At 37.8% G+C, this 144,179-nt stretch overlaps 4 protein-coding genes across 4 annotated transcripts in view; 3 read left to right on the top strand and 1 right to left on the bottom strand.

Annotated features, from left to right (window-relative positions):
- The first annotated feature begins 23,082 nt into the window (after positions 1-23,082).
- On the top strand, positions 23,083-58,423 carry LOC139731091 (testis-expressed protein 11-like). Its single transcript, XM_071641973.1, has 31 exons — positions 23,083-23,110; positions 24,193-24,332; positions 25,815-25,899; positions 26,647-26,726; positions 27,259-27,289; positions 28,742-28,791; positions 29,580-29,717; positions 30,518-30,598; positions 31,213-31,298; positions 33,250-33,301; positions 34,240-34,335; positions 35,267-35,351; positions 35,993-36,074; positions 36,771-36,922; positions 37,642-37,721; positions 38,650-38,793; positions 39,265-39,367; positions 39,721-39,839; positions 40,097-40,182; positions 40,614-40,664; positions 42,492-42,529; positions 44,003-44,098; positions 45,524-45,594; positions 46,762-46,878; positions 50,964-51,045; positions 51,949-52,101; positions 52,777-52,885; positions 53,609-53,732; positions 56,684-56,754; positions 57,348-57,441; positions 58,352-58,423. Exons 1-31 carry the CDS (start codon positions 23,083-23,085, stop codon positions 58,421-58,423), a joined length of 2,796 nt encoding a protein of 931 aa, XP_071498074.1.
- A 7,867-nt stretch (positions 58,424-66,290) lies between these two features.
- Positions 66,291-106,272, top strand: LOC139730473 (uronyl 2-sulfotransferase-like). The gene is made up of 9 exons (XM_071641317.1): positions 66,291-66,878; positions 67,751-67,800; positions 69,026-69,115; positions 75,813-75,956; positions 76,854-76,933; positions 94,722-94,869; positions 100,074-100,171; positions 104,605-104,762; positions 105,597-106,272. The coding sequence occupies exons 1-9, from the start codon at positions 66,560-66,562 to the stop codon at positions 105,788-105,790; spliced, it is 1,281 nt and encodes a 426-aa protein (XP_071497418.1). The 5' UTR covers positions 66,291-66,559; the 3' UTR covers positions 105,791-106,272.
- A 10,745-nt stretch (positions 106,273-117,017) lies between these two features.
- On the top strand, positions 117,018-124,114 carry LOC139730462 (prefoldin subunit 3-like). The gene is made up of 6 exons (XM_071641306.1): positions 117,018-117,080; positions 120,406-120,530; positions 121,188-121,254; positions 121,768-121,866; positions 123,084-123,222; positions 123,922-124,114. The coding sequence occupies exons 1-6, from the start codon at positions 117,018-117,020 to the stop codon at positions 123,990-123,992; spliced, it is 564 nt and encodes a 187-aa protein (XP_071497407.1). The 3' UTR covers positions 123,993-124,114.
- A 6,564-nt stretch (positions 124,115-130,678) lies between these two features.
- LOC139731079 (probable ATP-dependent RNA helicase DDX10) overlaps positions 130,679-144,179 on the bottom strand; it is an 18,996-nt gene continuing 5,495 nt past the window's right edge. The window contains exons 4-16 of the mRNA XM_071641963.1: positions 143,912-144,032; positions 142,458-142,572; positions 141,504-141,600; positions 138,974-139,078; positions 137,869-138,031; positions 136,872-137,058; positions 136,004-136,180; positions 134,714-135,077; positions 134,069-134,227; positions 132,944-133,111; positions 132,301-132,366; positions 131,488-131,657; positions 130,679-130,902 (exon numbers count right to left, since the gene is read on the bottom strand). Of these exons, the coding sequence (XP_071498064.1) occupies positions 130,710-130,902; positions 131,488-131,657; positions 132,301-132,366; positions 132,944-133,111; positions 134,069-134,227; positions 134,714-135,077; positions 136,004-136,180; positions 136,872-137,058; positions 137,869-138,031; positions 138,974-139,078; positions 141,504-141,600; positions 142,458-142,572; positions 143,912-144,032 (2,085 nt within the window). The 3' untranslated portion in view covers positions 130,679-130,709. The remainder of the gene's footprint in view (positions 130,903-131,487; positions 131,658-132,300; positions 132,367-132,943; positions 133,112-134,068; positions 134,228-134,713; positions 135,078-136,003; positions 136,181-136,871; positions 137,059-137,868; positions 138,032-138,973; positions 139,079-141,503; positions 141,601-142,457; positions 142,573-143,911; positions 144,033-144,179) is intronic.

Raw genomic sequence — 144,179 nt, 5'->3', positions numbered from 1 at the left:
TTTACATTATCCAACTTTCACTTTTTTTACTTCTACCTCATTTTATTCACTAGCAATATCCAAAATTGATTATCATTATCATAACCACACATTTGATATCATCACAACAAAACCACCGTTCACAAACGTATTACTCTTACAACAATCAAGATCACGTTCACCCCCACCCCCCCCTCCCAAAAAAAACCTTTATATATTATCATTGTTACTAAAAACATTGATTTCATATTTCAAAACAATTGGTCAAACATAAAAAAGAAAAAAATCTTCATATATCACAGATCACATAACAAAGAACATAAGAAGGCAGGTATTGCACTATTGTGTGTGGCAGTATTGCACTGGCTGAGTCAGAAAAGTTTGCCTGAGACTTTAAAAAATGGCACATGGCATATGAGGAAAAATGAAAAATTGGAAATGAAATCAACAATGAACATAAAAACATATTCTGTGCTTATTTTACATATACTGGTTACTTGCACTTGTTGATGCAGAGGTTGTTATAAACATTTCTCAAATACTATAATATATATGACAAAAATATATATTGCATTCATGTCATTCACCAGAAAAAAAAAAAAACCTTAATCACTTACAACATTACATTTATATCAATAGACTTGTTAAAACATAAAGCAGGAAAAAAACAAGACTTCACATATCACATGATTCAAATCATTAAAAAAAAAGACAAAAAAGCGTGCATTTCAGACAAAGAAAAATGATTAATACTGTAAAAAAAAAACGGCAGGTGAGAGAGAAAGAACATCCTAACTAACAAACAAACAAACCATATGTTTGGGGATCAGAAAAGGACATTAAAAAATATTCTGTTCTTGAGATTTAGATTTCTGTCCCTTCCATTTTTGTTGGTGCAGGTGGTGCTACAAACACTTCTATCACATTAAACTCGGTTACATTAGCACATACACACACTCTATACAGTATCTACACATGTACATGTATGTAAAAAGGATCCTAATTTACAATGTGTTGTTAAAAGATACACCATAGGCAAGCACACGCACACCCACACACACACTCACACACACACGCACGCACACACACACACACACACACACACACAACATAACTATTCATTTAACAAGCGAATTCCAGCTAGATAAATGTTAAAACGCAACAACAAATCCGTTCTTTTCCACTTTTCCATTTTTGAAGCATTATGTAGCAGTTTTGGACACATTTTCTCATGATTAATGACACAATTTAACAGTGACTCTGATAGCAGTACTAAATGACCATGCAGCTCCTTTTTTTTTGGGGGGGGAGCAGTGTTCAACTGTAATATGAGTCTTGATCAGTTTCGCAAAACAGATTTGAATTGACCTTAAAGACTCAGTATCATTTCTGGCATAACCTTTGAGGTTCCAAAAATTCTAAAAATCAGTAGAAACATGAGAACTATCCGTGCGGTGTTTGTTCAGGCGGTATTTTCTCGTTTTGATGGGAATGAAATGAGTAAGGGAACTTGATTTTGTTCCCTTGACAGTTCCACGCTGACACTTCACGACTTGATTTACGCCAATAACAGCATCGCAGATTGTAGATTTGTGTTTTCTTCCATTTTACAGACAGTACGGGTATCATATTTTTCTCTCATCATCGGCTGAGATGCCTTCTACCGCGTAATTGACGCCAAACATTGATTGACAAGAGCGCAGCAGAAAAGAATGCGCTATTATGCAAATATCAAATCTGTAATATTAAAGCTATATTGCACATATAGCGTGAATCGACATTATAATGGAGAATGAGGAGAGGGGGATTGAGAGGGAGAGAGGGGGAGATGAAGTGATAGAGAGAAGAGAAGAAGAAAAGGAGGAAGTACCAAAAAAAGAAAAGAAAAGAGGGAAGACATAGCCATGTTGATTTCATTTCTCATCCCATTATCGTAATCGTCATCGCTGTTGAGTATAGGTCATTTTTTGAATGATTTAACATTTTACGAAAGAAACAATAAAACCCAGGACAAAATGCATTCAAAGTGAATGGCTCATGTGAATTTCTATGGCATCTGAGTAAGCATTGGTAAGTAGTATGTATTAAGAGCGTCTGATGACTAACTGCATATCAAATCAAACACCAGTTTTCAATCATTTTAAGCACGGCACAAAGGCGAGTCTTCATAAACAAAACTGGTTTGAGGTATACGAAATAGAGCAAGGAACTCATTTCACACTATGTAGCCCCGGTGTAGATCACCGTATGTAATATATATATATATATATATATATATATATATATATATATATATATATGTATATATATAAAAAACAAAATCATTAAGTCATATAGATATAATTCAATATCATCAACTCTCACAGCATAGCTATGTCAGAAGCTTCATGAATTCCAGTATTTCCCTATATTTTATGAAATAATAAAAGGTCCGATAAGAATATTGACCATGCTCATACATTTTCCTGCTAATATGTTGGTTGACTGATCGAAAAGGGGGTTCGCGACAGAAGGGAACATGAGAATATTCTTTGGCCAACAAGGGCGGCTCGTCATTTCTACAGTGAAACAAAAGGGGAAAATGGGTCGCGTTTTTTTTTTCCAACAGTATCGGAATTGTGTAACATTTTCTTACGACACTTGTAATTACAGGAAAGATTAGGGATGTACCAGGATCCATATTTGCTTCGGTTCCTCACGTCTATTTTTGAACTGGATAATGGTTACACAAAAATGAATAATCTGTGCTCTGATGTCCGTTCAAATACTGAACCAATTACCTTCATCTTTCAGATCTCCAAACAGGCTTTCGATACTCCATCCCAAGTCAAGGATCTTAAGCTAAACTTTCAGCAGTATAAATGCCATCTCCAAGAAGTGTCTTCCTTCAGAGGAACACTTATAGTTCTGGGGGGTCCCCCTGCGTTGAAGACAAAGGTCCTTAATTCTCTACAAAACGCTAGTGCGTAGTAGCGGACTATAATGAAATAGCATCTGTCAGACAGTGCATGATATCCATTTCATCAAGAATTAGAGCATGACGAACGTGGAGATTGTACAGATTGTACTGTTGTGCTCAAACTTTTGATACTCATCTCGAATATGCTTCAACACCTTCAGCGTCTAAATCCTCAGAGACAAAGATAAGCACGACACGACGTGGTGATGGGGGTACGAACTGATATAACTGCCTGATCTCTTCCCCATTGCCAACCTGCACCCATCACGGCAAGATAAGGAGGATACCCTTAGAATTTCACCGTACGTCCCACTCGCCTGAACTCTTGGTTATCAACAAACTGTTCTCCCTGGGCTCCATCTGGCTATTGAAATGTATTCGGGTTGTGCAAGATATTAAGCTTTATCATTTCGATTTTCGGCAAAAAGCACATGTCTAACTTCGCGATCCGCTTATGAGGTGAGCTCGTTTCTCGCACAAAAAAAGCACGTAACGATTTGCAGTTCTAGTAAGATTCAAGTTTGTGCTGTTCATTCTGCTTTGACCAAGATAAACATTCAGAAATATCCAAGATGTTTTCTGCACTCTACTCGGAGATGTCAAGAAGTGTTCGTAAGGTTCGAATGGTTCCTAAGTTGTATAGTAATCTTCTTTCGTAAAAGGATTCCATTCTGCGTACAATATGTGCCGAACTAAGTTGATGTGGGTTACTGATTGGTGCTTTAAGGCCTACAAGGAAATCTAGAAAAGAAAAACGTAACTATTTGGGCATATGCCTTTCTAAACGCTCTATTTGTGCCAAAGAAGATTAAAGTGTTGATAATACTATTTGCACAAATTAAAAACATCAATATATCGGTTAGCCAAGGGGGGAACGAGCTGTAAAAGTAGGTCATCACGAAAGGGATATACAAGTAGAGGGACACTATGACGTTGGTGAACGTCACAACGAGAAGTGTAGCTAAACCCTTGAGGTTCGAACGGGGAGGACTCGGGAGTGGTTGCGCCTCGCCTGTCCCATCGCTGGCTGTTGAGTTGTGTGGGAAGGCTATGCGATCACGCTTCCCTTGTCGATAGGCAACGACCATTACATGGAAGTTACAAGCCACGGCAGCAAGGACTAACACAAATGGGGGTAAGGATATTATCAGTGTGACGAATGACTGCTCGCTATTTTTAGGAAATTGACAGACAATTTCAAACATGGATCTTATGCCGTAAAAGTTCGTCAGAGGAAACGCCGGGAAACACAGGTTCGCAAAGAGCAGGAGAGCGATTCCAACTTTAGCGCGAAATGGCGTCACGACGTTGGGGTATCGAAGTGGCCAGACGATTGCGATATATCGCTCGAAGCTGATCAAACACAAGACCAGGATCGAGGACAGAAGCACTAACGTAACGCAAATTACTGACAGGACTACGCAGGCCATATGCGGCCATTCCCCTCCTTGAGATATGATTATAAGGTTGAAAATGCATGACAAGATAGAGGTAACAAAATCCAGCACCACAAAGAACTGATAGAGAAGTTTTTGCACCCCGTCAAACACATCTCTGCGAAAGATAACGAAAATTGTTACAGGATATACAGCGATGGTCACAGCGAGAGTTATAGAGAAAAGCACGGCTTTAGCGGCGGAAACTGTCATTTTTCACACGATTCCTCAAAATGCCTTGACTGCACTTTTGTGTCTGTTATCAACGCCTTCATTAGATAAGTCCATTCGCATAAGAAGCTTCATTCTAGAAGAAAAAAAACGTAACTATGGTGGCACACCATCATTCCAAAATCTCTCTATTCAAAAAGAGTTTTTTTTTTCCCCCAGCAGAGACACGGTGTTATGAGGCTCCTTTCTCGGATGATGAGAAAGAAGCCAAGTGATGGTCACCTAGCAATAACGCATCACACATCGGTTGTTATTCAAACACTGTAGCACGTGAACGGGAAGAGAATTTAAGCCTACCTTTTCATTGAACAGTGGAACATAATATGGCGAGGCGCTTGCAATATCATTTATTAAAGGTTGGCGCGATTTAGTGCCCATGTGGACTTTGTGTAATGTGGCAGCGATGGTTGACTACAGCCTACTATGTATTTGACAAGGGGTTAAAGTATTCATTACCCTCAAACGCAATAGGAACAGCCGACTTTACTGATTGGATTACGTTATGTTGACTCATAACGCTTTCATGTAAATACTAAAAATAGTTGATTCTGCAACGCGTCAGGTTTAACTGCCGGCCTTATACGGCAAAAAAAAAAGTGTTATCGAGTGATAGGAAGACGTACCAACAACACCATGGCGAGCAAAATGATAATCATCCATAACTATATAATCTCGTACTTCCAATTCATCTGATACACACTATTATTCTCTTTCTCCACATCTATTCATCGACAACGGTGTGGACCTCTTTAGCTGATTTGATATGGGGAATTTAGAGCACTCGAAGAGAGCTCCCGAAGCCTTGTAAAATATCTATGAACAGACAGTCGGGCCTATACTTGAGCTCTCCTCCACCATGGTCCAACTCTGTGTATGAATTAGTCTCCGAGACTGGAAGAGTAAACCATGATGGTAGTAGGCTTGCTAAGGGCGAAAAAAGGGGTGATCGCTGCATTTTATAGTACAAATGTCCTATTTGGCACACATGTTCCTCGGCACAGTTGGAATTTTTCCATCTAAAGAGACAATCTGTATCTTATATGCAAATAAGCCTTAATTTGCATAATTTATGCAAAAATACATATAAAAATTGTTACAAAAATATATGTGCATCCAGCAGAAATACCCAATTTGGTAGAAGTATATTCTATAGAGTATGTGTACACAATTCCTGCAAAAATTGATTTCATACCTATGTAAATAAACATAAAATTTGCATGATTATGCGAGTTATTCAAATTGATTCAAATGTAAACAATGAAACCCCCCTTAAATATCTTCCTAGATAGATATAAACCTTTAGAAACACTCTATGAAACAAAATGAAAAAAGAATTTGAATTATTGAACCATCATTACTAGCTAATTTACATAATTACTAAAGAAAGTAAAGTAAAAACATTATTTTTAAAGTTTTTCTTACAGTATAAGAACTGCATTATATGATAAAAACTACCAAAGTATCATGCATATCCTTTAGTCAAAAGGAAATGGCTTGTAATATCAAAACATTATTTCTCGTTTGTAATATCAAAACATTTTCACTATGCAAATACCACCTAATTAGCATATTGTGCATATTAATACCCGAATGTACCGGAAGTCAATGGTCAAGGTCGACTTGTTTCAGTTTATGTGATAACTCAAGACTGGATTAAGCAAATTTCACCAAACTTGGTCCAAGGATGACGTATGATGGGGCAATTAATTAAGCAGTTTTTAAGTAAAAATCGGCAAGAGGTCAAAGGTCAAAAATTTCAACGTCAATGCTAAAATTTCATTATTTCCCTCATATCTATGCAATGCCTGAAGGTATTTTCTTGAAACTTAGTGACTGCATACATGTACTATATATATATATATATATATATATATATATATATATACCAACATAAGATTCTTCAGAGAGTTTCAGGTCAAGAGGTCAAAGGTCAAAGGTCAGGTGAAAATGTTCACTTTTGTCTCTGTATCTCGCAAATGGTTCAAGGTGTCTTCATGGAACTTTAATAGCACTGGCAGGGATTTTCTAGGGAATTTAGGGGTCATTTGTGACCGTGCACCTGAAAACGAACATGAAGTCGCACATACTGATTTTGCGTGAGGACTGAAAATAAGTGAAGTGGGTCAACCTAGCCGAACTGGACTTTTTCATATTTTCTGAAACGTGGGTCTTCTTTTACATTATGCTAAAATTTGGTATCATAAAACGGGCAGGAAAGTGTGTTTTTTAGCAGTTTATATCGAACATTTTTGGTAGAATAGTATGATTAAGTGTGTCTTTAGAATCCCTTTTTCATTTCTGAAAAACCTTGTCCACACTCTTCACTTTCAACTCTTGAAAGGATAGTGCTACTGCTTTGAAAGTTGGCATTAATTATGGACAGAATGTGTTAATGAGGCATGCTTAATTTCAGTTTAATCTGATAATCCCTTCATTGTTGTTACTCTGGTGGTTTACTTCCTGTTTTTTGTCCCATTCATCGCACAGCCAGCACGGTTTGGTAAAGATTAAGCTCTTAAATAGACACTGTACTTCAGAGCCTCTTTTCTCAGTTCACACTTTTCCTGAGTTTGTGCATTCTTTCCAATATTTAGATAGGTTAGGAGAGTCCATTTGATTTGAGTTATACATCAGTTTAAAGCTTAAAGTCTGCTCTTTCAGAATACGGTCTTAACTAAAAATTCGTGTTTGTTTGAGGCGCAGGGTCACATTTGTCAAAGGTCAAGGGTCAAACATCAAATTTCACTATTTCCCACATATTTTTGCAATGCTTGTAGGATTTTTCTTGAAACTTAACATATACATGTATTACCTATTATGGAGATTCTCTGGGAAATTTCCTGCCAAAAGGTCAAAGCTCTGATGAAAGTGCTATATTTCACTTTTTCTTCCATATCTTGAATGTGAATCAAGGTATCATGAAATTTAGTACATATTTGTGCACGTTCTTTCGTGACAGTGATACCCTTGTTAATTATCGAAAAAATGTTAAGCCCTCCCCTCTCAAGTGTTTTTATTTCCTCTTGATAAGCAAGAAAGGACATGGAATTCATTGACATGGTATAGTCATTACCGTCATTGCATTAAATGTATGGGTCGCATGAAAGTTAATTCTGATGTACACATGTATATAACCTCTGACATTCTTACCTTTTACATTTTTACCTGTGTATTTGTTATTTTAACCTCTGACATCTTTACACAAAACCAGTTAACATAATTTTTTTTTGGAAAAAGCTTCAAGATGATGTAGATCATAATCATCTATACAGGTATTAGCTGGTATGTGGTGGAATATAACATTCTTTGGACCGCCAGGGAGTTACATTATCCCAAGGAAAAACAATCACAACCAGGGAGAATATGATATTTACGATCCTCGTAAACAGTAGCATGTGACTATCTGTTCACAAATCACATCCTAGTAATTGTAAACGCCATCTAATATACTCTTTTATGGCTATGAACATATCATTTCTGCTTTGATTTATCATTGAAATTGACTGATTTTAAGTCAGAGACTAAGATTATTGTTCACATGACAATTTTTGCATAAATTATTGCTTTATCTAAATGTTATTGTGTATAAATTTCCTAGCATAGTTTCCATGCCATAGCAGCTCATAGTATACTGAGGGAACGTTTTTTTTTTTCAGAAACAGACTTTGTTTCTAACTCAAGCTTGTAAGTTCTTAATGTGTGCAGATACCCTTAATCCATATAATCCACATGATTTATACAAGTTTATAATCAGTTTGATATAAAAAGCCCCTTATTCGCTTGGGTGCATATACAAAACACAATGAAAATCAGAATTCACACTTTCACTATTGTAGTGTTTTTTTTTGTAATGATTTCTAACCATGACCTCAGTTGTGTGCTGTTTGCAAGGGAAAAACAATCCTTTTGTAAGCAATATTGTTCCAATTTGCATCTGTTCCTATAGGCCCTACTTTTATATTTGCATAATCATATTTTAAGAGTGTCACTATCGATCGCTATTTTTCCCACCCTGCATGGCATTTATGCAATGAGGGAAAATTGATAATAAAAATCATTTCAAAGATCAATATGTTTCGAAATTTCACGTCTTGTACACTTATTAACATTATTCACGCATAAAATACCTAAGTTGATTAAATGATATGGAAACAACTTAAGCAACTGAAAAGTGTTGTTGTGAGAATATTGTCTTATTCTATTAGCTTTTTGGATATTAAGTTCAAAGCGATTTAAGACATTGTCACATAATTGCTCTTTGTTTATTCTGATTATCTATGTGTAGATTTTGATATGCATATTATGCAAATAACAGGCTGTTTGCATAGAGACAGTTTGTCTCTTTAGATATATCATTTGGTTTTGACCCAAGGAACATTCATCCCAGGTTCAAACTTTGTACTACAAGATCCAGTGCTTAATAGATTAGAAATTCTTTCAAAAATGCAGATTTTTGCACAATAACTTGCATAATTATGCATATTTTATGTTTATTTACATAGGTATGAAATCTATTTTTGCAGGAATGTTTCCACTTACTCTTTAGAATACTTCTACCAAATTACACTGTAGGTACTTCTGCTGGATGCACATATATCTTTTAATAATTTGTATATGTATTTCTGCATAAATTATGCAAATTAAGGCTTATTTGCATAGATACAGATTGTCTCTTTAGATGAAAATTTTTCATTTGCCCTAGGGAACATATGTGCCAAGTAGGACATTTGTACTAAAAATGCAGCGTTTACCCCCTTAGCAAGTCTACCATGGAGCGAGCCAGGGAGAGCCTTGTTGTCAAGTCAAAGGCCCTCATGACGCTATTAGCTCCTATAGTCTGGCATGTTTCCTATTTTTCAATCCGCATATCGAAATCATCATTCGACAGAAACTGCCTTGGTTAAACTTTTCAATGATCTTCTACTGGCCGTAGACAAGGGAAATGAAGCAGCGTTAATACTTCTGGACTACACAGCTGCTTTTGACACTATTGACCACAGTGTGTTACTTCGCCGCCTTGAAAAAGACTTCCTGATATCCGGAACTGTTCTTGACTGGATCCGTTCATATCTTCACAGCCGTACTCAACGAGTCATCATCAATGACACGCTGTCTTCACCATTCCCCCTGACCTGCGGGGTTCCGCAAGGTTCTGTGGTTGGGCCACTCCTTTTCCTTCTATATACCAGTCCATTGTCAAAAGTCATTGAATCCCACCAAGGCGTTCAGCATTTGGTGTATGCTGACGACACACAGATTTATGTTACACTCAAACCAAATGAGACGGCTGAAGCAGCTCAAAAACTTCAGAACTGTCTTTATCAAAATCTGGTCCTCAAACAATAAGCTTTACCTCAATGAACAAAAATCAGAGATGATCCATATATATTCCAAACATAGAAACACCAATCCATTCCCAGATTTAGTTTCTGATAATGTTTCTACCAAGTGTAGTGAATGGGTACGCGATCTTGGTTTGATCATTGACATAAATCTTACCCTTCAACACCACATTAAGCACATTTGTAAGGCAGCATCTTTTGGATTGTTCAAAATTGGGAAGATGAGGAAACTACTTGACCGACCTACAACTGCCAAATTAACTCATGCATTTGTTTCTTGTCATCTAGATTATTGCAATTCCATATTTTCTAACCTCCCTCAGACACATATATTCCCACTTCAACGGGTACAAAATTCTGCCGCAAGACTTGTCTCCCTCTCCAGGAAATCCGAGCCCATAACTCCAATCCTCCGTTCTCTCCAATGGCTTCCCATACATCACCGCATATCTTTTAAAGTTCTTTTGCTTACGTACAAAATTCTGAATGGGCAAGCCCCCAGGTATCTCACAGATCTTGTTTCTTTACGTTCCATTACTTCCTTAAGATCCCTCCGTTCATCCTCTACAATGCAATTGACTCCTGGACCACGTACTTCCACAAAATACGGTGATCGTGCTTTTTCTACAATTGCCCCTTCTCTCTGGAATTCTCTACCCGCTTATATACATCAAGCCACTTCCGTTAATCAGTTTAAGATTTTGCTTAAAACTTATCTTTTTAGTAGATAGTTCTTTGGAATAGTCCAGTTGTGGGTCGGTCAATGGAGGTGTGCACTGGTTTTGATTTTCATTATTTATCGTAATTATACACTGTATCTATTTTTTTTCTTTTTGGTATGTTTGTACTTGTATTTTGGTATTTTTTTATTATTCTGGTATAGATATTAATTTTCCGGTAAACTGTGCGCTTAGAAACATCGGTATTAAGCGCCTTATAAATGTATTGTATTATTATTATTATTATAGTCGTAGAAGCCGAGCACTTTGGCGAGAGGTCCTTTTTGTTTTATACCCCATTTATGACAGGCCATTAAGAGTGCTCTAAGAGCGCTCCTGAACCCCTCTCAAACTCTGTATGAACAGACAATTTGGCCCTGGAACGCTCTTTAGCTCTGATCAAATTGGTAAAACTCATATCACTATATTGACCTCTTTTGGTTTGGTACATACTAACATACACATGAACCCTTAAAGATGTAACGCTTGACATCCATAGCGCGAGAGTTACGTGACCCTTATGCAATATGATCCTAATGCCAAAGTTTATGAGTGCACAAATATTCACAATTAAATACTATGATCCATCAACTTAATTTCAATTAAAATTCCATTCTGTGCATTGAAAAAATGGACTGCTGTTATTTGGGGCATTTTAGATATCAATGCCCTGAAAGGCAGTCAATAAACTATGTACTATGTGGCCTGGTAAGATTCATAGGTTTGGTTTGCATGTATACATAATTGGTTTGTCCCCCATAATACTCTTACGCAGTTCATGAATATTATATATTTTGTACAGAGACGTTGAATAGAATAACATAAAATAGAAAAAAATAGAAATAGAATACACATGAAAGCAGACGGGTTTCAAAGCGACTGTCCGCGCAAATGCTTGACTTTTGAGATAAAAAACGTTGGCGTACCCGACTTTTATTTTTTCCAAGTTAGTTTTCCATTCGTGAGCATGACGTATAAAGGCAAATATCCATGAACATACACAAAAAAGAGAAAAAAGTGTGAGTTATGACCAAACACAGCAAGCAACTAAAATCACACTGTGTGGTCAGAGTCCATTTTGTTCTAATATTTTCAAAAAATCTCATTTGCAGCAAAATCACTTAAGAAGCTTCACGAATTCCAGAATTTTAGGCCTACACTGCTTAATGAAAAGAAACGATTCAAGGGTGGATATAAAATCTTGAACATGCTCATCCATTTATCTTCAATAACCCTTATTGACAAGGCAAATGGTGGGAGGGTTTGCAATTACCGATGGATAGGACTTTCCTTAGCCGACAATGACAGTTTCCAGTTTAAACTTCAACATAAGTGGAAAGCGTACTCGGCACAGAGTCTCAGAGTCATATGACAATACTCTTGATAATAAGACAGAACAGGGATGTTGAACCGTACTTTTTTTTTCGCTTCCTCACCACTTTTTACTGAGTAATGCTTAAAGAACAATTATCAATATGTGCTCTTTTAGGCGCCGAATCTGTTTAACTACTGATCCAGTCTCTTCCATCAGATCTACAAATGTTATCCCGATAATCCAACGGCAGCCCAGTATCTTGAAGCCAATGATTCTTTCAGTAGTCTTGGTGCTACCTCCAAAAAGGCAAACTCCACCAGCACACTCCTGTGGCAGAACATCGTTCTAGTCCCCCGCCCTGCATATTAGAAGACATAGGTCAAGTGCTTTGAAGATGCTGGTGCATGCGCTGTTGCAGACTGACATGTCATGCCCGGGATACACATGTAAACATCTGGCATCTCTTCATCGAGAAAAAACATCACAAAGAACGCGGAGATTGTACAGCATTGATTATGTATGTACGCTGTTGTCTTTAGACTCGCAGTAATGAATTATATATATGCTTCAAAACGTTCAGCGTCTAAATCCTCAAAAAAAAAAAAGACGAGCCAAACACAAATTGGTGATGGGGTACAAAGTATGGGTCAACTCCCGCACTGTATAACATCCATCCTGCCTAAATTATTGCCAACATGCCCTCCAACTTGCACCAACAGCAAAACTATGGGAGGATACCCTTATAGCACATCGTCTCACTTACTCTTAAAATCTTTAGCTCTTCAGTAACCGCTTTTGTCTAATTCCATTCAACTACTGGAAAGAAGACTCTGTGTGCAATTTATATTATTCTTTACAGTTCCGGTAAAACGTGAAGCATGTCCATAGCTCCGCTGTCTTTGTAAGGGTGACGTGACCCGCTGTTTCTTCCACGATATAGCGCATAAAATGTGTAGCTTTGTTTGAATTCAAAATCTAACTCTTTATTGACCGACTTACATAGCGAGAAGTAACTGAAGATGACAAGACAAAGAGAAGACCAGTGTTTATCTTTATGACAATCCAATAGTCCGCACGGGATAAGCATAATTATAAGCCCGATATTGTGCTGAACTGTGCTAATGTGGGCTACTTACATTAGAGTTGCTCTCAGGACGCCAAGTAAAAGTAGATAAGAGAGAAACAACAATTTGGCCATACGCCTTTCTAAATGCTCTATTTGTGCAAATGAAGATCAAAGTGTTGAAAATACTATTTGTGCAAACGAGGTACATCAATACATCTGTTAGCCAAGATGGAAACTCGCCGTAGAAATAGTTCATCGTGTATGGAATATATACATAGAGGGACACTATGACGTTGGTTAAAGTGACGACGAGAAGTGTAGCTAAGCCCTTGAGGTTCGAACGGGGAGGACTCGGGAGCGGTTGGGCCTCGTCTGTCCCACCGCTGGCTGTTGAGTTGCGTGGGAAGGCTTTGCGATCACGCTTCCCTTGTCGATAGGCAACGACAACTACATGGAAGTTACAAGTCATGGCAGCAAGGACTAGCACAAATGTTGGTAAGAATATTATCAGTGAGACGAATGATTCCTCGCTGTTTTCAGGAAACCCACAGACTCGTTCAAACATGGATCTCATGCCCAAAATATTAGTCAGAGGAAATGCTGGTAAGCACAGGTTCATGAGGAGCAGAAAGGCGATAGCCAGTTTAGCGCGAAATGGCGTCACCACGCTGGAGTATCGAAGTGGCCAAACAATAGCGATATATCGCTCGAAGCTAATTAAACACAATATCAGGATTTGTGATATAAATACCAAAGTCACGCAAACTATTGCCAAAACTAGGCAAGTGACATGTGGCCATGCCCCTCCTTTATATATGATGATAAGCTTCAAAGTGCATGACAAAATAGCGGTGACAAAATCCAGCATCACAAAGAACTGGTAGAGAAGTTTTTGCACCCCGTCAAGCACATCTCTGCGATAGATGACGAAGATGGTTACGGGATATGCAACGATGGTTACAGTCAGAGTTATAGAGAATAGCACGGCTGTAACGACGGAAGTCATCATTTTTGACACGATTCCTCAAAGTGTTTTAACTATTATTGTATTCGTTACCAACGACTTCATTATAATAACTCCATTCGCTCAAGAAGCTTGATTCCAGAAGCAACATACGACTGGTATGACTGGTGGCACAATGATGAACCCCATCATGTCCCTCGTCAGAATTGATATTTGTTTCCTATCCGTCAAGACACGGTGTTGCGAGGCTCCTTTCTCAAGTGACGAGAAAGAATACGAATGATGGTTACCTAGCAATAACGCACCACACAGCATCGTTGGTGTCGTTCAAACACTCCAGCTCCTGAGCGCAGATTATTACCACTTCACAAACAAAGATGAATTCTGGAATATTATGATATATGGCCGGGCGATAAAAAAAAAAAAAATGGTTTATCAAGAGTCGTTGCCATTAAGTGCACATACGATGTGTACATGTATGGCTAATGACAGCCTACAGTTCCAACAAGGGATACTAATTAAGTACATGTATCTTCATTTCTTAAGATCACAATTCGTCACCGAGTCCTTACGCTTTTCAAGTATCAAAATAATTGATTCTATCTAACACATCGAATTTAATTATTCAGTCTTGGGGCAAAAAGGTTTTCGGATGATAGGAAGGCTGACAGAACGGGGAAAAATATGCGTTTTATGGTAAGCAGAACGATGAACATAATGACGTCTTGTTTATGTGATTCCAATTAATCTTACACACGTTAAACTGTCACTCGGGTTTTTTCCCCTCCATATCTGTAAAGACTATTGACAGATCACAGAGAGATCATTATTTTGAAATAATCCCTAAGATTTTCGAGAGACCAATCAAGATCTCGGAGAGTCTGATCTTTTAATCATCCCACTATGACATCTCAAAAATCTTTCAGTGATCTAAAAAAGAAACACATACAAACGTGTAATTCTTGAGAGATTGTGTAAAGATATTTGACAGGCTAAATAAGATCTTCGAGTGCTAACTGAGATAGCTGAAAGACTGCTGAAATACCACTGAAATGCTTGTAAAGGACTATTTTCTTGACATACCGCTGAAAGATTATTTTGAACCGTCTAAAAAAATGAAGACCATGGAGACCATGGAGACCATGAAACTCACTGAAAGATCAACTAAGAATTATGAAGGACCTCGGAGATCTTTCAAAGTTTACTGAAAGAATATTGGGACATCGATTATAATTTCTACGGTCTTTCAGCGGTCTGTCAAAGGTTTTGACAGCAATGTTGTCATTGTTTAGTCTCAAATAAAGCGAGAGGAAACCATGCCGGTGTAGCAGTGGAATGTGCCTCAAGAGAAATATCCGTCTTTACGGGACCCTCTCCACAAGAGTTTTCATGGAAAGGCGCTTTCCCTCGGACTGGGTCATCCAAGAATGAGTGCCTCCTTTCGTGCTAGTCAACAACTATACAATTGCAAAGCTAAACCTCACAAGTCAGGCAACAACGTTACAATGGCAAAGCAACGTTACCATTTAGGCAGCAACTTCACAATTGCAAAGCAACAACTTTACAATTACAAAGCATTAACTTAACAATTGCAAGGCAACACCGTTACCACTAAGGCAATAGTTTACAATTTAGGCAACAAGTTTACAATTGTAAAGAGACGATTTTACAATTGCAAAGCAACAATTTTGCCATTGAAAAGCAGCATCTTTACCGTTTAGGCAACAACTTTGCAATTCCAAAGCAACAACTTTACCATTTAGATAATACATTGCGATTGCAAAAGAAGAACTTCACCATTTAAACAACAACTTTACCATTGCAAAGCAGCATCTTTAGCGATTAGGCAACAACTTTACAATTCCAAAGCAACAACTAAACCATTTAAACAACAACTTTACAATTCCAAAGCAGCAACTTTGCAATTGCAAAACAACAACTTTACCTTCAAAGGCAACAACTTCACCATTTAGACAACAACTTTACAATTTCAAAACAACACCTTTACCATTTAGGCAAGAACTCTGCAACTGCACAGCAACAACTTTGCCAATTAAGCATTAACTTTACAATTGAAAACTATCGACTTTACTATTCAGGAAACATCTTTACAATTGCAGAGCAACAATTTTTCCATTCAGGGAACAACTTTGCACTTGCAAAGCAACATCTTTGCCATCTACGCAGCAACTTCACAATTGGAGGTGTGTGGCCGAGTGCAAAAGGTTCAAGCCCCACGACACGACACGTTTGCCCTTCAGCAAGTCACTTTATACCCCAAAATTTCTGCTCTCCGCCCAGGACTATATATGAATACTCTCCGCCGGACGTGAGCTTCTTTTTTCCACATATCTGCCCCACATATTATACATGTATAGATGGGTACCCACTAACCTTAAAACACTCTTACAGAGTGGATTTGGCGAAATATAAACTTTACCATTTGAGCATCAACTTTTGAATTGGAAAGCAACAATTTTACAATTGTAAACCAACAAATATACCATTTATTCAATAACTTTGCAATTACAAAGCAACAACTTTGCCATTTAGGCAACATGTTTAACCATCAGACGCAACAACTTTACAATTGCAAGGTAGCAATTTCCCACTTTACCATTTAGACAACAACTTAACAATTCCAAATCAACAACTTTACCATCAAAGGCAACAATTTTACCATTCAGGCAAGAACTTTACAATCGCAAAAACGATAACTTTACCATTTAAGCATTAACTTTCACCTTTCAAATGCAAAGCAACAATTTCACCATTTAGGCAAAGCAACAACTTACCATTTAGGCAGCAACTTTACAATTGGAAGTTTCGTGCATGGCCAAGTGAATAACAAGGGTTCAAGTCCCACAAAGCCTGACATGTTTGCGTTTCAGCAAGGCACTAAATATCCACATATTGCTGCTCTCCAGCCAGGAGTATCTATACTCTCCGCCGGATATGAGCTTCTTTTTTCACACTCATCTGCCCAACTATTTTATAGATGGGTACCCTGTAGGATGGGAATGTTTATATTGGTTGATCATCAGGTGCGCACCTGTAAAATGGCGACTGGCTGGAATGAGCACTTTCAGTGCTGGCAGGAAATAATGTATCAAGAGACCAGTGTAATAAGTATACATGTATATGCGCTTTAAACAGTCTAACAGAGTGGATTTGGCGAAAAATTAAGTTTACCATTTAGACAACAACTTCACCATTTGAGCACCAACATTGCAATCGCAAAGCAACAATTTTACAATGGCAAACCAACAACTATACTATTTAATCACAAACTTTACAATTGCAAAACAACAACTTGACCATTTAGGCAAAAACTTTATCATTTAAGCAACAACTTTATTATTCAAGCAACAACTTTACCACTAAAGGCAACAATTTTGCCATTCAGGCAACAACTTTACCATCATAGGCAACAACTTTACAATTGCAAAACAGCTTTACAATTCAAAAGCAACAACTTTACCATCATAGGCAGCAACTTTACAATAGCAAAACAACTTTACCAATCAGGCAACAACTGTACAATTTCAGCAACAGCTTTTTACCATCAAAGGCAACAATTTTTCCATTCAGGCAACAACTTTACAATGCAAAACAACTTTACCATTTCGGCAACAACTTTGCAAATACAAAACGACAATTCCAACATTTAGGCAACAATTTTATAGTTGAAAAGTATCAACTTTACCATCTAGGCAACATCTTTACAGTTGCAGAACATTAATTTCACCATTCAGGCAACAGTTTTGCACTTGCAAAGCAACAACTTTACCATTTAGGCAGCAATTTCAAAATTGGAGGTGTCGTGACCGAGTGCAAAAGGTTTCAAGCCCCACGAAGCCCGGCACGTTTGCCCTTCAGCAAGGCACTTTATATCCCCATATTGCTGCTCTCCGCCCAGGAGTATGAATACTCTCCGCCGGATTTGACCTTCTATTTTTTCACATATCTGCCCCACTATCATACATGTATAGATGGGTACCCTGTGAGGATGTTAATGTTGGTTGATCATCGTGTGCGTGCCTGTAAAATGGCGACTGGTTGGAATGAGTACTGTCTGTGCTGGCGGGAAATAATGTATCAAGAGACCAGGGAAGTAACACTATGTATGCGCTTTATGCATTCTTACAGAGTGGATTTGGCGCAATATAAATTCATAGTATTATTATAAGTAGTAGTAGCGGTAGAAGTATTGGTATTTCATTATTATTATCATAATTTCTAAATCAACAAATTTACAATTGCAAAACAACAACTTGCCATTTAGGAAACAACTTTACCATTTAGGCGACAACTTTACAAGCAAAGCAACAACTTTACCATGAAGGCAACACATTTACAATTACAAAGCAAAAATTTCACCATTCAGCTAACAACCTTACAATTGCAAAGGAACAACTTTATAATTGCAAAGCAACTAATTTACCATAATAGGCAACAATTTAACACTTGTATAGCAGCATTTACAATTTAGACAACAACTTTACCATATCGCCGTCAATGATGTAGCAGGACCTACTTTGTATCAGTTATTTACTTGTAATCATGTTACAATAAGTGGTGATGTATAACCTTATAACTAGGTCAGTCCATCGGGCTGGGTCAACAAATTGCATTATGTCCATGTGTTGGAGGCATCACAAATGTTTTCATTTCACATTGAAGATCATTTCAAATGTGTTAAGTGGTCCACGTTTTACAAGCTTTGCTTTTCATTGTTTTAATCCATTGTTATATTTACTTCTTCTGTCAGCCTTTCGAAGTGTACATTCCAATTCTTGGTTTTTCTACGAAATTGCATTCTATCGTGGCCTAGTTGTATATACTTTACGATCCTTATGTTATGTAGGCCTATTCTCGCGACAATGATGATAAACAATAATTGTGTAATCTATGCTTTGCATTTTGTTTAAATTTTTGTTGGCTTGATATAATTAAATTTCAATTGTCAAAGTGTGGTTAAGTTTTGGCGTATCAATATGAATACTTTACACCCTGCTATATTGATGCAGGTTGAGGTCAGAAATCTTCCATGGATTATAAGTGCACTTCAAAGAGATTTTCTTACCTCCGTTGGAGTTCACAACTTTTAAAACATTTGTATTTTTTGCTTGCCAGTTGATCTAACCCGGAAGTGGCACCAAATGTATAAAGTGGAACCCCACTTTTGAAAACGTGGTGCCGGCCTTGTGAAGTCATTAGGCCTATTATAAAATGGGTTCAAGAATGTAGCCAATTGGAAGCGCTGAAATGAGTCACGTGTGCGTGCATTAATTTCTTGGTAAATGCACGGCCGGGGCCTGACGTACGTCACAATGTTTACACTAGCAGTGCGCACTCAATCAGTTATTACAAGTGCGTCACGCGCTACTATACGCGCTGTCAATCCTGTAAACAACTTCTAGTTCGGGCTGCCACAACAGCCGGCGGCCTTTCTTGTGCATAACACGTGGCGTACGTACGTACGTACAGTACTTATGTGCGGGATTTCCGAGTGCGACGTGCGTAAATGTTTGGGACGAACATCTTCGGACATCTTGACTTTTGAGCGAGTGCTACATGTAGCTGACTGGTATTGACCCACAAAGGTACGTGAATAATGCTGTTAGTTTTCGACCCATTTTATAAAACAAATGATGCACAGGATTATTTCGTGGCGTTAGTGAAGGTGCGGCTCACTCTCAAGTATTGACAACGGTTGCAAACATGCACTCGGCTGCGCCTCGTGCATGTCGCACCATTGTCAATACTCTCGAGCGCGCCGCACCTTCACTAACACACTCTATCCTGTGCATCATTTGTATACTGGCAGATACTGTATACGCCATATATTTCGTGAGTCTAAATTTTCACGAATCGGGAATTCCGGACGATTTTGCGAGTGGTTAGATTCGCGATGGTGGAGTCCTGTACTGAACGGAGAAATACGTACACGCGTACGTCACATCTACATCGGGATCAGAGTCAATATTTTCGCGTGTCTTTCATTTCGCGAATAGCACCTGACTCGCGAAATTCGTGAAGATAAAAACCGTGTACAGTATTTGTCTGCTTTAAATGGAGCCTAGGATTTTGAGTTCTTTAATAGTAGACCCTCACATACAGGGGCAGATCCAGGAATTCCGTGAAGGGGAGGCGCCCTTTTATTGATTTTGTTTTAACAAAAAATAAAGAGGGGGCGCGCGCCCGGTGCGTCCCCCTCTGGATTCGCCACTGACCCTGGGTTCTATGTCATAACAGATGACCAAACCCCAAGGGGTAGTAACCCAACTTTACGAATTCATTATTAATTCCTTAGACATACCTTGTAATTATCTTATCGATTTTTTTTTCTTTTTTGCAAGATGAACTAGCTCTGCCAAATGAATGAATGCAGGAAGATGAACAGCATTATTCGTACGCAGCGCAAATATTCATTTACTGTTTATTTATTTTTTTTTTGTCCAGGGGCCCACTACGTTCAATGTTTGGGATTATAAAATGGGTTCAAGAATGTAGTCAATTGGAAGCGCTGAAATGAGTCACGTGTGCGTGCATTGATTTCTCACGAACATGCACGGCCTGACGTCACAATGTTTACACTAGCAGTGCGCACTCAATCAGTTGTTACAAGTGCGTCGCGCGCTACTATCTACGCGCTGTCAATCCTGTAAACAACTTCTAGTTCGGGCTGCTGGCCGGCCTTTCTTGTGTGCATAACATGTGTGGCGTACGTATACTCTTATACGTACATTACTTATATGTGCGGGATTTCCGAGTGCGACGTGCGTAAATGTTTGGGACGAACATCTTCGATTCTCAAGAGCGAGTGCTACATGTAGCTGACTGGTATTGACCCACAAAGGTACGTGAAAAATGCTGTTAGTTTTTGACCCATTTTATAAAACAAATGATGCACAGGATTATTTCGTGGCGTTAGTGGAGATGCAGCTCACTCTCGCCTCGGGTATTTACAATGTAGTGCATGTTTCACAATTGTAAATACCCTCGAGTGCGCTACATCTCCACTAACGCACTCTACCCTGTGCATCATTTGTATATCATCGTGATGCGATGCGCGAGCCAGGTAGTACTCAAGCCGGGTCTGGCCAACTCGGTTTTCGGCTTATGAGTTTTGAAGCCTGTGATTGGTCAAAACTGGTCCCGTGATCTCTGTGGAGCCATGTCGTTACTAAAGTGCGCTCATACGCAGTTGCCCATTGTTGACTACACCTTATTTGGTAGGTTTTCATTATTACGTCTGAGCGTACACGCTAACCCTGTGACACGTAATACGCTGCGCTGGGCAACGACATGACGTCCAATTTACGAGTTGGTTCAACGGCACTAGGTAGGTGTACTGTATACTAGGCCTACTTGACTGAGATGAGATGAATAGAGCCCCCATCCACGGCCAGGAATCCATCATCAGCAGAAGATGTGAAAGTATCACGACACGCATTTATAAAATGTGAGTTCCCTGACTATAATAAACTACTGTAGTGTTGGTAGTTAGCGTTAGAACGTCAATTACTGTCCTAACATGTTAGAAATGTAACGAGTTAGTAAGGGCCCAGCAGTATGGTCCGTGGTAGCTCTCCGCGGATCCGGTGTTCATACAACTCGGTTTGTGTGCATTGTCAATGCAAAAACAGCGGTCGATCTAAAAGAGGAGCGCGGCACGTCGGGGAGCTGAAAAGAGGCCATTCAAGTTCGACGGCGATACTTTTGCACTGAAGTGAAACTTAGAATTGAAAAGGGAGCAACCGCATTTGATAGTGTTGGATTTTCTCAATCACGTAGGATCTAGGTCAAGTTTTAACGTGAATTTCAGTGTTAAATATTCTTATCAAGCAAATAAAAATTTAGACAGAAAGATCCGTCTGTCCGGAGGACTCTTTTATATTTTGCCATTAACGCTGTCCTCCGTAGAGGGGATCCGTGAAGCCAGACGCAGTCTCCGCGGAACATTCCCCGACGGACAGATACAGACCGATCTTTCGGTAAAATAAAAATTAGGCGGTCGATGAGTAGTAGGTCCAACCAACCAGTGCTACCAGTTTCTAGCTACCAGTGGCAGTGTATAACTTAAGTAGAATCTATATCATGAACAAGTCTTTCCCAGATTTTGTATTCTATAATAAGTTAACACTAACAGTGAAATTTCTTTAGTTGTAACATAAGGCCTATGCATTAATGTGTTAGCTGTCCAAACTGATAACGTAATAACCCGAACCAGGTAGAGTTCTAGATTTCTGTAAACGTGAAAGACAAGAAATGCCACAACCCGTGCACAGTACCCACACGGCCTTGGCGAGGGTTGAGGGGGGTGAGTGGGGGTAATTCCCTTTGCTTTTGTGTAGTGTTTGAGCGGTCTTCAGAACTAGAAAAGTAAGAACTAGAACAGCACTTTCTACAATTTACAACAAAACCATTTAATGCTACAGCTCTACACTGTTGCAAGGCGACAACATCTTCCACATCCTAGTCCCACTACTCGGTTGCTATAAATAATGCTTCCTTGAGCGGCGATAACATGCCACACCTAGTAGAATGTCACGTTAGCACAGTAGCAGCTCTCTGACCCTGGCAACTGTGTTAGATGTAGAACCTATAGTGTTGTGTATGATTGGATATGCAGTGGTGGATCCAGAGGGGGGCATCGGGTGCCCCCCCCTTTATTAAAAAAAAACAAAAACAAGAAATAAAAAGGAAAATGGGGCGCATGCGCCCCCCTCCCCTTAATTTTTTAGAGGTGCCTCCCCTTTGCGGAATTTCTGGATCCACCCCTGATATGTTTTGTTTTGTGTGCAGAAAATTTGTATCATTGACGGATTCTACATGAAGAGTTTGCTTTGATCGCAGTGTCTTGCCATCAATCTTTGCTATTTGGATATTGTTATCTTCTACAATTATATAGATCTATATACACAATTTTTCAAGCAAGTGACCTTGCAAATGACTAAAGGACAGCGTAGAATTATAGATTCATATAGAGATTATGTCTGATGATGTTTAGGTGTATATTGTGTTTATTTTCTCAGTTTTCCCAAACACAATTTGAAAGGACAGTGATGGCTAGTGTTGTTCAAGAGCTTGAAGGTGAGCCATCATGTGTAAACTTTAACAATACAAAAAGAACCCTCTCATGCATTTACATAACAATGTTTTAGATAGTAAGACAATACCAAACTTGGGCTTGCAAAGCCGTGTTTGTTTCTTTGCTTTTTGTGAAGTCTGATTACTTCCTTTGATGCCCCCCCCCCCTCCAGCTGGATGCTTGATGTTTTATTGTAAAGACTGCCTTGTCACCAATCCCCATGTCTTATATTTCGTAGTCATCTGTGCTTTGTAGTAATGTTTTGATACACAAAGGAAATTAATGGCAAGAAGGTGCAGAGTGGGCAAGAAATAGGTTTCAGATTTTTGACTGAATACAGGTACAATTCAAAATGAGGTGATTACTTCGGTTGTTGTTAGCTTGTGTTTGAATGTTTAATCTCATGCTTATTTGACTGCATGTAGAAATTGTTCTATTGGAAATGTTTTCATTTTTTTTTTTGTGGCTGGCTTTCATACTATTTCTGTATTTTGGTGCTGGGAAATGAATAGGATGGTTTAAAGGGATGGTCTAATATTAGTTGAGGTAAGGATTCATCTTGCATTCTTAACGTTTTGCGAGATACTTTGAAACATCACATGAAATAATGAAAGAGCATATAATGCTACGAGGAATTCAAAGTTTATTTGATGAAAATTGGTTTTGAATGGCTGCAACATAAAAAAAAGCAATCTTAATAAAAGGTGGTTCCTGCTCTTTATTAGGATTGCTTTATTTTGGATATTGGCCATTTCTAACCAATTTTCATCAAAGAAAGTTTTGGTGCCTTGTAGAATTAGTATGTTCTTTCATTATATCATTAGAGGTTTCATATTATCTGACAAAATCATCTTCAAAAAGCATTAGAAACCTGAAGCCACGTCTCCACCAAAACTGTATCATCCCTTTCAACGATGTGGAGAATTTACAAATTTTATCCCAAAATCAGAAGATAATTATCTGATGACTCTGTCACTTAGTGTCAGGTTTTTGTGTTTATGGGTCACATATCATGTTCCTGTGTGAACTTTTTATTCAATCAAGGTATGAACTGTTGTCTTTGTTATACGTCATGTAAAACCAGGTCTTGTTGATGAGCTGTGCAAAGAGGACGAAGAGGAGAGGTGTGATGGCATCGCCAATCAGCTGATGGATCTGTCTCACTCATTACACAGCCTGGGTGGAGAAGTCCTGGACCGACTGGTGAAAGAAAAGGGCTCTCAGGTTAGCTTCATTGCTCAACAACCTTCAAACCATGGTCTGCAGTGACCGCGCAAGCGGGGTCAATACATAAGTTTTCGTCAAATTAAGTACTTAATTATTTGATTCACAAAGGTGGTTTAAATCAAAGCCATGTTTACTTTTCTTTTGTTAATCTTCACTGTGGTTCCCTTAAACACCAATGACAAAACACCCACCTGGCTAAGCTCTTTGATAAACAGGCAGGTGATTTTATACAGCATAGCTCCTACAGCTAGGTCTACCCTCACGAAGTACCATCCCACTAATCAGTTGCCATTTATTGTGAATTATCCCAGGCAAGTGGCCTTGTACCATCCAGAGTATCACTTTTTCTAAATCATGCATTCACCCATAACTTACAAGGCAAGCAATTCAAATCAGTAATTTTGCCAATGTCCAAGCCCTTAATTAGTCAGTCTGTCAACCCATCAATCATTCAGATCATTAATGAGCCATGCACTCACCAATCAAGCCACCATATCTTTAATACTATTGCATTATATTCCCATCAACCACCTAATTAGTCTGTGTGTCAATAATCAAAGGTAACACACATAACAGACGGATTTTAACCCGTCGAGGACAAGTCCCAATTAGTATACTCGGGCAAGCCTCTATGGGAAATGCATGTTGTACCAAAATCAAACTGTCCTCAACGGGTTAATTTTGTCAAGATTTTGCAAATAACACCCAAAGTGTTGCAATATATTCATATGTGACCGTGCACCTCAAAACGAACATAAAGTCGCACACACTGATTTTGCATGAGGACTGAAAATAAGTGAAATGCGTCAACCTAGCCGAACTTGACTTTTTTATATTTTCTGAAAAAGCAGGTCTTCTTTTACATTATGCTAAAATTTGGTATCATAAAACGGGCAGGAAAGTGTGTTTTTAGCAGTTTATCTCGAACATTTTTGATAGAATAGTGTGATTAGGTGTGTCTTCAGAATCCCTTTTTCATTTCTGAAAAACCTTGTCCACACTCTTCACTTTCAACTCTAATAACTTTTGAAAGGATTATGCTACTGCTTTGAAAGTTGGAATTAATTATGGACAGAATGTGTTAATGAGGCATGCTTAATTTCAGTGTAATCTGATAATCCCTTCATTGTTGCTACTCCAGTGGTTTACTTCCTTTTTTTTGTTCCATTCATCGCACAGCCAGCACGGTTTGGTAAAGATTAAGCGCTTGAATAGACACTGTACTTCAGAGCCTCTTTTCTCAGTTCACACTTTTCCTGAGGTTGTGCTTTCTTTCCAATATTTAGATAGGTTAGGAGAGTCCATTTGATTTGAGTTATACATCATTTTAAAGCTTAAAGTCTGCTCTTTCAGAATATGGTCTTAACTAATAATTCTAGTCTGGCGACTTTTTGTTTGTTTTGAGGTGCACTGTCACATATGATGTGACTGAATCAGACATGACCATCAATGACCATGCTCATTGTGTTTTATCTTCAGATGGAGCAGTGTGCCCTCACTCTGTGGAACATTGCCGTAGCCAAGAAGTCTGGCACAAGCATCACTGACATCCTCAATGCAAAATGTGAGAAAGGAATATTAACGATATGTAATTACAAGTTGATTGGATGATATGGCTGAGTCAGTATGAAGTTTGGTGCATCTCTTTTGAGTAAGGTTTAGTTGCTGTTGGGGTTTTTTTTTCCAGCTAAAAAAAATACCCCTTTTTATGAAGGTGCAAGACACATAGCTTTTCAGGTTTTCATTGGTTTGTCCAGTTATCATTATTATTAATTTCATGAGTATTAGTATTATCATTGCTTGAAGTTATCGTTATCATCACTACTATCATTACCACTGTCAGTGTTAATTTGGTCTCTGTTAGCCCGTAAATAAAAAATTTAACTTAATCATATTTAGCACCTGGTGCACAGTTAAGAAGTGGCAGGATGATCAAAGCAGTCAGATTTTTTTTTTTTCAAATCTTGAATGCCACTAAGGGATTGACCTTGAATACTGAGTTGTACATTGTAGTTCCGTCTGTGCAGTCTGCAAAGCATATTTTAATCCAAAAGAGAACTTATAATCTCAGAACACAAATTCATTCACACATATGTATTCATGAATATTTCAACTTCCAAGATTTAATGGATTGAATGACCTGGCAATTATTTTTTCTCTCTGTCTACCTCTTCTAAATTGAGAAAAAGAAAGGTGTTAGTTTCAAAGATATTGTTCATGACCAGGGTTAAACTAATAGCACCCACCCCCAGAATGGTCGCAGCCTTGTAGTTGTGTGTAACCACCTGCAATGTGTTGTTTCATATCGCAGTGCGCCATCTTGCAAGCAACCTTGCCTTCACAAGTGGATTGTCAGCTGACAACTTCACTGTGCAGAAAAGGCATGTAATGGTAAGTAAATTGTTCAAGATAGTACCTATTTTACGTGTGATACTCGGATTGTAAGTGCATTGCTAAATAATCACCCTCATTTTTGTGCGTCAATCAAAGCATTTATTGTTACACTATTAACATAGTGAAAGTCAGTAATTTTGGACCAACTACCTTCTACCAACAACCATGATATATCATCAAGATGGTTACTGCCAAGCTCATTTGGTCAATGCTATAATCTATGTGAGCTCACTTTGGCTTGTATCTGCATATTTAATTTCTTATTTACTTGAAAATAAATGTATGTAATGTACCTCCTCCCCCCCCCCCAAAAAAAAAAACAACAAACAAACAAACAAACAAATAACAACAACAACAACATAAACAGAAAAACATGGGGATCAGAGGAAGGTTAAAACCACTGTATTGTAGTGAAATATGTCAACCAAATATCTTTACATCAGTGCAGTGACTACCTGTAGAAGCTAATTGTATGTTGTGGTTGGTGCTGTTGTTGTTTTAATTTCCTTCCTTTACCCATTCTTCACAGATGGCAAGTAAAGCTGCTAGTGCCTGGCTAGGTAGGCTCTTACATTGTATATGTGTAATACCTTTTCTTACAGCTGCTGCTTTGGAATTCTTGATTTTAAGAAAAAACAGAGCCTAAGAAGCTGCTATTCAAACACAAATATTTGTTATGAAATTGTGTATTGTATGTTTGGTTTTTTTTTTTCAAATAAATTATTCTTTTATATCCCAAGGTAGAAATCTAGAGAAATTTCAATGGATTTTCAAACTTGTTACATGCAGTGTCTTCAATCACACTGGAAGATAAATAGTCCTTGTCATGTTTTCATTAACTGATAAATTGCATTTCCAGAATATGCAGAGTGAAATGCCACCCTGTTACGAATGGTATTGCTCAGTTTCAGAGTTATTTTAGATTGCTCAGAATAAAAGATGCTGTCTTGGAGTCATTTGTGAGAGCCAGGCTCTATAGTGACCCTCCCTCTATAATCTAGCTGGTTTGGTAAGGGACATTAAATAAAGTTCATATGTTGCTTCCTGTGCTGCAAAGCCATTGATAAATTTAGTCAGCTATGATTTTGAGGTAATTTGCCAGAATATGATGAATTTCTGATAGGTTAGGTGCAAGTTGAAAATTTTTGGATTTTTACATATCCTTTTTTTTTTCTTAATAACGTGGATGTTTATTGAATTGGACCTCGTGGGTGGGGGGGGGGGGGGGGGGAGCACTCAACACCTTTGTGATAAATACAGTGCTTTTTTATGCTTTGTCAGTTGTGCTGAAATATTGTTATATATTGTTGAAATGTGCTGTAGACGTTTTTGGAGAGCCACATTTTGTGCCATAACGACACTTTGAGTTTGTTTACATTCATATGATTTTGTTCGTGATGTGTGTTTATAATCAGGCTCATTATTTTATTGTTCAGAAATTTAATTATTCCGTGCTGAGTTCAGTTACTCAATGGTTTGTACAATCATTTGTTTCTATAAATGTGCAATATTTTTCAGTATTTTCACATCATTATTGATAATTTTGATATATGCATTTTTATTGAGGGTAAAGAGATCAATGGTTTTAATTAGTGAAAAAAATATTTATGCATGTACTGTTTGTGGATAGTTTCTTTGGGAATTTTGGGGTCTGTGGGTCAAAGGTCAAGAATTTGAGGCCGGGTTGAAATTTTAATGTTTTATCAGTTTGTACAATGTTTCCGTCATATTTATATTCATATCGATAACCAATTTCAACAAATATATTCATTTATTTTTTACAATTTTGTATTTCTGTTTTAATTGTAAAATGAACAATTTCAGCTATTGAGCTGCATGTTCTTTTTTATTGTCAATAAACCTGCATTGAATTGAATTGAAGTAAATCCCTTTATTCTTGATTTATGATCAATGATACATTACAAGGGGAGCTACTCTCAATAATTATCTCTGGAAGACAGAATGGGTATTCCCTAAGATTTTGTCTGCTTTTATCACATCTGCTTCTCTAGATTGTGACCAGCTGCCAATGGCAGAGCAGTGTCTCACTCTTTCATTGGAAGTAAGTGTTCTTAGACTGCAAAAACAGTTTTGCAACACAATATTTAAACTTTCCAGTTCCTGAATGTCACTAGTGATATCTGGAAGTAGTCTTGAAATAAATAAATACTTGTAGAAATATCAGTAATCAAATGAGTAATGAATATGACTGTTAAAACCATCGGGAGGCAGTAATTTCTTCTAAATCTTGAATAAATCAGTGTTAAAACCATACCTATCTGATGGTAGCATCCCATTGCCAATAGATGAGGGGTCATAGTGTCACCATGCATAATGAGGTTTTCAACTCTCATGCAATCAGCACTAGACTCACGCAATTCATCCAGTTCTGATTGTCTCATTCTGATAAACAAATTCTAATGCTGAACCCCCCCCCCCAAACAGAAAGTATACACAAGATTGTACCATTTAAAGTGTGAAATTGTCAAAGCTCTCTACAGTACCTGCGTAATTAGAAATCAGTTATCCCCCAAGCTATAAATCACACCACCACCCTCCCCCCCATATGAATTTTTAAAGGGCAGATCCTGCAAACATTTTCACATACATGCAGTATGAATGCACCCTAGTCAAATTGTAGTACAGTATTCTCCTGTTATAAAAAGGTTTTCAGGACCTGCCTTATCAAAAATTCAATATAACCACACAGTAATGTACAGAAAGATGTATAGATGATAATTTTGAAACCTTGATTTTTACTTTGTTGTAAGCAGAATTTTATTATAACCATGTTTGTTATGACACGAGTGCCCTATACTGAATGTATGTCCGAATATGTGGCGCTCACAGGGATTAGACAAACTGAAGAGGCACGTTCAGACGGCAGGTGATTCTGGTCTATCATTGGCCGAGAGTGCCTGGATGGCGGAAAAAAAGAAAGAAGTGGACAGAGAGGCATTCAAGATTTACTGCTACAAGGCCAAGGTGGTAAGTTAACGAGAAGGGTGTGAAGTGATGATTAGCAGGCGAAAAAATTGATCCAGACATTACGAGCCAATTTGAATTACACCAGTCAATGAAATCTAACTTTTCTAGAGTCTATGCAGACTCGAATGGATGTGGTCGTATGAATATCCTTGTGTAGCAGTCACGGTTGATGTATTTTTTGTTGAATATTATTGGCGTGAAATAGCTTGAAATCAAATGTTTGTGGAAACCGCTAGTAATTAAAAAAACAACAACTGAATTTCATCAATGAACAGCATATACATGCAAAGAGAAATGAGGAAGCTTATTCTCAAAAACAATCTGAGCCTGAACTATTTAAAAAAAAGAAAGAAAATAAGCAAATTCTGAATAGTGTGAGCTCATTTAATGGATATCAAACTTGATTAGTATAGTTTGTGGGCCCGAAAATACATGTTCTTGTTCTTGGAAATTTGTCTTTCTTTCCATAGTCTTTGAATGAGTGTAAAAGATATTTATTGGTATTAAAAGACATATCACGCAAATTCATTTGTGTCTTTTGCTGCTGGCACTATAGTCAGATGCATTGTCTTCACATATTCCACATGTCCATCCATCCATTCATCTGTCCACAAATCTATCCATCCATCTGCCCATGTGACTCCACCATATTTTGTTTTTTGAATTGAATTGAAAAGGTCTTCATTAGAAATACGAATGGCGACCAAAGATCAAATTGCACAAATGTACATCATACATTGACATAAAAGGACTAATTTCATATACATAAATTGAAATTTGTCATTCTTTTCCCTCTCCAGTCTGTGGCACAAGAGGACCACAGTCAAGGCTTGGAGTGGATTGAAAAAGCCACAGCTCTTCTGTCAACTCTGACCACAGAGGTAAACTGGCCCAATATAATTATAGTTATGTCTGTACAGCCTTCAGAGCAGACTCATGACTTTATGTTTGCACATCTATACATCATTCCATTCACAGTGTCTCATGATGTGTATATTTTGTTATCGCCCATGCATATCTATTGCTTCACGTATCCGCAGTATCCATCCGCCCTCTGAATTGTACAGTTTTTGTGAAGCTGCCACATATTTCATGCTGTACACTGTCTGTAGTGTATTTTCTCAATTTCTCTTTAATCATTGCTATTATGTCCATTTCCTTCCTTTTTCAGTTCTAGTTTTCAATATGCATCACAGTACATAGAAAGTATGAAAAAGTTTATCATGACAGAAACAACAAGAAAACAAAGTACCAAATTGTTGCAAATAAGGTTAACAGTGTTCAGAAATACTGGCAATTAATGATTCATACCATACTTAGCATTTCCTCTGAAGGAAAAAGATTCAATTTAATCTTTCATATGTGGACAAAAATGAACAAGAAATGAGACTTCTTGCACCATGCTGACCTGATACTTGGATTTTTGTTTCATTTAGATCATTAAGTAGATGTTTTTGACTATATTCAATAGTTTTGGTCATAATTTTATTTGCAGACGTCACTTTTGGCCAAGCTGTGCTACAACTTTGGCTGTGATGCACAAAAGAGTGACAAGTTTGAATCTGCTGTTTCCTGGCTGAGGTAAATATGCAGCTCATTTTTTGAAGCAAAGTGTGTCTTTATTGTTCATCACAGCGTTCTCCTAGCAACCAGTGATTATATGGATTATTTAAAAAAAACGTTCGTCAAAAACTTATTTCCCCCCCCCCCCCCACGCACACACACATGTATACACACAAATGTATCGGGAAGGGTACAAAGATATGAGTTGTACTGCAAAACAAAGTGTCTATTTTGTTCAGGTATTTCTGTTCCGGAACCTAAATAATTGTGAGTCTGTCAGAAATGCAGTGAAGTATTGAATTGACCTTCTAGCAGTGGATTATAGCGCTTCTCCTTATTCTGTCTGGGTTAAAATTGTTTATTGTTCAAAGAGCTTATCCTGAAAACGTGTCATTATTTTTTGTTACTCTTTTTTCTTGTTGTTGGTCGTAACTGCTAGTCTTAAGCATGATGTAAACTTGGCCCTCACACCAACAATTGGTATGGTGACCCACGCTTTCTCCGTTTGTGCCTCCCCCCCCCCCCCCCCTTCTTTGGAACACCACCTCCCTACTCATATTTAGTCCTCTACCTCCATTGACATTTTCAAAAAGAAACTCAAAACCCATTCATTTCAAGAACAGAACTGATGATTTTGTAATTGTGGATTATTTGTACTCATATTCGATTTATGTTTGCTCTTTTTTTTTATGCCTCCGCCACGAAGTGGTGCCGGAGGCATTATGTTTTCGGGTTGTCCGTACGTACGTCCGTTTTCGTTTACGCGATAACTTGAATAATATTGACTGGAATTTTATCAAACTTGGTCCAAGTATAAAGTATGATGGGGCAATTACTTGATTAGATTTTGGGTGGAATCGGCCAAAGGTCGAAAGTCAAGGTCAAATCATGAAATTGTGTCCATTTATGCGATAACTCAAGACTGGATCAAGCAAATTTCACCAAACTTTGTCGGAGGATGACATATGATGGGGCAATTAGTTGAGTAGATTTTAGTGACATTTGCAAGAGGTCAAAGGTCAAAAGGTCATGGTCAAATGCTAAAAATGTTGCTATTTCCCCGGCCATATCTATGCAATGCCCAAAGGTATTTTCTTGAAACTTAGTGTAGACATGTGCGACTGCATAAAGATTCTCCAGAGAGAGTTTCATGTCATAAGGTCAAAGGTCAAAAGGTCAAAGGTTAGGTGAAAATGTTGCAATATCACTTTTCTCGCAAATGGTTCAATGTATCTTCATGGAACTTGGTACATACGCATGTACTAGCTGACTGGCAGGGATTATCTAGGGAATTTAGGGGTCATGGGTCAGTAGTCAAGGGGTCAAAGGTCAAGGTCAACTCCTCAAGATTTTACTATTTCCCTCATATACTAAAAATGCTTGCATTATTAGTTTTAAAACTTAATATATACATGCATTACCTAATTAATGGAGATTCTCTGGAAAATTTCCAGCCAGAAGGTCAAAGGTCAACAGTTAGGGGTCAAAGGCCAGGTTTCAATGCCCCCCCAAAAAATCTATTTTGTTCTGTAATTACACTTTTTCTTCATACCTTGGAAATTACTCAATGCATAAACTTATACAAGGGTCGGTCAGAAGTCAAGTAAAAATTCTCAATTCCCCAAATATGTGTACCTGCACTCTTAGACAATTATAGCAAACCCAGTTCAAGGAAAGTGAACATTCAAGATATTTCTGACAAACCTGTCATTTCAATATTTTGCCAGTTATGTGAAACTATCATCACACATTGTGAAGACATTGTACTATACACCTATTGGGAGAATCATGCATTATGGCGGAGGCATCAGTCGCCATAGCGACATTTCTAGTTGTGATTATAAAATGCTTACAAACTTTGTTATCATAAGTGCTGTATAGATTTTCCATATTATTATGTTATCATTAAATAACGTGATTTACTTTGTTGTATAAAGTGTTCGAATACTCTTCAACTACTTTCTGCCAGACAAAGCTATGAGCTTGGAAAAGATTGCCATGATATTGACAGCAAAATGCAGGTAAGTGATGCTAGCTCTATTTGTATGCTAGCATGCAAGATAATAGAGCAGTCAAACAATCAAGTTATTTCTGTTCTATCACATGAAATGTATCTTATTTTGTTCTTGCTCTTAGCCAACATATGATGACATAAATAGTATCCCGGGGTATCAAATAAAAATCAGCCATTTTGTTCAATTATTTATTTTTTTAAAAAAGGTTGTGCCCTGGGTTGCCAAAAAGTGGAAATTATTTTGGTGCCGAAGCTAGGGCGCGCTAGCCACTACACTACACTACACTGCACTGCACTGAAGCACACGCTGTTGCTAGCACAGCGTGCCATGCATGCGTAGTATAACATGCAGTGGCATGCGAATGACTATGTACACGCACACACAGTGCATGCGTTTCTCTGTGGCTGTCCACGAGTGGACATGAGGTGGCGCTACACAACGTGGTACCCCGGGGTACTACGGTACCCTGGGGTAATGCGTGATGCATCATATGCACCCTTCTTCCACACTCCAGTACACAGGTGCCCTTGCTTATTAACACATGCACACACAGACAGACAAACAAAGTAAACTGCAATAATCTTTCAGACTGAAGGAAGCAGTGCAGCAAGACGAAGAATTAATCATGACTCAATTATAAGCAAGTCAAAGGGACTTCAATAAGATATCTTTCAATCACAATCAATATTAATTCCACAAGTAGGAAAAGTTAAAGCTAGAACTCGTGATGAAGATGATAAAATATAGCCTTCTGCCATTTCTTGTAAGAATGGATTGTTGTATGGTTTTGTTGAATTTTGGGGTTGGGGTTTTTGTGTTGTTGTTGTTTGTTTTTTTTAATTGTCAAAATTGTTCACTTTATATTGCCTATGGAAGATTACATGTGGCTTCTTTCTGAACTGCAAAATAAGCACCTTAATTTTTTGTTTGCTTGATGAAACCAGGCAAAGACCCTCCGTCTCCTTGCCAGCTCCTACCTGGATTGGGATGCAGCGCAGTATTCACAGAAGGCTCTCAATGCTGTCAGTCTGGCTAATGCTGTGAGTCCCCCCTTCCCCCCCCCCCCTTCCCCTCCCCCCCACCACTAAACTACATGAATGCAGTGGTACCCCCTCTTTCAAGCCCTCTCCCTTTACACCACATATTAGCCACAGATGGTAACATGCATCAGAAAAAAAAAATGGGTCTAGGGCAATTACCCCATGGGCAATTACCCCTGACCCTTCTCCTGGCCCTAATCCTAATCCTAATCCTAACCCAAACTCTAATTCTAAACCTAACCCTAACCCTAATCTTTGTTCTAACCATACCACTATTAGGTATTTAGCCGGGGGGGGGGGGGGGGGGGGATTTCCCTGATAGGGTTTATCTATGTTGCCCATTAATCTTCCAGTTCAGCAAGCAGGGAAGAGAATGTGTTGCTTTGATCTTGGCCGTCATTTGCCATCAACACTTCCAGTATTCTCCAGTTGTCCAAGATGAAGAAATTCTGTGATGTGATGGCTAGATCGAAATTGCAGTTGGCATGCCTTGATATAGCTATTGTAGCTTTGATGAGTGACTCTGGCTGCAGTGTGCTACTCTTTGCATGTGTGATCATTTTCAGAGTGAACAAAATTGTTGGTAAAAGACATACTGAAATCCTCATTTACAAACTGCCTTTATCACCACGTTTGGGCAACATACCAGCAACCTTCCCTGGCTCCTTTACACACTGCAGGAAAAAGGTAGAATAAAAAGAAAAGAGCCCCAGATGAAAACTTTTTCTTATTGTATGGTGGAAAGGACAAGTTTTCTGCAACTGGAAAGCAGTATTACATCTTTTAGATGTTACAAGCTGAATTCTACAGTCTGAAATGTGATATGCATATGACAAAATGTATAAAAAGACATGAAAAAGGAACATGTCATGTCTGATTATCTATCAGTCTCCTTCCCTCTATTTGTGCTACTCATTGATTTAATCTGCAGGAGCACAGTCATCCATTTGGTCTCCATCTAAAGATCAAGATAATTCTCTTGAGTGAAACCATTGACAGTAAGCTGCTTCAGGCTGGTAAGTCTCTCATATTTCACCAATCACTACATACATCTGTAATGTCCGGAGATTAGCTACCACACCTACAAGAGATGACCCTTCCGCTTTCGCCTTACTGGACCTCTAGGTAGTGACCGTCTTGACCCCAAGACAACATAATGTTTCTTTTGTTGCCAAACTGCTCCTAGCCCCTCACCCAAGTGCCCCCACCAAAACCCACTGTTCAGGTATTTCAATTAAATGGTATCTTTACATTTGCAGCCGACTTTCCTTTATCAATAATACTATCAACTTTTCCTCCAAATTCTCAGGCAGTTGAGAAGTATTTATCCAAAGTTTTCAGTTTTGATATTAAGCGTACGCCATCACACATAGGAATATTTCATCCTTCTGATAAAATGAAATTATTGTAAGATGTGAGGAAAGAGTGGATAAATTCCCTATTGAGTGAAGTGTTTGATATCATTTCACATGACATGGCACTGCAATGAAGTTTGTTGTATTTGCCAAGAAAGCCCCTATTGTGCTGCCTGTATATCTGTGCATCTTTACAATGCTAACATTGTGTGAAAGTGTTTAATACATGAAATCACAGTAAGAGACACAAATCCATCACACAAGCTTGAATACATTTATTTTGTTTCTTGTTTCCTCACTAGCTGTAGAGGAGGCCATCGTACACAAAGATCTTTCCGTTGAGTTGGCCATTGAAACAGTCAAACTGCTGGCCAAACATGACAAGTAAGTTAACTCTATGAGTCATTTAATAATTGTATTGTAAGGAAAGGAATTACTCAAATAGAATGAGACATTGATCTGACAGGAATAAAGGCTAATTGTCTGTGGTTATGCTAAGATTATGTGCAAAGAATTATTACAACTTGTGTTTAGGAACTGCTTTCAATTCAATTTACCAGACGGGTCAAATACTGAACTCCCCTCAAAGAGTCACTTTTGGTCTGTTCTCATTTCTCTTAACCCGTTGAGGATGGGCTGATGTTGCTACAACATGCATTTCCCATAGACCCCTGCCCGAGTATGCTCGGGACTCATCCTCAACAGGTTAATCTTTCCTCCCCTGTCAAGTTATGAATTTTTGTAGTTGATTTCCTTGGTACTTGATGCCATCGGAAAGAGGGATGTTGGTAGTGTCACCCTGATAGCGACATTATTGTCAAATAGAACCCCACTCAGCACAGTCTCTGTTTATTGCCTGTACCACTCCGCCTCCGTTTACTCTACATGCAAGTGCATGTGTGCACACTGAATAAGTGGGGTCCTATGTCACTATGATTCCCTGGTATCCATACTACAATTCGATCTCTAATAATGAGCTAAAAGTGCATGAGTAGAGGAAAAAAGGGTGGTGGGGGGGGGGTACCTCCAGACAGTTCTTGAATTCTATTCCTTGCCGCAATTATCATCCCCTCTCTGTAGGAATGACTTGTCCCTGACAGCCTGTAGGCGTCTGACCAGCCGTTTTGCCGGCTCAGCCGGTCTGGGAAAGCTGCTGGTACTGCAGCTGGAGCTGTTGACTCGGAACAAGAGGCTGCAGCAGGCGAGGAGTCTAGTGGAGACCGTTATTTCAGGTGAGATCAAACATTGCATCATGACTGCATGCCTCCACAGTAACACAATGCATTGTTGAATAACTTGCAAACAGCTTTGTGTCAGCTCAAATTTTGCCCTGTTAAAATGCTATCGTGATGTTGCTCAACCCTAGGCATTTTCTCACTTGTTGGAGTAATGTATGGCAAATGAAATGACAATAATCTTTCACATGCCGTAATCACGTCATCACCATTATGAGAGAACTGCCACTTTTCATTTCACTCTTCCCGCACTGGGAAATAATAATGTTACTCTCTCAAATAAAATCACAGTGCTCTTTCAGATGAAATCATGTGACTGTTTCTAATGAAATCACATGACTCCTATGCAAGCCTCGTGTGCATTGTCACCACTGTACAAGGACTGACACTGTTCATTTCAGTTTAGTTGTTATGAATTTTGTATCAACGTTCTTGATGAGTACCTGGTGTGGTATAACTTAGCTGAATCTACGTTTAATTTCACACAAAAGAATAGTGTAGGTAGTTTGTTAGGCGCCAGGATTTTGTCCCTAAACCTCCAGATCCAGTGATTAACTCCTCCACGATAAATAAGGACTTAACATATTCATATCTACCCCTGATAGAGATTGTTGCCAGCAAAACCACCCAATGACTCGTGTTGGAAGTGAACAAAGTTGACTTACATTTTAGAAGTGTACAAAATAGATGACAACTAATCCAATGCTTTGCTATAGATCACCATGCAGCCTTGGATGGCAGTGCACTGAGGCAGCTACATGTTTTACTGTGGGAACAGGCAGCAGAAGCCTATGAGGTGTGTGTATTCTCTATTCAGCACTATCCAATTGACAATTGTTTCACCTGTGAAATTCACACACATATCATAGCATGCTTGGTACTGTCTTTGTCTGAAATAGTTGTTGATTAGTAAACCTGACTTTCATTATACTGTATAAGTTCATTGTCTGAAAAAGCTGTTATTTTAACCCTGAGTGTCATTACACTACATAAGATCATTGTCTGAAATAGTTGTCATTTTGTAAATGTGAGTTTCATTATACTTTAAATGGAGTGAAATGAAAACTAACATGCATACTTTTTCTTAGAACCGTTGAATGAATATGGATCTTTCTTTTCAGTGCTGTTTTTACTAGGAACATCAGTAGTGATTTATTCCTGCTAGCTACTGTATTCCGATACGAAAAGAGCAATCCAATTTTCATTTTTTATACGAACATATTAATCTTCTTATTTTTGGTGAACTCCTGCTATGATATATCTTTTTTCTATCATCAATCCTACTGACTATCACATATTAGGTGTGGCAGGTATGTTGCTGAATTCTGATAGATCCCTCAATCTCTTATTTGATGTGTAAGCTACTCCTTGGGGAAGGAAGTACTGTAAAATCAGAAACATTTGTGGGATAAAACTTTTGTGAATTGGAGCCTATGGCCTTTTTCGTGACATGAAACTTCCACGAATTACCACTGGCAACTTGCATTGTGTAGACAGAAACTTTTGTGTGCATTTTACTTTTGCAAATCTTTGCTTTTCATAGAATTCACAAAAGTTTGATGGATGTGCACATTTCTGGTTTTAACATACACAAACTTTCAGTTGACAGCAAGGTATTACTAACTCATTGAAACATGTAAAGTTACATGCAAAGTTTTCATGTGAGCCTACATGACACACAGTGATTTCCCCTCTCCCTTGCATTGGGTGGCCTCACATGGTAGGGGGACGACTGCGGCGACGCCCTGGTGTGGTACAACTTCTCCCTCAGCTTGCTGGCTGACAACCCGGACATGGAGAAGACAAACATCGCCAAGCTGCAGAGGAATAGAGCCTCCTGCTACATCAGACTGCAGCAGTTCCAGAAGGTAAGACTGCCAGTAGACCACTGAAGCTGAAGCTTCCTGGTAAAGACATTACCATCTCTTGGGTTACTTTCAGTGAGAGAATCTTTAGCACAGTTATTTTGTCAGATTGTATTTTTTTTTTTATCCATGGAACCAATTTCAATAAACTTCTAAAAATTATTAATCATCCCACTCTCCTTGCCTGTATTGCAATGGGAAAAAAAAGAGAATGAAATTAAGATTCAAATCATTTTAAAAACTGCAAGAAAACACACTTTCCTGCCCATTTTATGATCCCAAAATTTAGCATAATGTAGAAGAAGACTTATTCTTCCAGAAAATATGAAAAAGTCAAGATCAGCTCGGATGACCCATTTCACCGATTTTGAGTCTTCACACAAAATCAGTACGTTCAACTTTTTGTTCGTTTTGAGATGCACGGTCACATTTGTGGATATTGTTGCATTTTGAATACGTTATGTCTACTTTCAGGCTGAGGAGGCAATGGGGGAGGCAGAGAGGAATGACCCCAGCAACCTCTACACACACTACTTACTCTTCAAAGTAGCCATCAACCAGGGCAAGGATGAACAGGGTGAGTCATGTGATGCTCTGTAGTGAGTCATGTGGTATTCTATATGAGTTGGTCACCTGATTCTTTGTAAGTGGATCATGTGATGCTTTTGAATATTTTATTACACTAGTACAGACATAGAAGTTGCTGAAGAGTTGAATGGATATAGATGACTGACATTGCACTGATCCCAGAAATGTGTCTTAAAAATTTTCATTAACTTTAGTTAAAGATATTCTTATCCGGCATGTCAAATACATGAAAGCATATAGTGAGAATGCTCATAGGTCCTTTCCCTCACTCCACCTTACCTCATTCACATTGTAACTGTTTGCACTGTTATTGATGACCATTGCTTTTTCTGTCTTTCCCAGCCATCGCTGCCATTCAAAAGCTCGGTGCAGCTGCATCAGGCCAGGAAACCACACAGGATCTTCCACATCAGGAAGAAGTTCACAGTCTCATTTCACTGGCTGCTCAGCTAGCTTTTGAGGTTTGTACAAATTTCCAGTACTTCAGTGCAATGAACACATCATCACTGTTGTCATGGACTACTGAAATGTCATTCTTTACTCAAAACTAACACTCACCATCCCTTGAAGATGTGAAGGAATATATCACTGAATCGATTAAAAAAAACATTTAACAAATCTGTCACCGCGCATATCTCGAATGAATGTGCTCTCCTATTATTTGCTTGTATTTTTTTTTCTCTCTCTCTTTCTCAATTTTGCTTTGTCTCTTTCCCAGAGAAGTAACAAGCATGTTGCCATATCTGCCCTAGAAAACTTAGTCCACAGCTCCAAGGATCCTCGCCAGATTCTCACTTGTTTCAGGTGATACTTTATGCTTCCCCCGATAAAACATCCAAGGTTATATCACAAAAAGGCTCATGCAATGTTATAAATACTAATGTTACTGTCCATTGATTGCAAGTTGTTCAAGTACCAGGTGATATCTTTAGATGAATGTATCAAGATAGTTCTGCATGTAAACATTTTTTTTTTTTTATTGTGGAAGTATTGATTATCAATTGTTACGTATGAAATTTTGGATTATGGACAGGATTGATAACAAAGAATTTAATTAAAATCATGTCAGTACTTGTACGTGCATTGTGGCAGTGTGATGAGGTTAGACATTTCATGTCATCTTTAGTTTGTAATATTTTGTGTGAATGCTGATCATATAGACCACCTTTGGACTCACAGAAAAGAAAAAACGTTGGATAATCGAGCTATGAAATAATGTTTTTCTTTGTTCCTAGATGCCTAACTAGACTGAGGTTGACCCTGTCTGAAGGGAGCAGAGATCCAAAGTAAGCAATAAAATTCTTGAGAGTGTGTCAGTTTTATCCATTGCTTACAGAAATCGAGTATACCATGTCATAGCCGATTGGAAATGTTATTGTACATATTGAAAGCAATAAATCAACAAGTCTGTGTAATATCCGTTTCCAAGTAGCAATACTGCTTCTTTTTATAGGCCTTTTCACAACTTCACCCTTTTTTTTTTTTTTTTGGACATAGAGCAAAATGTGAAACGACAAGACTAATTCCTCCTTCTCCTAGAGCACTTTAAAATGAAAGACTACTGGTGTGATGATGTGATGTGATGTGATATGATAATCTACTAAAAGTTGCTGTTACATGTAATCATGTAGTTGTGACCATAGTATTGTCCACATCTTTTGCTCTCTTTTTTTTCTCCCTTCAAAACAACCATCAATAATGATTATCTTTCAGACTTATGTCTTTCGGATATATGAAGGATTTCATTCATCAAATCATCTCTCATTGGACAGTCAATTGCACATATGGAGACAGACATGCAGTTGTTACTGCTCTCTCGGCTACCACTTTTATTTCAACACAAATACCTTAATTCACGCTATTTTTCAAAACCAGTGCTTGTCTGCATTTGATACCCACACCGCTACAACTGCGTCTGAGTTTTCTTCTGTTCTGTAATTTGGAGGATTATTTTTTTACGCTTCTACCCGCTATCATGGCTCCCCCTGCTACTCGTTCGAAGACCACACCCAACACACAACCAAAATATTAGAAACTAGATATATAGCTACGGCGACTGATATGCCTCCGCCATATTGCATGGTTCTCCTAATAGGTCTATAGTACAATGTCTTGACAATGTGTGATGACAGTTTCAAACAATTGGCAAAATATCAAAATGACAGGTTTGACACAAATGTGCTGAATGTTCACTTTCCTAGAACTAGGTTCAATTGGATGAATGATTAAAATGTCAGAGTGCAGGTATTTGGGGAACTGATGATTTTTACTTGACTTTTGACCCTTTTATAAGTTTATGCATTGAGTAATTTTTCAAGGTATTGAGAAAAAGTATAATTTCAGTATCAAATGGGAAAATAGCATTATCTACACCTGGCCTTTGACCTTTGACCTTTGACCTCACAGTTCCAAAGAGAATCACTGTTAGGTTGAACATGCATAAATATGTAAGTTTCATGATGATACCTTGAGTTACGTTTGAGATATGGAGGAAAAAGTGCAATTCAGCACTTTCACTTGACCTTTGACTTTTTGACCTTTGACCTTTTGGCAAGAAACTTCCCATAGAATATATATTGGGTAATACATGTATACATCAAGTTAAAAAAAAAAACCTTCATTCATTGCATAAATATAAGGAAAGTAGTGATATTTTGAGGAGTTGACCTTGACCTTTGACCCCCTGACCTTTGACCCATGACCCCCAACTTCCCTAGATAATCACTGCCCATCGGTACAAGCATATATACTAAGTTCCATGAAGATACCTTGAACCATTTGCGAGATATGGAGAAAAACATGAAATTTCAATCTTTTTTTTCACAAAATAACCTGTGACCTTTGACCTTTGACCCTGTGATTCTAAAATCCACACAAAGTATTATCTCCCAAGGATACACCCTCATACCAAGTTTGATGTAAAACCACCACACGGTTCTTGAGATATCGACAAAAACAAAACGGGACGGACGGACGTACGGACGGACGGACGGATGGACGACTCGAAAACATAATGCCTCCCGCCACTTCGTTGCGGAGGCATAAAAATGCATCAAATTTGACTAGAGTGCTATGAATAATTCCTGTCATTTATTTGTTTGTTTGTGTTTCAGGAGTGAGGCAAATGTTGTGGCAGAATACTTAGAATCAGGTATGACAGATTACAAAAAATGATGATAACCAAATAAGTCACAGAACATTTAAGGGGCTTCTTTCTGTCGCTATAGTTCTTGAATGATGTAAGGCAACTCTGCACTTTTGACATTTCTCATTGAAACGAAATAACGAATTGCCATTGGGTAAAGATGTCTGCCACTCAAGACTAAGATATTTGTTGCTCGTCTTCAATAATCATATATGTAGTTCATGCAAGTCAAATTAAGGAAATTTCAATGAAAATGTTCAATGGAACCACCTGCTTCAACATACCCATTTTGCCAGAGAAACTTCTTGAAATAAAAATTGAAAAGAACCGAATCAACAGTGCGCTAACCTCTCTCCAATAGATCATGAATAAAAGTGTAGGCCTACAATGTAATGAGCATGCATGTACAGGTGTAGCTTAAAAGCTCAGGTTACCCCTTTCTGAGGACTTGAAGGAGATATTTTGCTCTTTACATGGATAGGTATATATACCCGATTTTTTTTTTTTGTCACCAACCAACAGTCTTGAAATTCTACCCATGTATTAACTTCGTGCCTTGTGACCTTCGCAGCATAGTAACAAGCATCTAAAACTAAGTTCATGTTAAAGGCATTATTAACCATTTGCAGATGAAACAAAAACCAAGCTTTGGTGCTTCAAAATAGTTCTAAAATGTGAGTTAGGGATGGAAACAAATCTAAAAATGTTAATCAGTGGAATCAGTGTTAAGTACTGTTAAATCTACAAAATGTGAACAATAGTTACAAGATTGTTTCAATTCAATTCAATTCAATGTTTTATTTCATTTTTCGACAAAAAAGATATGAACATCACTTTTTCGATAACAGAAATTAAGGTGCGTAAAGTATAACATGAAAGAATGTATATACAATGATTGCACCACCTTATAATAATTATACACTATCATATAACTCAAGTGATTAGAAGTAATTATACAGTATGCAAAATTCGAAAAATGGAGGGACCCACTAAGAAGACAAAGCTTGTAGATTGTGGGCCCCTCAATTTCTAGACTAAGCCGTCTACAGTTATGGTTTATTGAGAAAAATAGTGATATCTCCTTTAGGCTTTATTGCAAAATTTTTATATGGTAGGATATTTTGTGATACAACTGGCATACATTTGTGCATCAAATGTAATAACCTGAAAATTTTGTTATCATTGCTCCCGATGGTAAATGGTACCTAGAAGGTATTGGGCTACAATAAAATTAAAAATGATAGTAGTAGTAGTAGTAGTAGTAGTAGTAGTAGTAGTAGCAGTAGTAGTAGTAACAATAATAATAATAATAATGATAACATTAATAATTATGATAATGATGATGATAATAATGATAATAACAATGATTATAATAATGATGATAATAATAATCATGATAATAATAATAATCATCATCATCATAATAATAATGAAGAAGGAGAAGATATAGGCAAGTCTGAATCTTTATTTCATCCACAGTCTTGGTTCACCTGAAGAGTCTGGCAGAGCTTGAAGTGGTACCACTCAGTGATGAAGAGACCCGGCAGAACGAGGCTGCATGGTTCATGAAAGTCGGTGAGTTTTGTCCTACTTTGTGAGAATGACTACAGGCAACAGATATGGGGCTACTAATGATATGCAACAATTGCATGCTTTCCTGTAATGGTAAACAAATAATGCTTATGATGATGATGGTAATAATAATAATAACAACAATGACAATAATGATAATAATGATAATAATAATAATAATGACAACAATGACAATCATGATAATAATAATGATAATAATAATAATAATAATAATAATAATGACAACAATGACAATAATGATAATAATAATAATAATGATAATAATAATAACAATGAAAAATTGAGTAATCTAGTGAATGTAAATGTGTCACTGTTTGCAGGGATGTGAAAGTTCAGGGTTTCATCTGATTTCAGATTTGTTCACTCTGGTCAAAGCCCACTTTTCAGACTTTCTGGCATTTCAAATCTATCTAAATTTTTACAGTTCAGTGCACTTCAGACTTTTTTTCATAAGTTTCCATTTTTTTTTATCAAGACTTTTTTGTTTTTCTGCAAGTACTCTCACACCCCTGGGTTTGGTTGGTTTACTTTAAATTGAATAGCTTTTATGACATTGCTTCAAAATAGATATACCACTGTTAATGGCATGACACAAAGTGCATTTTTTTTTCACCATTTATGCTTGGCTTCTTTGAATAACAACATAAGATTTTGTGTTGCCGTGGGTTTTTATGTGTATGATGTATGCTCTTCAGTGGTAATGGGAGAAATTTGTATATCTTCTATACTCGATCAGGGGCAGATTGTTTTTGTTGCTCAATGAGCTCTGCTTCAGAATGGAAAGAGGAAATAGATGAACATGCCAATAAATTCTAAGGCAAAGTTCCTCATAGATATCTTCTTTCCTACATTGAACTGAAGGCATACTGACTTCCACTTCCATTTAAAGCTCAACTCGCCAAAGTTGAATGATCTACCACATGTTCAATATCACCACATGTACAACACAAATTTTTATAGACACAAAGGACATTTTGAGAGTCTAAGTGTAGATATAGTTTTTGTTTAACTCGTCAAAGACGAGTCCCTAGAATATTCGGGCAGGTGTCTATGGGAAATGAGTGTTATAGCAAAATTAGTCCATCCTCAACAGGTTAAAAAGAATAGAGGGTAAAATATCACGAGTGTAGTCCATGGACTGAGATAAGTGTGAAATAGCTGTAGCTTGTAGATGCACGTGTCAGCGCACGTTTGTTATTGGATGTCCAATGGCATTCACAAAGTGCCATTTTCATGTAGATGCAATCTAAATTTGCAGGGTCCAAGGACTTGAGTTAAATTGCCTTTGCGAATATGGGCCAGTGAATATCACTGTCTTGCATCAGTGACGTTCCTGAAATGGGATCATCTGACACTGTTTATCCTGCGTGGTTTTTTGTTTTTGTTTTGTGTTTCGTTTTTCTTCAGCTTGGAACCTGGCCATTGAACACTCCACCGACAGCCGACTGACCTGCAAGTTCTTTGAACTCTGTGGAAAGGTGAAACACACACCAAGCCTTACGAGTGGTCTGCTCTTTTAAACTCTTCCACGATATCCGCGAATGCAGACAATCACAAAATAATGCTGAATGATGTTTCAACTTAAATGAGCGCTCTAGCTTAGAGTGTGTATGCTGGTTGCCGACTAGTATAACTTATCAAAAGAAAATTTTGATATTGATTTTTGTATCAACTATCAAGCTCTTTTTGTATCAAATTTATCCCCTGAATGTACCGTCTCTGCATCACTCAGATATGCTAGTCTTAGCATGACGAGTTGCTGTTTTATCTTTACAGAAAGTTGTTAATCTGTCAGTTGTCAATCAAAGCAGTGCTAATTATACGCAAAATGTGTGGTTTTCATAGAATTTTCAGAAATCTTGTTTAAATCAATTCTGGAAAATCATGAAATACAGTTGTGTGACCAATAACTATTTAGTAGCACTTATAAAGAAGTAGTATCTCAAAACTCAAACATAGAGGGCATAGTGGTATCTCTTTTTTTTTTCTTTTTTTTTTTGCAAGAGAGTGTTTACAAAAACCATGCAAATATTGTAAAGTGGAAGAGTTTGGTCTCATAGAATTGATATGAATAGGAAAATTAACCTATTGCTTTTCCATTAATCCTTAATTGTCATTGGAGAAATGTGGCAAATTCAAAAGATATAAAGAGTCTAAGAATTTTCAATGAGTTAAGCTAGGAAGCCTGGTATCACAGTGCCAGTTACTTCACACATTGCTGTTGTTTTTTCTTTAAAATATACGGTCAACATCTTCTAGCTAAACCTCACACAAGTAAAGAGAAAATTGGCTAAATTGAACAAAACAAATCTTCCCCGGAAAGATACAAACTTGTTAATTCTACTGCAAAGGTCAAAAGTCATAGAAATCAAAGGATTTTCTCTATCCAGTTCCATTATATTCGACTTGGGTGAGATTGATGGCATTTATTACACACCTATCAAATCGACATTAATATTTGTGTCCCTCCCAATCTCCTGACCAACCATTTCCTACCCTGCCATCCACAGCTCTGTGACCTTCTCCCAAATGATGCCAACTTTTTACTACACACATTATTACCATTTACTACATATCAAATCGACACTATTATTTGTGTTCCTCCTTCTCTCCCAACCAACCACTTCCTACCCTGCCATCCACAGCTCTGTGATCTTCTCCCAAACGATGCCAACAACCTTGGGAGACAGAAGACTTGTCTGGTGATGGCTGCAGCAGCAGGACTCCAGACAGCCAGAGAGATGGTTCCAGGAGGGGACAAGGTGTGCAGGATGGATGAGTGCTGTTCACACATCCTGGGCCCTATTTCATAGAAAAATTGATACGATATCAACTTTTGATGGAATGGCAACTGTCATGGTAATGACAATAATAAAATGGGTTCAAGAATGTAGCCAATTGGAAGCGCTGAAATGAGTCACGTGTGCGTGCATTATTTTCTTCAGGTATGCACTAAGAAGAGTCTCTCTTCCACCTCCCTGGCCTGACGTACGTCACAATGTTTACACTAGCAGTGCGCACTCAATCAGTTGTTACAAGTGCGTCACGCGCTACTATACGCGCTGTCAATCCTGTAAACAACTTCTAGTTCGGGCCGCGGGCTGCCACAACAGCAGGCGGCCTTTCTTGTGCATAACAGTACGTGGCGTACGTATACTCTTATACGTACGCACAGTACTTATGTGCGGGATTTCCGAGTGCGACGTGCGTAAATGTTTGGGACGAACATCTTCGGACATCTTGACTTTTGAGCGAGTGCTACATGTAGCTGACTGGTATTGACCCACAAAGGTACGTGAATAATGCTGTTAGTTTTCGACCCATTTTATAAAACAAATGATGCACAGGATTATTTTGTGGCGTTAGTGAAGGTGCGGCTCACTCTCGAGTATTGACAACGGTTGCAAACATGCACTCGGCTGCGCCTCGTGCATGTCGCACCATTGTCAATACTCTCGAGCGCGCCGCACCTTCACTAACACACTCTATCCTGTGCATCATTTGTATACTATCCAGCTTCCTGAATGGCTGTTGGTATTTAAAGTTCCCATTCCACCTTTTATGAAATTGGGCCCCTAATTAACGCATTTTCAAACTTTAGTTTTGTAATATGTGATGTGAATGACTGTTAATTTGTGTAGGTCTGCACACTTGAATGCTAGGGGCCCTGTTCCAGTCACTGCTTCACAATTCACTTCACTTTTCACTTCACTTTGCTTTCCACTTCACTTCACTTCACTTCACTTCACTTCACTTTTCACTTCACTTCACTTTTCACTTCACTCACTCACTTACTTCACTTCACTCTCTTACTTCACTTCACTTCACTTCACTTCACTTCACCTCACTCACTCACTTACTTCACTTCACTTCACTTCACTTCACTTCACTCACTAACTTCACTTCACTTCACGTCATGTCACGTCACGTCACGTCACGTCACGTCACTTCACTTCACTTCACTTCACTTCACTTCACGTCACGTCACGTCACGTCACGTCACGTCACTTCACTTCACTTCACTTCACTTCACTTCACTTCACTTCACTTCACTTCACTTCACTTTACTTTACTTTACTTCACTCACTTACTTCACTTCACTTCACTTCACTTCACTTCACTTTTCACTTCACTTCACTTCACTTCACTTTTCACTTCACTTCACTTCACTCACTTACTTCACTTCACTTCACTTCACTCACTTCACTTCACTTCACTTCACTTCACTTCACTTCACTTCACTTCACTTCACCTCACTCACTCACTTACTTCACTTCACTTCACTTCACTCACTAACTTCACTTCACTTCATTCACTTCACTTCACGTCACGTCACTTCACTTCACTTCACTTCACTTCACTTCACTTTACTTTACTTTACTTCACTCAATTACTTCACTTCACTTCACTTCACTTCACTTCACTTCACTTTTCACTTCACTTCACTTCACTTCACTTCACTTCACTTCACTTCACTTCACTCACTTACTTCACTTCACTTCACTTCACTCACTTACTTCACTTCACTTCACTTCACTCACTTACTTCACTTCACTTTACGTCACGTCACGTCACGTCACTTCACTTCACTTCACTTCACTTCACTTCACTTCATTCACTTCATTCACTTCACTTCACTTCATTCACTTCACTTCACTTCACTTCACTTCACTTCACTTCACTTCACTTCACTTCACTTTACTTCACTTTACTTTACTTCACTCACTTACTTCACTTCAGTTTACTCACTTCACTTTACTTCACTTCACTCCACTCACTTCACTTCATTTCACTCACTTCACTTCACCTACTTCACTTCACTTTTCACTTCACTTCACTTCACTTCACTTCACCTCGTGTCACGTCACTTCACTTCACCTCACTTCACTCACTTCACTTCACTTCACTTCACTTCACTTTATTTCACTTCACTTCACTTCACTTCACTTCACTTCACTTCACTTCACTTCACTTCACTTCCCTTTTCACTTCACTTCCCTTTTTACTTCACTTCACTTCACTTCACTCACTCACTTACTTCACTTCATTTCACTCACTTCACTTCACTTCACTTCACTTTATTTCACTTCACTTCACTTTCCACTTCACTTCACTTCACTTCACTTCACTTCACTTTTCACTTCACTTCACTTCACTCACTTACTTCACTTCACTTCACTTCACTTCACTCACTCACTTACTTAATTCACTTCACTTCACTTCACTCACTTACTTCACTTCACTTCACTTCACTTCACTCACTTACTTCACTTCACTTCACTTCACTCACTTACTTCACTTCACTTTACGTCACGTCACGTCACGTCACTTCACTTCACTTCACTTCACTTCACTTCACTTCATTCACTTCATTCACTTCACTTCACTTCATTCACTTCACTTCACTTCACTTCACTTCACTTCACTTCACTTCACTTTACTTTACTTTACTTTACTTCACTCACTTACTTCACTTCAGTTTACTCACTTCACTTTACTTCACTTCACTCCACTCACTTCACTTCATTTCACTCACTTCACTTCACCTACTTCACTTCACTTTTCACTTCACTTCACTTCACTTCACCTCGTGTCACGTCACTTCACTTCACCTCACTTCACTCACTTCACTTCACTTCACTTCACTTCACTTTATTTCACTTCACTTCACTTCACTTCACTTCACTTCACTTCACTTCACTTCACTTCACTTCACTTCCCTTTTCACTTCACTTCCCTTTTTACTTCACTTCACTTCACTTCACTCACTCACTTCACTTCATTTCACTCACTTCACTTCACTTCACTTCACTTTATTTCACTTCACTTCACTTTCCACTTCACTTCACTTCACTTCACTTCACTTCACTTCACTTCACTTTTCACTTCACTTCACTTCACTCACTTACTTCACTTCACTTCACTTCACTTCACTCACTCACTTACTTAATTCACTTCACTTCACTTCACTCACTTACTTCACTTCACTTCACTTCACTTCACGTCACTTCACTCCCTTCACTTCACTTTATTTCACTTCACTTTATTTCACTTCACTTCAGTTCACTTCACTTCACTTCACTTCAGTTCAGTTCACTTCACTTCACTTCACTTCACTTCACGTCACGTCACGTCACGTCACGTCACGTCACGTCACTTCACTTCACTTCACTTCCCTTTTCACTTCACTTCACTTCACTTCCCTTTTCACTTCACTTCACTTTTCACTTCACTTCACTTCACTTCACTTCACTTCACTTCACTCACTTCACTTTACTTCACTTCACTTCACTCACTTTTTTCACTTCACTCCACTCACTTCACTTCATTTCACTCACTTCACTTCACCTACTTCACTTCACTTCACTCACTTACTTCACTTCAGTTCACTCACTCACTTCACTTCACTACACTTCACTTTATTTCACTTCATTTCACTTCGCTTCACTTCACTTTCACTTTACTTCACTTAACTTTATTTCACTTCGTTTCACTTCACTTCACTTCACGTTTCACTTGAGCAGTGTCTTTGGGAAATGTGTGTTGTAGCAAAATCAGCCCGTCCTCAACGGATTAATACTGCTGCTCCTTCCATTACTGTATGCAGCAATCAATGAACAATGTAATGTTATGTAAAAGCAACAATAGTGCATTGTGTTTAGTAACAACTGTATCTGCAACAAATGCTTATAGTCAAATGCTGACATTGGTACAGACAATGACATAAGTGCTATCCTGATTCTAACAATAAATACTATTGTTATCATCAATATTGCTAATATTATCATCCATCTTTGCGATCATTAATGATATAGTCTAAAATTTCATGTATTTCTTGTTCATGCAGACCCCTGTATTGGAGAAAGTGTTGGAGCATGTGGAAACTTGTCGGAACATATGTCATCTGCTTCAGAACCTAGGAGATGGTGGTGAGTGGCTGTGATTCCATATCTAATAAATGACACAGCTTAAATCAAGAGATATTACAGGGCTATTACAGTTGCATAAGTGAAAAGTTCTAGAAAGGACATCATAAAATGTCAGAGGCCAAACTGCGATTTTTATTGAGAGGGTCAGTGAAGCCAGTCTGAGGGTCCTTAAAGGCCGTGGACTTGGTGGTCTTGGATTAACTTAATCCTTGAGATGAGCTCTTATTAACTAGTCAACCTGTTACATCATAGATAGCTGATGTACGGTATTCTTATTTGAGACACTTATGGTAAAAATTCAGCACAGATGGTAAAAATCTTGAAATTTGAACTTGCTCCCATCTGCAATAGAATTTTGTCAGACGTGTACGTTTATGTTTTGCTCAATCTCATCTGCAGCAATCATAGACTAGTATGAATGATTTTGATAGGAAAATTGTGGTCAATTTCCATATGTCACAATTTTTTTCTACATAGTAAAAGTAACTAAAAGAATAAAATAGTATCAAAGATGCCCATTTGTAGATACTGATATTGGAATTTTATCTCAGAATCATCAGTGCTAAAAAAAAAAAGCATTTCTTTTTCTTTGCTCTTCCAAATCTTAACAAGATACCTGAATGAAGACAGGAACTCCTTCTAGAGTTGCTTGCTATAATTAGCTGAATGGCAGTGAATGGAGTGCTATAAAAGTGGATATAAAAGAGCATTAACAAGTAATTTTTCGTGCTCTGCCAATTAAGATGAATGTCGCATGTTTGTAATTCTGCGGAAATGAAACATTACCTAGTGGTACATATAACAAGCAAAAATATTTGCATGATTTTGCAAAATCTTTTGCAGATTTCTACCACATTGAAATGATAGGTGATTCAATCACATTTCTGCATCCTCCCACCTCAGATGCTGGCAGCAAGGATCGAGCGCCATCCATGCTGCTGCTCCACGAGTTTGAGGCCCTTGCCAAGCTTGGACGTCAGTCGGCCCTGGAGAACCTCATCACTCAGGCTCTCTCCTCCTCCGCCCATGACATCAAGACGATTGAAACTCTGGCTGGTAAGTCTCATAAGCCATATGACACCTTGGAGGGAAGAAACTATAGTTCCACTATCTCCATCATCCTACCGTGGATTATTTTGTTTCCTTATGAATCACAATTTCTTACTGCCCATATGCAAAAATTATTCCAATTTCACAAAATTTCAATAAGATAAAACGAACATGTATTGAGTTTAGTTACACGCTATTTTAAAAGCATACAAAATTCATGCAAGATGGATGTAAAAACTTTAAACTATATATTTCTGAAATATTCTACGTGTTCAGTAATGAAAAAAAAAATATCAGGAGTACATTCCAAAGCAAACAGGTAAGATGAGAATTGAAACCAGGACAAAAGTGAAAGGGGCAAAAATACACTAGGGAAAAAGATAATGTGATATTTCTGTAATTGAGGTGAAGTCAAAGGATATGATTGTAGTTCAGAGGTAATACTGAAATGCTTACAGTGCACTCTTGTTATAATGAACACGGTTATAACGAAACTTTGGTCATGATGATAACAAAATTCAGGTCCTGAAATCTTTATCTATGTATATATCTCTACATATTTTACTGTTTGTCTGAAATGAAATTTTGATGTATCGAAAGGAAACTGCTGGTCCCAAGGACTTTGTTACAAAGGGAGTTGCCTGTCACGTTTTTGCTGACTTATTTTCTTCGTGTGCCCAGCACTAGCCATTGAGCCTCCTGCCCACTACAAGCAGCTGAGCAAGCGCCTCCTGCAGGCAGCCCTAGACAGACATCTCAAGTCCCCACAGGTTGACCTGGAAAGGTGCAGGTAGGTCAATCATTGATTGGCTAATTTGGGAAAATGTCCCATGAGATTGAGTCGAAAATTGGGAAATTGGAAAATGGATTTGAAACATAACAAGAACCGCAAGTCATAGGGCAGAATGATCGTTGCATTGAAAGTAAGGATTTAAGAGTCACTGAATGGACTGAAGATTGGAATGGAAAAAAGAACTTAAAAGCCTAGGAACAGAATGAATTGAAATGGAAATTAGAATTAAAGCATAACAGAACAGAATGAAATTGGAATGGAAAATAGGTATGCGAAAAAAGAATGGAGATTTGAATGGAAATAAGAATTCGAAGGTTGTCACACAGAGTACAGTTGAATTGGAAAATTAATATTTGACCCAAATTGAATTGAATTGAATTGTATTGGGAAGTAAGATTAGAGATCAAGGGAATAGAGCTGGAGAATGAGAAGTGAAATAACATGAAATGATATTATTTGATTCATTCATAACAGGAATGAAATGTGAGTGAGTGGATTTTGGATAATACTTGTCAACAATTCCAACCCACATACAAGCAGATCACGTTTGTCCATTTTTGGGGTGTGTAAGCGTGCAGTCATGGCATAGAAACTATCTGATAAAGAATGGCAACATAAACTCGCAAGGCATCCAGCAGAAGGGATGTATGACTATCTAATGCTCCTGCCTGTCAAAAAAAAAAAAAAAAAAAAAAAATCTGTGTGTTCCTTCTCTTGCAGCAAAACGGTGCACAGCCTGATCCGACTGTGTTTGGGTGAAGGAGAGAGCCCTCAGCAGTCTGGTAGGGAAGAGGCCTGGGGTCACTACAAGGTGGTCCTCAAGGTCCTGGAGAGTGAACACAAGGTAAGCACCGTCCAGTCATGCGAGGTCCTGTTCACACTTGCCAATTCAAAGGGGGCAACATTGGAAAAATTGGGACATTTCGGTGAAGAGTTTATTCATTCATAGGCCTATATACTTTAAATTTCATCTCTGTCCAGAGGTGACTCCAAAATAGTAGTATTCACTGAGGGATGCAGCCCCAAAGTAAATAGTGCTATACTAGAGTCACTGAGGCCCATAGTTTTAACCAGAAACTCACAATTGGGCAGAGTATATTTCTTTTCTATTTTGAATCAAAAGCTTAAAAAGAAATGAAAGAGATTAAAGGTTTGCATTGTTACTTGTAAGGTGTATCCTATCTTGCAGTCTTGTGCCTATAACCAATTTCAGTGAAATCCAAGTTTTAATGATTTTTAATGATTTTCAATGAAAAAGTCTTGATATGTCAAACTATTGTCTCAACATATTTACACTATCTACATCTTTCGATTGTGTGGTTTTTGTTATGCATGGCTAATTGTTATAAGAATTTGCAACACAGCCATGGATATGATATTGCTGGGGTTGGAGATTTTGCTGCTTCATGTTCATTGATCTAAACATCCGGTCCTGTTTGGCTTGTGTTGGCAGTTGTTGTGGTTGTTAATTGAGAATTTCTTCAAAGCTGAGAATCCTTAGAAGCTGACTGTCGGGCTGTGCCATCATTATCAATGTTGTCATTTTCTTTATCATCTGATGTTGCAAATGTTGATGGTTGATCAGAATGAATTTCAGACAAGGTGTCAGATATCTGATGCTTGATATGCTCACTAGTACATGCATAGTTCTTTGTCTCAGAGTGGTGACCTGTCAGATGCGTACCGTACATGGTCTAGCAAGGTGATACTAGTTGCTCACAATGAATGATTGCTGTGTAGTGCTTTGAACAACCAGCAGCTTCACAGATGTATCAGTAGTCATCTTGCAGAGAGTCCATCTTCCTAAAAGTGAATTGGCATGCCACACTCTATCTTCATCACAAACCCTCTGCTTTGGCATTCATACAAAAGATTAACAGTAATAATAATGATAATGATAATAATAATAATAATAGTAATAATAATAATAATAATAATAATAATAATAATAATAATAATAATAATAATAATAATAATAATAATAATAATAATAATAATGATAATAATAATAATAATAATAATAATAATAATAATAATAACAATAATAATAATAATAATAATAATAATGATAATGATAATGACAATATAAATGATAATGATAATGATGATAATAATAATAATGATGATAATAATAATGATAATAATAATGGTAATGATAATAATTATAGTGATAAAAATAATGATAATAATAATGATAATAATAATTATAATAATGATAATAATAACAATAATTATGATAATGATAATAATAACAGAGTGCTTATATAGTGCATATCACTACCGTAGTGTCTCTATGCGCTGGACAGGTAGACCATCTTTTTCATGTTCATAACAGGACACGTAGGGTTAATTCCTGTGATAGCATGCATTTGTCCGCCTTGACTTTTCTCTTCATCGGTTTTATGGTTTCTAGTGTGCGTGTCTCGAAGCGTGTGATAGTCATTGTTACCTTCCACATGGAGAACAAAATGATCAGTTTTCATCTCTCTAATGTTTTCCATCCAGTTGATTGCAAATTATATCATTGTGTTGAGAAACACCTTCCTTTGCAGACCTTCATCCACATCTAAATAAACCCACTGATGACGAGTCGCAGGAATACTCAGGCAGGTGTTTATTGGAAATGCGCGTTATAGCAAAATCAGTCCATCCTCAACGGGTTAAGGCTGGCTGGAATACATGCCATATGATCATTATTGATAGGGGGGTGATGCTTCACATTGGCCTTGCCACTGGTCTTCAATTTCACGAGAGGAGCCTTTAAAGTCTTGTTAGAATGAGGAAATTGTTCACCCTTCACAATGCCCACTTCTCTGTAGTTTTCATGAAATGGTGTTGAAGCCCAAACCGTATATCTTGCAGTGACTTTTCTGTGTGCAACTCTCCCTCCTTGTCTTGTGCTGCGGCGTAGAACTGTGACAAAAGATTCCATTAGGCCTTCAAGGCTAAGATCCTCAAATCTCTCTGACTATCCAACCTCCGAATGAAATTTCCGGAAAACTGATAGTCAATATTTGATTTGTTTCTATGTGTTTTCACTGTCCACTGGAGTGATGGACTCGTTCAAGTCTTTGTCAGTAAATTCACCAAATGGCTTATTTCTGAAGGATGCCATCTTCACATCGAGCAGATGACTGATAGAATTGTTTAAAAATCTATGTCCCATTGGAAGCTGACGCTCCAGCCAGTGGGCCTCGGGCAACAGAGCGAGTGATCAGAAATTGAAAAACGTTGTAGCCATGACCCCGCATGAGTTGCCCATGACAGGTATTCGAGTGCTTGTATGACCACTGAACACTAGTATTCGGCAGGAGTTTACTGTTCGTAGTAGGTACAATTAATGAGCTGTGACATATCATTTCACACGTAGTATAATCTATTCGGAAAATGTTGTCATAGAAAGTGACATCATTTCACAAGTACGCCATGGAGTGTCAAGCATGCCAACGTTCTGACATAGCTGATAATACCTATAATCACGTGAAACTCTTTCAACCAATTACTTGAGGATAAACTTTCCATCCAAGATATAATGTTATAATCATAATACTATGATATAAAGAATAAAACTTTCATTTGTGTAACGGGGGCAAGTTTGTTGCTGTTTGTTGATTTTGCGACTTCAAATTCATAAAAATATAAATACTGCAGAATTTACAGTAAAAGACTTGACTGTGTTTAACTATGCCTGCAAGTTTTGTACACGACAGCTTTTCATTTACATTATATGTTTATGGTCTGTAATGTTTAATATGTTTTACTGTTTCATGTGTTTGTTTTTCGTACACTGCTAAGGAGAAATATCCAGAGATGGAAATTCTGTGGTTGATGACCAAAGCTTGGAACACAGGCATTTATTCATACAGGTTAGTGGTACAGTGTTTAGCTGTTTTCTCTACTGCTTTAAGTTGAACACTGCACTACTGCTAGAAGTTGAAAGTTTCACTGTGTGCATGCCCATAGATTATGTATGCAGGGTAGCATTGGGTGTGTGTTGTTATTGCCTTATGTGCTGTAGTTTAAAAAGTGGGCTTCTGTGAAACTAAAGTGGGTACACGGTGGCAATTCTGAGCCATTTTCTGCTGAGCACTTGCTTTGTGAGGTGAGTTTATTGTGGTCAGTTTGATGAACTCATGCTACAGCTGTTAAATACCATAGCCATTTCATCCCACTCTGTTTCAAATTTGGTATTTATGTTATGATTTGAAGAATAAAAGCTACCACAGAATGACTCTGATTTATCAAGTAAGTGTTAAGATTTGAATCCCATCATTATTATTATCATTATCATTATCATTACCATCATTGTTATCCAATCAGTATTATGCCTAACACATTGTAACCAGAATATATATATTTAAAATTCAGTATTGATGCACAGAATGAATTCATGCTGCATAATTCTTGTTTCCTTTCCTGATATTAACATTGGAATGTGGACCAACAAACGTCCCTTCAGCGCTGGTCAGTACAGCCTGGCCGATGTCTGGTGCTCTCTGGGCATGGAACTCATGGGCCATTTGACCGGTCTCAAACGGAACTACGAGGAAAAGGTAGAAACCTTGAGTAGCATCAACAACGCCAAATTTTGCAACAGCGCCATCTCTTGCTAATCTTCTGTTCCATGAGGGATTATAACTGCCATTAAGTCTTTTTGTCGTGGCGTAAACCCCCTTTGTGCCACATTATTCTGAGACAGCAAAGTAGTCATGCTTTGGGAAAGACATTCTGTTTTTCGCATCTGTGAAACTTTTATGTTACCCTGGACATGTAATGAGCAAGATTGTAGAGACAATGCCAAGCTTTGCTTTGATGTTAATTGTACAATAAATCTACATACGCTTGCTTTTCTTTCAAATGACCAGAATAGCTACATTTTTGTATAAGGGGAATGATTCTTGCACATAAAACAGTGACAAAAACTTGGAATATATTCACAAATTCAGTAGGGAACACCCCTTGATAGTCAATCACCACATCAAATGCAAGCTACATGTAACATGAATGGAATCATTGCGCTGCGTCCATTTGGTGAATTATTGATCATGTTGGGCTGGTTTGTGCATTTGAGCAGAACATGCGAAGTTGGCATGCCGTCGACTTAGTCGGGCGTGCGAACGCGGCACATAAAGAGTTCAAGCTATTTGCGTGTGTGATCAAACAAGCCACATTTCATTAATTTTCTTTTTCCTAAATTTTGCCTGTGGATGAACCTTAAAGCGATCAAAAGGAACATACCTATAAAAGCAGACGTTTTTACCACCTTCTTTCTATATTTTGTTTAATCATTGATTTGATAAAGTGGGAACATTTTGAGAACGAATTGTTGATGTGAATTCTGGATTTCAAAGATGACAGTGTTCTGCCATGGTAAAGATAGAGAGGATGATCATAATCACAGAAGTTTGACTCTCCAGACCTGTATGCTATGAGTGATAACACTTTGTCTCCTTTATCTTTTAGATGACCTCACTGTTTTCAGAGATACAAGCCAAGGTCAGTTCCACCAAGGTCAAGGAAAACATGGAGGAATAGCTCTGGAGATTGCAGACTTTCGAGCAGCATCCAACACTAGTTTGATTCTGCACAAACTCATAGACTTCCAAAGAGAAGTATCTCCAGCTTGAGAAGTTTAATGTTTCTTCTTGTGAAGTGGGATGTCACTTATGGGAGTTGATCCCAACGTGGATAACGCACCATGATACAGTTTGTGGTTACTTCAGAAGCGGAGGAACTGCAGTATTAAGCATGTTTTCTCGTTTCAGTAAGTTTACCGGTATTAACATCATCAGGCAGCAGTTAGCCTTTGAAAAGTTTTAACTCTGTTTTTTTTTTTTTTTTTTTCAGTTTTAGATAGGAAGAGTCAAGATACCGTGTTGGTTTGTCTGTTTATTTTTGCTCAGAGATGATTAGTTTTATTTCACCTTAGTGTGTCCTCATGTTTAGACATTTGCATAATTGCCATGTATGTTTATCACTGCAAAGATTATTTTTCATTTATAATGTTTACACTGATGATTTTATTGTCAGACTTTATCATTGATTATTGATGAGTTTTAGTGTAGACATGGATAGGGTCTTGACACACACGCAAGTACATCACACACCACTAATGTAGCTGACGGTTGTTAAAACAGTGACCAACCATCAGAGATTAGCATGCAAATTGCACAGCAGATTTCCACCAGAACATATCAAAAGCATACATTTTACAATTGTACATCAGACCATATCAGTGCAGAAGATAGCATTTTTGCTGCTAAAGTCAAGTCACCTTTGCTTAATTACCATTACACATATGTTTTATATTAGAATGTGTACTTTGCTTTTATTGATATTTCTTTAATTATATTTGCATAACTGTCAAAGTTATATGTGAATTATGTTGGAAACATATGTCTGCACCTGTTTGATGTTGCAGTATGTCAAGAATGTACTAGCTTGTAAATGACAACATATATCAAAGACTTGAATTTAATAGTCTTTTCATTCTACAACAGTTTTCATCCTTAAGCCGTGCATTTCAGTGAAGATGTTGGTATTAATGTCTGTCATTAGATTCCAACATCATAACACTCTTACCTAAACCTATTGAAAGTACTTCAATGTAACTTAAATCTATAAAGCAAGACAAAAAATTGCTCTCACAGATTTCCCGCTTTGACAATTTCTCAATTATCATTAATGACACTAAGGAATCAAAATTACTATTAAAAAAAATGAAGACTGCATACTCTTGGATCTAATAGCAGAATGATGTAGGTATGCGTATGCATGGGACAAGCTCCCATGCTTAAAATTTTTTATGCCTCCGCCACGAAGTGGTGCCGGAGGCATTATGTTTTCGGGTTGTCCGTCCGTCCGTATGTACGTCCGTACGTCCGTCCGCATTCGTTTACGCGATAACTTGAGTAATATTGACTGGAATTTTACCAAACTTGGTCCAAGTATAAAGTATGATGGGGCAATTAGTTGATTAGATTTTGGGTGAAATCGACCAAAGGTCAAAGGTCAAAGGTCCAGGTCAAATCATGAAATTGTATCTGTTTACGCGATAACTCAAGACTGGATCATGCAAATTTCACCAAACTTTGTCCGAGGATAAGGTATGCTTGGACAATTACTTGATTGATTTTTGAGTGAAATCGGACAGAGGTCAAAGGTCAAAGATCCAGGTAAAATCCTAAAATTTATCTGTTTATGTGATAACTCAAAACTGGATGGAGCAGCTTTCCCCAAACTTGGTCCAAGGATGATGTATGATGGGGCAATTAGTTGAGTAAATTTAATTGACATTAGCAAGAGGTCAAAGGTCAAAAAGGTCAAGGTCAAATGCTAAAAATGTTGCTATTTCCCCCACATCCATGCCATGCCCAAAGGTATTTTCTTGAAACTTAGTGTAGACATGTACTACTGCATAGAGATTCTGCAGAGAGAGTTTCATGTCATAAGGTCAAAGGTCAAAAGGTCAAAGGTTAAGGGTCAAGCAAGGTTTTAATGCAAAAAAAAATCTATTTTGCACTGTTAAATTACACTCTGTTTTCATACCTTTAAAATTACTCAATGCATAAACTTATAAAAGGGTCAGTCAGTAGTTAAGTAAAAATCCTCACTTCCCCAAATACATGTACCTGAACTCTTTCATAGACATTTATAGCAAACCTAGTCCAAGGAAAGTGAACATTCAAGATATTTCTGACAAACCTGTCATTTCAATATTTTGCCAGCTATGTGAAACTGTCATCGCACATTTTGAAGACATCGTCCTATACACCTATTGGGGGAATCATGCATAATGGCGGAGGCATCAGTCGCCATAGCGACATTTCTAGTTTTTTTTAATGTTATTTGAAGATGAAAATTCAGCCATTTCTGTAACATTTCAAGTGTAAATAGATGCCCGCTTGGCTTTTGCACATTGTCGTACATATTAATATGTGTGTTCATTTTACGATGACCTGATTTTCTTGTTTGCATCTTGTTCCTGTGTTCAAGTCGTTTTATTTGTGCTCAGAAGTTGCAATGACTCCATGTGTTTTGTAAGCATTGCATCTTGTTACACAATTTGGCAAGTTATTGAATTAAGGGATCTTAAAAGCTCATGGCAATAGAATAAAAATAAGTATTATTCCGTGTACAGAGGCAAAGTTGGCACTCTTCCATCTTCAAGAAGGTATGAATTGTGTTTGTTTTACCAAAGACAGGTTTTGCATGTTGTCAATTCCATGAATATCGTTCAACTTTAATACAAAATTTGTGAAAATAAACACAGCCTAATACTGTATATGTCATATATTTAGTGAGTCTAAATTTTCGTGAATTGGGACTTCGCAACGATTTTGCGAGTGGTTAAATTCGCGATCATTGAGTACGGTGTACTGTACAGTACTGAACGGAGAAATGTATACGTTTGCGTCACTTTCATATCAGATTCAGAGTCATTATATTTGCGTGTCTTTAATTTCACAAATAGCACCTGACTCACTAAATTTGTGAAGATAAAAACCTCACGAAATATTTAGCGTATACAGTATATTACACATGCAGTATTCCAATAATTATGACATATTCCAGTTGTAGAAACAAAAAAATGTTGCCAGGTAATGGAGTGTGTGCTGCTTAACTCGTTGAGAACGGTTTGATTTTTCTACAACACGCATTTCCCATAGACACCTGCCCGAGTATACTCGGGACTCGTCCTCAACGGGGTAATAGAATGCCATGATACATGAAATTAAATCTTTCTAAAGCTTGTCTTTGAAATACATCAATTTCATTCCCTTTTCATATTTAATTGAAAAGATGGGTACATGAACACATTTTAAACCTACGGCTACACACTTTGAATTTACCTTCTTTCATGCTTTTGAATCATTTTGTGAAAAGACAAACAAGTACTACACATAAATATCTATAAACTTGATGCGTAGAAAAAAAAAGTCTGGAAATATAGATTGGTATAAATGTAATGGATTTACTTGAACTGTAGAGTTTACTGACCTGTCAAGGCTGAATCTTCCTTTTTCTACAAAAGGAGATGGATTTTTGACATAAGAACAAAAGAGATACAACCACTCTTCAGTACAGTGCACTCCTGTTGTAATGAACACAGTTATAACTAAATTCCAGTTCCAATGAAGAAAAAAAAAATCCAGATTGCAAAATTATTGGCTCAACGTCTTTTATTGTTTATTTGTTTGGTTATAACAAAATTTCCTTCCTTATATTATAAGGAAGGAAAACTGCCGGTCCGGAGGACTTCATTAGAATGGGATCCACTGTATTGATAGAAAAGAATTACTCAAAGTGCCTATATGTGTATGTCTATGTATTGATGTTTGTTGATATGATCATCAGAGAAAAAATGTAAAAGTGGGCATGAACGTTGTTCTGAAATCTCTTGGTCACTTGAATTGTCATGTTATTGTTGCTGTGGACACTATCTTGACTTTGGTTTGATTCGTTTTCATGTTTTTTTTGCCCAAGGGTGGCAGCAAATAAAGGGACAATTGTGTAAACGTTGTACATTGTACATACAGAGAAATATGTGCAGAGAATCCTGTTATTAGTCTGTGTTCATTCTCAAGTAGTAATGTAGGACGAAGCAAATTGCAGTTTGCTGTTAGACTTCAATTAAAAAACTGAGTTTAGATGGATAGGTGCTTCCGCAGTGATATAAAAGGAAAGAGAAAATTATTTAATATTGTTTATTGCACTCCTGTTATAACTAGCACGATTTTAACAAAATCCTTGCTACAACAAAATCAATATCACATCCCCAAATTATCTATATAACTATACACTTTATTGTTTGGTTATAACAAAATTTCGATATAATGAAACAAACTTGACAGTCCTGAATACTCTGTTGTAACAGAAATACACTGTATTTATCATACACATATTTATCAAGTGTAAAGTGGGAGAATGAGCTGTGTGATAGATTGTTCCTTACATGAATTTGTTCTCAAAGGGATGATTGTCAAGCACTGGGTAAGTATATATTCCATATCATCTCTATGTACTGCCTATCCTTTGCCACACTTTATTTCAGTCATTTACATGGAATAACACACACACACACACACACACACACACACACACACACACACACACACGCACACACACACACACACACACACACACACATATATATATATATATATATATATATATATATATATATATATATAATACTGATACATATATATTTTTTCCATTTTTTTATATTTATTACAAATTTTGTATTATTTTCTTTTTTAAAGAAAGGAACATTCCCTGATGCACAGTCTGCCTACAAGTATCTTGGGCAAACTCAAAGACATCATAATAAGTGATTACCAAGGTATAACACACTCCCCTTAGAGTTTTATCTGTTCATCTATATAGTCAACATAATCATTAACATTTGTTTTGAAACAATTGTCCATGAAAAGCCGGAAAACGCCAAGGATCAGAGCATTTTCATTTGAGAGAGAGAGAGAGAAAAAGATAAAAAAAGGAAGATACAACATAGATCAAAGAATCTCAAGCAGAAGAAGAAGAAGATGAAATTCTGCAGACATGAATGGAACGGAAAGAGGAGAAGAGGACAGGACAGGAAGAAAAGGATTTGAAAAGAAACTAAAAAAGAAAAAAAAAGAGTGTGATGTTTTGGAGTAATCCTTTCTATGCCAAAGAGCCAAATGTGCACAAATTTCAACAACAAACCTATGGAGAGGTAATTAATGAGGCACGAAGAGGATTAAAGGGATTGTACAGTTTCGGTTGAGACCTAACTTCAGATTTCTAACATTTTTTTGGTGAGATAATGAAAAAACTCATGAAATATGAAAGAGCATGTAATTTTATGAGGAATTCAACATTTATTTGATGAAAATTGGTTTTGAAATAACTAACTGAGATATCCAAAAAGAGCGATTCTAATAAAGTGTGGGACCCACACTTTCACACAATTGCTTTGTTTTACCTTGTTTTTTGGATGTTTCCGTCATTCCAAACCCGATTTCCATCAAGTAAACTTTGAATTCCTCTTAAAATGGTATGCTCTGTACTATTTAGTGTTTTCTTGGTATCTCGCAAAAAGTTAAAAGCCCAATTCTCACCTCCACCAAAACTGTACTATCCCTTTAATACACTTTGATTGGCTCCAGATCATGAGGTTTCTGGGTGAGTACACTGGCAGTTCCCTTTGATCGGCAGAACATTCCAATCTCTGGTTATATGGGGAAACTGACACCAGGTTGTTTTCACGTAAAGAGGAATTCCATCCTGATCATATGTTGCTTTGTATGAAAACCGGGAAAAAAAAATCAGGAAAGTAGATCAATGAAAATTTTTGGGAAAGGTATCATTTTATGCCATTAGAAATCAGAGCGCAAGACAAATTGCTTTCACTGTTTTTAAGGAAATATATGGGAATTTCATTTGTTTTTTCAGCTGCCTTAATATCTCAAAATCATCAAGAATGCAAAAAATTGCATCATCCAGATTTTGGATTCACCACCATAAATAAGATAAAACTTTATTTTTGTTTCCATTTTTCACTACCAATAAGGAAATATATAGGAATTTCAGATTTTGGCAGCCAGTGCGACTTAGATAATGAGCATCTCTCCATTTTGTTTGTACACAAAAACACACATTTTGTCATTCTTTTGAAAACAAAAATTGTTCAGCTCTTGTTTTTGGTAGGCCTATATAATAAGAGTAACATTTTTTAATTTCCTTAAGGTACTGTGCTGTCTGTGCAAATATGTTTGAGAAAATTAGTGAAACTGCAAAAAAAAAAAAAAAGCTATTCAAAACCTATGTCACGGAGTTGCTAGTTCGTTTTACTCTCTAGAACTTTGTGAGTTTATCACTTTGTGTGTCTGTGTGTGTGTCTGTCTGTCTGTGTCTGTGTGTGTCTAATTTTTTCTCAAAAAATGTTCACTGATCTATACTCTGATATATATGTTTTCACACAAAGCAACGTAACATCAGGATGGACTATCCCTTTAATTGCGTCCATAGGGGCGAGATAAAGTGCAACGTCTAAAAAAACAAAGAGATGAATGTCTAATGATATAAAAGCCTACTAGTATAATTTCCACCTCTGACTGATGATCAAAGGGACAACTGCTGATACGATTGTAATGGTTCAATCACGTCATCAGTGTTAGAAATACCTAGCCTATATTGTAGCAAAAACAAGAACGATGTGGATGGAAGTGAGAGAGAGAGGAAAATGTAACAAAAAGAAGGTATATATAAACCAAGTAGAGAACAGAGAAAAAAAAAGAAATATACTAGTGAACATAAGTGATGATTCGGGAAGAGGACCGTTATGGAATAATCCAAGCATTGACTTTATGAAAATTGTGACAATTGTTCAAGTTTGGACTTTGCAGATTCTTGACCCTCCCCCCCCCCCCCCCCCAAAAAAAAAAAACAAAAAACAAAAAAACAAAAAACAAGTTTTGCCTGTTTCAGAAAAAAAGTGTACCGTATTTCATCAATCTCTCTCTCCACCTCTCTCCCTCTCTCCCTCTCTCCCTCCCCCTCTGAAGAAATTCACAGAAAATAGAATAAATTTGAACTGTGAACAAGGCTGAAATAGCACTTTTTAGGAACTCCTTGGTTTTCAACCACGTATGCATAAAATGCTCGTTCTGATTAAAGATCACATCAGTAGGCCCTACACGCAAATGAATTTGTAAATATTTTCTGAGAAGAGCCCGTGTAATGGGTGTTCACGCACATCGCTATCTTGCAAAACGCAAATTTCACTGATCACTTTCTACAGGAAACGTGATTGGTAGAAAGTAAGTGGTCGGATCCGCCCATTTCTTTTGTTATGAAAATATTACGGAACTCCCTCGCGGTATGGTACCATGGTGTCCGTACGATCACCTCGCACACATAAAATACTCGTCGTCTCGCTCGCACGCACGCGGTACGTGGTGTTCGTGCGCACTGAATTTATATACGAGCTGAGTATTTCGTACTCTACTCGAAATTATCTTTCTCCTCCAGTTACAGCCTACTGTGGTTTGCTCGGGAATACCTATATTTTTGTACAAATTGCAGTGTCTCAAATGATGAATGTGTAAGTATTGTGTTTATACAGAGATTGTACGATTCGTACAAATTTTGACTGTCCAACGTTTATAGGTCAGAGGATTCCTTGCATGGTAGGTTTTCATACTCGCAATGCGATTTGTAATCCACTTGCTGTTCGGGAGATGTCGATGAGATGGGGTTCTTTCCCGAAAGTGCCGGAATAATAACGTCTTCTCTAGCAGTAAGCGCCGTTTGTAAGTGGACACGCTCCGTTTGAATGAAGAGGACAGCAAAGAGTGCAAGCGAGACTTCTCGATTTGGTTGTGGCAAGGAGCTTCATGAAGCTCCTTGGTTGTGGAGAACTGAGCTAAATAAAATGAGCGAGTTACTGGACTGGACATGAATCCTGAACGTCATCTTTTTACAACACGCCTGGGCTCCTAGGATCCTGTGTAGCCTATATGGGCAACATCTTCCTCGCCTGGCCTGTGCTGTAGTAGCTGCGGTGGTCGTACATAACGCGACGTTTGCCGATGACGATGTGATGGTGGTATCGCTTGGAATATACCGTACTCTATTGCTCGTTTCTAGCGACTCTCTCCTCTTTTTGTGTCGAATTCTGCCAAGATGCCATCTTCAAAAGTGTCTTCTTTCATCAAATTGCAGCTCATGGCCCTTTGTTGCCTGGCGGTTTGGCTGTTAATAACCTCTTCTCCAAGCAGTAGTGATCCAAATAATAATCACAGTCTCTCTTATTTTCTCCTGTCAGTTGCCAAAAAGCGATACATTTACAACAGAACTCGTACTACTTTCATTAGCAACAGAAATTGGAAACAAACACTAGACAATCTAAGTTTAGTGCAAGATTCACAAGGAAATATTTCAACATTAGAGCAGCAGCCTTCCTCCAAATTGTCTTCTACAAGTCTTCTGCCAAGCAATGAAGGTATGTACTAAAAAGAATTGAATTTTGAAAATAAACGATGAAACATATTAGAGAAGTAGAACACTCTTCTTTAATCAACAATTTCAAGTGACGTTCTAAAGTAGAATTGCAGCGATATATGCTCATTGTATAGGCCTATAGCTCTGTTTTTACAGGTCTTGCAGTTAGCTATCCCATCATGAATGTTGGTAGCATCAATAAACATATTTAACATGTTTCCTGTCAAATATGAAAGCCATGCTCTCCTCTCGGTGTCAAGCTTATATGAAAAAAAAAAATATTGAAGGAATGAATTATACCATGAATACATGAAAGTTTGTCAGAAGGGTAGGCCTAATGCCACTGGTTGACCAAAAGGTCGGATTTTTAATCTTGTCATCAGGGATATGTTCCATGGAGATTACTACGTCTGGCTTAACAGATTCTGGCCCCTCCTTTTAGGCTTTACGAGGAGAGCTGTAAAAGTACAAAAAATGATTACCAAACTCCTCTGGACAGACTAATTTATCTGTCTTTGCCGATGGAAGTTGACTGGTTTTGTAGAGAGGAATCCATAAAAAAATGATAATATCAAATTTTGTATCAAAATTGCCCGTCACAGTACCTAATCGAAATGATTCACGTCTCTAGTCATACAAACTATCTAGTATTGTAACCTTTTAGATGATATTCATCTGATTTAATGTTCAGCCAAATTAGCTTGTATTCGCAACATATGAAGCCATTGATAGTGTGATGGCAACCATAGGCAGTATACAAGCATTGTGCAGGAGATATCTTGATTTTGATAGATCTTATGGAAAATATTTGTGTTTACAAGACAAAATCCTCATTTCAAATACTCTCTCTTTTTCTTTAATCTTATTTTGTAGCAGGAGGCAACAATGAACAGGGTGAGGATCCAGATTGGAGAAATAGAAAGGTAACAAAATGCTGACAAAAACTTAACATCTTTATATTTCAATTTGGTAGGCTTGTATGGGAAACCAAACTTCTTTTCTTCAACTGAATTTCGTCTGCGTGCAATGTACACTTGCACTCCAAAAGAACTTGTATTACAAATGTCACTCCTTTTGTAACCTTTAATTTGATATTTTTCACACATAAAGTTAGATAGTTTGATTTGAATGTCATGAAAGTGGAATAACTATGTCTTCAAGTTTGCAGAAGCTATACTGAACAGAATAAAATCAAATGTTCAATCAGACTATAGAAGTCTTGTTTTTATTGACATCTGATATAAAATTTGGAGAGGGTAAAGGAATGTTCAAGTTCATCATCACAATGTAATTGTGATGGTCAAAGGTGATTTGAGAGGTATGCTTGAGATATATGCAGTATACAATTCAAAATGTGTTTTGAGTGCAGTGAACAAGGCCTTGTGATAGCAATGAAACTACATGATGTACACGCCTGTACTTTACAAGAAACCGTCTTAGTCTGATCTTGAGTGATCAAGTGGGCAACAAAATAAATCAATTGTTTGATCTGTCAAAGGGCAATGTATTTGAGCATGTTTAAACAAAGGAAAAGAGAGAAAGAGAGAAAAGTACAGATATGCTTGATGGTATTTTGTATATACTAGACAGATAGGCTTTCTTGATTAATGGAGTCATGTACATGTACATTGTATTTGAAGAAGAACTCATAATTTCTGTATTGTGACAGTAGAAACATTTATTTTACATGTAGAAAGGGGGATAGCAGAAAGGCATTAGAATTGTGCCTCAGTTCACATCTATTAGTGAAAAAGTATGTCGGCCACCTATAAACTATATCATCTTCAAGTTGAGATGAATAAGAGAGATAGAGAAAGAGATGGATAGAGGAATATATTTTGGTCCGTACATTTAGAAAACATGTCAAGATTCAGTTGACTGTATGCCAAGGAATATTACACTGTAGATATCTTGGGAATGATTGTGATTTCTTGATAAGAACCCAAAAGTTACCTTTTTTCTTTATCAGAGATATTTGTGTTTGCCTTTTTTTATTGGGGGGGGGGGGGGGGTTAGGGGAAGTAAATTCTGAACTGGATATGTGATTTTAATTTTAATTTGAGCAGTTTAAATGTTCTTGTTTTCCTAACCTCTTTTGACCTTCTCAAAATCTTTTTCTCCTTGAAATTTTGTCCTCTTTGGAAGCAGCATTGGCAGATCAAATGGTACGACAAATACTTTGACCATCCACCACAACTGCCAGCTTCAGTGGGGACCGGTCACTTTCACTCAAATGAGGTATGAAACTTTGATTCACAAAGATAACTTTTAGATCATTTAGTCCATGGATTACTGTAAAAGTGGAAATTTTTGTGTGAGTAATTTGCTCCACACTCGGTCAGGTGATATTAATTTTGTATGTTTTTCATGCCGTGGCATCAAAGAGATACAATGAATATACGTAATACAAGCAAATTGATTATTTGCATGTGTTTATTTTCACACTAGTTTCATGTCGCACGAAGTACACAAACATTTCAACACCACAATCATTTCTACTTTACAGTAATCAATTAGTTTTTGTGGCATGTACACTGTATGTGTGCGACAAATTGCATACTGAATATTGCCATTTTTGAATGTCCGATAATGAACACACTCTGGCATGCCTGAAAGCAATGTATTATGTATGTCTTACTATTTCATGCTTGTTTTAGTCCTTTGATTGGATAAAAACCATGATATGATTTCAACTCCCTTTGTGAATAAGGACATTGTAAGAATTGTCAGATGACAAAGAAGTAATTCAATTCAGTTCAATTAAATTCAATCATTTATTGTCTGATTTAAAAAATACAGAAAATTTTCCTCCACTGGCAAGATAACAGAGCATTACACGACAAGAAAATCAAACAGATCACATACATAAAAAAAAAGACTGATGATTAATTAACAATTCCATACATCAAACTTTATATCCTAACTAATTAAACTGAAATACTAATGGAATGAAGAGGTATGTTTGAGACTATAAAAATAGAACATTATAATATACTATTGATGCATTGAATCTTTTAAACATGCTGACGTCTGACTATGGCAAATTATATCAAAAATGCAAAGTCATTAATACAAAATTGCACAGACCCTAAATATATGTTGGGAGTGAAACGTGTGTGATGTACACCGATGAAACCTGTGTGATGTACACTGTAGCACTGATGAATGCATAAATTGTACTGAGAAATTCATACATGGAGAGGAAGAACCAGGCATGTCAGAGTTCAGAGCTTAATCGGGGGGGCCGTTTCATAAAACTTGTTATCAATAACAAGTTACAATAGTTGTTTGCTACTGAAATCCTTGCATCTGATAGGCTGAGAGCAAATTTGTCATAGAAATGTGGCAGTTAGTGATAACAAGCTTTATGAAATGGGACCCTGATTTCAGATTTTTTTTCAAGCTCGTATGAAACAGTACATGATAAAAATTAAAACAATAATGAGTAAGGTAGATGAGTTGACAGTGTCATCACCTCGGTGATCTCCCACCAGCCTGCACATTAGTATTCTTTTCCAACATCTCTTGTAGAAATGAATAGAAAAGGTAATATTTATTTACGTATATGCACACCTAATAGGTCAGGTGTTTTTTTTTTCTAGAGGTTTGTTGACTAATCAGTGACAAGTTTGGAAAGATAGAGTTGTGAAGTAAAGGGCAAAATTATTTACATTTTTCATGCAAACCAACAGAAAAGTTGAGGATATATAAAAACTAGCCCCGTTTTGTCTGATTGCAAAGAAACTTTTGTTGCTGTTTTTGTTTGGCTTCACTCCATTGGATTCAGCTTGAGCTTACAGTTCAATGAACTTCAATTCCCTTTAAGTAAAGTGAATTTTTTTCTACCTGTCCCAGAGTAGCTCCCCTCCCCACTTTATTAACCAATGTATTATGATCTTGTTGGCATGGAAACGTATCAATGCATTTCCCCTTTGTCATGACGAACTCCACGAATAGTTGTGTCTGACCGCATATGAGTCAGAAGGTTAGCTGTCCTACAATGGTACACTGTACAAGTATATTAACAGAACTTTACCATGGCATGATATTCTAGCAGTGGCAGATAGGCGGGGCGCACTGGGCACGCGCTCCCCCTTTTTATTTTTTTAAACAAAAGAAATAAAACGAAAAAATGTGGGGGGATGGGGTGCGTGCACTCCCCTTTAATTTTATATAATAAATTAAAGGCGCTCCCTCTTTACCCGATTCCTGGATCCGCCCCTGACTAGTATACTCTGTGTGTGTGTGTGTGTGTGTGTGTGTGTGTGTGTGTGTGTGTGTGTGAAACGTCAGCCAGCAGAGGAGGGCGGGACCCCTAACCACCCTCTTCCTGAATCGATTGCTCAGCCAATATCTCAAGTGCCCTATAGGAGCTGATATCCCAACCACCTGTGCACTGCTTTCACGTCACGAGGGGGTGTCAGGTCAAGTGCACATGGATGTGTGGTTTGTACTTTTTCTCCCCGACCTCGAGGAGGAGAGTTTAAAAATAGCCTCCTCAGCAGGGGAGATGTCTAGACAGATTGGACTAGGTATTCAACACGCTCAAAATACAGCCCATTTTTCAAAACACCAAATATTGTGGTCTCAATATTAAACTGATTTGGAACTCATCAGAGTGTGAAATGCATCTCATAGCAAATGAGATGAAAACCCAAAGGAAGCATATTAATTAGGCATTCTCTGCATGTCATCACTTTAATTACATTGTACATCAAATTTCAGCAATTTGATTTGACATTGTATGTCATACAAATATGGCTTCACACAGTACAGTTAATTGTACAATTTCAACATTGTTAATTACATTTACTAAAACAAAGTATACATCTTATGTAATTATTTTTGTTGCATATAGGCCTACCTATATTCCATACAGAATGGTAGCTACAACTTGTGTAGTACAAGAATAAGCACAAAGCTTGACCATTTGGCAACTGACAATACATCATAACACTGATACAACAAAACAAGGCAGTGCAACACGAAGCTCATGGAAAAGCTGCATTTTCATAATTTATCATTTTTATTCAATTATTTTTGGAATACAGCATCTTTTCGACCAAGAGCTTATGAAGGGTACTTCGAATTTACCATAAAAGAACAGTTGGCAAAATTGGTTTTTGTTCAATTGATATCATGTAGGGCCTAATAGACTACAAGCAATTCCCATGACAACAAAGTCCTGGGGACCGGGAGTTTTCTTCGGCTGTACTGAAACTTTTGGAATATATATTCAACCAGTAAAGTAATACTGTGACTATAAGCTGTTATTTTCGCGAGGGTTTAATTTTCGCAAATTTTGCGAATCAGAGTTGGATCGCGAATTTAACAACACGCGATAGTGCATTCACATTATTATCAGCGTCAGTTCGCGAAAACAACATCTTGCGAAAATGTCCATGACTTCCTCATTCGCGAAAATAACAGTGTATACAGTAGAGACATATTTAGGTGCTACTTTGGGGACCTGAATTTTTACCTCATTGTAGCAAATATTTTGTTGTAACAGCGTTCGTCATAACTGGAGTTCAGTCACTATAATGTGATATAATTAACTACATATCATGTATTAGGTATGATTTAGGCCTATAGGAAAAGCTCTGATTTGATTCACCGAAAGAGCTCTGCAACTGTTCATTGTTTTTTTTAGTGAGTAGGGGCAGGAGGAGGGCTGAGCTGACCTTTGACCCCAAATATAATGATACAGTGAGATTCATGAATGATGATGTTAGTATTTCACCAAACTTGTTTTTTCACCGCCCCAGGAAATCAATAAGAAACTGAATTGGTAAGACATGGTGATAGTCTAATGCATCAGACCCTGTGACCCTGTGACTTGTGTCCGTTGAGTAGAAATTATAGGGGCTGTACAGTACTGGTTTAGGTAGGGATTCATGTTTTGAACATTCCTAAGTAAGATAATGAAAAGCCTCTTACGAAATATGAAAGAGCATGTAATCATAAGAAGGATTCAACATTTATTTGATGAAAATTGCTTTTTAAATGGCTGAGATATCCCAAAAAGTGCTAATAATAAAAGGCGACATGCCCCAACTTTATTAGGATCTCTTTGTTTCACCTTGTTTTTGGATATCTAAGCCATTTCAAAACCGATTTTCATCGAATAAACTTTTAATACCCCTTAGAACTGCATGCTCTTTGACAGCTCATAGAGTGGTTTCTGAATATCTCGCAAAATGTTAAAAGCTAAATCTACACCTCGACCAGAACTGTATTGCGGCACTTTTTAGTATCATATACCTCTTTGATGGCTACAAATTTTTTTCTTTGACAATCTGAACATTCTGAATTCTAACACAAACCGGTCAATGCGTTTCAATTTCATTGTTTTCAAGAGCTTATACTTAATGCAACTGCATTTTTATGCACATATTCCTTCACAACTAGAAATCTTTTGTTATTTGATGACCTGTACTGTTCCTGAAAAACACTTTTAATGAAACCATGCAGGGCAAATACCAGATGATTTCTCACAATGCCAATGTTTTGCCTGATATTAAAGAGATGGTAGGCCTATAGTATTGGTTGAGGTGAGAATTCAGCAACCACTTTATGAAATGCTAAAGAGCATATGATTCTAAGAGGAATCCAAAGTTCATTTGATGAAAATTGGTTTTGAAATGGCTGAGATATGAATCCAAAAACAAAGTAAAACAAAGCCATCCTAATAAAAGGTGGGTCCTACCTTTTGTTTAGGATTGCTTTCTTATGGATATCTCAGTCATTTCAAAACCAAGTTTTGTCAAATAGATTTAGAATTCATCTTAGAATTATTATGCTCTTTCATATTTCATAAGAGGTTTCTCATTATCTAAAAAAAAAAAAATCATTAAAAAATGCTGGAAACCTGTAGCCCCATCTCAACCAAAACTGCACCATCCCTTTAAGATTGCCCCAAAGATAGACTAGTCTACTACTCCCTCCCCCTCCCCCCCCCCAAAAAAAAAAATCATTGAGTAAAAAATAAAAACATGGTCTGTACAATACAGACTAAACTGATTGGACATCATTACTCCCAAGATATGTACACAAGCAGCTTATATCCCTGCATCCCAATACCTCAACCCCTTGGTATGCAAACTATTTATATGGGGGTGTAGATAGAAGTTCAAAGGATACACAGACACACAGTGTTTCTGTTCCTATGTTTATTTCTCTAGCCATGCTGCCTGTGTACATGGATGGTGTGTGAGCTGATGAGAGAGAGAGAGGGTGTTGGTGTAGAATGAATGGAGGCATTATCTCTGAAGGATGGCTTGCACACATGCAAATGGCAATGACTTGGTGATGGGGATGGGGGGGGGGGGGGGGGGGGGGGGGAGAAGAGCAGGTACATGTACAACTAATTTTATCCTGTACTTGTTTTCATCAAATTTGGAATCTTACACCAAAATGATATGTACTTCATGATCGTATTTGAAATATTATTTGGGGCATATGATAGAGCTACCTAAATGATTTTGATCTGTAGACTCAAACCCCCACCCCAACATTCCTGACGTGCTGAGTTTGTTATTGTGTTTTGTTTTGTTTTTTTATTCTGATGCTCAAACCTCCTTCCCCCCCCCCCCCAACTCCCAATTAGATATTGTTTTGAGTGTGTCGGTCTATAGCTCAAACACATTCATATTATGTAGTCAACACTTCATAAACGCAATTTAACACAGGACTAACTCCTGCCTGTAAAGTCAGAATACATTGTACGCTGTCAAAGTTTGATCGAAATGGAATCATATCAATATAAATGATTCAAGAAAAAAATGGGGTACAATTTTTACATAATACAGGTCCTTCATCCATTGAATGTTGGCAGGTAGGCCTATATGCCTCAAGAAGAACATTCGATATTACATTTTGACACAGAATACAGCATGTAAGCATGTGGACATAGGATATGTGCAAGTGACTTGCAGTCCCAGTGCAATGAGAAAAGTGTGTTTTATTTGTGTCACAGGAAGATGCAGATCGAATGTTGTCTGCCAAGGATGCTGTATCATATTCCTTGGAATGATTGGCAAAAATGCACTCTGCATGGTACGTCCATGTCAGTATACGAGATGTAGTCTTCGTCAAAGTAAGACCTTCCTGCTGTAGTGATTGCAAGAGAAGCGAGGAGAGGGTTGTTGTACAAGACTAGCCTATCGATGCACCAGTGAGAGAGACCCCCTGGACTAAGATTTCTGAATTATAAGGACAAGTCCACCTTTAAATATAAAATGCCAATTGAGTGAATGCAGCTCCGTATTAGTAGAACACATCGGTGAAAGTTTGAGGGGAATCAGACAATCCGTTCAAAAGTTATTTTTGAAGTTTCTGCTCAGTCACTGCTCAATGAGAAGATTACTTCAGCTTGTGCTGTCACATTTGTAAAATGATATAAAGAGAATTTAGCATATTTTCACTTTTCTTGCACAATAAAATAGCACTTGACTCGCCTCTTTCAGGAGGCAGGGGGAATGATATTACCCTAAACATACGTCAGTGACAAGTTGAGGGAATGTGTGCTTTTTTTTTCAAACTATTAAATTTTGTGAAATTCTCTTTATATTTTCATTATATCAGTCTACGCATGTGACATCATACACTGCAGTGACTGTGCAGAAACTTCAAATGTTCGTAACTTTAAACAGATTGTCCGATTTTCCTCAAACTTTCACTGATGTGTTCTACTATTAAATGTTGCTGCATTCACTCAATCCACATGTAGTGTATGTATATGAAGGTGGACTTGTCCTTTAAGGACTGATATTTTTGTGCTTTGCTGTTTTTGCATGCTTTTGAATGTGTCCATTGCTACTGTCATGATTCGCAAAATTATGCAAATGTCGGCTCGTACAGTACACGATTTGAAAAATTCAACTGCACCACTGTAAGTAAACACTATTCCCTTATAAATTCATTTCTTGTTCAGGAAGATCATGTGATCTTCAACCGTGTGGGGAAATGCGGCAGTCGTTCCATCTTGGAACTTTTGCACACCTTGGCGGCGAGGAACCACTTCTTTCTCATCTGCTCACAGACGTTCAATGACAAACACATCACAACTTCAGAAGAGGTAGGCAGTCGTAATTGGCCAGGCAGTTGCTGCTCAAGTAGTATTTCAGTGACAAGTGCCAGATATTTCTGTGGGAGATCATCTCAGTCTAGTAGTTTGTTGCCCAGTCGATGTCCCTTTGCCAGTTAGCATATTTTGATGAAACAGCCCAGAAATTAAGAGATGTTGGACCTACTACTCATCGATTGCTTTTTGATTAAATATGGCATATCTTTATGGAAAAATTTCCACAGTTTCACCTTAATTTTTACAGTTTCTCTACCGTCACTGCTGGATGAGAAGACTACTACAGTTGATGATGTCACTTATGTAGAACAATACAAAGAAAATATAAAGAAAATTCAACAAAATTCAACAAATTTGCAATTGTGGAGTACTGTAATGGACAGAGAAATGTATTATATTTGTGCATCACATTCATATCGGGATCATAGTCATTATTTTCATGTTTCTTTAATTTCGCGACTAGCACCCGACTCACAAAATTCACGAAAATAGTGGGCAAGTGCCTTTTCACTTTAATACTTGCCCTGCGTTGAGATTTACTAATTGCCTCAGGCGGGTGGGGTAGTTGTTCTGTGATTTGTCTCTGACTTGCCAGACGTAGCAACAATCAGTGCATGACAAATAACATGACAGGTGACCTTCCAGTAATATGAGGAAAAATTATTTCTAACCTGTTCCATACAGGAACCCGGTGGCCTGTTTACTAAGCATATGGGGATTTCAGAATTCAGTATGCAACAGGTTAAAAGAATGGAAACAATTGAGTGAAATAAGGAGCTTATCTATAACTACTGATGTCATTACAACAGATGGGTGGAGTAGATTCATTTGTAAGTATCCTGTTGTTGTAGGAGGATGAGTTCCTTACGTATCCTGTCTTTAATTCCACAGGAAAAACTTGTCTCCATCCTGCGTGAAGTGAACGCCCCATACATGTATCAGCGGCACCTCCATTTCGTCAACTTTACAAGGTAAGCTTAGGATTTAGAGGATTGCATGATGGTCATATTTGGATGCCTTCTTTCTTCCAGTAAATCAGTTCCTATGACCCATGTTTTTACATGCCTTTTGGTGTGTCCTTCATTCCAACACAACCTGCAGGATACATAATATTCATTGATAATGCCCACGTAGTATGAAAATGTTAAAGGTGCATAGTCCCAGTAGTGTAGAGGGCGCTATTGATGATACTGCCGATCACCATTAGTATTGATACGAAGATTATCGAAGTTGAGCTGTCATCAAGTGTAAATTGCGTAGGTGTTGCTAAGTAATGTTGCCTTCGTTGTCGTCTCTGTGCATTGCGCAGTCTGTAGTAATGCCAGGGTGCGTGCATATGTGCTTCTTATTATGACATCACAAAAAAAGTTTGCTAAAGCTGTCATCCCCCTCAGACGAATCATGAGCCGAACTGTGATCGGACCACTGACTACAGTGAATCGGACTTCTTCGGACTCGGGGAAGTGGGCCACAGCGTAAGCCCCAAAGAGGAGTCGATAGCATAGGTCTCTATATAGGAATTTTGCGCCGTGCGCCCGCATACGCATTTGACTAAAACACCAGGACCATGCACCTTTAATGTTCAGCAGGGGTTCTGATAGCCAATACCCAGCAACTTGCCTGGGAATGGGATGGTAAAGTAACATGAACAGCATACACATTTCCTACACTGTGAATGCACATTGAACAATTGAGCCAGAACATGCCTGCCAACTATATTCCTGTTGATTTTTAAAGGAAAATTCCTATTCACACAACCTTGCATTCATGTATGTAAGTACACCCACTGATAGTGGCCGGCAGATGTATATGAGATGAGTGAAAAACATCTCCTTTGTGATTATTATTTTTTTTTTAAGCAACGCTTTCCCCCATTCATTCCTGTTTACTGAATATCAGGGTTAGTAGATTTGCTAGAGGGGCTATGCTCTGTATTTTCACTTTTTTCCCCCTCTAACAGGTCCCATTGATGTCTATGTTTACATACTACACAACTTTCAGGCATGGCTTCACAATTCTCGGCCAGCATGCAAAGGTTTTTTTGTGTCCTGTGGCATGCAGTTGACCCCAATTCATTGTCCAAACAGCAAATAACAATACTTTCTTTTTTTAGTTCCGCATAACAAAGGCACAAGGTGGAGTTCGTCTCCAGTAGGACTACATGTACTATTGCCTCTAGTCAAAACCACCATTTTACCCCCCCCCATACACACACACACAATGCCAGCAGATTTGCTAGCTAGTGCCGACGCTCACACCTGAATGTCTGAACTTGGAGACCCATCGGCATTCACACAGACAAAAAACAAAAACAAAAAAACACTCTTCTGACCTTAAATCAAAACTCCATGTGGGAATAATGTGTCGTGGTTATAAGATTTATTACGCAGCAGGTTTATGCAGCAAGTTTAATGTTAATAGATCGACTGTGAGAGAAGGAAATTGCACAGACTCGTTTAGGACCACTTTACTGTAAAAGTTGTTTTAAAAGTCTGAAGTAAAGTAATGCACAGCATGTAGGATTTTTTTTTTATTGGATAATCTATTTTACAATGAAACAAAAGTCTCTAAAACACAGGCATATCTTTGTTGTTTTTTCTAACAATAGTTTTTGTTTTTGTATTTGTATTTAATGAAATCATGCTTAGGACACTGATGAAAAGAAAACAAAAACCCCCCAAAAAAACTAGAACCGGAATTTGTCAACACTGACAAATTAGGTAATCCGATTTTTTTTAAATCAATGATTCGAGTCCTGATAGTGTAAAGTCTCAGCTACAACATGTTAAAATCTGAGAGAAATTCACCGAAGCATAAGTAAGATAGTGCTCGATAAAGAGAGTCATGTCAATTTTCACATCTAAAAAATTCCCTCCCATAGAGATAACACGTCATAACGAAGATAGAAAAAGAAGTACATATGACCTTTGACCCCACTTTGCACAGACAAGATGGCATCTGAGCAAAATGTGGTTATTTTATGAAATGATCCCTGTTTCATGGTCTTTACGTGTGCAAAATATGGGAAAGATAGGACATGTATTTATCAAGATACAGGATGAAACATCTATGACCTTTGACCCTAATTTACATACCCAAGATGGCGTCTGATCAAGTAGTTGTTATTTTGTAAAATAATGTCCGTGACATGAACTAAACATATGCAAAATATGGTGGTGATAGGGTATGTTTTTCTTGAGTTATTGCACAGAAAGTTGCAGAAAGACAGAAATATTTCAATACATCGAAGATAAGCTTTAATTTCAACCAAGTTTTTAGACATGATCCCGACAACGTATGAAAAAACGAAGGGCACACTTATGATAGCCCTAGGTCTCAGCTACAACATATTAAAATCCTAGAGAAATTCACCGAAGCATAAGTGAGCTAGTGCTCGATAAAGATAGTCATGTCAATTTTCATTTCCATAAAAATTGCACTCCCATAGAGATTACACGTAAACTGGTCAAATTTGACAAGGTTACCTTCAATCATTTTTTTCGAGTTGATGCCGTCATCTAATCAAAATTTTGTAAACACATTTCTGAAAGAGCATTCCATAAGCTACAACATATTGAAATTTAGGTGAAAATTGGCAAAGGATAAGTGAGATACGCTCGAGTGAACTTGAATTTTGATGACGTCATTTTGAAAATTTACTTTTTTTACTTTATTAAGAAATTTGATATCTTTCAATCATTTTGCCAGCATAGCCAACCCATGAAATAACATGTACATCTCATCAGCTTTCGGAATATGTCAAGAAAATGTGGGGTCATTGTCCATCCTGATGAGTAAAATCCGATTTAAAATTGGCGGTTTTTTGGCATAGTTGCACTGTGTATCCCCATTGACGCACGCGCGGAATTTTGAATTTGACGGGCCCGTATGACGTCATATTGAGTCGGATCGACTTGAAACTTGGTAGAAATATTTCTTGACATTTTGGACACCCGATCCGGGTAAAAAAATTGAAAATTTCTATTGCATATGAGCTGTGTGTGCGAATATGTGCGCACGCGTACGCGTCCGTCCATTTTTTTCAATTTTTCAAAAAATGCTCCAAATGGTCTGAAACGTGTGCAAAAAAAATTTGAGCTCGATTTGAGCATACAAATATTTCAACGCGCACGTACGCGCGCGTTCTAAGATAAATATGAATTTTGACAATATGAGTAGAATCCGCTTGACTTAAAATATATGTGACGTAAATTTCATTGAAGAATTCTATTCTATTAATGAGATATGCATGAAAATGTGTTTTCATATAATGACGTCATAGTGACGTCACGGTCGACTGATCACTATGATTTTATAAAATTTTTCGTCTTTGGGACATGATACATATATAGTATGAGTTTGAAATTGATACTGTGAGAACTTTCTGAGTACGTAGATACACAACTTTTGTCCAGAAATAAAGAAAGAAGAAGAAGAAGAAGAAGAAGAAGAAGAACAACAACAAAGAATCCGTAAAGATACAGAAGGTGATCCGAGAGGATACTCATCCTCTCGGATCACCTAAAAAGGAATCCTATAGTTTGAAAATGCTCTTTGACCCTTCGTGAGATGTATATTCACATGTTGTAATACCATGGTAATTTGCTGGCCCAATTCAATCTTGCATTTGTCTTTCATGTAAAGTTTGAATTCACCCTGAGTGTCACAGTTTGTGGCATACTTTGTGGCATAGTTTGTGTGATGTGTACTTGCATTCACATTACGAAGGACCGAGTGATTAAAGGACAAGTTCACCTTCATAAACATAAGGATTGAGAGAATGTAGCAATATTAGTAGAACACATCATTGAAAGTTTGAGGAAAATCAGACAATCCGTTCAAAAGTTATGAATTTTTGAAGTTTTTGTGCAGTAACCGCTGGATGAGAAGACTACTCCAGTGTATTAATAACGTAGATGTCACATGCGTACAACAATATAAGGAAAATATAAAGAGAATTTCACAAAATGCCATCTTTTGAAAAAAGTACACATTCCCCTGACTCGTTACCGACAAATGTTATGGGTAATATTATTCCCCCTGCCTTTAGAAAGAGGCAAGTCAAGAGCTCTTTTATTATACGAAATAAGTGAAAATATGTTGAATTTTCTTTTACATTTTCTTTATACTGTTGTACGCATATGACTCACAAGCTGTAGTAGTCTCCTCATCCAGCGGTTCCAACACAAAAATTTTAAAAATTCATAACTTTTACATCGATTGTCCAATTTTCCTCAAACTTTCACTGATGTGTTCTACTAATATTGTTGCATTTTCTCAATCCTTATGTTTATGAAGGTGAACTTGTCCTTTAAATACCACGACGGTATATTTCACCCTCCATGTGAATGCCCCTAGTGAATGTACCAGCAGCCATTTTGCAGATGAGTCTGTATATCTCATCAGTAATGTTCCATCCATCTGTTCACAGTTATTTCACTGTCTGAATGCCAGAGGTCAAACCAGGAGGAATGTTGGATGAATGAAACATCCCTTAGTATTTTTTCTCCCTCCTTTTGGCGGCATAAAGTAAACATTTCATGTGCACATCTGCTGCAATCCAGGAGTGTGGGTAGAAAAAGAAAATAAATCAGAAGTCCAGATGGTGAGGTGTGGTGGATATAATGATGGTAATTGTGTTGTCTTCCCCAACAGACTCAACAAAAGTAACTTTGTGACCCAGCAACCTCGTGGGCAGTAATTGTGTTGACCTTGATTGAGAGAGGTCATGAACAGTGTATGTCTGACTTGCTAGTCTTTTCCAAGGCTGCTCTGCCTTCTTTTGACTGAATGTGACGAGCTGATGGAACACAATCTCCCTCATATATCCAGGGCTCGATAGTAGTAGCGGAGGCCGGTGGCCCAGACCACTTGGAATTGGTGTCGAGCCACCAAATTTCTCTTTTGGTGGCCCGATCAGGCAACTAAGATTCAAATTAGATTTACTGTTGCTTTTATTTTGGGCCACTTCATATCTTTTTCTGGCCACTAAAATGTCTGATTGAAAGATTGTAGTGGCCACCAGACAAAAAAAAAAAAAAACACACACACACACCAGAGGTTGGTGTCAAGCCATGTATCATTCATTGATGTATCAGTATTTTTCTTTTTAAGCCACACAATTTCCACAATATTTTTCCCTCTGTAGGGAGAGGGTATATAGGGCATTACGTCGAATGAAACTGTAACCGAAGTGAGCCTTTTGATGGATTCACTGAATATCCTGTCACTATGTGTAACATGTACCACAGCAGTCTTACGGGATAGGAGACAACCTTGAGGCTACAAGTATGACATCATGATGTTACGACGACATGGCATTATGCCATTTGATTTTGAGGATGTGGTTGCTCTGACATCCCGGCTTTCTTGAAAGCATGTAAAAAGACCTTAAAGGGAGAAGTTTCCCTAAATGCATGAAATATGTTGATTAAGGGACTGTAGTTCCAAAGATTAGGAAAACATGAAGAGGTTGAAGAAAATGAGACAGTCTGTTCGAAAGTCGAGAATATTGGAAATTTGGTTAATTCCATTTGCCACCATGTCTTGTTGGAACTCGACAACCATTTGGGATGTCACAGTAGAAGAGCAATGGTTGTAGAATGGAGAAAAAGGGATGTTTATTGAAATTAAATTCCCTCTGGCATTAAAAGTGCACATGAGCTACAATGTTGTAGCACCTCCAGGAGGCATGGAGAAAACTATTTTATTCTCTTTATATGGGTTGAGGAAATTGGTGCTTTGAAATAAAAAGGAACAAATGAAACTTTCACAGTTTCTTGCAAAATGCATGACGTTCTGACCTGTCATAGATACAAAGTGTATTTTGGGTCTATATGTCAGCAAGATTTTGCAAGGACTTTCAAAGCAAGGCCTTTGGATCTGTGGCGATTTTGATTTAGAATACTAGAGGATATAGGGGAATGGTTCCTAAAAGACACCAAAGTGTTGGATATTTGTAAGTACTGGTAGTCATTGAAACACATGACATATTTATGGCCACAGAAAACACTCACTGCAGACTGAGATGTGGGTTGCTGTGGCCAGTAACAGGTTGTACAGTACATATTCCCACACATCCTGAGGGTTGTGTTTTGGCCGGTATTGTTTTCTTTCTGTATTTTATTTTCACACCATTTGCCAGGAGCTGAATTGTATGAATGTGTTGCAGGATAACAATTGTGGATAGCCATAGAGGAGACTGAAACGAGGAAGTTTGGCCGTCGGTCTCCCCCTGATGGGATTGACAACTGTTTCGCATCAAAGTTTTGGAGCAGAAACCTGAAACACAGAGCAGGAAGGAACAGCTCGTTGATGATAGTACAATGACAGGATGGGAAGTGAATTCCCCCTGTCCCAACCGCCGTCCCAATCAGAGGCGCTGCTGGCCCACTGACCTTTTACTACCCGCTGACTTGTAACCTTAAACACGCCCAGATAGTCTTCATCCAGAGCCAAAGTATTAAGTGATAAGGCTACCATTGGTATTAAATCAACTGAAGCAGGACTTTTTAACAGGTTATGCTTTCTCTTACGAATTTTAAATATGTGACCCTGCACCTCAAAACAAACAAAAAGTCGCCAGACATGAATTTTTAGTTAGGACCATATTCTGAAAGAGCAGACTTTAAGCTTTAAAATGACGTATCCTAACTCAAATCAAATGGACTCTTCTAACCTATCTAAATATTGGAAAGAAAGCACAAACTCAGGAAAAGTGTGAACTGAGAAAAGAGGCTCTGAAGTACAGTGTCTATTCAAGCGCTTTAATAATCTTTACCAAACCATGCTGGCTGTGCGATGAATGGGACAAAAAACAGGAAGTAAACCACCAGAATAACAGCAATGAAGGGATTATCAGATTAAACTGAAATTAGGCATGCCTCATTAACACATTCTGTCCATAATTGATGCCAATTTTCAAAGCAGTAGCACTATCCCTTCAAAAGTTATTAGAGTTGAAAGTGAAGAGTGTGGACAAGGTTTTTCAGAAATGAAATAGGGATTCTAAAGACACACCTAATCACACTATTCTACCAAAAAATGTTCGAGATAAACTGCTAAAAAAACACACTTTCCTGCCCGTTTTATGATACCAAATTTTAGCATAATGTAAAAGAAGACCCGCTCTTTTAGAAAATATGAAAAAGTCAAGTTCGGCTAGGTTGACCCATTTCACTTATTTTCAATCCTCACGCAAAATCAGTGTGTGCGACTTTATGTTCGTTTTGAGGTGCACGGTCACATATGGCATGCTGGCAGATTGCCAAGAGATGAAATCCGCCATGCTCTCCATACTGGTTTCCAACATCATCGACGAAGATGATGACTGTGCTATCTTTGATGTAATTTTATATGAAAACCCACATGTGGGACTCCCTCATATCTAAGAAAACATGAAGGTGTCACTCTGCCATAGTGGAAAAAACAAAACAAAAAACATGCATGTGGCATTCTCAGAGTTAACAAAAACTTTGAAAGTAAGATCAAGGTTTGCATACAATGTATTTTAGATTTTTTATTTTTATCTTTTTTTTGGGGGGGGGGAGCATTAGACTTTTAGATTTTTAGATTTTATTCGACTCTTCCGACCCCATTCCGGGGTATGAGAGTACAACACATAAATACAAGATATGGTTATTATAATATCAAAGAATACATGTTTGTGATATATTTAATGATGTATATAAAATAGTCTATATCTACTAAACATATATACAGTGATATACAAATTGGCAAGCAAGGTTAACTAATTGTACCATACGACCAAACAATCGTGAGATACAACTACAAAATATGTACTAGAGATCGAGTATCACTGGATGCTTAATATTTCTACCACTACGAGTTACAATATTTTCTTTCTTGACTACAGTACACTCAACTTGTTCAGGCTTCTGCAAATTTGCAAAATATGACATGATCAGCCTCACAAATAATACTAATCTTTTAAGCTGTCCTAAATGCGAACGTGAAAATAATCTGCACTTGTGTACTGAGCAAGGACGTTTAACCAAATAATGATTGCTTAAATATAACTGTCTTTCCTTTTCAAAGAAGGGGCATACGAAAACATAATGAAATTCATCACCTGTTTCATGTCTATCATCAGCACTCTCCCCATACCCATTATACTCTTGCTACCTTTCATAAACTTCTGCTGTCCACATTTTCTTGAACTACTCTTTCAGGGGGTGTTACTACACCCTGTAAAAGTGACTATACTTTGACCCCAGTCAGTGAACAGAAATGTAAAAAAGCATCATCAAAAGCATCATTAAAATGAACAGAGGGGGGGGGGGATACACTGCTATAAATGGTTCAAAATAAATCCCTACACATTATATCAATGCAAATTGGTAAAGTTTTTCTTTCTTTCTTTCTTTCTTTTTAATGTACGACAGTGATTGGTGCAGCTAGCTATTGACAAATAGACATGATCATACAAGTGCAAAAGTTACAAAATACAAATTATGTTAAACATTCACCTAAATGTATAAACTGTTCTGAAAGGAAAATGAATATAATGGTTTGTTTACAGTAGTATTGGTGACTATAATCTTACAAAGTTGGAGAAATATGATGGGGTCTACTTACAAAGAACAAGCTTGTTACAATGTAGGCTATTTGCAGTCATATGTCCCAGAATAAAGTCAGGTGTAAGGAAATATGGGGCACAGATAAATACCGGTACTTAGACTAGAGCCCCATTTCATTAAAAAAAAAAATTGATATGAAAGCAACTCTGGCTGGAATGGCAATTGTCATGATAATGACAAGAATCCAGCTTCCTGATTGGCTGTTGCAGATGAAAGTTGCCATTCTAGCAAGAGTTGGTATCCTAACATCTTTTATTAAATAGGGCCCAGATAACTATTTAGGCCAAACAAGTGAGGAAAAAGATTTTTAGCCCATTTAAGGACAAACTGATTTTGCCACAACAGGTGTTTCCGCTATATGCTTGCTTGTCCTCAACGGGTTAACAAATGCTACCAATTAAGACTGAGACAATTAGGGGATGATCAATATGACTCTAATTGGCCAGGCAGAAAGAGGAAATAGTGAGTATTTTTAATTTTACCTCCTCCCCCCCCCCCCCCCCCTCGTTGTCATAGAGCAGTGGAATGCTGGACGAGAAACAATATTGGCACTGCACAGGAATAGGTATCATAAGCCCTTGTGAGTCACCACCATCAATGTCACGTTCAGTTTGTCGCTGCCACTTTCATCTAGAGTACAGTCACCATGACAGACAGCTGTACTCTGGATTGGGTCCAATCCCCCCCCCCCCCATGCTTTCCCTGTACTCTTTGCTATTATTGGACTCATATACTCTGAATATGGTGTTACGTATTTCCTCGTAATCCCACTTTCCCCTGTCTTTGTCATGCATTATTTTTGTAGAATTTTTCATGATTCTGTGTGAGGAGCACATATGTACACATAGTTTAGCGAGATGATTGAAGTTGTCATAAAATGGAAGAGCATTTACACAGAATGTGTTTTTGTGTGTTCTTTTATCACATGCAAACTGCTCTCCATAGTCTGCATTGAAGAATGTATGAGACCATTTCAGTAATGTACTTGTATTCAGATTTTGCATGCTTTTATTGCACAAGTTGCCCTCGACAACCACAAAATTTGCCCTACTCTGAATAGCAACAATTTCCGTTTAAAGTGAATTCTTGACCAAGGAACTATAGTGTTAATGGGGGAGGGGAGACAAGAAAAAGAGTATAATTTAGTAATTTGGAACTATAGAATGGATCATTCATTTGGTGAATTAAAAAAAGACCCAACAACAACAGCATTTGTTTAAGGGATGATAGAGTTTTGGATTAGATAGGGTTGCAGGTTTCCAACTTTTTTTGTGTGTGTGTGTGTGTTTATGAGATTATGAGAAACTTCTTATATGAATATGAAATTCTTAATGGTCTTGAAATGGCTGAGATACCGGTATCCAAAAAAGCGATCCTAATAAAATGCGACAGGCTATGACTTTTATTCGGATCTCTTTGTTTTACCTTGTCTTTGGATATCTCAGTCATTTCAAAACCGATTTTCATCAATTAGAAATCAAATTTTGATTCCCTTTAGAATGGTATACTCTTTTAACATTTCATAGAATGGTTTCTAAATTTCTTGCAACATTTTAAAAGTTGAATCCTCACCTCAACCAATACCTAATTGGAATACCATTCCTTTGAAATGTCTCATTCATTTCTTCTGATGCTCGTCTCCAGGGCTCAATATTTAAGAGAGTGATGATGTTATACCGTGTTATATCCCGCAGGCTAGTGAAGCTTAATCAATATAAGTGCTTCCCGAGATATAGTTGACAGAGAAAATTCTCTGTTAAGAACTAGATTGCACTTTAAAGGGACTCTACAGTACTGGTTGAGGTGGGGATTCATGTTTTGAACATTCCCAAGTGAGATAATGAGAAACCTCTTATGAAGTATGAAAAAGCATGTAATTTTGAGAAGGATTCAACGTTTATTTGATGAAAATTGGTTTTCAAATGGCTGAGATATCCAAAAAGTGATAATAATGAAAGGTGACAGGCCACGTCTTTTATTACGATCTCTTTCTTTCACCTTTGGATATCTCAGCCATTTCAAAACCGATTTTCATCAAATAAACTTTTGATACCCCTTAGAATTGCATGCTCTTTGACATCTCATAGAGTGGTTTCTGAATATCTCGCAAAATGTTAAAAGCTAAATCCTCACCTCAACCAGAACTGTACACACCCTTTAAACTGTATCAGCCATTCCAGAGATTTGGCTGGATTGTGGGTTAGACCTCGCTGACCCCTTTTCCATATCCACTTCACTTTTGCTTCTTCTTTTTTCTGAGGATATCCATTTCTATCCTCGCCTCCTTACGAACAGTGCTCCATCTTAAGGAGGTGCTTGAATAAAGTCCTTTGTGGACATTTGATACTCCTGTAAATTCTCCATGTCAACGGGAGATCAGTTATGCTAGTCTCGTTTACATGCTGCGCCCCTTTTTTTTCCTCATTTCACTCTTCTCCGTGGTCCCAAACTGATCATGGTCTGATCCAAACAAGAATCTTATAATGCTTAGTTTCAATGACAAAGCTGTGTGCAGGTTTAACTGCAATATTCACATAATAATACATTACTTTTATAGAGCGCTTAGTATCACATTTCTAAACGCTAGGGAAGTGAAAGCAGAGGAAGAGAACGAGTGAAGAAGAAAACAATGAATAAGTACATCACATATAAATACAGTAGACAATCATGCTTAATGACAATTACAAATCCTGCTACTAAAACTACTAACACATATAACGTTGCCTGAAAAAATATGTTTTAAGGAGTGACTTCAATGAATCGAAGATATATGTATGTTATGTATTTAATAATGCCTTGCCCAAACAAGATTCTGTAAGAGTGGATTTTTTTAATTTTTGCCCCATGTGGAAATTTTCGTGTATTGTCCACAACCAGAAACTAGTGCAAAAATAAAAGCACGCAAACATTTTCACTTGCCATGCATTCCAGTTGAGCTAAGGTCTTGATTTCACAAAATTAAAAACATGCAAAAAAAAAATATCTTTCCTGGCTGAGCGCTTAAAATTACTCATGAAAATGCAAAAATACCCACTTTTATAGTACTTCAAACATACATGAATGGGGAGGGGGATATGGAATTCTGAATTCATGCTGCTAGACAACCTTGTATAATTGTACCTATTCAAATGGAGATAAGACAATTAAATTTGGCAAATTTTACAGGAAAAAAAAAGAGAGAAAAAACAGGATGTTGTCAAGGAGCATGCCAATTTTCAGTTAATTTGCCAAATCCTTCGCAGTGCAGTGATTTCTGTTGAGATTTAATCCCAGTGTGGCACATGACTCTCGTGCTGCTTCCACAGCTAAACTTTAAAGGGATGGTACAGTATTGGTGGAGATGAAAATTGGGCTTGTAACTTTTTGCGAGATACCAAAAAAACACTTATGAAATAGTATAGAGCATACCATTTTAAGAGGAATTCAAAGTTTATTTGATGAAAATCGGGTTTGGAATGACTGAAACATTCAAAAACAAAGTAAAACAAAGCGATCGTAATAAAATGTGGGTCCCACACTTTATTATAATCGCTCTGTTTTGGATATCTCAGCCATTTCAAAACCAATTTTCATCAAATAAACATTGAATTCCTCATGGAATTACATGCTCTTTCACATTTCATATTAAAGAGGTTTCTCATTATCTTACTAAAAAATGTTAGAAACCTGAAATTAGGTCTAAACCATAACTATACGATCCCTTTAAAGAAATTTTTGTGACCTTCGGTTGCACCACAGTAGGCACGTAATGCTTTGAATTAAAAAACATGCAGTACGTCTTGCCTCACATGCATTCGCAAGAAAAAGAAAAGAAAAAACAAATGAGTAATTAACCAAATTAAGAACAAGTCCCGAGTATGCTCAGGCACGCATCCATGGGAAATGTGTGTTGTAGCAAAATCAAACCATCCTCAACGGGTTAAGTTAACAGCCTGTACGGATATTATGGCAATCTAGGTCTCACATTATCCCATTGAGGACGGGCTGATATGGCTACAACACACATTTCCCATAGACACCTGCCCCAGTATAGTATACACAGGGCTAATCAATGCAGTGTTGCAGTTTAATAATGTGATTATATACAGCTCTTTCCCTGATGTGGTATAAGAGGTATACATTAAAGATATAAGATACAAAGTTAGGTACTTGTACAGAGTAACATGGTTGTGAGGAGTCGGAGGAGTCGGAAGAGGGCGTGGAGGAGAATGAAGAGATATAGAAGGGAAAAGGAAGAGGAAGAAGTGGAAGGATGGGGAGAACGAAGGGAATGAAGATATACTGTAGAAGCAGAGATGGAAGACGATGAGAAAGAAGAAGGGAATGTAAATGAAGGCAGTGGGATCGAATGAGAAATACCATAAAAAAATTTAATTCAAGATTCAAGATGCTTTATTGTCCAAAAAGTAACAGAAAAAAAAAGCACCTTCCAGTGGAAAAAGAGAGGAAAGGTCGCATGCCGATTAAAGCATAATACTAGTAGAAATAGAGGATCATACAAGTCAGATCTACTGTAAATTGGTATTTAAATAGATTTATACATAGCTATTATGTATGTACTACCTGTATCTATGAATCTATAAAATGTCTACACCAGGGCTGCCAACACTGGGTACTAATTGAGAGTGAGACTCCCATAGGCCAATGCTATAATTTAGGAGTCAAATGAGTGAGATCAATAGAAATGCATGCAAATGAAATAAAGTTTTAGAGTGAGAAAGGACCAAAATGAGTGAGTCTCACTCTCAATGAGTGAGAGTTGGCAGCCCTGCTATATACAGATGTAGCATGTTTATACTGATTGAGAACCTCATTAAACTTGAATCTAGTACAAGTACACGATGTATTCCATTTTCAAATTTCCCACTTGTTGACTTGCCCCTTGCCGCTCCTCCCCCATTTCTCCCCCAGAGAATAAAGGGGGAAGTAGATGAAAGGGAGAAGATGTGAAAGTTAGCAAAGGAGTAGGGAAAAGAAGTAATATACTACGATACTCTATATGCCCAATACTTTGCAAATTTCGCGAGTCAGGTGCTATTCACGAATTTAAAGACACACAAAAATGCCTCTGATCCCTACATGAATATGATGTGCACACATACATTTCTCCATGAATTCAGTACTGTACTCCATAATTGCGAATTTATCTACATTGTACTTGTGAAATTGTCGGGAAATCCCTATTCGCATAAATTTAGACTCGCTATTTTGTGGCGCATACTGTTCATTGCTTTACTTTAAAGGGAAGATGGAGTTCACTTCAAGAGGAATATGAAATTACGAAATGTTGACGATTCTCAACAACTTATGAGGGCTACAAGCACCCAGGGGTCAGAGTACTTGGGGTTAAACAAGCATCTTCTCTTGGCAGACACAGTATGATAACAGTGAGATCTAGGCTCATGTTTATACAGGGTGGATGTCTTCCAACTTCTCTACAGGCAAGCTGTTCATTAGCCTTTGTCACAAGCCCTCTCACTGTGACAATTGTGAGCAAAGCCAGACGGTGTGGGGCAACCCCAGCTCTCGAGTGGGCCTTTTGATTTCAGTTCTTGCACCTCTGAATTCCTACATTTGCTAACTGTGTATTAGTTGCCAAAAACAAACAAACAGACAAACAAACAATGCTGGCCACCCAGGAGAGGATTGTTTGAAGAGACTCATATTACTGTAAAACGAGGAATGTTCACATGCATTTTGATTTTGCGAATTTAGCGAGCGGCAGCATTTGCGAAATTAAATGCGCGTGAAAGTTCTTGCCTACACAATATGCATTGGATGCCAGTGGCAAGTCACGAAAAATTTTATGTTGCGAGAAAGGCCGTCGGCTCCAATTCGCGAAATTTTCATCTCGTGTTTTACAGTAATTGATATTTCACTTTGAACTCTGATGAATGAGCCAAGCGGTTTAGATTGGTAGATCATACATCAGATTGAATTACTGAGTGCTGAATTTTTCAGTAGGATTGGTGTGCTGATTGGGCTTTTTCCGAGCTCATAAATAATAACATTGAAGTCATATTTGCAGATCTCAAAAGGCCCTAGGACTAATCCATTTGGCTTCGGCCTAGATGTATTTATATGTATCTTATAAAAGCTATACAAAACTTCAAAAGTATACACTTATGTCCTTGCCACACAACATTCTGTCGATCTTTCTGTATGTCATACTTCAGCAATAAATTATGTGTGTGTGCATGTGTTATATGCTTTGCCTTGTAGAAGAGTCGAGAAATGTAGCCCACATCTAAAAGCGATCAGTCGGTGAAGTTAAGGTCTCCATTAATGAATGTGCACGCAAGGGACTAACATAAATTTGGTTGAAGGGATGTGGGCAAATGGGCACGGCAGTTGGATGTCATTACTCCACAAGTGTGGCATAGTCAGATATGATCACTGATAGGCACCCAAAATGTTATGGCCTTTACCCCCTTTCCTGTGTGGTATGAGGTTGAAGGACTGTTTACAACACAACAAGTCCCAAAATCAGATGAATATGAAAGTTGTGTTCAATCTGTACTCTCACAGCAGGAAGGATGTTGTTTTCCTGTAGTTAACCCGTTGCGGACGAGCCCAGAGTATACTCGGGCAGGTGTCTATGGGAAATGCGTGTTTGCTAGCAAAATCAGTCTGTCCTCAACGGGCTAAGAGCTTGCCCTTATAGTATGCAGGGCTTTGTATATATGCCTGTAGTATGGACTATACATTATGATAAATGATCAAGCAGATCGAGCCACCAAGAATTATTTTCTATGCAAAAAGTTGACTCTGAGCCTTAGTTAAAGTGGTTTGTCACTTTAATGTGGAAAATGGAGCTCACCAGTTATACTAACCTATCTCATGAAGTCAGTTAATAGAATATGTTGAGAAAATTCTGCATTCTTAGTGATTTAAAACTGTGAGTTGATTATTTACTGGTGGCACGTTGCCTCAAACGACCATGATTCGTGCACAATAGCCACTGCAAACATGTGATCATGCACATGTGCATGTACAGTAGCAAGAGTTTGCACACCAAGCAAGCATTTCATGCACTATAGTTGGAGATGCTTTATTGGCTAGTTATAACCATGCATCCAGTAACTTTGTCAAGTAACTGTAAGCTTGGCATCTATGGCTAGCCAAGGAAATGCATCCAGTATATTTGCCATCAGGTTACAGGAATACCCAAAAATGGATTTCTGGCAAACAAAAAAGTAATAGATAATCGTCCCCCATTCTATTTCAACTGACGCACTCAGACCTGTGCATCATATGTATATGTAAGCAAGCAAGCACCTGACATTCGGCTGTGGAAAGGGTTTAAAAGGAGAAGGCGGCAATTGCATAGGAATTAAAGGCATAATTTACCATTTGCAAATAAAACAAAAACCAAGCATTAGTGCTTTAAAATAGTTCTAACATGTGGATGAGGGATAGTAACAGTAACAGCCTCTGTAAAAATGTGAATTCATATTATAGTCAATGTTAAGTATTATCAAATACACAAAATGTGAACAATAGTAAATAGAATTTTCCAGACTTAACCATCTACAGTTATGGTTTATTGAGAAAAATACTGATATCTCCTTATATTTTAGGCTCTATTGTGAAAATTGTATACAGTGGATGTTGTGAAAATTGTATACGGTAGGATGTTTTGTGACACAACAGACCTACACATATGCACCAAATCTGATATCTTGAACATTTTTTAAATCACTGCTCCCAAAGGTAAGCAGGACCCTAAAGGTACAATTCTATTTTCCATGCCGACTTTGATTCGCAAAATAGGATCACATGAATGTAGGGCAGTGGATTGAAAGTGTGCGTTGTCCCAAGTGACAGCCAATGATGATTCAGGATCACACAATCGTCCGTCCCTTCCTGCCGTCCGTCCCTTCCTGCCAACGACCGACTTTAGTCTTTGTCACTTTCTCTCATGAAACCCTTCCATAGAGGGGAGGGGAAGTGCCTGAATTAGGCCCAGTCGTGCCAGAGGATTGGACCATCAACTTTTTTTTTCTGAGTGAAACCAGCATGAGTAATGGGTTTTTCCTTTCACACACTTTCTTTCGGGTTCCAGGCGTATCAGAATGTCTGTAGATACCGTAGATGCACTGTACAAGTACTAGTGGAGTCTTTGGGCATACAAATTGAGATACTTGCCAATGTATAGATTTGAGAAAGCGGTAGAATCCTGGCGAGGGAGCGAATTGAACTGACCAAGCAGGGGGAGGGTGGGTGTGTGTTGGAGGGGAGGGGTGGGGGTGGGGAGCTTGCCCTCTTCCTAGGCAGAGAAAGTTCTCAGATAATTACCATTCAAGTGCAAATATATATCTACAGACGTACAGTGAAAAGTGACTTCAATAGTGAAAAAAACAACAACAGGTGTTTGGATGTTATCATAAAAATCTTTTTGGATATAATGTGGTTTTTATGAGTTACATTATGCATGTTTGCATATCATATGGGTTGCAATGAATATATATCCTGAGATTGTAGAGTTAGATTTTGTTTAGTTCTATTAACATGAATTTAAAAAAAATATATGAATGAAAAAGAAAAAACGAAAAAAAGAGAAAATGAAATGTGGCTATATAAAAGTTTTGTGAAATGATCGACCTCTACCATTTTCTTACTGGGCATTTGTTCCCTTCTGATCATGTTTGAGTGTCACAGACTAAACCAGCAAGGGTTACAAAGGCCGAAGTAAGCAAAATCAACCGAAATTGTCTCCTAAGCTTCGGCATATGATGCATCACGCGTTACCCCGGGGTACCGTAGTACCCCAGGTAACCGCGTTGTGTAGCGCCACCTCACGTCCACTCCAGGACAGCCAGAGAAAAATGCATGCACTGTGTGTGCGTTTACATAGTCATTCCCATGCCACTGCATGTTATACTATGCGTGCATGGGAGGTGCAATACCACTAGCGTGTGCTTTAGTGCAGTGCAGTGCAGTAGCTAGCGCGCGCTAGCTCCAGCACCAAAATAATTTCCTCTTTTTGGCACCCAGGGTACAACCTTTTTAAAAAAATAAATAATTCAACAAAATGGCTGATTTTTGTTTGGTGCCCCGGGATACCATTTATGTCATCATATTGTGGCCTGTGTGTTTTGAATAGGCTGAAATGACTTCACTGTCCACACTTTTACGTTTTATTTTGTTTCGTTTGCAGGTATGGTGCTCCTCGGCCAAAATACATCAACATCATCAGGGATCCTCTTCAGAGGGCGGTGTCACAGTACTACTTCATTCGCTATGGCGACGAGATGAAAAACGAAAGGAAATTCAGCGCAAACTCGACAGACCCAGCCAGAGTCATGGTAAAATTTCTCAATTTCTCAAAATCTCTTCACCTTAAGCATAATCTATTAAGCTCTAAGAGTTGAGAACCGTAGAGGAGGACTATAGGAGCAAGACTGTGTCAGTCTTCTCACAAGTGTACTGTGCTGTTTTAACCCGTTGAGGACGAGTCCCGAGGTAATCGGGCACTTGTCTAGATGGGAAATGCATGTTGCAGCAAAATCAGTCCGTCCTCAACGGGTTAATGTTGAATGAAAATAATTGTGAAGATCATGTTGTTCAATGCTCCAAGGAACAATTGAGGGGCTATATGGGCCATTCTCCGAAAAGGGGCACCAAAGGGCATTTTTGTGTCTCCAACCTTCTCTAGGCCATAAAACACGATTTTTTCGTCAGGAAACCAATTTTTTTACTTTTATTTATACTAGAGAATATAATGAGTAAAATCAAAATCAACTGAGGTCACAGCACCTCATGAAAAAATTATATACGACAACATGAAATATATATTTGTTGATTTTACCCATGTCTCCAGCCTACTCTGTGATTATATTTCACGCTCTCGCTCTTTACCGTAATATCAGAAATCTATGTTTTGTTCACTAATTTATAGTGCCTTCGGTGCCTAAATAAAAAAGCATAATGCTTAGCGAAAAAAGGTTTGTATATTTTTTTTCTGCGATCTTAGCGATGGTGTCTCCAAATCTCCATAAGATACGTTACTTTTTGTATGACGCCCTAAAAAATATGAAGACAATAAAGCAGTGATCTGTATGTCGGTCTAGTGAATGAAGTCCATTTCAACATTATATAAATACAAATAGTGTATTCTGAAACTCTATAATGATAAATATATTCAGATACAAAGTTTGCAATTGTGTATGTTACGATAAGCTGAAATAAGATACGTTACTGAAACTTTGCTCTATTACAGAAAAAGTACTTTGTAGATAGAGTTATAATGCATTTTTCTTTAAAGCACTTTACATTGCTTGTATTCATACATGGGAGTTACGAAAGAAAAAGTTGTTATTTTGTGAAAACACAATGTTGAACATTAAGGCCGTCAAATACGTTACCGTCAAATACGTTACCGCATAAAGTGCATAAAATAGGCGCATCGCACTTTGCGCTAATTCTCTAATTTTGCATAACCTAATGGTTCTCTGCTCTTCAAAGCATGGCGGCCACTTTGAGCGTGATGTTGCATTGCGTTTAGTACCGAGAGTTTGAGGGAGATGTAAGGCTTCTCGCCGTTTGTTATTCGTCCTGGCTACGTGGTTGGTAAGAATTTCATTTTTGAATATCTGCAGAGTATAGTTCATTTATTTATATGACTAGTATGACACATTTGAGAGTTATTTAATGTTGATGGAACAGTTATACGGCTTAAAGACATCTTGTGTACGCATGATATTGTTTCGTGTGTGTGATAGCTCGCATGTACGTTAGAATATTACCCTGCATTGGCACGGTAACGTATCTTACCCGACTGGTAAGGAATCTTATTGGATGATAATATCCTGTTCTTTACGTACACGACGACTATATATATTATATTTATGTGTTATTTTTTATTAAATAATATGCATATAAAACTCCCATGCTGATATTTCCCCTCTCTGTTTGTCTCTCGTGTATTTTAGAAAGAAAAAAACATGGGTAAAATGCTTGCTGAGATACAAAAGGCCTATGGATGCAGAGAGAGAAAGAAAAAGAGTGACCCCACGTTTCTAGCGAAAGGAACGGAAAAGACAAATCCATTATCGCGTTCCTGTTTCTGATCAAGACATGTCGACTCTTGAAAAAGGAAAATAATGACGTGTTTATATTTTATTTTTTTTCGGAAAACATTTCTTTTTTTGAAATGGGCAAATTAATGATGTAATCCCCTCACAATTTTCTACACATTTTATTTTCAGACATCCTCAAAATTTAATATATCATATATGATTTAGTATAAAGCTTTCCCTCTATCAATCCAGAATGAATGACAGATAAAAATTTGTTCTGACATATCTTAATATCAGGGTATGTTTTTTGCCTGTACAGGTATTCTGCAAAAAAAGAATTTCAAAAATATCATGTATAACATAATGACAAATTATGAGCGGATGACATCAACGACTTGCTCATTAGAATCTTCATAAAGACTGGTCAAGAAATGTTTTCTGAAGATGTGAAATTTAGAAATGTATTATCTTCCTTACTTGGTATACTCGGATTGTATTTTTTGCTTCTCTTCCTTCTTAATTTTATTAATTTCGACCCGGATTTTCCCTTTAAAACTTGCCACATTATCGTGTACAGGGGCAACGTAATGTTTATTGTCAACTGATACGTGGAAGGAGAATATTTATGATTCCTTAATCTAGTTTTTTTTTTTTTTTTTGTCTTGGCTCTCTATGAATGTAAAAAAAAAAAAATATGAAGATGTGGAATACGTCAATATAGTGTAAGTTTTAAGATACCGAAATGTTTGAGATACCGAAATGTTTGAGAAGTTTTAGTTACTTGAGGGTTGTGTCGGTTACGTTATTTCCACCATTATCTAACGTATTACTCCGTGGCTTTTTTAAAACAAATTTCATGACAGGACATGTGGAAATATATTGATACATTATACAAAGCTTCTGACACCTATATGCAACGTGACTACTTGCTGGGAATGAAATCTTTTATACTATTTTAGAAGGTTCTTTTGGGTCTTCTTGTTAGGAGCAGAGCCGAAACACATGTAGCCCAAGTGAACATTGTCTTTATAAGATTAAACTGTCAGCAGTCAAATACGTTACCTTTATACGTTGGAAGTGAAATATTTGTCTGTTCACTCGGAGCTATTCAACTTCATCATGTTGTTCCAAACTGAATAATGTTGCATATCTATATGCGTTAACAGAGGGACAGGACTACATAATAGGCTGTACATTGTCCATTAGATATCAAAAGTTTCAGTCATTATATTTGAAACAGAATTATAGCTATACGTCTCGGGTTAACTTTTTTGTGTATGTTATCGATTAATAATTTTACTAACTGAAATATGTCAAATCGATTATCCGAGGTTATGATATGTTCTAGGTGGCTATAACATTTTGATGTAGACAATATGCAAGGGCGAGTCTATCGTCATGTTACTTTATAATTCACAGTAACAACATTTTGTAGTATAGATGTCTGTCAGATACGTTACCGTATCGACATGACCGTATATCTTCCTTGCACTCGTATATAGGTAGTATAGATTTGATTTTTATTGTTGATATTGTTCCACCTTAATAATGCCAGATATCTAATCAATAAGATAACAGAAGAAAATGGACTATATTGTACATTTTAAATCAAGTTTCAGTCATGCATTTCAAACAGAACATAATTATGTTATTGCGTAAATTTTGTTAATGCATGCACATAATGATATCATGATGAATGTATGACTTTGCATTACTGAGCAGTGTCAAGGCGATTAACTAGGGCTATGAATATAAATGTTTATGGTTGGTAATTCATTTGGATGTAAGATATAAAGCAAGATTGAGTTTATCGTCATCTTGAGATACAAATCTAGGTAACGAAATTTTGTGAAAGAAGTATGTCAGATACGTTACCGTTTTTTTCTTTCCTTGTAACTCGAAATGTATGAAATCTGTTGTAAAGTGCGCTTGCAATTAGCTTTCTTTGATAATTTCAGTACTTATGTATGACTTTTATTACTATGTCAAAGCAATATAAGATCAAAGTGTATTAGAGATAATAATTGCAATATAGGGTTGTGTATCTTATACGAAAATATATAATTTTGGCGCTGATTTTAACTTACAGGCTTCAAACGTCAAACCTTTTTTTTTTTTACATCTGGACCGATCAAAGTTCAAGAATTACTATTTAGTCATGTGCGCATATAGTTACGTTTACATTGAAATAGATATTTACATTAATGGTCCACAAATGATACATCCACTGCCATTTTCTTGTCTAAAGCCTAATGGTAACGTATCTGACAGGTGGTAAAAACTATGAAAAAATGTGTTCAAGTTCAATGCTATTTCTTGAAAAATGTGTTTGTGTCAAAAATCACCCGTTGGTTGTTATGTGTTCTCAAAGTATTAAAGTTTCTGAATTCAAATGAGTTTCGTGACTTTTTTAATGTCGAAATTTTATAGTTTGTCCAACCCTGTTGGTGCCCTTTTGTGGAGAATGGCCCATATGTAACATCTTGTAATTTGGGGTGATGTTAGCAGAGGGCTAGGAGGCAACATTCTCTGGTTTTAATGCACTTTAAATCGAAGAATATTGTTGTTTTTTGTATTGTTTTGTAAGGTGTTTTTTTTTTGGGGGGGGGTGGGGAGTGGGGAGAGGGTGAGTTGTGTAAAATGGTCTGTCAGCTGCTGAAAAAAACTCTCCACTTCCATCCTGTATTTTTGTATGATAGTGCTATAAACTTTGTTATTAGAAAGAATTTCAAAACTTCTTGGTTAGTATTTGGAAAAAAGAAATCGTGAGAAAATGACAGATTTCTGAATGCAGCATGTTGGATATTTGATTTCTTTTGCAAAGGAGAAAGGAAGGAACATGATTTTGCAGACATGATTTTTTTCCCTTTTATGCGTATGAAAAAAAACAAAGACCTCAAGTGAGAAAGAACTTAAAGAGTTTGATGGCATTAGGAGTTAACTCCATTCTTTTTAATTTGAAATGTTTGCAATTGAAGTTGCTAAAAGCAAAAGAAATAATGAGAAAAAAATGGGGTTTTCTTTAGTGGTAACTTTTATAACATTCCTTGCTGTGTAACAAGTGAGGTATCACTTGAAAGGTTTTGATTTAATATGATGATGGACTGACTTTCAAATGTTTCAAAATAGCATTTTACCATTTTTTTTTTTAATGACCAAATTGTTTGTACCCATTAGGTGAAAGAAGTACAGCACTAAAACACAGAAATAAGATTTCTGGGACCGAAGAGGTGTAGTCCTCTCCCATGGACTAGGCAATGCGGGTAGAGTCGATCCCTTGCCTCGGGGCACTTCTGCTGTGGCAAAGGGACTTGAACCAGGGACCACATAATCTAAACCACTAAACCACAACACATGTGTTCCAGATCACAAACACCCACACCCACCCCAGAATAAATGGTCAAGTGACTAAATCACACATGAAATTTGTAAAATTATCACAATGGAACAGATGGATTTACATTCCTCTCTTGGATCTCGCCATTTAATAGAGTTATGAAGAGTGCGTGCTGCAGAAAAAGACTGAATGCGTGGGCAGGAAATCTTTTTATATCATCCCATTCTTCTGTGGCTTGGATCCGAAATGCAGGTAAGTACTCGTCAGTGTTAAACTCTTTGTGTGTTCTGAGTGCTGATTGACACAGAAACCCCCATAGCATTGTACACGCTGTTCGAAGTCGCTGGCATGGAAAGAGTTGACGTGTAATATGCTGCTCTGTGGTCAAGTTGACATTAAAGGACAAGTTCACCTTCATAAACATAAGGATTGAGAAAATGCAACAATATTAGTAGAACACATCAGTGAAAGTTTGAGGAAAATTGGACAATCGATGCAGAAGTTATGAATTTTTTAAATTTTTGTGTTGGAACTGCTGGATGAGGAGACTACTACAGCTTGTGAGTCATATGCGTACAACAGTATAAAGAAAATGCAAAAGAAAATTCAACATATTTTCACTTTTTCGCATAATAAAAGAGCACTTGACTTGCCTCTTTCTAAAGGCAGGGGGAATAATATTACCCATAACATTTGTCGGTAACGAGTCAGGGGAATGTGTACTTTTTTTCAAAAGATGGAATTTTGTGAAATTCTCTTTATATTTTCATTATATTGTTGTACGCATGTGACATCTAAGTTATTCATACACTGCAGTAGTCTTCTCATCCAGCGGGTCCTGCACAAAAACTTAAAAAATTCATAACTTTTGAACGGATTGTCTGATTTTCCTCAAACTTTCAATGATGTGTTCTACTAATATTGCTACATTCTCTCAATCCTTATGTTTATGAAGGTGAACTTGTCCTTTAACTCTTTGTGTGCCATATTTGCACACCCAACTCAGTCGGTTGCTTGCCAAGTGTGCATATTTTTCTCAAACACACCAGCCGCATACAAAGGAATCAATGAATTGCATATCACAGTTTGCAGAGACTCCAACCCCAAGCACCTTCTGATCTGGAGATTCTCCCGCCTGAAACTCCAACTTGATGTGCGCAAAAAAAGCGCATATCATGAGCGCAGAGTTCCTTGCGGTCGGGGTCCAGGGCCCGCTTGGGCCCTGGAAGCTCTTATGATTAGGGTTCTTGATGCTCTCTCGTGCTATCTAAGGCTTATTTTTCAACATACGAAGACAAAAAGTAAGAAATCATTTCAAGCAGGAGACACAGAGCCAGGGCGGGAGAAATTAACTCTCAAGCGCGAGAACGGGAGATTTTGCAAAAATGGGCTTTCGGCGGGAGATCTCCCATCGAAAGCGGGAGAGTTGGAGTCTCTGAGTTTGTACATTGGAGGCATCATAGCCATAGCTATGTTGTAAAATTTACGCCACAGGAAAGCCTTCCTCTACAATTTTGCTGTAGTGCGTTTCTAGCATAAGCGCTTCTTTAAAGAGTTACATGGCTTTGAAAAACAGATTGTTTTAAAAAAGCACTAATGCATTGCCATTATGGAATAATAATCAGGGGGAGGGGGTTTACATGGTGGCAAACCAAGAGTTCACAAACAAATATAGAAAAGCACTCTTAGAGCGCAGACCTCCGCCAAGCAGCTAATTTCCACCAATGATCTTGTTCTTCCGTAGAGATAAGTGATTTCCACCCATATGTATGCTGAAATATCGCCCGATTTCCCAATATAGAAGCCTTTGTTACATCATAAACCCTCAGCTGCACGGTATGCCTTGCTCTAGCAGAAACTAGAGCACGCACTTTAGTGCGCGTATGAAAACCTAAAAAATGCGCATCTAAAACTCCCTGTAAGTTCATTGATCCTACAGCCAAATTATTGAAAATCCTACATAAAATCCACAAAAATTTCCTGATCACAACCAAAATTTAATCATCTGTTCCTTGTGGTATTCTCATCCTTTCCTGCATGTTTCATCCAAATCCGTGCTTAAGTTTTTGAGGGTTTTTTTTTTTTTTTTTGCACACGGATAAACAAACAAACCAACGGTATTGAAAACATTACCTCCTCCCTTGGCGGAGGTAATAATTGAACGTGGAGTAGGGTAGTCGTGGACTTTTAGAGCTTTTATGTTTTCACTGGGCACTGATTTTAGTCACAACCACCTTTACAAATTAGACCAGGTGACAGAGTCCTCACTTCGCAATTCTCACGCTGAGTTATAGGTCACATTCCTTTGCAAGCCTCACAAAATTGTGTATGGTTGACAGATAATGTCTCCCAACATTGTTCACAAAATCTTACTGTAATGCATCCCAGAGTATTTAAAGAAAGAACCGAAAAACTAGTCCCATGTCACTTGAGGATATGCTCCCCTTTTGTACAGAGAAAAACGGTTGGAATTTTGGAGGGTTCAAACAAATTCACTGGAAATCTTTACTATTTTTCCCCTTCATCATAAAAGAGTTTTCAGTTTCGTTATTCTGAGAAAAGGTCTGAAGTACCTACCTCTACTGTATACCAGCTTTTGAAAGGAATCCTATTTTCAGGGTTGCAAGAGGGACACAAGAACTTTAGAAAACCCCATGGTGAAACTTCCAAGTCACCCTACTTGAGGTTACTGAATAGATGCATGTTACCTGTTAAACATGGAGGAATGAAAGTTGCTCATTAACCACTTTTAGCTTATTTGATCCATGGGCTCAAGTGAGGTATGGCAGTCGCCCTTTTTGAGTGTGTCATGTGGGGTATGTCTTGCATTGTGCACCATAAATTTGATCATCAGCTCATGATCAAACTTGTCTCAAGAATATTTCCTAGACCTAGGGGAGACAGAGTGGCTGAAATAGTTCAGGTGGACCCCGTGGGGGGCCTAGGGGCTGGGCCCAAAAGACCCAAAAGATTAGTCCATATCAGGGAGCCCCTTCACCAGATCAACTTGTTCATACTGCCTCTTCAATACACTTAAAGGTACTAAAACAATATGATGTTGCTCATTTCATTGGCAATGACACTAGCACTCAGCACTAGAGGGAATGCAAGTTGGGCTGGGGCCCAATGGGATTCATCAGTAGTGTCTGAATTGAACATGTGTCTCACATTTTGGCCAAGAAGCAGGGCCTAAAGCAAAGCCCAAGAAATCCGAACTCTTGAGTGTTGATAATATCATCACCCCCACCCCCCATGCTCTAGTTTAATCTATAAAAAGTGAGGAAAATTAGTGGAGATTTGCGGGCAGATTAGGGAGAAATGTGCGAAGTTATGAACCAAAAGCATCAGGTTTTTTAATCATCCCCTTAGAGCTTCCTGTGTAAATGAGGTAGTAATGAGGATGACAGAGTTTAATAGTGTCGAGTCAGTCCTTCTCGGGTAACCCTATAGCTGCACAGCTCCATAATCAGCTAGACAAAAAGTGTTCTTGTTTAGCAATCATCATGTTAGCTGGCTTCTCTGCCCCGCTAGATACATTTGAGTACAAATGTAATGACATTGTGAATGAACAGGAATTTAAGGTCGTGGATGTGCATTCCTATCATTTTACAGTGGCCTTTTGTTGTACAGTGGTATTGTTTAAAGGAGAATTCCAGGCCAATTACAAGTTAGTCTGAAAAGAAAGAGTAAAATGTTACAAGTACAACCGTGAAGATTTACAATTTGATTCAGTTGGATTAAAATTAAGGAAGCTTTGATATCTGAGAGAGGTGCTGATTTCTGCAAAACAATTCTAAAACAGATGTAATGAATATTCAAATGAGTGAACTAATGATTTCATCAACTTACAACTTTCCAATGATTGCATTAAAAAGTGACAAATATTCCATTTTTCTGCAATAAAAGTGTGAAATATGTTATTAAGTTCAAAATAGTGATCAGTCAGATATATTTTGATTTTAGACTGTGGCAAAATTGCATTTTGAAGAAAAAAAATAGAAATGACAAGACTTTATGTACAAACTGTGTGGCAAGTTGTGGAGCAATGATATCATCAAATCACTCTTTGCATCTTTGTATTCATATTGACGACAATTCAAGAACTGTTATTTGTAAAAACAAGCAAAATCATAAAATTATATAACTTCCGTGATTTTAGTGCAATATTGATCGCATATTTGCTTTTGTGCTTGTAAAACATTTACTCTTTCATTTCAGACCAAGTTTTGGCTGGTCTGGATTTCCGCTTTAATGTTGGGAATGGTTTGTCTGTTGGACGTCAATGTCAAGTGTAGTGACATATTGAGCTTTAATCATATGTTATTACCCCTCTCTCACTCCCCTTTCTCTCTCTCTCTCTCTCATCGACCTAGCTATCCATATATTCCATACATATATGTATTTATATAAAACATGTTCTATTTGCTGTCCCTTACTTTAATTATAAGCTATAAAATTGTTTCAAGACATGAAATTTCACCCACACTTTTACTATTTTACATCACAGTTCCTCTGTACTTCAATCATAATGTGAATCTTACATACCATACCAAATTGCACCATCATCCAATAATTTGAGACCAGCTGCAAGACATTTGCATATCCCCCTTTACCAGTGGAGGACAAATTTACCAAGGGCAGGTACGAGTATTTTTCTTTCTTTCTTTCTTTCTTTTTGTCCACAGGATATCGTCAGAGTGGGCGTACCTACGTGCGAAGAGGAACGTAATAGAAAATTATGTTGTCGTTGGAGTGTTGGAGGAACTGGAAAACAGCTTGCAGGTGATGGAGAAGGTCCTGCCAAACTTTTTTACTGGAGCCCTTCAGACGCATCTCACATCGAGTAAGTTTCACTCAAGTTTCTTTGTGTAAACTTCTTCATTTCCATCAGATTTCTCTTTTGCTGTGGTTTTCATGCCTCCATTGTGAAGGGTGCCAAATGCATCATTCTGTTTTAAGAGTGTTCATCTGTCCCACCAAAATCTCATTATCGCAATTGAAGGGAGAAAAAAAAAGAATATCATGGTGGATTTTCCTGGTACCTGGCCCGGCAATGCTATGTGAGGTTGAGATAAGATGCAGTCCCTCAAGGTCAAAGGTCGCTGAACTTTGACCTTGAGATGCAGTCCCTCAAGGTCAAAGGTCACTGAACTTTGACTGATACAAAATTTTTTAGCTGTTATGTCCATGGGTCATATATGTTGGTAAGACTGATTCAAAAAAAAAATTAAATGAGATAATACTGCTGAGAGGTCACGGTCAGATGTTACTCTGCATTTAAAGGAGGAAAAAAAAAACAGCATACCCAATAACTTGCTATGTGTACATGGCCCTTCATTTACATTTTACAATATGTCAGCATTGAGTTGAGTGCGAGTAGTATTGTACTTTAAAGGAAATACATGTATACTGCTACTTGCCATGACTGTATCTTGTTCCATTTTTCTTGACCATCGCACAGATATATAATTTCTGCTTTATTCCCTTTTCAAGTAGGTGTGATTAGATTGTGTGCCCCTCCCTTCACCCAGCAATAATTATAATCTACAAGAAAGAGAAACAAGTATTAAAGTTTGTGTTTAGTTAATTATAGATAAGTGATGATTTAGTGTGTGTCTTGCTTCTTTGCTGCTCTCCACAAACCTAATCTCCCCCTTTTATTTCCCTTTTCCTCGAGAACAAAAAGAGATTGCCAACAAATCCATGAAGGGGGTCACCAAGTTCAAGCAGCAGCCTTCGGAGAAGACTGCCCTCTACGTCAAGACGACGCTAATGAAATACGAGTACAAGTTCTACGACTGGATTCGTGATCGGCTGCACCAACAAATGCAGGACTTGGGTTTGCACCCCTATCACTCGGACTTCAGATGATCACAACTGCAACTTCAAAACGGAGCATCAAGTGGGGATTGCAGCCTCTGTGATTTTGTGGTTGTTTATGTACCATTTGCCTTAATAATGTGTTGTGATTTTGCATCGGTGTCCAGTGGAAGATGAATGAAGTACCTGTAAGAAAGTGCCTGAACGATTTTTAAATGTTTTTTTAGCCAAGCCAGGAAGCAGCTGGCTCTAAAATTTGACAATCTGTACTCTTAATAATTCCAAGTGCTTTCCTTAACCCGTTGAGGACGAATCCTGAGTATACTAGGGCAGGTGTCTATGGGAAATGCTTGTTGTAGCAAAATCAGTCCGTCTTCAACGGGTTAAGGTGATATCCGGTGAATATTGAAGCAAAGTTTGTAATGAGCATTGAAATGTCTAACAACGTTCGACTTTGCAAGATAATGAATGCAACACACAAAAGTGAATTTACAGTTAAGTTAACTTGTCTACCATATGGGAACTGAAATAAAGAGTAACAGAAAGTTCTGACTGTAGGATTTCCTTGAATTCTTTACCGGTGAAAACGGATTAATTGATGTCAGTCTAGGGCAAGAGTCATTTTAGAGCAGGTAGAGAATTTCATACTGCAGGGATGTCCGTGATCCTTGATCCTTGATGCATTAATCCTTTGTTGCAGCTCTTATGCGAAGCTATTCTAGGATGTGTATTGTTTAAAATTTGATTTTGTACCGGTGAACTGGAGATGAGTGTCACTCCAATTTCTGTACTTGAGCAGTGGCGATGGTTGGAAAGACTACAGGGCAACTGTGGTTCCCAGAGTGTAAGGGTGCGCTCGAGCGCTCTCCTAAAGCGAACTGTACCGTACCGTACCCGCCCCAGAGGAGCGCTCGAACGCTCCTAAAGTGTATCGTACTTTACTGTACCGAGCCAAAAGTGGACCACTTCCCGATGTACTCCAAAAGCGTACCAAAAGCATACCAAAAGTTCGCTGTGAGGCAAGCACGTATCGTGCGCATACATCACAATGCAAAAACATTATTCTCTTTTTTCGGGACAGCTGCAAGTAGTTCAAGCGCCAGGTGGATGACGGTACATTCTTGGTACAAAATGCGTGACCTTTTCTAAAAAATAACTTGTGAGGTACGCTTTCTCGACAGAGTGCTCGAACGCTTCAAATCTGGCACAGTTTTGTACGGTACGCTTTGGTTCGCTGTAGAGCGCTCGAACGCACACAAAGATCACTGTGTAAAACTTAGTGTAGCTTTATACAGCATCACATATTTTTGCTGCATTCCTGCAGCAGAAATGGTCATCTTGTCATTGTGAAATTAGCCCTTCTGAATTTCAAAACAAATCTTATTATTATGGAGAAAGATTAGATGAGGTACTCCAATCTCTACAAAAATCATAGAGTAGTTTTTAAAGATATGCCAATTTCAGAAAGAAATATTAACTATATCAAATATATGTATTGCCAGTGTAAGAATCAGTTATAAATCAAACAGTAAACAATTAATTAAGCAACTCAAAACAAATAGTAGTATTATTCAAATGAAAAAAGTGACTCAAATTAAACAAAAATATCTCGCTTTATTTTACTGTAAAGTGGATATTTTTGCACAAGTTACTTTTCACACTCAGTATAATGAATTCCATGTTTTTATTTCCTGATAATCAAAACATTAGACAATGTATAATTGATATGCAGAAATATTTGTGCGCTGTTATTTTCTTGCTAGTTTCTGGTCGCATGAAATGCGTGAAAATTTCTCATATTACAGTATTAAAGACAAATGATCAATAGTGAATAAAGTGCACTCCCGTTACAATGAACACCGTAATGGCGAAATTCTCATGACAACAAAGTTAAAAATTTCGGACCCATAATTATCATCATTATATTTATATGTGCTTAGCTGTTATAAAATTTTGATATAATGAAAGAAAACCGCTGGTCCTGAGGACTTCATTATAACAGGAGTGTACTGAATTACCAAAAAAAAAAAGAAGAAGATATATCACCAAACTACAGATATACTACATACATGTATATGGTACAACGTGTATCTGAAACTTGATGGATTGTAAAAAGAAATACTGCAGTGCAAGGAGATCTTGTCCGTTGAATTTCATTCACACGACTGCAATTTGAATTACAACTCCAGTAAACATTTCATTTATTTCTTGCCACCATGTGAATTCTTGCTATCTCATGTAACTGTAAAAATTGAAATGGTGGTGGCGCTATTTAAGTCCTTGACCAAGAAATTTGCCTGTCGATTCATGTAGCATCAGCAGAACTTGATCAGGGTCCCTTTCAATGTTGCCAAGTTATTTATTCTACATAAGAGATTTTATATTGTATTTTCATACAGGCAGTTATGTAGAATGGTGTCTGGGTTGTAATAAGTTAATGGTGTCATAAGTAGTTGAATTGACTGGCCAAGCCTCAACATATGAAGAGCTCCTTTCCAAAAGGTGCTGTTAAAAAAACCCAACAACAACAACAAAATCCACTTCGCACTGAATTTGACTTTTTGACAGAAATGTATTTATTTCTAGTAGTTCCATAGGGCCTACTGTAAACTCTTCAAAGTTTTGAAATTCTTGTGAGAAAATTGAAAAATCATGCATTCAAAAAAAGAAGAAGTTTTGTTCCAAAAGGTGCTAAATCCAAGGTGCTAAATTTAGCAGGATCCAATCAGGAAACCTGTGTGCATGTTTGATGAACTTTGACCCCAGAGTTAGGCCAGGATGGCTAGCTTTCCTGCCTGTGTAGCTTACCAGACAAACCACATACTGTATTACTTGCTTGTAATTAGCTGTGAAGTGTTGCAGTTCTATGCATGTGTGTGTACGTACATAGAGATCCTTGATAAAGCTGTATGCTGTTCATTATCGAATACAGTGCACTCCCGTTATAACGAAATGCTCGGAACCGGCAGTTTTCTTTCGTTATAACGAAATTTCGTTACAACCGAACAAATACAATATATAACGAAAACAAGGAAGCCACGCATATATGATATTCTGTTTGTTGAATACGGTACTTGTCATACACTGGAAAACTATGTGAACAATAAAAACAAATAGGCACCCTAGTTAATCAATTTCAGATTATTGTACATTGTATTACAATAACGCAAGTTCCCCTCGGAAACTGTGCGTGACACACCAAGCGAACACACAGTGATGTGACGCGTTCGCCCTTGCAGAGACGCTGTAAATGCCTTGTTCTGCTAGTTATTTTCGAAAGCGATTCGCATTTCGTTATACCGAAGCATATTTCTTTTGTTTTTCTTTGTCAGTGGTGCTCGGAAAAGACTTCGTTATAACAAAAATTTCGCTATAACCGTGTTCGTTATAAGCGAATTTTGTACCGCTTAAGACTTTAATGGCGATAATTTTGGGACCACAAGTTTTACTTCGTTATAACGAAATTTCGTTATATCTGTGTTCGTTGTAACGGGAGTGCACTGTATATCCAATCCGGGCCAGCCTCCCCTCTCCATGGTATCCCCCTGCTACTGGGCAAGCTGCTGATTCTTGTCCATTACAAATTTCATTCAGGAAAGTCCAGCAGGTTGGTTCACTAAATGTGAAATCAAAATGTGATTTGTGATGAGAACAACCAAGCTTTAAGAAAAAAAAAAAGTCATCCTCAACACAAGCAGGGTACAATGAAGACATAAATTTGAATCAGTAAACTAAAAAGACTTTTGCATACTTTTGGGGTTTTTTTTTAACCCATTGCTACAAATGTGACTTCATCTTACTCAAAAGAAATACAGCCTGTAGTGAAGAAATCAGGGATGAAAATGTAATCTATTCATGGGGCATAGATTATAGGCCTCATACTCCAGCAGGGTTACTTTCAACCCACTCTGCAAATGTGTGTGTGAATATTGAACTTCCAACAACTACTCAAATTCATTGTCTTCAAGTGTCTTCATGCGTAGAATTTCCAAGTAGACAAAATGTCTATATGGTGTTTTCAAGTTGTTTTTGACATTCATTGGACATTCTTATAAAAGTCTTTTTTATATTTGTGTTGTGTTAATTTTGTTTAATACATGATCATATATGGAAATTGTGGTGCTTTGATTATGCCTTGTAAGTCATGTATGTGTATGTACATGTATTTATGTGATCTGACAAAAGCAACATGAAAATGTGATCAAAACCAGCTAGTGTATTAACTTGTGTGTGTATTTATCAACTTTGGTGGATGAATTATGGTAATGGATGATTATGAAAAGTTGGATTAGGATGATGTTGATGATGTTGATGATGATGATGAGGAGGAGGAGGAGGAAAAGTTGGAGAATGATGATGATTATGATGAAAATGATTATCAGCATGTGTGGTGATAGTCTTATGTGTTCATGGTATCTGAATATGCTTGGAAATTTGGTAACTGATCATGAACAAATGTAGTGTCACTGGCTAATTTGGGCTGTATTAGCGGGTATTTTCTTGAAGAGAGTTATCCTTTATTTGGCATTTGAAAAAAAAAATTAATGGCAGTTCAAATGTAATTTTATTAGAATATGGTAACTGGAAAGATCTTAATTGGGATGGGCAGAGGATAGAAAAGTTGTGATGATGAGGAGGATTGTTGTGGATACCAGACCTGACAAGAATCTCTGACTCTGCAGAAAGCTCCTTAAACAAATTAAATAAATGAATAGATAAACATGTACGTACAATTTACATACATGCATACATACACATGACAATGAATGAATGAATGAATGAATGAATGAACGAACGAACGAACGAACGAACGTGAATGGATGAATGAATGAATGGATGAATGAATGAACGAATGAATGGATGAATGAATGAGCGAATGAATGGATGAATGAATGAACGAACGAATGAATGAATTAATTAATTAATGAACGAATGAATGGATGAATGGATGGATGAATGAATGAATGAATGAATGAATGAGTGAGTGAGGGAGTGAGTGAGTGAGTGAAGCCCAGCAGTACCATTTAGAGATATGTTGGTGCTAGTAAGTGTTAGTAATTGGTGATATCGGTACAGTAGTTGCTTTGATGTAACAATATCATGTATGGATTAAATAAATACACTACAGGGAGTTGCGTGAAACATTCCGTGAAAGTTTGCGGAGAATCGGACAGTCTGTTCAAATATTACAACTTTTTTTTTCACTTTTGGCGTAATCTATATATGCCATCCCTTCTAATTAGGTGATACAGTCTGGAGTACGATAAAGAGAACCACCACCTTCACCCCCTTGGTCATCTGTATCGAATGCGCATTTGCGATTTTTCGGGAAAAGAGATATGATTTTAGGGGCTTAATTCGGGGAAAATTTTCATGAAATCATTGAAATAGGGGGTCTAATTAGTATGTTTCCTATTTATCTTTAATTAGGGGTAGTTTTCCAGGTTGATGAAAATGGATACATGGAATCTTTTCTTTTACATCAACAGACACCAACGTGCTAAAGTGCAGTATGTATTTATGTGCATTTTCAAAATCATGTATCCACAGGTATGAGTGTTCGTTTTATCACAATCAGTGGACAGTCTTCAGAAACGTCAGGAGCAAAAACAAACAAACACAGCAATCACTTCATGTGTATACTCCGAGGAGATCGTTGAGTCCTTTTTGGTGGAAACCACTGTGGCATGGAGATGTCATTCAGAAGCCTTGAATTATACAATGATATGATAAAGTACAGTATGTGTATTTTCAAAATCATGTATCCACAGTCTTCGGAAACATCAGGAGCACCCCCAAGAAATGATGCTGGACCCTGTGTTATTCTTTTCTACACATTACATGACCTGTTACATCTGGGGCCCGTTTCATAAAACTTGTCATCAGTGGCAAGTTGTCATAGATGTGACAAGCTACTGAAATCCTTGCATCTGATTGGCTGAGAGCAAATTTGTCATAGAAATGTGGCAGTTGTCACTGCTGACAAGTTTTATGAAACGGGCCCCAGATCAGCAGACGACTGCGTATTGTCAAACTGAGAGACCCCCCCCCCCCCCCCCCAAAAAAAAAAAATAAATAAATAAATAATAATAAATAAATGAATAAATAAAATAATAAGAATAAGAATAAGAATAAATAAATATAAACATAAATAAATAAATAAATAAATATTAAAATTAAAATTAAAAAAACGCTGTGTTTAAAAATAAAAATAGCAATCACTGATTATTGATCCCTTTTTGGTGGAAATCACAGTGGCATGGAGATGTCATTCAGAAGCGCTGAATTATGCAATGATGTGGTGGTGAGATCCTGGGTTTTGTAAAGTTTGAGAGGATTTTTTTTTTCCAATAAATTATCTTATTTTGATATTGAATTCTACTTTTATTTGATTTTTTAACAAAAGGATAAAAACGATTTGATGAAATACAGTGTTTCAACGCAAGATACAATTGCAAAACAAAATATTACAAATGCAGGATTCATAACAAAATCCCTCTGTATAGGTAAAGTTCACACGCATTCGGGCGCGTACACACCAATACGCCAACAAAAATCAGTGGAAGATTGACAGAGCAGAATTGATTTACCATAAACTGTCATTTTTTGTTTTAAAATTTTTGTATAAAATGAGCAGTAAATTCCTTAAAACTCGGACAAATAAGGATTATTCCCTTAAAGATGGACGGAATCTGATTTCCAAACGGCTCCCGGCCAGACGTCGGCATGATGGGGCGGTGTGGGCTCAATTTAAGATATCAGGCGGTGTCACACTACTCAAAATACCGAGATGTTACCGCACTGAACAAATCTAACAGCGGCACAATATTTTCACATGTTACCATGGTATATGAGTTCATAATATGGTAGCAACAAAGGTCATTCGCCCACATGTGGCATTAATGTGGGCTATTAATAATCAAGCTATGATGGGCATCTATATTGTAATACCAACTCAGGTTGTCGCCCTAAATAACCGAGCACGACGCGTATCATATCAATTTGCCAATGTAACACGTCTGCCGCCTGTTAATTTTGATGCCTTGGCGTGACTTGGCACCGTTCCGGTCGAAAAATCTTTGTATACTGATGATTGTTCTAAACAACAAAACTTTGAAATTTACAGATTTATACTTTCATCAACTACGACAACTCATGTTCAGCTAGAGGAACCGTGCATGAGTTAGCAAGACTATCGATGATAAGAAAGTATCCTCCTCAAGAAGTGATCTACCAAAGTATTTTTATACCTAGACAAAGTTTTTCAATCAGTCGCGTGATGATCTAAAAATGCACATTATCTTGCTGTACAACAAAATTCATAGAAAGTTTTAATCGTTTTTTTAAATATGGTTTCAGTGTATTGTGTTGATGGGTGGGGTGTGTGCGTGTTGGTGTGTGCGTGTGTGTGTGTGTGTGTGTGTAAAAATTTTATGATACAATAATTTTTATTTTGAAATATATTATTTTTAGATCTAGGTCGGAGGGAAAAATTCCTACTTTGGAGGAAATTTGTAAAAGAATAATAAGTTTTCGGGATGAAGAAAAAGAAATTGCTATAAAAAGAAATAAGTTGGGATTACATTTGCTGAAATGGGAAAATGTTTCTGAAACGAGAGCTTAAGTATTGTTTTGTTTTCTTTTTCTTTTTATTAGTACAGTGTAGTTATCAGTGGAGAAGGCAATATAATGTGTCATTGGCCGCGCGCGGGGAGGGATAAGTTTTTGGTGGTGTAAAAGTTATAGGATTTTGTCCGCAGCTAGGAGTTTGATGAGTTTTGTTTGGTGAATTTGAATGGGTATTTGGAGCGGTATTTGGGTGCGGGCGGACGATGCTTTTCTGCATACGGCCATTACACGCTTGTATGTTGTACGTATCAATCAACATTTGGAAGTCGTTTTCATTAGGAAGGAAGGTGGTATCACTTCGGGTGTATTTTGTGTGTGGGGTGTATGTGTGTATGTGTGTTTTTGGTGTTGGTGTGTATGTGTGTTGGTGTTTTGGGTGTATGTGTGTGGTGGTTGTGGATGTATGTGTTTAGGGTTGTGGCGGGGGTGTGGGATAGGTTTGAGTGCATCGGGGTTGGTGGGGATGGGGATTTGATTTTCAATGAAATGATTTCATTCTATCAGTTTTGTATAATGTATTTTTGTTGCTTTTTTATGTATGTACCCTTGTATATATATATATACCCTATATACTCGATTTATAATCGAGTTGTTATTTTGAAGAGAGATGATTGGCAGTATAAGTATACCATGCATAGTCAGATATATATATATGTATTTTTTTTTTGTACATGTCAATACTTTCTCGTGAAGAAATGGTCAGTATATAGGATTGATTTATAATTGAGTTGTTATGTTTGAAGGGAGATGATTGGCAGTATAAGTTGGTAATGGATTTGTCTTTTGAATGGCATTTGTACCGTTTTTATGTTCATGTTACACCCAGAATGGGTTGATTTATGATTGATTTGAATGAAATCAATAAAATATCATTGAAAACAAAAAGTGTGTGTGTGTGTGTGTGTGTGTGTGTGTGTGTGTGTGTTGGTGTGTGTGCTTCTCTTTGCTGTCATTTTATACTTTTCTATCTGTACAATTCCAATTAATTGAGTGGCCCCATGCACATACCGTTATTCTCTCTGTCTTCCATAAATGGACCCATCTTTTCCAAAGAATGCAATGATTTTCTTCAAACAGCTCAAAAAAATATGCATACTGCTAATTTTGTCTTTCCACTTTTTTAATATGTTCGTGTATTTTGTATTACACTGACTTCCTGCAATGATATTGTTTAATAATGATATCATGTTCTATCCCTGGCAGTTTGCAGGTGTTACTACATCAGAACAGCTCTTTGAGAAAATAAGAATAATAATTAGTTCGTGCACATAGTATTTATAATTTCCTGATACAAAGGCAGTCAAGGCAAGCTATATGAAAGTGATGGCGAGTGCAATCAAAATTCAAGAGCAAAACTGAAACTATTTGAATTCTGTTGTATAGTGTCTCCAAGAATTTCTCGAAGGTCCTTCAAATCGCAAAAACAAACAAACAAACAAACAAACAAACCAAAACCAGAATAAAACTCAGATTATAAGCCATTTGCATTGTCCTTGAATATTAACTATTCAGGCTTACTTAGTTTGCTTGACATTTCGTAAATATTCCACACACTGAAAAATGAGCGTCGTGAGATCGTTGAATTTTAGCATCTATACAACACCTATTTCCGAAATGACGAAATGTCATCATTGCTGTAGGATATATTACAGCGCAGAGTAGCTATTTTGATGTAAAGGATACGAAAATATTCCTTCGTTTGATTTTATTCAAAATATGAGAGATTTGGGAAAGATTTAGTTGCAGGCTTGTCCTTATCACGTCATGTGGTTTGCATTTATGTCGTGGTTTAAAATAATATTGTTTTATTGTTGTCATCTTGTGGAAATACGTCTAAAGATAGAGTAGTTACATAGAGATTACCATCAGTGACTGCAAATTCGTAACTCTAGATAACATCCGCTGAGTGGAGGCAGCCGCAAGAAGGCGGCGCCTATGTACCTCCGCCACCCACACTCACAGTAACGCATTTGAATTTGAAATTTGAATTTGAAGTCAAATAAATTGTTCATAGTACGCTTTCAACCTAATATGATATGATATATATATATATATATATATATATATATATATATATATATATTATCCTCTAAAAAAATCGAGTGAAAATATTCTCTCTTAAAAGAGTGAATTTAGAGTGAAATTGAAGTGAATTTTGAGTGAAAATGCTCATTTTCACTCGTTTTAGAGTGACCTCAGGGATCACTCCAAAATCTTGGAGTGATCCCTGACGTCACTCCAAAAAAAAAATCTTTAAAACTCTTTTAAAACTCTTTTAAGAGTGAATATTTTCACTCGATTCTTTTAGAGAGTAGGTTGAAAGCGTACTATAGTGAGAGGAATTGTTCCCTTCCCAAACGTATTGTGGGTATAGCATAGTGAAAGAAATTAAACTTGAGGAGGACCTTGCTCTCGATCTTGTTCTCCTTTTTAATCAATCGAGCTTTCAGCCTGTCATCAGGCCTTCATCAAGATCTACCAACAGGACAATGATATTATCTAAATGGTATGACTATGTGCCATGATATAGGCCTAATAATGCAATGTCATGATACCAATCTTCTGAAGTATTACCTTTATGCACAAATCAATCATTTAATTCAATACAAAAATACAATCTAACATCATCTCATCAACAGAAATATTATGTATCAAAAATGAAAAAAAAATAATAATAATAGGGCCTAAATAGATCAAATTCTTCTTATCATTATCATATGTCAGAAGTCTGATAGAAGAAACCAGTTTAGGGTTCCTGCGCATAAGCCGAAAAAGGTAATTTTTGTACCAATAAGGGCATGTTTGTTTTTGTGGGGGTTTTTTATTCACTGAAAAAAGCATCTTTGACGTAATGGTTATTCAAGTAATCCTTATAAATTGTAATTTCCAGCACTTGCACCTGAGAGTGAAAAGTTTTATTTTGTAATATCAATGGAAAAAATATATAATATGTCAATAACATTCAATAAAACATGATGAAATGGATGCTTTCCATAAAATTAATGTTTTTATGATACTGACGGGCCATTCTGGTCACCTGCCCAAGTTCATCCGTTGGATGAATTCCACAAATTGTGGCATCGGGCAAACCTATGCATGATGTCGCTTTGAGGTGCTTGTAACCAACCGACAAAAAAAGAAAGAAAGAAAGAAAGAAAGAAAGAAAGAAAGAAAGAAAGAAAGAAAGAAAGAAGGAAAGAAGGAAGGAAAGAAAGAAAGCAGGAAAGAAAGAAAGAAAGAAAGAAGGAAAGAAAGAAAGAAAGATCACGATTGTATACCGTATACTTTCTCCTGAAATTTGCAAGATGTGTGTGTTTGGGGGGAGGTGGTGGTGGTTCCTTGCACACCCAGCCCTAAAAGCTGTCTTTGCGAAATATCATGGTTTCGTACAACATGTACGGTATTTGAAAATTGCGGGCATGTCATGTTTACACGCAGAAACATACTGAAATGGAATGAAATGAAATCTTTCTGCATTTGAATTCGAAAGAAAAAAAAATCATGATGTCCATGCGGCGAATTTTGTTGAGGAATCCAAACTCACACAAGATACAATAGCGACCTCACATCACTAGGTGGGGCTGATCCATTCTATCTGGAGGTGTGAGACCCATGCTGCAGTCGAACGTTCATTCACACGTGGAAAAAAATGGCCGGAGACAGTGACAACAGCGAGACACAGAGTGCTGGAATTCCAGAAGCGGTTTTTCTGGTGAGTAAATCTAAGGCTTTTCGTGGATGATGTTGTGCGTTATTGAGTATTCACTTATAGTTTTAAGAGACATTAGATATTCCGAACTGTTTGCGTGAGGTGAGGTTTTAGGGAAGTAGTAGGTGTACTGTGTGCAGTGGACGTTCACTCTTGCCTAGCTGCGGGAGCTTCACATGGACGGACGCGGACGCCTGCCTGCTGGGGATGGAGTGGCCGTGCGATCGCTATCCGCCAGCGAGGCGGGCGGGCTTGCCATGCCCGTTGCCGACTCGCTGCTGATGACATGTCACATGAGTGATGAGTGATGTGCACGCTGGTGGTAGGGCTACTGAGAATTTCGGCGTAGCATCACAACAAATCAGATGTTGAGGATAGATCTTGTAGTGTTCCATGACCTATGGCTGTTCCCTGTGCGGCTGTGGGTAACCATGGTAATCAGTCCGGGAAACCCGCTCATGAGGACTGCTCCCCCGTACGAGGACTGCCCTGCCTCATGAGGACCCCCCGTACGCCTCATGAGGCCCCCGGGGGAAGGCCTCAAGAGGCCCCCTATTCACTTCTTATTCATCTCACATCTGACGTACAAATTGTCGCAACTTTGCACGGTGATTTTTTGTTACACACACATGTCCACTATCCATGATGAAAAGAAGAAAAAATCCTGTCTGTTTTTTTTCTTCAAAAATCGAGTTTTAATCAACCGATGCAGAGCATTCATCAAAATATGGACGCCAGCGTGTTCGCACAATGCAAGACTGCCGCACCTAGCGGCCTGATCCGACTATATATTTTCGGTGCTTTTTTCTGCGGCTCTCACCTCTCCGCGCGCGAATCAGCCTCGTGAAGCTGAAGTCTGACATCTTTTTACACAAATTCGCAACGAGAAAAATAAAATCAGTACTAACCTGATCTTGTGCATATATTCCAAATTACTATTCCACACTGATAGAGTAGGTGGGTACTCCAGTTTCTTAGCAAACTAATCACTTTGCAAGTATGATGTTTTCACTTTCTTCGTCAATTCCGCCGTCCGCTAAACTTTGGGCGCTTTTTCTGGAATCGCGCGACGAGACGTCGCATCACATCACGCATCCCCATTAGCACATACAGACAGCGCGCAAGCTGTGAGATTTTCAGAGCGAGCTTGCGCACGCACCGAAGGATACTGCATCCCGCGGTGCGTGCACAAGCTCGCTCTGAAAATCTCTCAGCTTGCGCGCTGTCTAATGTGCTGGAAAGAGTTCTGTGGCTGGATGCGTGATGTGATGTGACGTCGCACCGCGGGATGATTCCAGGAAACCGCCAAAACTGGCCAAAGGTAAGCGGACAGGGCGGAATTGACGAAGGAAGTGAACTCGTCATACCTACAAAGTGATTAGTTTGCTAAGAAACTTGAGTACCCATCTACTCTATCAGCGTGGAATAGTAATTTGGAATATATGCACAAGATCAGGTTAGTACTGATTTTATTTTTCTCGTTACGAATTTGTGTAAAAAGATGTCAGACTTCAGCTTCATGAGGCTGATTCGCGCGCGGAGAGGTGAGAGCTGCAGAAAAAACACCGAAAATATTAACTCGGATCAGGCCGCTAGGTGCGGCAGTCTTGCATTGTGCGAACACGCTGGCGCCCGTGTTTTGATGGGCGCTCAGCATCGGTTGATTAAAACTCGATTTTTGAAGAAAAAAACAGACAGGATTTTTTCTTCTTTTCATCATGGATAGTGGACATGTGTGTGTAACAAAAAATCACCGTGCAAAGTTGCAACAATTTATACGTCAGATGTGAGATGAATAAGAAGTGAATAGGGGGCCTCATGAGGCGTACGGGGGGTCCTCATGAGGCGGGGCAGTCCTCGTACGGGAGAGCAGTCCTCATGAGCGGGTTTCCCGGACTGTAATGGAGGCTGGCTGATGTAAATTTAGACCGATGGTATCCGTCTCTTCTCGTTGCCGTTGATCTTCCTTCCTTTCTAACTTAACTAACATTAACAGAATAGAAACTCTCTAACCATGTTAGCTACTTGCTAGTCTAATGATGTAACGTTTGTAGACTTCTACATGTAACATGGTCAGCCCCCTCAACTACGAGTGGAGACAGATATCTTCTCCAGCTGTTCTTGTAAATCGTATCACTTTGCTATGCAAAACTAGTGACCCGCACAAGTCGGTAATTTTGTGTAGCAGAGCACATGAGAAGATCTCAATCTGTCTCCACTCGATACTCACGGGGGCTGACCATGCATGTTTAATATCATTACATATATATCAACACTACAAATAAGATTGCAGAAGCCCAACGAGCTATTCTCCAATGAGAAGAGACAGATGCCCTCTGCACCTTTGGTCTAATGTGAAATTTGTTTTGTTTCATGAAGAAGGAGACGTCTATCTGAGAACTATTACAAAAGTGAACTAAAAACAGAGAATAATACAACAAGTGTCCACATGACAGTGAAATACACATTCTTTGTGACTTGCAATTACAATGCAAACCTTTTCCATGAAAGCTGCCAGTGGAGATTATTTTTTGCCTACATTGTAGGCTACACATTTTATACTGCTGCAAATTCTGGGAACAAGGAGTAACTGCAAACTTCAACCCCTACTCTCAAAGTTTTATCAGTGATGCTAGGCCATATATAGTCTACCAAGTACCAAGAATACGGGATTTTGATGTGTGTGCATGGATTCTGTTCCACCTAATGACAAATGGCTGCTGTCCACTCATCTTGTCCACCTTACTGTAAAAGTGGATATTTTCGCACTCGGCCCAGTGAGAAGAGTTCCGTGTGTTTTTTATTCCGTGGAATCAGGATATCAACTAGACGTCTACTACTAGTACTAGAACATATGGCAAGCAAAAATATTCGCGTGCTTTTATTTTTCGCGCTAGTTTCTGATTGCGCGAAATGCACGAAAATTTCAACACCACAAAAATTTCGACTTTTACAGTATAGTGATATTTAAACTGAGTTTGATAATTATTTGTTTCTTGATGCACACAACATGTGTGATGTCAAAGCTCAGCCCCCCCCCCCCCCCCCCCCCCCCACCAGTAGGTTTAAGCCCAAATAATGACATCTGTAAATGTAGAAGTCCCCCATGTACAATTTTTTGTTTGAATTCTGGTAATGAACATAATGCAATGATGTAGAAATGAGGAGCATCTACAGGTCATTTACTTGTGCATTGTATTTCACGTAATCTTTGTAGCAGTCCACCTGTCACCATGAGAGCATACAAATTAAGCCACCGACTCTCCGTACTAATGGATGTCTTCTCACTCTCAGTATCACCTTTGACACTTGACCTTTGCACTTGCAGGAAGATGTCGAGAGTTTTATGCAGCAGCCCCAAAATGACTCGGCTGAAGCTGTCCTCAGACGGCTAGAAGAGCAGCACCAGAAGTACAAATTCATGGAAATGAATCTCCTTCAGAAGAAAAGGAGGTGTGTGACTTCAAGTCAAAATGAAATTGAAAATGACATTGTATAGATGTATCATATCCAGTGTTTATGATTGCTTTCTGAGCTGATGAACTGTTGTGGGGAAATTCCCAGAAAACTGTAATTGTATAGTGACTGATCATCGGAATTACAAGTTTCTTGCAGACAGAGAAGGTACAATTCAGTCGAACATATTATGGTGTTGCTGATGGCATTACTTTGACTTGCCTGAAGAAACATTTGGGTAAGGGCCCCATACTTTCAAAAGGGGAAAGAAACCCAAATAATATGTGTATGTGGATTGAATGAATGCAGCAATAATTATAAGTAGTTTTAACACATCAGTTAAGTTTGAAGAAAATTAGACAATCCGTTGAAAACTGATGAATCTTCGAAGTTTTGGTGCCATCATCAATGGATGAGAAGACTACTATAAACAACGCTATCAAGAAAATATAAAGAGAATTCCACAAAATGTTATTTTCATGAAAAGTACTCATTCCTCAACTTGTTGCTGAGATAGAGGGGTATACATTGTTCCCCTTGCTTTCTGAAAGAACAGTTAAGTCAAGTGACCTACCATTATTCTAGAAGAGTGAAAATATTTTGAATTTGTAAAGCATTTTTTCATTGGTGGTCTGATAAATTTTCTCCTTGCAGATTGAAAGGACAAATACCTGACATCAGAACAACACTTGACAGTGTGAAACACCTTCAAAGTAAACAGGTAAAGCTTTCTTCATCTTTTTCGTTTTGTTTTCTTCCTTTAAATAAAGTCAATTCACAGACAAACTGTTTTGCCAATTTTATGCCAATATCTTAATACTTGATACCACTTGCAGTTCCTAGTTTTTAGTCATTTTGCTTTCTTTTTTGTCCTTTGCATGGATTATTGTGATGAGTGTTCAGTTAGGTTGGTATGCTGTGTATTTCATGAGTGGCTGAATTCACCATCAAGAACCACATTGATGGAATGAGAGAGAGAAAAAAAATGGAAGATTATCTCTTTTCAAGAGAACATTTGGCAATTTTCCACCTGGAGACAATAAACGCTGTTTATGTTTAACATTTATGTCTTATGGGAAGCAATACTTGTGCGAGTTGTTTGCGGCTTTTCGTTGACTTGCAATCGCAATTCATGAAAATAAAAGCAGACTGTTTATGTAGTACATGTGTTATTTATTGATTAGTGGTGTTTTCTAACCAGTGTCTCTGTTCTGTCTCTTCTATCCCTTTCCAGGGATCTGGTGAACAGCTCTCCACTCAGTTCCTGCTATCGGACCAGGTGTATGCCAAGGCTAGCATTCTACCAACAAATAAAGTTTGCCTGTGGCTAGGGGTAAGTAGAAATAGTCCTGAATAAGACATACATGTAACATGCATAGGGGAATCCCATTTGAACACTGTTGTCTGGACCGCCAAAGTCTGCTTGCTTTATATAAGCAGATCCTTGTATCCATGCAGTATGAGGACAGCCTGAAAATCCTTTCGAAATTTGTACATCACTATTGATGCCAATTTTGTTTTGATATGTATTTAACAGGAATTACATGCATAAATGCAAAAAATGGCATATTTCATCAAGGGGCTGTGCTTGGCTGGGCTCAGTGTGTGCCATGCTGATACCAGTTGTGTTCAACTAGTGATCCTTAACTTTGAGGATTAGCTAACTTCAAGGCTAAGCTCATATTCAAGTATGGTCTCTGTCATCACGAAATTATTTTTTGGTTGACAATTGACAACATCTATTTTATCAACAAAAAAACAAAATTACAATTTCTTCACAAAATTGTCATTTTGTTAAAGAAATGAAAATTTCACATGCCAGCAAAACAACGATGTCGCAGAATTTTTATTCCAATTTCATGACGAAAAGAGACCATGCGACACTTGATGCCCCGAGCTTATCCTCACCATTGTCTGTATGTTACTACTTGTCTGGAATTACCCATTAAAGGGATGGTACAGTATTGGTGGAGATGAGAATTGAGCTTTTAACTTTTTGCGAGAAACCAAGAAAATACTTATGATATAGTACAGAGCATACCATTTTAAGAGAAATTCAAAGTTTATTTTATGAAAATCGGGCTTGGAATGACTGAAACATCCAAAAACAAAGCGATCGTAATAAAATATGGGTCCCACACTTTATTAAAATCGCTCTGTTTTGAATATCTCAGCCATTTCAAAACCAATATTCATCAAATAAATGTTGAATTCCTCATGGAATTACATGCTGTTTCATATTTCATAAGAGGTTTCTTATCATCTCACCAAAAAATGTTAGAAACCTGAAATCAGGTCTCAACCAAAACTATACGATCCCTTTAAGTTGACAACTCACTGTGGGAGATTAAAGTTCCTGTCTCTCTCAAAATGGCAAGTTTTCTAATAGTTTAATCATAGCTAAAAAGGTGATGATTTTTGCAGCAACCCCCCTGGAACTTCAAGGGCTGAAGTGGTGCCCCTGCCTTTCCAAATTGTGATCATAAAACCTTTACTGTATTGTGATGTCACCAACAGAATTGTTAACACAAAGATGCATGTACATTGCAGGCTAATGTGATGCTGGAGTACGAGCTGTCAGACGCTGAGGCCCTCCTCTCCAAGAACCTGAAGGCTGCTACAGAGAACCAGATCCAAGTCGACAAGGACCTGGACTTTCTGCGGGACCAGTACACAACCACTGAAGTCAGTATCCTTTGACCAAAGTTACCCTCGGATGTAATTGGCTGGCAATCTTGTAAGGTGTTTGTCTGTTATGTTTTAGTTTAGTGTACCACCTCTGTACAAGCCATTGGTTTTCAACGTATTTCTCAGTCTTTTTCCCCCACATTCTGCAAACATGAGGAGATGATATCAGGGAGCATGGAACTCCACACTTTTGACATTTACCGCCCCCCCCCCCCCCCCCCAAAAAAAAAAAAAAATGCAAACAAACAAGCAAAACAGCAACAACAACAAATAAGTAAATAAAAAATAAATAATTACAGATAATTGAAAAACAAACAAACATAAGCAGTATAACAAAAGACAACACCACCAATTACTTTCTGAGGATTTCTCCCCAGAGGGTACCAGTGATCCTTCATGCCACCACTATCACCACCCTTGACTAGGAGATTACTTCAGAAGATTGTGATGTGAATTGACAATTGACATTTAATTCAAGACTAATTTGTGTGCCTATTTTCATAAGGCACAGATCTACCGGTAACTCTAATCAAATGCAGGACTTGTAGACTTCACTGTGCAATAAGTATGCTTCTTGCACAGCTTGTACCCCATGTACCATGATTTTGATCCTCATTCAACTGGGTCTGAATTTGAATTTATTGCATTGCATTATTTCCAAAGTGACCCTTATTGACCCTTGACCACCTGTGATCTCCAGACATGGCTCGGGTGTACAACTGGGATGTAAAAAGACGCCAGGCAGCATCATCAAAGGGTTCATCGTCATAGCTACAGTACAATGTTAATTTAGGCAATATACATAGTATAAATATGTGCTTTGTAATGTTCATATGCTTGTGCCCCCTCTGTGATGTGCGTACGTGGACAGACATGCACGTTATCTCGTGTATGCTCGTGACAATACCTTTTTTTTAATTTCACCGTTGTTTCATCTTTTTGGTTTGAAATGGGGGAAGGGATCGATGGTTCAGCTCCCAAAGTGTGTACAATCGGCTGTTTGTATACCAATTTCAGCAGCTCCAGATATCAAAACATTTGCTATACAGTGGGACCGTGTTGTAGCAAGGTCGGATGTAAGCAAGATACCCGACATGAGGTAATGTTGCGGGTCCCATTCCTTTGATATTCTTTTGTTTTTATTCCTGATATAACAAATACCCAATATAGCATGGAAATTTCGTTATTAAAGAGGTTCCCCTGTATTTGCAGGAATTTCCATCTCTCTCTCTTGCAGCCTGTGTCTTATCTCTTCACACTAACTTAATGGAGTTGATACCGCCTTAATCAATTTTCCCCAATTATGGTCTCATGTTTGCTGTGAACATTGATGAAGGTAAGGTAGGGCTTCAGTTTTGTACTTTCATGGTTCATAGATGTACACATAATATCTTATGCATTGATAATGAATGTATGTGAAAGTCACATTAATGAAAAAAAAAAAACAATCCTTTTGAAAAATAGTAACAAAGCAGCTATATCTTGCAGAAGTTGTGATAGTGAAAAGAATTTTTTATTTATTAAAAAAAAAAGAAGAAAAGAAAGCCAAATCGGACGTGAAAAATGATAAACTGTACATCAACATCATTTCCACAACATCTGCATCACATTTCATGTAGTGAATTTGGAACTGGAATTGAAAACAATTGTATGAAGTGTTGGATCTCTGTGGACATACCGTATCACTTCTGTGATAGAAATTACCAAAAAAAAGGAAATAAGCATTTGTATAATTACAATGAAAAATAACGTCTGCACAGCTTTTGAGGAGAAAGAAGAAAAAGAAAAAGAAGAAGAAGAAGAAAAACAAAGAATCAGTACCCTTACAGAGGGTGATCCGAGAGGATACTTGGATCACCTAATAAGTAGGATATTTAAAGGTTAAAACAATGATGGGTCATGTTTGGCTGTACGATTGCAACCATGAGTAGAGATTGTACTTGCAAGTTAACCATGCTAAAAAGGGTGCTGATGTTTCTAAAGCCAAGAGGATTGATGGATCCTCTTTTTTGACAAGGTTTAACAAACTGCATGGAGTTGTCAAAATATCAGTTTTAGTCACATTGGTTACATTTGTTTTGCCAAGGCAGGTAATTGATGTGATCTTCTCAATTTTGGATAGGCTGCAAACAGTTGTGGCAACACAGTCACTCTAGCCCTTGTATACCTATACTTCTGTGAAGAAAATAATTGTGGTGTAGCCACTTGATCTCAATCATTTGCAAATGGTATACATATTGTGAGGAATCATACTCTTTTTTCCAAGTAAAAATTATGTGCATGTTACGTGTGAACAAAAATTCATGTTACCTGCCCTTTTTTCTTATTCTTATTTTCCCCCTTTTTTGCTGTGTGTTATCTATTTCATTGTCTTGCATTTGTATATGAGCCCATTTGTTTGAATAAATATGCTGTGTAAATATATAACATGTTAATTGAGTCATTTGGATACTTGTATACTCTGTGTATTATACATGTAGGTTTATCTTGTTATGTTGATATTATACTCTGTATTGCACACATTATGGTCATAGTGGTCCCAGATTGACTGTGTGTGGTCACCATACACAGAGACTCCAACCCCAAGCACCTTCTGATCTGGAGATTCTCCCGCCTAAAACCCCTAGCAAACGGGAGACTCGAACTTGATGTGCGCGAAGCGCGAAATTTCTTGTGGCGGGGTCCAGCTCTAGGGTTCTAGATGCTATTTCATGTTATCTAAGGCTTATTTTTATGCCTCCGCCACGAAGTGGTGCCGGAGGCATTATGTTTTCGGGTTGTCCGTCCGTCCGTCCACCCGTCTGTCCGCCCGTCCGCCCGTCGGTAATGAATTTTGTGGACAGCGAAACTAAAAAACCTTTTGAGGTATCCTAATGAAACTTGGCATGTATGTGCAGTAGGGAGTGAAGTTGTGCCTATCAACTTTTGGGTACACATGTTCAAGGTCAAAGGTCAAAAGGTCAAGGTCAAATACGTAAAATTTCACTATTTCCACCATATCTATGCAATGCCTGAAGATATTTTCTTAAAACTTAGTGTATACATGTATTACCCAATTAAGATTCTCTTGTGAAAGTTTGGGGTCATGAGGTCAAAGGTCAAAGGTCAAAAGGTCAAGTAACAATATTAAAACTTATAACTTTTTTCTCCGTAACTTGGAAATTGTTCAAGGTATCTTCATGGAACATAGTATATATATATACTGACTGGCAGTGATTATCTAGAGAATTTATGGGGTCAAAGGTCAGGGGTCAAAGGTCAAGGGCAACACTTCAACATTTTATTATTTCCCTCACATTTATGCAATGCCAGCAGGATTATTTTTTTTACACTGGGTGTAGGCCCTATGCATGTATAACCTAATAGAGATTCTCTGGAAACTTTTTTTTCTTTTTTGCCTCAAAGGTCAAAAGGTCAAAGATCAAGGGAAAGTGCTGAACTAACTTTTTCCTCCATATCTCAGAAGTGGCTCAAGTTATCTTGAAACTTTCTACATATTTATGCTTGTTCTGCCTGACAGTGATTATCCTATGAATTTTAGGGTCAAAGGCCAGATGAAAATGGTAACAATGTACATTTCCATTGCACTTTTTCTCCATACCTTGAAAATTACTCAATGCATAAACTTATGAATGGGCAAAGTCAAGTTAAAGTCCTTAAATCCCCAAATACGTGCTCTCCTATTCATCCAATTAAAGGTCAAGGAAGGTGAACATTCAACACATAATGTAATTGTGACAAACTTGTCATTTTAATATACAGTGGAAACTCGATATAACGAGATGGTCGGGACCGAGTCGTTTTCCTCGTTATAGCCGATATCTCGTTATATCAGTAGGCATAAAAGAAAGCATAACATAAAGACATTAATTTGCACATGTAGGACTACCCATCATCTTTCAATCTATATTGATAACTTGGTAGTGTGTGTGAGGTAATTACTCACCTTTATGGGTATAAGAAGATGATTTTTCGCCAATGAAATCCGATATCAAGAATGTTTTTCTTATCAGCTGTAGATGTTTGAATTCGTAAATCTATATATAGCTTGCGATTATGTGGAGATCGTCTGTGGATTGGTGTGTGATTATGGTATGGGTTTGTATTGTGTGTGGAAAGCTTGAATAATGGTCTGCACAATGCTGTGTGTGTATGTGTGTGTGACACATTCTGTATGTACAAGTACATTGTGACTGTGTGTGTGTGTGAAGATGGGGAATTCCCTACGTAGAAAGCCAATCACAGCATCAGATTGCCTCACACTTGCTAAACGTCATGATGATGTCATGTATACGGCCGTCCCACCACATTTTCTGCATGTACCACACACACACATACACGTACAACATGCGGTGCTAGCTGTAGAGTGAACTGAAGAAAATATGTATGTACAAGACAGTTTTTGGCGCATCGAGCTTTACAATCTCGGAACATGATAGCACAGGCGAAGTAAAGCTTTACCCGAAGACATTTTGCTCTACCTCGCTATATCAGGTTTGATTGGCTATGTTTTTCTTTATTTGGAAATCACAAAATTTATCTCGTTATAGCAGTTATTTCGTTATAGCCGATCTCGCTATAAGAGTAGCATTTTACATAGACTTGTGTGGAAGGACATTTGGGACCGGGAAAATTTCCTCGTAATAACCGATATCTCGTTATAGCAGTGTTCGTTATACCGAGTTTCCCCTGTATTGCCAATTTTGTGAAAATGTAATCACACATTGTCCACATGTACTACAGACCTATTAGGAGAATCATGCAGTATGGCGGAGGCATACCAGTCGCCTTAGCGACATTTCTAGTTCAATATATGATGACACTAAGTAAGAAATCATTTCAAGCGGGAGAACAGGAGATTTTGCAAATATGGGCTTTCGGCGGGAGAGTTAGAGTCTCTGCTTACGTACTACATCATGGAGACACTTGAGGAATTATGACTTTCTCTACGCTGAATGTCAGACACTGCAGAAGTTGTTGGCTTATGATACATTGTATTCACTCCCTGTCACCTTACATCAACACAGTACAGTGTACAGACAAACAGTCAATCAGACTGAACAATGAATACACCAAAGTTCTGTTGTACGACAACATTTCACCCTCATGCACATGGACGAAGAAAAAGAATGTGAGATATCACCTGTTTTTAAAAAGATTTATTATGAGCACAACTTGGTAAGCCCATTGATACAAATAATTAAGCCTGCCTGCATAACAGTGAATGGTGTGCTCCTAAAATTAAAGGAGAGGCACGTGTACATTGTGTACATGTACATTGTACACTGTATTTGATTTGATTAAAATCCACCATACACAATTTTCAAACAAGATATAAAAAGTGAAAGAAGGCTTACACCTACACAGGTCTGGTAAAGCTGCTGTATTATCTTTGTGTGTGAATTCTTGTAGGTTTGTGTGTGTGTGTTTGTTTATATTTTCTTTTCTTTTTTTAGGATTTAGGTGTACAAGTAGTACTTTGACCAAAAGTTCAGGCAGACATGGAATATTCAGACTACTTGTAATAATATTGTGACTTAATCCCCTTTGCAGGAGCACTGCTTTTGAGTATACAGACAACCACATCAAAACTTGCACCAGCATTAAAAGCAGTAATCTGCAAAGTTACAGTGTACAGGTACAAAGCTCTATGCAAGAGTAAAGTTCTAGATTCAGGTACAGTTGTATCTGCATGCAGCTATGGCTCAAATCATCAACAAATCAATGTTGTGGCTGCAAGTGTTGAAGAGGAAATTCACCCTAAAAATAAATAAACTTCAAAAGAAAGAGAAAAATATTCCCAACAGAACAATACAAAAATGACAAAAATTGGATAAGAAATAAGGAAGATGTGACATTTTGAAATTTCACATTTTTCAGGTAACATTTCTTGACCAGTGCTTATGAATATTCAAATGAGCAAGTTGACAATGTCATGTTCTAACAATTTCTGATTCATTTCATATAGAGAAATGACAAAAATCTCATACAATCTGCTGTATAATTCTAAAACTAACCATCCAAAATAAAGAAAAACAAATGTTAACTCTGATAGATCTTGGAATGAGAACATGTTTTTACTTGTATTAGCTGAAAATAACAATTTTTTCTGAATTTCATACATAAAATACATGAATAATAGGTATGACATCATCAACTCGCTCTTTTGAATTTTCTTGGGTAAGGACTGGTCAAGAAACGTTTTCCAAAGAAATGTGAAATTTCAAAATGTCATAACTTCCTTGTTTTTCATGTGATTTTTGTAATTTTTGTATTGTTCCGTAGGGAACAATTTTCTCTTTCTTTTGAAGGTTATTCTTGCGGTGGATTTCCTCTTTAATCATTTGGTGTTTCGGGGAGGGGAAAGTGAAATATGATGGATGTTGTATACTGTATTCCAACTCTTACATAAAATAAAAAGGATAGATGAAGATATTTCACTACTGAATCAAAGATTGCTGAAACAAATGCTTCCTTAGTAATAGTGATCTGTGATGGTAGGGATTCCAACCCTTCAAAACTATACATTATAGTTATTTATGTCAGTAAATTTTCCACTTAATTGCTTTGTGGGAAGATAAAGATGGTAATTTCATTACTGATCATTTTAGTACACAGTAATAAATTTTATAATCATTCTAAAAACTACAGGTGAACATCATTATAACAAGGTTGGATATAGCAAGGTAACTGATATCACAGCCATTCACAGGGTTATTTTGTAGGTCCTGTTCCTTTTATTTCCTTCTGTTTATATCTTTGATGCGACAAGATATCTATTCAAATATAATGAGGACATTCCAATAGTCCAAGCAGTTTGTTGTAACAAAGTTCCCCTGTAGTGCTTCTGAAGGAATAGCTCCAGAAACAGACACAGAAATCCCTGCAGAAGTCAGTGCCATATTTAGGAAATAATGGTCTGATTCTAGTTATACCAGGAGCAAAGTCTTCCCATGGCAACTAAAGGGAGCTTTAGATTTTTTGCGACTCGGACGTTCAGAGGAAAAAAAAAAATGTTTTACCCATATGACATTTGCTTTAAATATCAACCTCACGTCTGAGTTTGCACGGTTGGTTCTGAAACATTTTTGCGTCCTCACAATTCACAACACCGAGAGCTGCTTGATGCAATGATCATATGAGGGTGCCATTTAACTTTTTATAGGCCGAGTCCTCGTGTTTTCTAAAGCTACTTTGCAACACGGTGCAGGGAGAGAAAACGGCCAGCGCAATTGTCGGCGAAACGTCCATGTCGCAAATCTCCAGCTCCCTAGAGACAGTAGAAGACTTGTATTAATATAACATTCCCAAGGAATCTCTCTTGTGCAGTTTTGCAATGCTGTCCAGTTGTCAAAGTAGGCGTGTATAAGTCCCATCACTGCCAATGACAAGACTGCCATGCACAACGGCATTAACATTTTGGGTCAGCGGTCTAACAAGAGTCAATAATACCCTCTTCTAACATCATGGAAAGCTCTCAAACACGTCCTAGAGTCTGTTTGAAGACAACATGTGCAAAGCAAGTTGCTCATCATCCTGTAATGACATCCCGGTATCCATGGGAACGCCGCCTTCTTCTTCTTCCTCGAAAGACATCTTCTGCTTTTTCTTCTTCTTCTTCTTTCCTGTGCTTTCTTTACTCGATTTCCTTTTTGAAGCTTTGCTGATCGGTTCTGAAGACCTGTAGAGTACACGAGAAAGATGCAGCCAGTGTTACAAATCAAGCGGCTGCACGAACACTTGATCAGAAATAACATTAAAAAATATTTATAAAGTATTCTGTTCTTCATCAGGATAATGGATTGTTCTGTTTAGAACATAAAATTGGAAATTAAAATTATTTCAAAACGTGCAAGGAATTACCCATTGCAAAATACCATGAATAAAATGAATCTGTTCGCGGATGTTCATGTGGTGTATTAAGTGCGTACAAATTGAAGATATGAGTAAAAATTTTCATATTTCCCTATTTGTGCTACTGTAATCATCTGCATGTAGGTCCTAAATACACAGAAAGGAAAGGTGCTTTATATACCCTTTAGAAGGAACCCCTTGGGCCTGTAAGAAGGCGCTTTTTAATTTGTTTTAAATACTCTGAACAAACAGGCATATGTCCGGAGTGAAATGTATCCCCGCATGCCTCGAGTGAACCACTACAATATCCCTGATTGAACCATTTATGAGCGCACAAAAACACACATCACGGGTACGTTGGATATGTAGAGTTTCAGGTGACAGAAGGGACATACTCGTCATGATAACTTACTTCAGTTTGACTTTTGACACATCTTCCTTGTCGACATCCTCGTGGACATCGTCATCGTCTTCCTCGTCACTGACAAAGGCGGAGAACTTGTCGGGGTCAGGCAAGCTCATGGGATCAAATTGCTCCTCTTCTTCAATGTTTAGGGTTGTACCAAGGTGTACACCCTCATCCTATCAAAACAAAAATGTCAAGACATGACCATAATGGGTGGACATGGCACTACAGTGTTCTCCCATTAAAATAAGCACAGTTACAATGAAATATTTTATAAGGTAAAAATTTGGGTCCCAAAGTTATCATCTATATATCTTTCAAATATACTTTATTTGTTAGGCTATAATGAAATTTCGATAAAACAAAATAAAAATGCTGGTCCCAAGGACTTCATTAAAATGGGAGACGCCTGTATACAAGTCTGTGCACATTAGCAAGCATCATATCACTGATCAGATCTTTGAATACTCAATAGACAGGACACCTCACCCACTTGCATGTACATATCGGTCTCCTGACTTTCGTCAGCCATATAACCAAAGCAATACAGGGCTATTAGGTACGAAAGTGCTGCAATGTAAAACACCAACTTGTCTTTAATAGACATTCATTACGCAGAAATCCTATGATCACTCCACAACAGTGAATTCATTTGATTACCTCTGACAAAAAAAAAGCAAAATAAATGCCTGGTCACAGAGACATAGAGTGAAAAACTCATTGTGGCACCCAGCAAAAGGTTAGAGAAGATGAGAGGTGATAAGTGATTGATTCAAGAGTCAAAAATTCAAACAAACAAATAAACAAACTGATAATTACCTCATCGTCACTGTCCTTCCGCCCTCTCTTGGTTTTTTTCTCTTTCTTTTCTTTTAACCTCTTCATCTGGTGGAAAAGCAAAAAGGCAAAAAAGGTAATACCTACAATTACTGTATCAGTACACATTTCTAATTGCACTTCTTTCTTTTTTTTTCAAAAGGTAGCAAGATATATCTGATGACATCTTTATGGTGTATCTCTGTTTTCATTAGAGAAGTAAGTTGTAAAAGGTTGTGATAATATCTTCACAGATTTCTTTCATACTATCCCCAGTTGGCATATGGGAAGTATTTGTAGCTGTCATTCGCAACTTCAAATGTATTAATGTAGCTTTAATTGTACTACAATGTGTAGTAGACAGCTACTTCAAGATTCCATTCTCATTATACTGAGGTTGAACTCGAGACTAAAGTCATATGGTTAAATTGAAGTTGTGATATTAAAGGTTTATCATTACATGAATAAAACAAACACATCTTATTGAGTCAGTCAAAATCAATACATTGGTAGCTCTTTCATGAACTTGTAGATGAATTTGATACTTCTCAAATCATATAATCTTCATTCACAAAACTGAACATCTCTTTTTTTCATCATGTTTATATATTCCTCTCATTTCTATTCGATGACTAAAGTGACTCACAAGGTGTTTGGCCTTGATGCGTTCCTTGAAGAGCTGCTTGTCATGCTTATCCTCCTCAGCCATGAACTGCTTGGCCTTCTCAATGTCGATCCCGCCTCCTTCCTCCTCCTCATCGTCATGGAGACGGGATGCCTTGGTGGGCTGGGCTGGAGGCCACTGGGCTTGAACCTTGGGCCGGATGAAATGGGCGACACACATTTAAGGGATCAGTCTATCTCTTCATCATGATTGTTCAAAATAAAAACAACAAAACCCAAGACACAGCATACACAAAGCAACACAAAGTTGATTTTTTTTTTTGTTTTGTTTCTGAGGCGGAGGGGAATGAAGAGAGGAGAGAAAACTGTAGTTAGAGTAGTTTACTCTTTTCTTTTGGACTATTTTAGAAATTAGACCAAATGACTGTAAAGGAAAAAAGCTCTCATGTGGTTGGTTTTCTGGTCACAATCACAATATTTATCTGTAGGTCTATATCACATGCACACTTCTTCTTCTTTTTTTTCTTTTTTCTTTTTTTTTTTTTTTTTGGCTGAAAGGTCCTGAAGATAGGTGGTGTGTTTAATCCACAGTAAGAGCACAATTCTTGACTAAACAAAATCAGTCTTTATCTACAAAAAAAAAATCCATCTAAAAAGAACAACAACAACACAAAAGCAGTGTAAGAGCAAGCATATGTATCTTGGAGCAAACAGGGTGGTATATTAAGAGATGTCTTCACTTTTCAGAGGTTCAGAATGGCAAGGCATTTCTCAGTTCCCGTTCATCTCCTGAGCACTGTATCCAGTATGGTATACTTACCCACGGTCATTATATACACTAAGCTAACACTGAACTAACACTGAACTTACACAGAAATGAGTTCATCAGATATACCTGAAGGTGTCACATGTATCAGTATAATTATACATATAATCCACATAATAATATATACATTGTATATATATATTTTTTTCCTTTCAATTTTGTATTTATTTTCTTTTTTCAAATTGGCCAGAACGCGACGGTAGCGTTAAAGCACAGGTGACGTTATCACTTTTGTAAATACAGCAAGCAGTTGTGGGGGAGTCTTACTTGCCCAGCACTACCAGTGCAAACTTATGTGCTACATCTCCATCTGCTGCCTACCTCTCCGTCCTCATCAAAGATCTTCTTCGTGTTGATGGTCAGATTCTTCTTCCTGATCTTCTTGGCCAGGGCATACTTGGTGAGGGGCTTGTCGGATTTCTTCGACCGCCTCTCGGGCACGGCCAGATCTTCGTCATCGTCGTCTCCGGTAGCCCCGATCTGAAGGAGCAAAATAGAGTGAGGACGAAGAAAAATGAAGAAAATGAACACATGTTTGAATCAACAAGACTTTGACCTGACCAGGACTGTACCCTGAAGACACAGCAAAGTATGCACATGAAGTTGGCATTTCTGCCTGCATTCTGATAAGGAACCAGAGCAAGTGTCATTACATCACAATCTTGTTTTCCATTTACATTTTTGTGACTTCAAAAAAGACTCCATTAATAACAAGCAGCATTTCATAACAGTTTGCACATTGAATGTGCTCACATACTGCCATCCATACAAATTAAACAGAGCATGGATACACTTGGCTTTTGCAAGGAAGTTAACAACTCTCTTGCTTGGAAACTATATCTAATATTTCCACACTTCAAGAAAATAAGACAGATAATCCCGAAGCTCATTTATGGATGAACATCTTTCTCCATCTGACGTTATGAAAGCACATTGCAAAAAACTCAAAGAGTGAAAATGAATCACCTGCTCTGTTGCACTGCTGGATTTCTTGACCAGCAAGGCGTCCTCATCCTCATCCCCGTCGCCATGGAAACTGTAGCCTTCCTCAGATGCCACGCCTCTGGGCATCTTCTCCTCCTCAGACTCAAGCTCTCCTTCTGATGACGATGAATCCTCCTCATTTTTGTCCATCTCTTTTTTTCCCTCCCTTGCCTCTTCCTTCTTTGCACCCATTGAAGCTTTTGAAAATGTCCTCTCACTCCCAACATTTGGTCGAACACTTTCTTCGTTTCTCGATGATGCTTGCTTATCCCTGCTCTGCTCTTCTTTCCGCTTCTCCGCCCGCTGGATGAATCGTACCCTGGGGGCAACGGCCAAGCCGAGCGACCTGATGAATGAACATGAAGCATAGGGTAACCAATGAAAAATTGAAAATGCAAAATGGACACTGACATGCAAATCACTCTATGATTACATATGCTGACACTCTTGTTTGACCACTTCATTACTTCATAGTGATATTTTCATGGCCTAGTGTCAACATTGCTCCTGAAAATAATACCTTCGATATACAGTAATCTCTCTCGTTTTCTATGGTAATGAGTAATAACATGAGCAAGGACAGAAGCAATCCTTTCACTCAATCACAATATGGTGAGTAGCTGTTATGAATTGTTGGTCCTGATTCCATCTTCCCACTTCATGACAGCAGTTGGCATTTTCATGACACATTGTCTTAATCACTGTGTAAACATACAAGAATCTTGTGAAACTCCCCAATATCATCTCTGTCCTTACTGCAACTACAGTCACGCAAACTCACAGATGTTCGATCTAATGTATCCAGAGAAGAGCCCTTAAGTTGACAATAAAGGTACAAGGATGTCAGACATTAATTCAGAACACAATCAACACTTTCACTTGTACTCTCTCTTACATGTAGCTACTGTAAAAGTGGAAATTTTCGTAGTGTTGACATTTTCACGCATTTCGCGCAACCAGAGACTAGTGCGAAAACAAAAGCACGCGAATATTTTTGCTTGCCATATGTTCCTGCACTTGATGTCTTGATTCCGTGGAATTAAAAACACGCGAAACTCTTCCTACCCGGCCGTGCGCGAAAAATTAGTCGCACGAAAATATCCACTTTTACAGTATGTACCTGAATTGAGGAGTTTTTAGTGAGATAACTGTAAATTTCATATTTCTTACAATACTAAGGAAATTTCAGCAATGTACATTCAACGTCACTATTAAAACAAGATTATCAGACTTCTTTGATTTTGAAGAACAAAGGCCCTTGAGAGGTCTCACCTGGCAAAGCTGTCGAGGGCCAGCTTGTGGACCTTGAAGACATCCTTGTTCTTCATGAGGTAGACAGACTTGAGGTAGGCGATGAAGGCCCTCTGGGCGGACTGCTTGAGCTCCAGGCTCTGGGCACAGTAAGACTGGAGCTTCTTCTCCACCGTCACTCTCTTGTTGGGGTTGACCCTGCCAAGGATATGAGAGGAGGAGGGTTTTTTTAGACCAGGATGAGGGTATCACATGATATATTGGGGGGAGGGGTGGGTGGAGCCCTTGGTATGGCTTTCTAGGAGTCTGTTCTGTGTGGTTTTAGGTGTCATCAAATCATTCTTCATCATCAATTCAATACTTTTTGGAGCACTGTGGCTGAGGTGCTGTGAATAACACTCTGGATTCCTTACACAGGACATACAAAGATTGATTCAAGTCCTATGTTCACATCTCCAGACATGATTTCATGACCTTTGATGTCCCCCTTGACTTAAAGATGTGAAAATAAGTATACAAAGATTCTGGGGTTGTGATAGCGGCTCGCTCCCATCAAGAAGCTGTTCTGGTTGAATTACGACAATTATGGTGACATTTTAATGGTTACAGTTATGGTTACAATTGCAAGTACGATTACAGTTACTGTTACCAGTTACAGTTCAGACTGACATAAACAATGAAGAGACAGCTCTGGCTAGATGACGATAGTAAAATCAATGGTTTTGGTTTTGGTTACAATTACAGATGTGTTATGGTTACGGTTACAGTACAGATACTGTTACAGGTAAAGTTACAGTTATGCCATTGCTTACATTTACGCATGTGATTATGTTTGAGTGCATTATTGATGATAAGAGGACCAAAAACAGCGCCACCACAGGCCACTCACTGTATTTTCTCGATGGGTATCTTCCTCTTCTCCAGCTCCGCTACCATAGCCTCTTCCTCGGAGGGTAGGAGGACAAGGAGGGCCTCGCCGTTCTTCTCGTACCGGGCCGTCCGCCCAACCCGGTGGATGTAGGTGCTAGAGTCCTCGGGGCAGTCCAGCTGGACCACCCAGTGGACGGCCGGAAAGTCTGGGAGGGGAAAATGCCACGGAGAGGGGAAAGACGGAGTCAGGCAGCATGTTACAGCTAAAATAAAATGGTTCACCACAACTAAATGACCACCACTAATTTTTCTTCTCATTGAATAACGAGGAAAGAGGCTGATGATGTGGAGGAAAGTGCTAGAGTTTGAAATGAATGAGCTATAAAAGCGAGGAGGATGACTGAAGAAGATGTGGAAGTGACAGATGGAGGAGTTTAGGAAGGTTGGCTTGAGAAAGGAGGACGCTCTAAATCGGGCAAGATAGTGCGATGGTCGTGAGAGCAGTAGCTGTTAGAATGAGGTAAGTCCCACCACCCCTGTTATTGGGGACAAACCTGGATCAAAACTGGGTGATGACATAGATATATGAAAAGCGCCTCATTTTTCCTGATGAGTGTACTATGTGGTTTTAGCTTAGAGAATCACACAAATGATTTTTTCTTTAATAACACTCCATTTGCTACCATATAAATCCTTTTAAAAAATCCAAAAGTCCAATGTACCACTCCGCACACTTGTACGATTGACATATATGTGCTTCCCTCAACTATGCGATGGTCCAAGGAAACTTACAAAAAACTGCTGGACGTTGATTTCTAGCATATCACAGTTGTGACACATTAAAATTTTGTGAGTTCTTAAAAACAAACATTCCAGTCCCATATACTCATATCCATGTTTGCATATTTTAGCATACAAAGTCTTCAGCACATCTGTGTAATTCTATTTCAGTGATGGTGGTAAACATGAGAACACACAAAAGACACAAGAGTAAAAGTGCAAAAACCAAGCTTTACCCAGTCCCCGAGCTGCTATGTCTGTGGCCAGCAAGACCGCCGACTCCCTAACGCAGAACTCCTCATACACAGCGACCCGCCTCAGCTGATGCAGAGAGCCGTACAGCGCCATCACTGAAATGCCTGGGTTTAACTTGCAGAACATCTCAAAGACAAACTTCACCTGTGCATAAATTTGGAGAAAATGAAAGATTAATACGGAGCATAAAAATTGTGTGCAAATATCTGTGCAGGAAGCTTTCGACTCAACAACAGAACATGCCTCACAAAACCAGATTTAGATAATGCACGTTATTTACAGTCACATTGGATTATTCGTTTTACAATAGTTTCCTTTTTTCTCTTTTCATTGTGACCTGGTATAGACGTTCATGACAAGAAATTGCTTAAGAACAAATGGCTGAAAGTACACCAGGGGCCGTTGCATAAAAGTTACAATTATGGTAACTTTGCAATCTAGTGGTAACTACCATGGTAACAATACTCAACAGCCAATCAAAATCAAGAATTCCATGGAAGTTATCATTGGATGGCAAAGTTACCATAATTGTAACTTTTATGCAATGGGCCCCAGGTGGCACTCCGGGAATGCCTCCTAAAGGGTGAACTGTAAGCCACTTGCTTTGTTTCTGCTTTTTTGTATGCGTTTTCTAGCAAGCTTGTTTTTCTGGACTCAAACCTACTTTTTGGAATTAACTGTATGGCACTTTCATAATCCGAGAATTAGAAAGTCTCCAGTGCATAAGCTCTCATTGATTCAAATATAGTCATTACTGCTTTACAATTCCAAGATGTGCTTGTTCAAATTGTTTTATTCCATTTTTCACTTTTTATGTGAATGTTGCATATTTGTATGATTGTCCTGTAAATAAAACAACCTGAAACTTAAAGTTAAAAAAAGACAGAGTGTTTGTGTGTGTGAGTTTGTGTTTGTGTTTGTGTTTGTGTAGGTGTTTGCATAGGTTTTTGTGTAAGTGTTTGCATAGGTGTGTGTATAAGAGTGTGTATGTGTAGGTGTTAACCAATTGTATACAGGAAACTGGTGGGTTCTGTGCAAAGGCAATGGAGATGGTAAGGAATGGGTTAATATAACTCTTCTCCTAACCTGTTTGCAGCTGGCCATGAAGACCAAGATCTTCTGCTTGAGATGAGCTTTGATGAATGAATATAGGACGTCCAGCTTCTGCTCCAACTCACACACAATGTAGCTCTATATACAGTCGATGGGAAGACATGGCAGAAACAAAGTCATCCAATCAGAGCAGATTACAGTGAACATTGTTCAACCAACACTATTGCTGCCAATTTAAGGAATGCAGCATAATTTGAATGATTTCCTATTTTTTCATAGTTATCATCATTCTTTTAACAGTGCTAAAAAGGCAAAATGTTTAATCATACAACGGGGGTGGATCCAGGAATTCCATAAAGGGGAGGCGCCTTTACAAAATCAAAGCGGGGCGCATACGCCCCCTTTTTTCTTTTTTTTTTCTTTTTTTTTTTTTGGACAAAAAATAAAGAGGGGGCGCGCACCTAGTGCGCCCCTCTCTATCCACCAATGATACAAAAGCCTGGATAGCTGGATTCAAAAGTAAAATACTCAACGATTCAATTTTTCATACTTGAAATAGAATAGAAAGATGAGTTTTGGTTAGAGCAACACAATCACTACTGCTGCAAGATAGGGCAAAGCCCAGCAAATTGTAGGATTCTAGGCTCTCAATGGCAAACATGCCTTCTCTGAAATTTCTCGCACATATCACAAAATTTATTACGCCAGAAGAATTGTGATAATCATTTAAAAGAAGAAAGGTGATAAATAGGCCTACTTCATATTTTTTTTTGATAGATGACATAATTACAAACAACAACAATAGAGTAATCATTCATAACTTGGCAAACAAACTGACACAGGATTTATAGTCAGTGACAAAGAGATACAACTTGATACGACATATGACTTGTCTTATTCTAAAGTGTGAACGTGGCAATAATGAACATATGGACTCCCTGCTTTGTATACAAATCTTTCTTCTTCTTTTTTGCGCTCAAACTGTAGTTCAACAAAAATGTCAATGAACTGAAATCAACCTGTTTGTGTTTGAATTGCTCCTCTAATAACCAGTGAGGTCCTTGTCAATGTTTTGGGATGACAAAAGCTAACTACCTGATGAAACATTCTGCCAACCTTACTCTTACAAGTGGAATCTTTTATGTTCTTCCGCTGTTCCTGGGGATATTTTAATCAAACGTTATCTCAGAATGCAACCTCGAAATTTGACTCCACTATCAGACACACCATACTGCAGACAAAATATTGTGACATTTCTAAATCTAATCTTCAGAATTAGAATGCTGACCTCACTACAGCTAGCCCAATGATGACATTAAACTACCGGTATTCAATCAGAATGAAAAGTCTTGTGTTGCATTTCCTCACCTGTCAATGTTACACAGAGTATAACATCATTTTCATGTTCAATTCACTCTCCTGGGTTAGCAACAAAATTATACTACAAAGAGAGTTGATTGAACATTTCAAAGCCCTGTCTCTGTAAAATTAATTCATTCCATTAGATCCAACATACCACATTTCCGTGATTTGGTGCTGTGCGAATTCATTACAATTTTGATGACATTTTGACAGTGTTTTAATCAACATTTTGACCATGTTTTTGTCACACTACATTTTGTCAGTGTTTTTGAAGGTTAAGACAAAAAAAAATATCCTCGTTGTTCACATTTAGAAAATTATTGGCTTTCGGTGCAGACTACTCGAAAGCCCCTTTACAGCTAAATTTATGTATCAGTCAAAAATTTATGTCCGATTCATCAAGTCGAGAAAACATCTGAGTAAAAGACATTGTTGTTTTCTCAAATGGAAAATGTTATGTAAATATCACTCTGATTTTGTCCAGATTCAATTGTTTCAGCCAACTCCATCTATTCCTTCTCCAATACAAGATATGCTGTGAATTTCAGTGCCCATTCAGTGTTGATAAGACAATAACATCTGCAGCAAAACTCCCAAGACTTAAAAGTCAAGTCCACCTTCATATACATGTGGATTGAGTGAATGCAATAATATTAGTAGGACACATCAGTGAAAGTTTGGGGAAAATCGGACAATCTGTTCAAAAGTTTTGAATTTTTAAAATATCTGCGCAGTCACTGCTGGATGAGAAGACTACTACAGTGTATGATGTCACATGCGTACAACGATATAAAGAAAATAAAAAGAGAACTTCACAAAACTTTACTTTATTAATAAAGAGCACATTTCTTCGACTTGATACTGACGTACGTAAAAGGGCAATATTATTGCCCGCGCCTTTTGAAAGAGAGAAGTCGAGTATTCTTTTGTTATGCAAGAAAAATGAAAATATGTTGACATTTCTTTATTCTTTCTTTGTATCGTTGTACACATGTGACGTCACAAGGTAAAGTAGTCTTCTCATCCAGCCGTGACTGAGCAGAAACTTCAAAAATTCATAACTTTTGAACGGATTGTCCAATTTTCCTCAAATTCTCACTGATGTGTTTTACTATTGTTGCTGCATTCACTCAACCCACATGTCTGTGAAGGTGAACCTGTCCTAGACTTAATGTGATAAACGTGGTATGTGATTAATTACCTGATCAAGCTGTACAGGTGTGCTGTGAGTGTGATGCTCATGAACTGCCACATACTTTGGATCCTGTAAACTCAGCCTCGCCAAGTCACGCACAGACCTAGACAAAACACACAAGCATAAACACACTATACACAACATTTCTAATCAGACAACATTTTGTAAATGCTGAAGAACAGTAGCTGAACATGATATTTCCAATATGCTACAATGTAATATTGACATAGAATGGAGCCATGCATTCCTCAGATTGGATTCTTGATATAATTAAACTAACTGTCTTGAAATCTTGGATGTCTGGAAAGGTTTAAGGAGTGCTTCACTCTTAAATTTGCTGCAAATCATAACATAAAACACTTAAAATACAAACACAAACACACAAATCCTAAGAGAATGGTGCCACATCATTTCCATAATTGATCAATTAACTAAATCTCAGCAGACTAAAAGCTGAACAGGAAATGTTCACATCAATACTCCCCATAAGGTGAATGATGAGTAGCAAAGAGGGAAACATGGCAAAGTCACTCTTCTCCAGGCTAAAGAAACTTGAATATCGTTACATATTTTGATGAAGTTGATGAGGAAGAATTCTCCTTTCCTGGATATTTCAAATGAAGATTCATGCAAACCACACAAGAAATCAAGACACAGTTCTTGAAACACTGATAAATACTCAGACAGCTAAACCTGGAACATAACATCAAGTATGAGCCATTGATACACAAAATAGTACGGTTTTGCCTCCAAATAAAGTGGAGTGTAATTTAAGCAAGCAAAACACTGAACTAAAAAGAGAAAGAACTATTCCTGGGTATTCTGTTTGTCAATCTGGAGGCAATGCGATCTGAAGCATGAGAGGAGTTGAACACCGATAAATCACATTCAATTTCATTGATAACTGAATGCATGACTCGAGTTTCATGACAACATAAAAAAAAAAAGAAGAAATCTTACTTTGTCTGGGTGGCAGAGAACAGAAGGGTTTGTCGCTCAGAGGGGAGGTGTTCAAAGATTGCGTCCATTGTCTTCTGAAAGCCAAGATCCAGGATGCGGTCAGCCTCATCCAAGACTGGTTGTAAACATAAAAACAATGTACAGTGTATATGAGATCCTTCTTCATGATCATGATCATGATAATCATCCTCATCATCAACATCATCATGATCCTAATCAACATCACTGTCATCACTATCACCATCACAGTTGTCATCATCATCTTCAACTCTGAAATCTGAAATCTTCATTATCATTATCACCAATTTCATAATCAATCACACCATTGCTCTCAAGTATCAGTGTGCTCATCATTACAAACACTATTTAACATTGGGAGCAGTGATTTAAAGATTTTTCAAATTACAGCTGTATCACATTTGAGGCATATGTATAGTTCAGTTGCATCACAAAACGCCCTAACATACAAAAATTTTGCAATAAAGCCACAAGTACACTAAAGGAGATATCACAAATTTTCTCAATAAACCATCACAGTAATGGTTTATTGTAGAAATGGTTTTAAATTAAACTATTGTTCACATAGTAATACTTAACATTCAAACTGATTATAGTGATTAAAACTTTCATGTTGGTTATCCTTCTCCCTAGCCCATACTTTAAAACTATTTTGAAGCACTAATGCTGTCTTTTTTTCTTCTGCAAATGTTAGTAAGGGGCAATAGCATCTTATCATCACCTTAGCTAGCAATCTTGTGTTTATTTTCATCATGTGAAACATATCATTGCTTCATTGTATCCTGGTAAAAAATCATTACCTCTCTGAAATGCTCAGTGACATACTGTAAAACACGATATATTCGCGGCATGAAATTTTCGCGAATTGGAGCCGACAGCCTTTTTCGTGGCATGAAATTTTCGCGAATTGCCACTGGTGTTCAATGCATGTAGTGTAGACAAAAACTTTCGCGTGCATTTTAATTTCGCGAATTTCGGCGCTCGCGAAATTCGCGAATTTCGGCGCTCGCGAAATTCGCGAAATTAAAATGCACGCAAAAATTCCTCGTTTTACAGTATTCAGTGTTTAGCTTTGCAACATCCCCCATCCCTTTGCCAGACCCATCATTTTCTTCTAAGCAAAAAAAAAAACCCCAAAACAAAAGATACTACTGAGAACTGCTCATTCAAAAGTGGCAAAGCCAGTACGGTATTAAAAATGGGAGTCAAAAGGGGCTTGATCTCAAGCCCCTTTTGACTCCAAAGTCCAACATTGTTTAACCCTTTCTGTGCCAGTGATCAAATTTCATACACAAACTTATAGGTAAGTAATGTAATGTGGCACGAAGAGGGGTAAGAAACAACTGACAGAGTGTAACACTGTAAGATCTATTGACAGTATCACCCTGAGGAATTCTCTTGTGCCTGGTTAGTCAGAACTGGGTGGTGGTGCTCACCTAGCATCTGAAGGTTGAGGCTCTCAAAGCAGGCAGTCTCATCCATGTGCTGGAGGAGGCGGCCCGGAGTGCAGATGATGATGTTGGTCTTTGGTAGCCTCTCCATCTCCGTCTTAAGGTCCTAGAGGATCGCGACAATGATGCAAAGAATGCTCAAGTGATTTGCTAGCTCATAAACAGTGTATTTCAAATACAAATTATGTATACATCTCTGTATATATCCATGATATCCATTCTTTTTTTTCTCAGATCACTGACAATGCGGTTG

Source organism: Diadema antillarum, unplaced genomic scaffold (genome assembly GCF_040938485.1).
Source record: "Diadema antillarum isolate AM-2024a unplaced genomic scaffold, OU_Dant_1.0 scf00000022, whole genome shotgun sequence".
In the NCBI taxonomy this organism is placed as follows: domain Eukaryota; kingdom Metazoa; phylum Echinodermata; class Echinoidea; order Diadematoida; family Diadematidae; genus Diadema; species Diadema antillarum.
Note: the sequence above shows the minus strand (reverse complement) of the source record. Positions and strands in the feature narration are given on the sequence as shown.

Bases quoted from the DNA above. Each gene is read 5' to 3' on its own strand.
- LOC139730473 (XM_071641317.1), top strand. From the start codon at position 66,560: ATGCCATCTTCAAAAGTGTCTTCTTTCATCAAATTGCAGCTCATGGCC. The intron at 67,801-69,025 runs GTAACAAAATGC...CTTTGGAAGCAG, and splicing joins CAGATTGGAGAAATAGAAAG to CATTGGCAGATCAAATGGTA. The intron at 69,116-75,812 runs GTATGAAACTTT...TTTCTTGTTCAG, and splicing joins GTCACTTTCACTCAAATGAG to GAAGATCATGTGATCTTCAA.
- LOC139730462 (XM_071641306.1), top strand. From the start codon at position 117,018: ATGGCCGGAGACAGTGACAACAGCGAGACACAGAGTGCTGGAATTCCA. The intron at 117,081-120,405 runs GTGAGTAAATCT...TTGCACTTGCAG, and splicing joins TTCCAGAAGCGGTTTTTCTG to GAAGATGTCGAGAGTTTTAT. The intron at 121,255-121,767 runs GTAAAGCTTTCT...ATCCCTTTCCAG, and splicing joins AACACCTTCAAAGTAAACAG to GGATCTGGTGAACAGCTCTC.
- LOC139731091 (XM_071641973.1), top strand. From the start codon at position 23,083: ATGGCTAGTGTTGTTCAAGAGCTTGAAG. The intron at 26,727-27,258 runs GTAAGTAAATTG...CATTCTTCACAG, and splicing joins TGCAGAAAAGGCATGTAATG to ATGGCAAGTAAAGCTGCTAG. The intron at 42,530-44,002 runs GTATGACAGATT...TTTCATCCACAG, and splicing joins GGCAGAATACTTAGAATCAG to TCTTGGTTCACCTGAAGAGT.